General features: G+C 42.3%; 1 protein-coding gene across 4 annotated transcripts; it reads left to right on the top strand.

Moving 5' to 3' along the window:
- Positions 1-12025: 12025 nt before the first annotated feature.
- Positions 12026-85398, top strand: LOC111859306 (uncharacterized). 4 transcript variants are annotated; one of them, XM_072718682.1, is made up of 19 exons: positions 12026-12254; positions 12447-12791; positions 21667-22014; positions 28772-28873; positions 42984-43079; positions 52672-52764; positions 53309-53380; positions 56655-56768; positions 68493-68537; positions 69565-69645; positions 70159-70236; positions 70542-70634; positions 71052-71141; positions 74728-74820; positions 74942-75037; positions 77923-77941; positions 81459-81513; positions 83912-84017; positions 84194-85398. In XM_072718682.1, the coding sequence occupies exons 1-18, from the start codon at positions 12197-12199 to the stop codon at positions 83993-83995; spliced, it is 1962 nt and encodes a 653-aa protein (XP_072574783.1). In that variant the 5' UTR covers positions 12026-12196; the 3' UTR covers positions 83996-84017; positions 84194-85398. The 4 variants fall into 4 exon arrangements, with proteins under 4 accessions (XP_072574783.1, XP_072574784.1, XP_072574786.1 ...); XM_072718683.1 differs by having other exon boundaries at positions 56697-56768; XM_072718685.1 differs by lacking the exons at positions 77923-77941; positions 81459-81513; positions 83912-84017; positions 84194-85398 and adding an exon at positions 75543-76169.
- Positions 85399-121177: the final 35779 nt, after the last annotated feature.

Consider the following 121177-nt stretch of genomic DNA (forward strand, 5'->3'; position numbering starts at 1 on the left):
TTAAACCCAGTATGTTTCATTATTATTAAAATAATAATGGAATTTTGACTATCTGCCAGACCTGCACCCTCCCCAGTTACAGAAAGTTAAGGCCCATCAAACTTGCATAAATTTTCATAAAATGGCTAATGACTTTAATTGTCTTTATTGACCTTGGCAAAGCCCCTCGCAGGAAAAGGACATACAGTACAGGCCAAAAGTTTGGACACACCTTCTCATTCAATGTGTTGTCTTTATTTTCATGACCATTGGTAGATTCTCACTGAAGGCATCAAAACTATGAATGAACACATGTGGAGTTATGTACTTAACAAAAAAGATGAAATAACTGAAAACATGTTTTATATTCTAGTTTCTTCAAAATAGCCACCCTTTGCTCTGATTACTGCTTTTCTTTGCTAAACACCTCTGGGAACTCCTTCAAGACTGTTGGAAAACCATTTCAGGTGACTACTTCTTGAAACTCATCGAGAGAATGCCAAGAGTGTGCAAAGCAGTAATCAGAGCAAAGGGTGGCTATTTTGAAGAAACTAGAATATAAAACATGTTTTCAGTTATTTCACCTTTTTTTGTTAAGTACATAACTCCACATGTGTTCATTCATAGTTTTGATGCCTTCAGTGAGAATCTACCAATGTAAATGGTCATGAAAATAAAGACAACACATTGAATGAGAAGGTGTGTCCAAACTTTTGGCCTGTACTGTATATATTTTTTTGCTATAATATTTTTGGCTTTCAACACTTGCACATCCGTGACTCACATCCACAGTTGACTCAGATCCTGTAGTCTCTAGTGATGTTTTTTTGTGTGTTTATGGCTAATTGACACTTCCACGTTCTTACAAACTTACATAACTAGAAAAAATGCTGCTGGACTGTGCACAATGTATGGTATTCCCCAGACAACGCCTTCATCCGATCCGCCCATCAGCCTTAATGACTCACTTCCCAAACACTCCCCAACCTCTACAAGAAGTACTGGAAGGAACAACTGAAAATCTCACGCAGCACGTGGTACTGGGTGGTTATTTGGTGCTGCAGCAAAATCAACCCCCCCCCCCCCCAAATTTATTTGTGGCACCTGCTCTAAATAATCTGGCTCCCCCACAGAACCTGCAATATTAAATCACTGGTGCCACTTCTGTGGCAGCACGGGTGGGTGATTTTCCTTTCTCTTTATTCATTTGGTGTTAGTAATGCCACAGGTAGTTTAAAAACTGATTAAAAATATGTGGTTGAATCTGCAAAGTCCCAAAAAATTGTACGTTTTTATGTCATGAGCAGAATATATTTATCTTGTGTGCACAAGAAATTAGCCAAAAGCTAAAGCAGTGGTCACTGGCCCTACTTCTGAATATATGCTTTTATTCATTATTGACACTTTATTGATCCCCATCGGGAAATTCTTTTTTTTGCCTCTCCCAACTTGCTCTCTGTAGGTGATAGCAGGCTGGTCACAAAGGGCAGCCACCTGTTGCAGCACCCAGGGAGCTGGGGGTTAAGGGCCTTTATCAAGGACTCACATACATACCAAAGCTGAAGCGGTGACCTTCTGATCACAGGCACAGAGCCTTAGCCCACTGAGCCATGTCCTATATCCATTGTGCATTAAATGACGGCTTAATGTTGTGCACTGTCCCATAATGAACTGCTTAAAGCACAATATACTTGCTGTGTGTCTTATTTACAGTTTTTATCCCATTTATTTATTCCAATGCATATTGAATATGCAGAATGTAATAAGTAACATTTTAATCAAGGACATAAATAATCTGAAAATCCAAGGGGTGTTCATTGTCCCACACAGTCAATTGTTCAAAGCACATTTTACTAGATGTCTCTGATGCTATGGAATGGACACTCAGGGCAGCTGACTCAAAGTTAATGTGAAGTGCACATGTGAACGTTAACAATGTATTAAGATCACCCGTAAAGAAATCTGGAAATGCAAGGGGTGTGTAAGAGTATCCCGTTACAGATGAAATAGCCTATTTGGACAATTTTGATCTCAGTGGGTAACATTTTGAGATCTTCCAATACGAATGCTAATAGTCGATCATGTGACCGACTTGGATCTTCGGCGCCCATCTCTCCGGTGTACATCTCCCTGGAAATAGATTTGTTCTTGTCTGATCGATTGTTGCCAGCTATCCGTTGCTTTCATCAGTCGCATTGTATTTATGGAATCTTAATAATGTAACATATACAATTACATTGAAATTGAACTGAAACAAAAATACAATTTAAATAAGATAATGTAACTGCCTGCTGATCGAGCATAGGAAGGGAAAAGTTTGTCACTGACAAATACATTGACCTTTGTAGCTTCATCGTGCACGACTGGTCCTACCTTCAGAAGTGTGAAGGCGCGCCTTAAAAAAGAGGCGGAGCTACGGGAACCGAAAAAGGCGGACGGGGGGATGACGTGCAGCAACGAGATTGAATATGTAATCACTGAAAATTAAATAAGATTCACACACATAAAATGGCAAATTAATGACAAACAATGGTCAAAAAAATAAAAGTACATTCCAAGGTGCAGTTCCACTCTGTTACAATAACACAAATTGTTACAAATATATTTTGAATAAAACAATTATACTGAGATGAACTGTTCTCTGAGGTTCAAAAATACTAAACTTGATTATTTTTCCCCCAGCTATACATCCACTGCTTAGTCCACTGATATAAAAAGTGAAACTTAAAGATTTTTTTAGCACGATACACTAGTCTGTTAACATGATCTGGCTTCAGTGATGCATGATGGCAGGAGACGATATTTCCAGCTGTGCTGAAGACCCTCTCTTTAAATAATAATATGTGATGGCATCTGTAATATCTTGGTGTTTTTGAGAACTTGACGGATACGCGGTTGCATTATAGAGGGTGTCCTTAACGGATAACTGCGTTGCAGTACGAGTTGATGAGCTTGCCTCACATTTAAGAGTTTTTTGTTCATGTACTATTGGCCTTAGACTACTTCATGATTAAACTTTAAGTGGTTAAATAAATTAGTTGTGTTGCCTTGTGGCGCAGACACAGCTTTGAAACATATTTAGCTGTTGTTCTTCTTGGTCCGATTCGTTGAAACCAAAATGATTCCAAATAAATGATGTGCGTTTGTTTATCTCCTTTGTCAACCAATGGTACCTGTCTTGCCATTTCGACCATGAACACGTTTTTATTGCTGTGCTATAGGGAATTCGCTAACAGCGTTTTCGGAGGGGCAAAGCGCATCGCTGATCTGGATTTATTACGCTATAAAGTAGGGCATCATTTCAATATGAAATATAAATATAAATATCGTTTTTCTCTATTATCATTTTTTCATAATCGTGGGAAGCCATGATAGTAATCATGATTCAAATTTGATTAATTGCACAGCTGTAGGCTGAGTGACACAAGCAAACATTTATCATTCATTGGCCAGGGGAAAAGTAGTAGGCAGTCAAAAAGTCAGAAAGTAGTTGGACCAAAGATTGTATATAAGCACCTTTTCCACCCTCTGTGATCAGAACAATAACAAAAATGATTAGCGTGATTGAAGAATGTTTGACTGAGAAAGTCTGGAAATGATTCCTTTGTACAGGATTATGAAGACTCCAAGATGGCTACAAGCTGGGAGACACCAAGGGGACAGTAGGGCCAGGTGGCTCCAAGGGTGCTGAGGGGCCCACAAGACAGGAAACAGACGCAGAGCAGGAGGGAACCATGGGGATGGCAGGGCCAGGGATGGAAGGTGCCGAGGGACCTGCAGGGGCCACTGGACCTGCAGGACAGGGAGTAGAGGATGCCACTGGGACTGCAGGGCAGGAGGGCGCGGCTGGGACTGCTGAGCAGGAACCTGAGAGAGCAGTGGTTCCCCTCCAGAGGATTATGGCTGCAGGGTCCAGGCAGCCAGCACCTGGCGGACCAGGGTCTGGGTTGGTAGTCTGAGTGGTGGGTCCCTGTCTCCCCCTCCTGGACATGGAGAACTGGCCTGTCCCTCTTCTGAGCCCTGCCTTACACCACCGACTGTGAATCCAGGGCTACAGAGGGGGTCCCGGAAGCCGGACTCAGGACCGGGCCAAAAGGGCTCAACCTGGAGCTCTCGGCCTGGGCTCTGTCCAGATCCCTCTCCTCCGGGCTGGAGGTGGTTGGTGAGCCTGCAGCAGCTGGGGAGTTGAGCCTCAGGCTGGCGGTGACCTCCAGGGGACTTGACTGGAGATGACCGGAGACGAGGCAGGTGCCGGCAAGACCTTAGGCACTGGCGGGATGTCAGGAGCCAATGGGGTGGGTGCCTGTGGCCAATGAGGCAGGTGCCATCTGGACATCTGGGAACAGGGGCAGACTGGGCTGAGCTGGGACACCTGGAGGCTGAGTTGGACTGAGCCGGGATACCTGCGTTGGCCACCGTGGGTGAGAGCGGGATGTACCCTTGAGGAATTGATGTCTTGGTGTGGTAGGGAACACACCAGGGTCGGTCGCAGAGTGCGCAATGGCCGCATTTCCTAGGCCGGGCACAGAGACGGCGACCTCTCCTAGGCCGGGCACAGAGACGGTGACCTCTCCTAGGCTGGGCACAGAGACGCCGACCTAACCTAGGCCGGGCACAGAGACGGCGACCTCTCCTAGGCCGGGCACAGCGTGACAGTGGCCTCTCCTGGGCTGGATTTCAGCGGCTGGGGCAGAATGCAGGAGGCCTCAATGGGGCTGGGCATGGTGGAGGTCTCTCCTAGGTTGGACGCCGGAAGCTCTGGTGAAGGGACCATCTAAGGGCTAGTAGCCTGGGACACTGATAGAACCGTCCTTTCCAGACCAGGAGCCGATACTGCAGCAGCGGTGTGGTCAGACCTGGGTGACACAGCCGAGACCAAGATGGGCCCTATAGTTAGGGTTGGGTAACGTTTGAAGTTTTTTAATTCTGATTTCAGTTCTGCCATAAAGGTAAATAAAGGGAGGACAAATACATTTTTATATTATATTAGTTTTATGTTTTTATTTCTATATTATTTGTAGTTTTTCTGTTTTTTGAAAACAATAGGAATGGTAAAAGTATGGCAGAATGGGGAAATTAGGAACTATTTTAGCATGATTAAGAACAGCTTGTTTTGTTCCAGTCTTTAAAACATTTTCTTCTGAATCCTCATCACTATCGCAATCTTCATCAGAGGATGAATTAATTTTGTTACCGCTGATTGAACAAGTTGAAGAGCTTCTTTCGCAGAATAATGAGAGTGTAACATTTGTGAAAATAGCAAATACAAACTGCCTGATGTTTGCGTGCCATTTTATGTCATTCTTGGACGGTGTTTCCACACATGGCTTATCTCCGCCTGGAATGAACTCGTTGTTAGCATATCAATAGTTGTTTGTGCTTGTGGGTGTGTACGTATAGGTAAGCAGCGATGAGGAAATGTGTAAGCCGATCATTTTCATAGTTTCATGTCCTCCTGAGACCCAAGGAAAAGTGTCCTTCAATTTTGGGTTATTTGTCTTTGGGGAAATAGATCTTACAATTTAGATTTTTTCAAATTTATTTTTATTTTTAATTTCACAGCATGTCCTCTTTAGTGCACAACAGGAATAAATAAGTTTCCTTACATCAGTGAAAAGATAGATGAAAAAACAAAATGTCCACTACAATGGACATAAATGAATGGGTGGGGTCTCAGGAGGTTAAAAAAGTGGATGTTTGTGTTTGAGAGCGGGTGTAGGCCTATTTGAAAAAACACATTAAAGTTTGTAATGATATTTTTCTTAAGTCTCTCTGACATTTTTAGGTTGTCGCGCACTTTAGAAAATCCACCTTAAGAGAAAAAAAATAAAGCAACATGTGTTGATTTGTATGTATTTTAAGAACATGTGGATTTATCGTGTTATTTATGACAACAGATTTTAAAGTAGACAGATTAAGGTTTCTGATTTATGTATTTTTCAAGCATATGCAACAAGCACTGACGGAGATAACAACGTTAGTTTCACCATTTACAAACATTTTCTAAGTTAAGACGCCTGTGCCTTTGCCAACTCCATGGGGGATAACTGGACTTTGGCCAAAACAGCATAGATTTAGACCGAGAAATGTCAGCAGTTATGTAATTTAAGAATATATTCTGTGTGTCAGTTGTCATTTTCTTTAATAAAGTGAAACTACACTTTTGACCGTTCACTGTCTATCTTTTACACTGTTGTCATACATGCTTTTTAAAAAAATGCTTTATTTAGTAAGGAACACAAGTCACAGTATACAGCACCAAAAACAATCATGTAATAGTCACAGCTAACATTTGACAAAGTGTGACAAGAGAAAAGAGGAAAAAATTAATAAGTAATAATACAAATCAAATGATACAGTAAGTATACAAGTTCCTGAATTACACACATTGGATACAATCAGCAGTTCTTTCCAGTGAGAGCTGAGTAATGAGACAATGGTAAGACACTTTTGCAGTTGTTCATGAATCCAAAACAAACAAACAAAATAACGGATATCTTTTAAAGTAAAGGTTTAAGACTTAAAAGATTAAACATGCGATCAGCCAGGTCTGACCAAAATTATTGCACTACATTACAATGAAAAAACAAATAGTAAGTGTAATGGTCTCCTTATATTGATTACAGAAAGTGCAAAGATCTGCGAGATCTGCATTGATAACTCAGGATGTAGTAAGTGTAAATGTCGCTCTATCAGATGGTATTGAGCTTTCAAGCAGGTGTTTTGGCATTGATTAGATACATAGCTGTCAATATTGATTTTTAAATTTTTTTCACAACATTGTGTCATGAGGAGAAGGGAAAGCGTGACCCAAATGCAGGCTGTTGCAATGCGGAAACCCTGTATGGGGTGGTTTATTAACAAGAACAGGCAGACACAGAAACACAAGCTAACACAATGACGGAACTAGGGATCATAGGACTGGGGAGCACTTATATACACAGCCAACTAGGGCACAACACAAGGCAGCTGTGGATGGTTCATAAGAGGGCAGAAACACTAGGAAGGACTAGCAAGCAGAAGGGGTGTCCAGTTCAGGACCACACCTAAAAGGAAATAACAGGATCTGACATACAGAGAGGGCAGGGCACCCAAGAAGGAAGAAACCTTGGAAAAACCAGACTCAAAGGGGGGGGGGCATCCTCCAGGGGCTGGCAGAGGAAGTCAAAGTAGCAGAAAATGTTTACAATTTAATTTTAAAGTTTAGGAATAAATGCGGATGGCAGGCAGGGGATGCTGCTGCTTCAGATGGCAGGATGGGTGGGCAGCAGGACATGCAGGAGGGACAGCGCAGGCAGGAGGGTGTGCAGATAGAAAGGATGTCACACGTAATAGGGCCGTCGCAGGCAGCAGCTTAGGCAGGATATCTTGATTTTTTGGGGTGTCAGGCAGCACATCCCAGGAGTGATCAGGGTGGGGGGGTGGGGGGGGGTAAAAAGTGCATTAACCAAAAATAGAGGAGACCAGAGGCAGTGCAAACAGTTAGGTAAGGTGTGAGGTGAGTGTAGCATATAAGCACCAGCAGGTCTGACTATGGCAGCATATGTAAGAGGGAGATGCAAGTGGAAACGCAGGCATGGGGAGTGCCTGAAGATCAGTACTCCAGCTAATACTCCAGTACTCCAGTTAATAGCTGGAGTAACAGCACTGACAGCACAGTTCATCCAAAGCCAATGGCACCAATCCCCATAGTAAGTGTAACAGTTGCTCTATCAGATAGTATTAAGGTTTTGAACAGAGGTTTTGATGTTGACCAAATAAATTGTTGTGAATGTGGCATATCACACATTGATTTTCATTGTCTTAATGGAAATAAATGCCAAATTCAGAGGGAATTACTTTTAAAATTCTACAGCAAAATATCATCAGACTCAGGGCATAATACGTATAATAGTTGCTGTATCAGATGTTACTAAGCTTTTGAACAGATGTTTTGATTTTGACCTGAAAAATTGAATATGGCAGAACATGTATTGTGTGTAAGGTGGAACGGATTTTGTGAATAAGAAACTACCAGATAAAAAACCAACTTTAGCTTCATTGCCAAATCAATATGTGGTGAACAATAAGGATTTCCATATTGGATCGGTTGTGGCCCAGGTTAACAACGCCCGCCTCCAGTGCTGTTAGTCAGCAGGGTGCTGGTAGAAATTGGGCTACTGTTGGTTGAAGGAGAAGAAGAAGAAGAGGGGGAAGGCATGTCTGGAGGCAGGAGGAGAGGAAGAAGAGTAGGAGAGTAGAAGTGAGGGTAGGAACTTTGAATGTTGGCAGTATGATTAGTAAAGGGAGAAAGTTAATATGATGAAGAGACGGAAAGTTGATATAGTGACTGTGCAAGAGACTAGATGGAAGGGGAGTAAGAACAGGTGTATCGGAGGTGGTTTCAAATTGTTTTATTGCACCATGGTGTGGATGGGAGGAGTAATGGGGTAGGAGTTATTCTGAAGGAAGAGCATGTCAAGAGTGTTTTGTAGGTAAAAGGAGTGTCAGACAGTGTGATGAGTATAAAGCTGGAAATTGAAGGCATGATGATGAATGTTGTTAGTGTATATGGGTTACGCAAGTTGGGTGTGAGATGGATGAAGTGGTGGAGAGTGTACCCAAGGGGGAGATTGGAGACTGCAAAGTAGTGCTAGGGGAGAGCGTAGCTAGGCAGCATAAGATGGTGGTCTGCAGGTTGACGTCGGAGATCAAGGAGAGTGAGGGCAAAACCAAGATCAAATGGTGGAGAGTGAAGATGGAAGACTGTAAGGTGGAGTTCAGGGAGGAGTTAAGACAGGCACTAGGTGGCAGTGAAGAGTTATCAGATAGTTGGGCAGCTACTGCAGAAATGGTAAGGTAGACAGCTAGAAAGGTGCATACTCACAACTGAGGAGAGTGTATTGAGCATATGGAAGGAGTACGTTGAGGGAATGAGAGAGACGGTTAGATTAAGTGGAGATAATGAATCAGTAAGTGCAGAGGGTTAGCACGGAGGAAGAAAGGACAGTTATGATGAGGATAAAGAACGGAAAGGTTGCTGGTCCAGATGATATACCTGCGGAACGCAATTTTGGAAAGTGAGAGAATGCCTGCGAAGTGGAGAAGAAGTGTACTGGTACTGATTTTGAAGAAAAGGGGTGATATGCAGAGCTGTAGTAACTACACATGGATAAAAATGATCAGCCACAGTAGGAAGTTATGGGAAAGAGTAGTGGAAGCTAGGTTAAGAAGAGAGATGATGATTAATGAGAAGCAGTATGGTTTCATGCCACGAAAGAGCACTACAGGTGCAATGTTTGCTCTGAGGGTGCTGACGGAGAAGTATAGAGAAGGTCAGAAGGAGCTGCATTGTGTCTTTGTGGATATAGAGATAACATAGGACAGGGTGCCTAGAGAGAAGTGGTGGTATTGTATGAGTAAGTCAGGAGTGGCAAAAAAGTATGTACGAGTGGTACAGGATGTGTATGAGGGTAGTCTGACAGTAGTGGGGTCTGTGGTAGGAGTGATGGATGTGGTGGAGGTGGGATTACATCAAGGGTCAGCTCTGAGCCCTTTCTTGTTTGCTAAGGTGATGGACAGGTCGACAGACGAGATCAGACAGGAGTCCCCATGGACTATGATGTTTGCAGTTGACATTGTGATCTGTAGTGATAGTAGGGAGCAGGTGTAGGAGACCCTGGAGAGATGGAGATATGCTCTAGTGAGGAGAGGATTGAAGGTCAATAGGACTAAGACAGAATACATGAGTGTGAATGAGAGAGGGGGCAGTGGAAGGGTGAGGATGCTGGGAATAGAGTTGGCAATGGTGGAGGAGTTTAAATACTTTGGGTCAACAGTTCAGAGTAAAAGGGAGTGTGAAAGAGAGGTGCAATCAGGATGGAATGGGTGGAACAGGGTGGGAGGAGTGATTAATGACAGACAGGTATCAGCAAGAGTGAAAGGGAAGGTTTACAAGATGGTAGTGAGACCAGCTATGTTATTTGGGTTGGAGATGGTGGCACTGATGAAAAGACAGGACAGAGCTGGAGGTGGCAGAGGTAAAGGTGGTAAGATTTATGTTGGGAAGATAGACAGGATTGGGAGCGAGTATATTAGAGGGACAGGTCAGGTTGGATGGTTTGGAGACAAAGCCAGAGAGGTAAGATTGCGTTGGTTTGGACATGTACAGAGGAGAGATGTTGGGTATGTTGGGAGAGAGGACATGCAGGTGGCTGGTGTGAAAGAGGAAGGCCTAAGAGGAGGATTATGGATGTAGGAATTATTAGCTCAGGTAAATTTTAATATCTCCACCAATATGTTTTGAAATTAATAAAATTTAAATTAATCATTATTTAATGCTGATTATTATCTAATTGTTATGCCGAATGGTCGGCTCCTCCAAACTCAATTGCGGTATCCCCGTGAGTCTGTTAATGTGAGACTTGAATGGGATTCACTAATTACCAGTATCGCTCAGTAACCTGGGTTAGAAGGCTCATCCAGCGAGCTGCATCACCAGGTAATGTAAACGATCGGTAGCAAAGCTCCCCTCACGACTGATGAGAGAGAGTCTCGTGACATTTCTGGCGAGTTTGAGGTTCAGAGCTTAGTATCCAGATCGCACAGAGGCAGAGACTATTGTGAGCACTCAATGAACGGAGGCTGAAGTTGTGTAAAAGACATGCATTTATTCCTAGCTAACATAAGACAGACATTACACTTAACACAAACAACAAACACGAAATAACGGAATAGAAACAAACAATGTAATTATGGAAATGCAATGACCAGATTTAAATGAGTAGCCTTAAAAGGTAAATACTGTTCTGCAAAGCAAGCACAGTTTATGGAACGACAACTCTAAAGTCTTATAGCAGGTTAACAGAACAGCTTAGGTTGTTAGAATGAAAGGAAGTTGGTTTACTTGGTTGTAGAGTGGGGGGGGGGGGGGGGGTCTTGGCAGTTGGTCGCAGAGTCTGATGAGCTGACGGGATTATGGCACTCAGGAAGGTGCGGCATTTGGAGAGGTTGTTGATTCCCCTTTACTGATGATTTTCATTAAGCTGGTGTAACTTTTGATGCATACATTTTTTATTTATTGATTTATTTGGAATCAGGAATGATTTTCCATCAGTTTGATACCAAACATGCCATACCAGCCTAGCAGTTCACACCTCATACCATCTGTATTAATTAATTAACAATTACTTATATCATGTATGTTACTGACTCACATCAGTATATGATACAGGTGTTTTGGGTTGCATCTCAACAGATGTTACACTTTGTACAGACATTACATTACATATTCACATATGTATATCCATTGTGGTAATTTTAATAAATACAGCCAGGGCCGTAGCCAGGATTTTTAAAATACTAAGGTCAGAAGTGTTAGCTCTTCCTATACGTGCCCCGTAATGGATCGAGGTTATTGGAGGTGTCCTCACGAGGCTTAAGTTGGCTCCTTATTCGCATCCCAGTTTTCGGATTTTCCGGTCCATCTTAAATGCGGCGCAGCCGAATGCAATGATACGGTTGCGCCTGTAGGGGGCTTACCTTCAGAACTTCATTTGGCTTTCGATTTATATCAATTGAACACGCTTCGGCTAACTTGTTGTCACTTCTATGAAAGTACACTGTATTGCCAAAAATATTGGGACACCCCTCCAAATCATTGAATTCGGGTGTTCCAATCACTTTCATAGCCACGAGTGCATAAAATCAAACACCTAGGCATGCAGACTGCTTCTACAAACATTTGCTAAAGAATGGGTCGCGCTCAGGAGCTCAGTGAATTCAAGCGTGGTACCGTGATAGGATGCCACCTGTGCAATAAGTCCATTTGTGAAATTTTCTCACTACTAAATATTCCCCCTACAGGCGCAAACGCGTCATTGCATTGAGCTTCACATCATTTAAGGTGGACCGGAAAATCCAAAAAAGGAAACGCAAATAAGGAGCCAGCTTCAGCCTCGTTGTATGCTACTTGTTCAGTAGACGCGGGCATATCGACTTATTTTTTGGCACAAAAGGAACACCGTACATATTAACCCGAACACTGATTTCTGGAAATCCCTCCTCATCCGGTGCAAACTGAAAGTGAAAATTAGTTTAGGTCAAAAAGAAGACAATACGTGTAAAATTTTAACTGTGTCAGAGTGCATATATGTTTCAAATATTTAAAATATTTCCAGTCGAATAGAAACAGTTCTTCGCGAAAGAAAAATCACTACCCGCAACCTAATAGGTGAAGATGATCAAAAGTCTCAGCATTATTTTGATATTTGTTGAGTTCGTCATTATCTCTGATGGTATGTATCGTACAAAAATAAGTCCAACATTTTTATGGCAGTTTTGAATGTTTACCTTACCTATTATTATTGATTAACTGATAGCGCAATGTTTGTTGACCGAATACTCAAAGAACTAATTTATAATGGATGATTTGTGATTATTATTTAATGATTTGAGTCGTGACGAGATACCTCTTATTACGGTGTTAGGATTCCTGCTACACGGCTCTGCTGACCCTCTAACAGCCCGACTGGGAGGAGCTGTACTGCTGCCCTGCTTTGTGGACAGACCCCTGCCTTTGGAGGAGCTGGAGGTGGACTGGAGAAGGACTGATTCAGGCACCATCGTGCACCTATTCCAGGATGGTCAGAGCAGACCTGAATCACAGGGGGACGCCTACATTGACAGAGCCCACTTCTTCTCTCAGGAAATCCCCAAAGGCAACTTCTCTCTGCTGCTTGACGGTGTGAGGACTACAGATGCAGGAGTGTACAAGTGTGTGGTTTATACAGCACAGGAGCACAATGAAACACGGGTGGAAATACAAGAATTAGGCAAGTGAGACTTTATTTTTTACGGCTTAAAACACATAGACTTGTGTTGTTATTTCTTATTTTTGGATTTGATCATTCTGCTGTGGTATGTAGTGTAATTTCATTGCTTTTTAAAATATAATTTAGGCAGTTAATCTCTGGTGTGAAGATGTTCTGATCTTTACCTTTATGACCAATGGTACAAAAATGTTTTGTCAAATATAGGCTAGCAACGTGTTATTCTTTTGCCAAGATCCCAAGTTTCACTGTGCGGACCTTTGAAGGAAGCAACCTACAAAGGCTGCCTAGGTTGTCTCCAAATTCAGGGGCTGCATCCTTTGAAGGACGTAGTCTATGAAAGTGTAGCCTTTGTAGGCCTCCTTCTTTGAAAGTTAAACAGAAAGCATAGTCTGATGGGAAAGTCTGATGTCCTTAACCAGCTATTCCCACCCTTCCCCTTGAGTCACGAAGCATCGCTCCTTTTGCCGAACCAGAACACACCCACTTTATGTCTGTGCAGTGAATTTTCGGTTATGTTGTGCTCTGAACCTTAGAAGGTACATTTACTTATAGCTAGGATACAATTGGCTGACCCATGAGGCAAGGGCGTAGATTTGCTCTGGACATTGGTGGGGACCTATGACTCCACCCCCCCCCCCCCCATCCCCTGCCCCACACACCAACCCCGCCACCCCAACTCCGTCCATGGAATGCATGTTTTTTTAATATGCTGCAAAATGCAAAATCACTTTACATTAATACTAGCAATGCTTCGATTGATATTAATCCACTCGAAATGCAATTCATTAAGTTAAATTAAGGAATAGTGTAATGTCAAAGGAATGGAACCACTTGAGTAAATAGTGAGTAAAGTTTTTTTGGGGGCTGGACAATGCCTTTAATAGGCCTCACCTTTGACCCTAACTCTTCCCCTCTGACTGCACTAGTACCTGACAGGATTGCCATCTGATGACATAGCGTGACAAAAAAGTGAGACATGTCAGTTCAAAACTTTTGCCAAAAACACTAATGAATCACTTACATCCTCAGCCAATCACTCCTCATAATGTTAAATATTAGTATAATCAACATGTATAATACACACACACGTATTATATGTTATATATAATCAACGTTCAGATTCAGATTCAAACTACAACATGGCTGATCTGCTTCTGTCCCCTAATAAAAAAACATTGAGGGATTCCTTATGAGCATTGACAGAGAATACCTCAGCCTATTATTGGTAACAATGTTAAATCTCAGGACAACTAGGTATAATAATATCAAGTCATCGTTCAACATCACCTGTGACCCCTTCTCTCCATCACTGTCTGATACACAGCACAGTTGTTTAGGTTCTGTCACCTGACAAAACAGGATAAACACATGCCATTTAAACAGCAATCATTTTATTTCACTTTTTCTGAGTCTTAGTGTGCAAATCTTGAATCAAATCATTAATGTTTGCCAAGTCAGTGAATGAATTTTAAAAACTATTTGTGCGAAGTGGATTGTCTATTGGTGAACTGTCAATAAAATTCTACTCTAGCCATGGCAATATTAGTATGTAGCATATCAATTTCTTTCACAAGACTGATTTCTGACAAATAGTCGTCATTAGATTAGGAGAACTGACAGGGATCATATTTATACTTTTACATTTAGCTGTTTAATCTGCTGTTAGTTTTAAGTCCGTATTCACAGACTATAGCCTGCCCTGCTATAATGAATGTCAAAGCGGTAAAACAAAAAACCCCACTAGCATTAACGTTAACTGTTGTCGTTACTTTGATGGACTTTGATGGATTCACTAGCGAACTTGAAGTGACTTACACTTTTCTTTGAAAAAAAGCTCCTTATGTCCAGCTTCTTTTTTTTTGCTGCCGCCATCCTCACATGTGTCACCCAACACACGGGGAAAAAAATCCACTGCATTTGGCGCTGCTTGTATCTGAACGCAGCCACAGCCTCTCACATGATAGCAGGGAAATGCACAGCCAATCAAAATGTTCATATGTGTTTTGGGGGCGGGAGGACTCAAGGAGAGAACGTGATTTATCCCTTTCTGCGTGTCTAGGTTAATGTTGACAGTATGATTGTTTTTTTTTTTTTTAAGTGGATTAAATTATTGGTGGGGACATTTCAATGGTCGGAGGATATTGGTGGGGACACATCCCCTCCGTCCACCCTAAATCTACGCCCCTGCCATGAGGGTATAGCCTCAGTCACAAGTAATTGTCCACTCAAAGGTACAAATTGGTACTTTTTTCTGACAGTGTGGGCATAGAAATGATTTCAAAAGTTGGGGGGACAACTAAAGAGAATGATAACAAATTATTAAGGATCCAAAACACATAGTGCCTATGGACCACTATTGTTTTGATAGGATTTTTTTTTCTTTTCTTTTCTTTTTCTTTTAAAATATTTTTCTATTTTGTATACACATCTACAAAAGTTAGAAGTGTAGGTTAAAAGTGAAAAGACAAAGAAGTAAATGCAAAATATTCATATTATACTAAAAATACAAGCTTAAATTGCATGTACTGTAAGGAATGTAATAATCATCTAGTTATAGTTAAGCCTTAATGTATGACATAATAATGGAAAAACTAAAACAAGCAAAATATTTTTAGGGCATATTGCCCAGCCCTATCATCACACAGTAACTCGGAAAACTGGACACCTAGCATCGTAAATCAGACCTATGCAGTTTCTATGCACCCACTCACAGCTTGTGTACACTCCTTATAGCAGCTTAACTTGGCACAATTTTTTTACATTTCAGTCTCTCTTTTTATGGTCTTGATTCATGTTTCTATGCTTCTTTTGCAACACAAACCACATGCGTGTTGTGCAAAACTACATGTGAGGATGGGGAAAAAAATCAGGACAGGGCCGAGGGAGACAGGACCCGACAATATTATGGAGGGAAATTCCGACATTTTTCAAAAGAAATTGCAAATTGCATTTGCAATTGTGTTTTCCATATGTGGACGCATAAAGTGTGACATAATTCAAATGCAATTGCAATGTTTAAAATACGTCCCGAAATTCAACCCTCTACATCGGGGACTAGCAGGATGAGCGATAGACTGCCGATAGAGTTCTCTTCGATATAGTTATCTACGATAACTTATTGCGCCCCCCAACTAATAGGTTTTTATGTAAGTAATTCGCTAGCTGCATTAATTATCACCAAACTTATCTTGCTAACGTAAGATCCCTTCGGGCAACTACAAGGTTTACACACCAAAAGTTTAAATCAGCGTGATAAATATATGAAATATATGAGATAACTATATCGAAGAGAACTCTATCGGCAGTCTATCGCTCATCCTGCTAGTCCCCGATGTAGAGGGTTGAATTTCGGACCGTATTTTAAACCACTGAAATTGTGGCAGCGTATTTGAAACAGCGAAAATAACGGGACTGAATATTGTAAAGCAGAAATAAGAGGACTGAATGTTACTGCTTGAATAAAACACATAGAATATTTTCAACTGAATGTGTTCTTTTGAAATTCATTTTGAGGCGAAATTAAATGAACTGAATTCATGTGGTTGAATTATAAACATGCACTTTAAAATACGTATGTTTTGGAACTTAATTTTGGATTATTCGATAAGTGTAATTCAACGTGTTTCTTCCACACCCCTCTTGGTTGTCGACTGCGAGTGACGTCACTCCCCATACAATCACGCCCCACAGTATAGACCCACCCCTGACCCTTGTAAGACATGGGAAATGCAATTGCAAATGGACTTTGGTTTTTCATTTGAAATGTGGCAGTGTTCGTTCGCGAAAGCGGAAAAGCAAACGGTAATGCAAAATTTGCAATTGCATTTGAATTATGTCACACTTTATGCGTCTACATATGGAAAACGCAGTTGCAATTCCTTTTGAAAAATGTCCGGGATTTCCCTTGTAAGACATGGGAAATGCAATTGCAAATGGACTTTGCTTTTTCATTTGAAATGTGGCAGTCAGTGTTCATTCGCGAAAGCGAAAAAGCAAACGGTAATGCAAAATTTGCAATTGCATTTGAATTATGTCACACTTTATGCGTCCACATATGAAAAATGCAATTGCAAATGCAATTTGCAATTCCTTTTGAAAAATGTCGGGATTTCCCTCCATAATATTGTCGGGTCCTGTCTCCCTCGGCCCTGTCCTGTACCTATTTGGCCAGCAGAGGTCTCCCCTGCTTAGAAACCAGGAAGATGATGAAAAAAAAATGGAAAAAAAATCAAGCATCGCTGTAGCAACTATAGGGAACGGGATTTCCCTCCATACAATATCCTTTAACTTTGGTAAAGGGAAAGTGTAGAGGGGGGCAGGGCAAATTCCACTCTTTTAAAAAGATGGGTGGGAATGTCCCCTCAACCGTTATCAGGGGTAGAATTACTTTGTTCGGGGGGCACAGCAATGTTTGCCTTTTATCCCCTCAAATATAGGAGGGCACTAAGGCATTTTCCCGTAGGTTCGGAGGGCACCAAGGCAATCAAGAATTACTGGCCAGGGCACTGAGGCAAAAAGGTATATAGCCGGACACATGAAATATTTAGCATTCTGACATTTTCAATGGCAATAAATGCATTAGCACCCTGTGCAATAGTGTTAGACTAGCTATTGAAAAAAAGATGCTGTTGCCTTCATTCACCTACTCAGTAATGACGAAATGTTTTATGAAAAAAAAAAGAACCAGCTATTGTCAGTGATAAAAACTTTAATTTAATGAACATTTTTTTTACTGAGACATTGAACACTAACATGACTAACAGAACTTCAAAATAATGCATGAGTGACCATATTCAAGCCAACTAACTAACACTCGCCAACTGTCCCGAGCCACTCAAACACTGTCCCGAGCCAATCAAACACTGTCCTGAGACACTCAAACACTGTCGCAAGCCACTCAAACACTGTCCCGAGCCACTCAAACACTGTCGCGAGCCACTCGCTAACTGTCCCGCCCAGTGCCGCGAGCCACTACGAACTGTCCCGCCCAGTGCCGCGAGCCACTACGAACTGTCCCGCAACACTTCTGCGAGCCGCTACGAACTGTCCAGTGACAGCAGCTGCAGGACAGTACAATTTATGCTCTAACTCCTTCTCTGTTTTCACTTCAATTCAATGCACATCTGGTATCAATTATTTCAATCTTCTATGAATTATTACAGTCTATTACAAATTATTACAACGTCAAGTAATGACAGATAATTTCCATAACAATAGATGTGGTATGATTGGGAAAGACATGCATAACCAGCGAAATTTCTGGGTCTTAGAAGCAGCGGCCGTCATCTCAGCCTGCTTTCTTTTTTTCACTCGATCTTTCGTAGGCATTTTAATTGGAACTTTGTGGCCTTATAACAGGTCCTTAACAAGTTGCCTTCAGATGTGAAGAGGAGACTTTCTTCAGGTTTTTAACTTTTACATGTATTCGTCGATGTAAATCGATGATTGTCCATGTGCCAAAAATACCCCCAATACAGCCTCACTTTCAAAAGAACTTCTAAACCTTCTCACCCTCCCTATTCTATGAACATGTTGCTATTAGTTTCGGAGGGAGGTAAGCATCGGCTAGAATAGCCGCTCTGAATAATTTAACCATGGAGGCGTGGCTAACGTAAAATTATGGGATGCGCTTATCAACTCAGACATCATGGACATGGCGACAGAGAAGTAAAAAACGGAAGAACTTGTTCTTGATTTCATAAGTTTATTGACTTTATTATGATCTAAACATACACAATAGGGCACAAAGGCAACTGAGGAAGAGGGCACTGCAAGTATCTGCCGGCAAGAACTTGTAAATATTCAGGGCCAATTGCTAAGGCACGGCGGCTTTTGCTGTCGATGCCGTCGATAAATTCGATCTCTGCGTTATAGTTGCTATGGCCATGCTTGAAGCTTTTTTTCCTCATTTTTTTATCTACCTGTTTTCTAAGTTGTGAAATTTGAAAAGCGATATATGTTAACATGGGAACTGATCCAAATATCTAAGTTTCCTCTCTGAATATGAATGGAAAAAACATATTACTGTTAGCAGGAATTAAAGTTCTCTGTCACTACGATGGATTTCCGGCAATTAGATTTCGGAGAGGCCATATATGAGATCACTACAGATCTGAAGAGAGGAAAAAGCGTGGGCGGAGGGGGTTACGGACTTAGAATTGCACTGCCATGTGATAACCAACAAACAGCAATGTGTCCTTAGGCCATCCTTAGGATGTCCTCCTTTGGTTTGGATGACATCCTCAAAGGACATCCTTAGAGCATCCAAATGGATTTTTTTTTGTTCTAAGGACAACATTAAGGGGTGTCCTAAGGACATCTAGAGTACCTATCATGGAATTTTTAGGGACATTCTCAGGACCAATTAAGGACGTTCTGAGAACATATTATGGACATTATACCCATGCAAATCCCTGTTCATAAATAGTTATTATTTAACATTTTAGCAGTAATGCAAGGGACATAAACAAGGACAGCCAGAGGATGTCCCCAAAACAGTCACATCATGTTCCTTTTTTGGGGACATCCTTAAGACGTTCATAGGATGACCCTGTTGTTATGAAAAATAAAGAAATCCTTCTAAATCAATTAATTATGACAGCTTTCAGGAATAGCATTTAAATACACTGCCCGGCCAAAAAAAAAGTCGCCATTTGAATTTTTCGTTGAACCGCCTTTAGCTTTGATTATGGTGCACATTTATCATGACATTGTTTCCACCGGCTTATGCAACATCTCACCCTTTATTTTCATTCAGATTTGCATTCATTTCTCACCAGATGACTATCACAGTCCTTGCAACATGAGAATTGCATGTGCTAACTGGTTCATTGTGCATGCAGAACCTGCATGTCAATCACAAAACAAACTCCATGTATCCAAAAACCCTTAAATCGGAGTAAATTATGTTGCGTAAGACAGACTTCTCTTGTAGTCTTGGAAAACGAGAACCATGTGAGTTTTCCTTCTGTATCAAGTACAAAAAAGTTGCATGATTGACTTAATTTGCCTTACTTGACATTGCATGTCCTACGATGTGATTATTGCAGATATGCACATTGGGGTGACAATGCTGAAATGATTGCAGCCTAGTGTGGGGTCACAGTACTGTACATAATTCAGAACGAGTCAGCTGGTCAGTTGTCATGTTGACAATGGTGTTGTTGGTTGATGTGCTGTTCTGAAACATGTTGGGGTGTGTGTGCTTTAATTATCTCACGTGGATTATGTAGAATTGCGATGAAAAATCCACCTCTCTTGGCGTATATGCTTTCCGTCAACTGTGCCATATGAGAATAGTTTTTTCTTGGGAATGTATTGTCAGCATCAGAACATTCTCTCGTACATTTTGTTGATTGACATTAGGCTACATTAGTTTACATTATGTTATCCTATCATAACTTGCGCATCACAATAGCTCTGTCTAAATTTCACGTAGCAGCAGTGGGTTGCACCAGCTAAATTTCACGTAGCAGCTAAGTTTGAATGTAAGGTTGGGTGTAAAGTGTACCTTAAGTCATACGTTGGAACTATTTGCGTGGTGCAACCCATAATTTATTTTGTAGTTTGTACACTCAAAAGTATGGGCACTTTACGTCCACTCTAGGCAGCAGTTGAACTTAATCTTAGCTGGTGCAACCCACTGCAGGTTTCCTTTTTAAGTCTGGCCCACTGTGGCATGGTTATGATGCAGCCTCTGTGAGTGAAAGAGTTCTGAATTGTGACATACTTAATTGTTTATTTAATTGGTGGTTGTATTCTTGTCAGTGCACTAACCAGGGATAGGCAGCATTATCGTGAGCACAGTTATGCTCCATGGGTAGAGTGTAGCCTACACATTGATTTTTGTTGACAAAAAATGGTAAATATTAAGAAATGATTAAGTCATATTTCGTGTTTAAAAATTATTGGTCTCCATTACTTAAATAAAGTAAAAGCCATTTTTACAACTTGATAGCGGCATAAGAGAACAGCAGCAATGGGTTTTGTATGGGTTACTGCTGAAATATTATAATTTTACTTGTTTTGCAGGCCTTGAGAGCTAAGGGCATGTACACACTGTCTGCCATTTTCTCAGCTGCCACAACCCTGAAAACCTATGGGAAGGGACTGCACAGCAGAAAAGAAGCAGTTACTCTCTTAAAAGGGTGGTACAACACCCACCTTAAAAAAGCTTTACAGTGTGTTAGGGGTGTAACGATATTACAAACCGAACCGAAATATCGCGATACACGAACCACGATACGTATCGCGAAACTCTCGTGGCGTACCGCGGTACTCTCACGCCCCCTGCTGCCCATTGTTGAGGTTGACGTCACTTGTCTCTAACTAATTTAACCAATTTAAACACATCTTTATTTTATCACATTTGATTAAATTGTATTAGTAATGATGAGCTTTTGTTCTAAATTTTGTTCTAAATATTATATTCTAAAGTTAGTATTAGAATTGTTTTTTTCTGACTAGTCTATATTGGAGGTATTTATTAAATTTTTGTAGTTTACTCTGGTATCCTGACTGTACTAAAATGTGATGGCAAAGTTAATAAAGAAAAAGTTTAGTTGTTCTTGTTATTAAGTGAATCTATTGTTCCTTAGCATTGCTGTTAAGATGACATCAACCCTAACCCCACAGCAAACAGAAACCGAACCGAACCGAACCGAGGCTCCAAAACCGTGAACCGAACCGAATCGAACCGAGGCTCCAAAACCGTGAACCGAACCGAATCGTGCCTTTGGTGTATCGTTACACCCCTACAGTGTGTACATGTTCTAATGTGGCCTGAAAAAAAATTCAGTCAGAAGATTTTTTTTATTTTACTTTAATTCCTGTGTCAGGTTACCAGGTTGTGTGAATCTTCCTGTTCTTGTTCCAGAGCGGCTGGTGGTGACGGGTTCAGATGAATCTGTCTATGCACATGCTGGAGAGGATGTGACTCTCAGCTGCTCTGTGGACACCCATGTTAATGTGACAGAGCTTGAGGTGGAATGGAGGAAGACAGATGGTGACATCTTGGTGCTTCTGTATGATGATGGAGAGAACAGACCAGAGTCGCAGGATGACAGATACTTTGGAAGAGCTGATTTCTTCACTGAGGAAATTGCCAAAGGAAACTTCTCAATGAATCTGAGGAAAGTCGGGACTGAAGACAAAGGAGAGTTCAGGTGTCAAGTCCACTCAGATACTGATTCTGCCAATACAACTGCCAGGATAGCAGCACTGGGTGAGTCACTAGAATGACTGGTTTTATCATGGACAATTTTATGTGATTGTTTCGCATTTTTATTCTGCTGAGGGCAGTTTTCCTGGTGTTTACTGACCTTTATGCACATCCTTTAGTCTAACTCAGGGGTTCCCAAAGTGCAGCCTACAAAACATGTCGTGCAGCACCACAATGCCTTTGATTTTTCTCAAAGGTTTATGTCCAGTGCTAAAGCATATTTTTCGGACATCCCTATATGCCGTTGTTTTGTTCGGCATCTCCTGTATTATTCACCTATAAGAAGCTTGCAGTAGGAAAAAATGGAGGGCAATACATAGTTTTAAAAGATGTGAGCACAAATTAAAGGTGTGTGCTGTGTGAAATGAGAGGCTGAAAATGGGTGTTCAAATAAACTATAAAGGATAAGTTTTTACAGTTTAATCAAATCAATTTCAATTCAATTCAATCCAGTTTTATTTGTAAAGCCCATTTTCATAACATTGCATTGTCCCAAAACACTTTACATGATCCCTGCCCAAAACCTCCAGTGACCAAGGCAGATGTGACAGAGGTAGTGCAAACAGTTAGGTAAGTGCAATATGTAATCTCCGGCAGGTATGGCTATGGCAGCATAAGTAGGAGGGAGAGGCAGGTGGGACCGCAGGCATGGGGAGTCCCTGAAACATCAGCACTCCAATTCCACAAGGGGGTATGAAGCTAGAATGACAGTGACACTGATCCCCACTCAGCTCTGTACCTCACACTAGGGGTGAGTTGCTAGCTAGAGCTAGAACTAGTCCCTATAAGTAGGACTGGGTGATAAAACAATAACAATAATTATTACAATATAAAATTCCTCAGCCTGGAATGTCACTGCCCCCACACCCATCAGTTTGGAATGTGAATGTGAATTGTAGGAAAAGAAGAAACAATAAAAGCTCTTTTACAGTTTATAACATGCAGTCATATTATATTAATATAATGCAATTACATTAAATTATATGGGACCAAAACACAGGATTTATTGGGCGTGACACACTCAGGAACTTAAAGCACTTGCGACGTTAATGTACTGTAGCTCCATCTGCAGTTTGTGACACCAGCAATTCTATGAGGATCTGCAGACTGTCTGTGACTCATTGTATTAATCCATTCATGTTCAAAATTTTATTGTTTTATTTTACATGCAGGCTACCCAGTATGTCTGATCTGAACTATTGGGGACAGTGTTATTCAGGGGAAAATCAAAGCTGGTGCCTCACCTTTTAGTAATTGGAAAGTACTACTCCCCCCACGAGCACACACCTACTACATGCTTTTCATGAGTCATGAAATGCCTTTTGTGACTCAACAAAAGATTCAATGCATTTTGGCACTATGGCGGACACCTTGCGCGGAGAGGACGCTGGCGTTGTGTGTTCGCTGCTTCTCCGCCAAAAGAGTAAAAGAGTATAGTAACTTTATCAGTATTTAATGCTCTAGTCCCCCAGATTTGCCCTGAAACATCCTTGCGACTTTGGCTGCTGTTTCTTCGCTCAGGCCCCCTTATATATGTGATGGGAATCGTCATGCCTTCCTCCTCGACTAGCGCAATGCTAAGCTATTCGGCTGCAGACCTCCTGAGCCTCAACAACAGCAACGTCCCTGTGGATCCTCTGGACATCCTCACCATCAAACGGCTGGGAGAACGTGGAGTGGATTTTAATCTTCTCAGGACTTTTAAAAGACATATGGCAGCGCCTCATCTTAAAGTTGGACTTTTTAACGTTCAGTCCTTGGGTAATAAAGCATGTCTCATTCAGGAGCACATCCAAGACAAGGATTTGCATACTGTATCATGTGCCTCACAGAGACCTGGCATCAGCCAAATAGTTTTTCTGTCCTCAATGAGGCCTGTCCGCCTGGATATAACTATCTCCAAAGAGCACAATTGTCACGCCCGGCTCGTCCGATCCTCGTGTGTGCCACGCCCCCCTCGTTACCTCGTGTTAATTCCCGATTGTCATCACCTGTTTCCTGTTTCTCTTGCCTTGTCCAGTGTATTTAGTCCGCATCTGAGTGAGTCTTCCCAGATCTGTCATTGACGTTTTGTGGTGTCAGGTAATGTTTGGTGTTCGTCGCCATTCTGCCCTAAATAAACCCCGTTTACCCGTAAGTTCGGCTCTGCTCGCCTGCTCCTGAAGTGTGACAACGATGCTCAGGTCGTGGCGGTGGTTTAGCTGTCATTTTTAAAGGTCATTTGGGCCTTTATCCTGCGCCTTTGCCTGTGCTGTACTCCTTTGAGTGCTTGGCCTTCTCCTCCAAACCACCGCACTCAATGTCAGTACTTCTTATCTACAGGCCCCCTAAATATTGTCCCTCCTTTCTCTCTCAGATGTCAGAGACCTTGTCATTGTTCTGCACCACTTCATCCAATCTGCTTATACTGGGGGATTTCAACATTCATGTTGATACTCCCACCAATTATCAAACTGCTAAATTCCTTCAACTGTTGGACTGCTTGAACTTGGATCATGTCAAATCTCCAACACACTCTCGAGGACACACCCTGGACTTAGTCATCACAAACTCTGTATCTGTGCATCATCTCTCCGTATATGACCTGAGTGTCTCAGATCACAAAGCCATTTATATGGAGTTTCCCTTCCAAAACTCTCTCATGAAGCCAAAGTGGCAGATTTCCTTTTGAAATCGAAAAACCATTAACCCTGAATTTCTTTCAGCTGATCTTAAGGACCACATTCCTGTCTCCATACCAATCTCCACCAATACAGTGGATTTCTACAACTCCACCCTCTCCACCATCTTGGACCGCCACGCTCCCGCTAAAATGAGGACAGTTGTCTTTTTGCGCTCAGCTCCATGGTTTACACCAGAGGTGAGGAAACTAAAGGCAGCTGGTCGAGCGCTTGAGAGATGCTTTTTATCTTCGGGTCTGCTAGTCCACAAACTAGCTTACCAGGAACACCGCAAACTATATGCAAGGGCCCTCAAAGATTCTCGATCACGTTTTTACTCATCCATAATCTCTAATAACCCGGGTAACTCCAAAACTCTTTTTTTCTACCATCACTCACCTCCTCCAGCCTTGAACACCATCACTCACCGACCCCACTAATGACCTCTGTAATAAATTCATCTCCTTCTTTCAAAATAAGATCCTAACAATCCACTCTTCATTTGCAACTCCCCTCACTGCACACACCACTGGTGCCAACACACTTCTAGGGAACACCTTTCCCTCTTCTGGTCTTTTCCTCAGGTCTGTGTGAAGGAGGTTGAGGCCACTGTTATGGCCATGAAACCCTCTACATGCGCTCTTGACCCCTTCCCAACAGTCCTGGTCAAGGCAAATATGGCCTCCCTCGGCCCCCTTATTACTACCATCATCAACCAATCCCTTCAGTCTGGTTATGTTCCCTCCACTCTGAAATCAGCCATAATCAAATCCCTCCTTAAAAAGGCTAATCTGGACCCTCAAGACCTGGCAAATTACAAACCCATTTCCAACCTCCCCTTCCTTTCGAAAGTTCTGGAAAAAGTGGTTTCAGCTCATCTTCAAGGACACCTATACGATAATAAAATTCTGGACAAATTTCAATCTGACTTCCGCTCCGCACACAGCACTGAAACAGCCTTGATCCGGGTCACAAATGACCTATTGATCACTAGTAGATCACTAGTACTGTAGATGTAACTGCAGATGCTCTCCTCTCCTCCTCTCTCCTCGTCCTTCTGGATCTGTCAGCAGCCTTCGATACTGTTGACCACCATATCCTCCTCCACCGCCTACAACACCTTGCAGGATACTGCCCTGGATTGGTTCAAGTCATACCCCACAGACAGATCTGAGTTTGTCTCCATTGGACATGCTAAATCATTGAGCCATCCTGTCACCTGTGGTGTTCCTCAGGGATCAGTATTGGGACCCATTCTTTTTAACCTGTACATGGCTCCACTTGGGCGCATCATCAGCAGCTATGGGGTCTCATTTCACTGCTAAACCGATGATACCCAGCTCTACTTGAAACTGGGTAACAATGTGTCTGAGGCCCCTCCCACTTTATCAGCTCCTTCGACATCTTTGCCCTCCTCTCCCCCCAAACTCACTGCCTGTCTGAATGAGATAAAGGCATGGATGGAGCAAAATTTCCTTAATCTTAACAGCTCAAAAACTGAAGTAATTCAAATTGGCACTCCACACCAAATTCAACAACAAAAAATCTTCAGTATTTCCTTCTCCGGGCAGAACATTTCCCTTTCTAAAACAGTCACCAAGTTTGGTGTTATTTTTGATCCTCAACTTACTTTTGAAAGCCATATCAAGCACATTTGCAAAATCTCCTTTTTTCATCTCAGAAATATTGCTAAACTCCGGACTACACTTTCCCTTTCTGATGCAGAAAACTAGTGCATGCCTTTGTCTCCTCCAGACTGGATAACTGTAACGCGCTTCTCATCTGGATTCCTGGCAAAAACATACAAAAACTTCAGTATGTTCAGAACTGCACTGTCAGGGTCCTGATGAGAGTGAGGAAACACAAGCACATCACCCCCGTGCTCTGTTCCCTTCACTGGCTTCCCGTTTCTGCCCGGATCACCTACAAAATCTCCCTGCTTACCTTCCAATGTCTGCATGGTGATGCGCCTGTATACTTAAAAGAACTCCTCACTCCCCACTGTCACTAAACACTCTCCGCTTCACCAACGCACACCTTCTCCTCCCTCCCAGGACTCGCTCCCGTACCACTGCCCCACCGCTGTGGAATGCCCTACCTTCACATTTGAGGGCTCCACAGACTGTGACATGTTTTAAAAAAAGCCTGAAAATGTTTCTTTTTAGCCAATGTTCTTAATGATTGCTTTAATGTTTAAATGTTTTATTCCTCTTTTTAATGCTGTTTTTAATGTAATGTTTTTTTCACTGTCTGTATGCATTTTGTCCGCAAATTAACTGTATCGTTCACAGAATGCATTTCATTCACAAAATGGTTTTCTTTAATTGATGAAATGCATTTTGTCCAAGAAATGACTTTCTTTCATTCACAAAAAGCATTTCGACCACAAAATTACTTTCTTCTGTCCATGAAATGCAAAGTGCTGATATCAATTCTGTGCACAAAATGAAACATTTCTTTTGATTTCTGTGCATGAAAGAAAGCAAAGTCTTCATGCTTTGGAGGACAAAATGCAGGAAGATATTACTTGATTTTGTAATTAAATGTTTTTTTGTGGCACAGAATGTATTTTGTGCATGAAAATGAGTGCTTGACACTTGGCGCCCCATAACTACCCAAGAAATACAATGATGTTGTTTCTGACAGAACCAAATCTAGACGTAAGACATACAGACAGCGATGAGATGCTATTCAGCCTGAAAATTATTTGTTTCATTTTGGTCTGTTTTTTGTTGCACAACATTTACAGCCTCCGCACATGCAGGCATTATGTGATAGGTGCTAGCTGGTTTGTCCTGTAATAATAATCATGTTAAGTAGTGCACTTGTAACTGGGCATTTATTAGAAGTTCATCTTAGCCACACTTATTCCTAGTCACACGTTTGTAATGTGCTATTTGCCTTGGACAAAAGCATCTGCTGAATAAAAGCAAATTTAAATCCAGTGCTGTATCGCTATTCTTATGATACTGTAAAACTGGTCTAAGTCGCCGTCTTGTAACTTGTCAATGTGCCTAAGTCGACGCTCAAGCAAAAGTCCCGATTTTTCCTAATGATGTTTCCTTTAAAATACCTTGTGTAACTCGCCGCTTGTAAGTCGTCAAATTCCCTTAGTCGTCACCTAAATCCCGGTCCCGAACAACACAAATGAATGGATTTTCCTACCTGTAAGTCGACACCCCAATCGCTGCATTCCCTCAGCCTGCTTCACACCGCCTGCTTGTCACCACGGCAATGTAGAAACGGGGAATCCCCACCTATCGCACTAGTCGCTCCCTGGTCTTAAGTCTCGCGTGTATAGTGCGGTGTAGTAGAGGTATGGTGTTATATTTAATAGTCGGCAAAACGGCGAGATAGACATAAGTCGCCAAAGTGTCGTCAATTCTCTAAGTCGTCACTTTTAAGCTGGTCCCGCGAGTGTCGACTTAGACAGGTTTTACTGTATGTCTGAAATGTGTATCATAGATATAGTTGTAACCAGTTATGAGAAAATATTGCTGTATCGCCCACCACTACTCATGTTCATTTCGATAAAGCACTTTTATTTATTTAGTTATTTATGTATGATTGATTGCTTGTTTTAAGTTAGTGGTTAAATTTAGGTGTGGAACTTTTTAAAATTCTTGTAGTCACATCTGAATGATAAAAATAAATAAATGGTTGTTTGTTTATTTATTTATTTTTCTTGTATGGCCCTCCATTCATTGCAGGCTCCTTAAATTTGCGCTTAGTCACCTTTGAAAACTTTGAGAACCCCTGGTCTAACTGATCTGCTCAGTGTAACAAAAAAGGTAAAATTTAGTTCATTTTGTACAAAAAGCAATAGAAAAATAAATTTTTATTTCAGGCTTTGCCTTTAGTGCAATTTTTTTTCTCTACCATATCATGTGTTTCATTAGAGTAATGCAATGTGATGTGTAATTATGGTTTTATTTTCACATAATAATCATGTAGGGCAGCGAACAGTTAGAAATAATGCACCTAAAATAAATGTGTTGCTCCAGTTTTGTAAGACAAATTGTTAAATCAGATGATCATACTCTACTAACTCTAGTATATCAAGAATGTAAGTAACAAAATGTATTTCTTATTTTTTTTAGGTTATTCCTCCCTACATTGGCTGATTCTGGGGCTGTGCATCGCTGTCACACCTGTAGTCCTACTTACTGGTGTTTTATCTGTCAGGCATTTCATAAGAAAAAGTAAGTAATTTTGAAACATATTCAATTTTAATCCAACACTGGTAAAATATGTGTCCAGCCTAAGGTTAATTATGGTGAATTGTCAGCTCTGTCATCTTCAATACCTTTTTGGCTTGAATATCATACCTCATTTCCACCAATGCGGTACCGGACTTTTTGCCTATCCAGAACTAGTTATACGTGTTTCCACCACAAAATACTGACCCTTGGCCAGAGAAAATGGCTCCAGCATGGAGAAAAGCTGGTATCAGAATTTGGAACCTAATGTGAAAAAGTGGTATGGGCTCTCAGGTCCAAACCTTCGATTAACATAGGTACAGAGGTTTAGTCAACTTTGTTTGAGGAGTCAAATTACATTTAAATAAACCTGCCTTGTTTAGGTGACATTTTTAGAGTTAATGTTTTCATTAACTTTTTTAAATAGCAAGACTCAACTGTAATATTTCAAGTTGCCTTGTTTAGAGTACTAAAAAACTTATATTACCATTAGAACCTACAGGCTAAAAAGGAAACATTGGATCAACTTAAAATATTACTTCATTTTTTCAATTCAATTCAATTTTATTTATATAGCGCATTATCACAACATTACATTGTCTCAATGCGCTTTACATTTCTGCCTCGTAAGGACCCCCCATTGAGTAAGCCAAAGGCAAGGGTGGCAAGGAAAAACTCCCTAAGAGGAAGAAACCTTGGGAGGAACCAGACCCAAAGGGGGAGCCCATCCTCCAGGGGCCGGCAGGTTGGAGGGTAGTTGCCGGAGGTGGAGGTAGTTGTCTTGCAGGCCGCAGAGGCATAAACTCTTCAACGACATTGTGCTCCAGGGGTGCAGGGAGGAAGTAAGAATAATTGTGTATTAGCCAGAGTTGAGGAAACCAGAGGCAGTGCAAGCAAAATGATCGAGTGCAATATTCGTCTAGGCTCCGGCAGATCTGAGTATAGCAGCATGAGAAAGAGGGAGAGACAGGCGGGAACACAGGCATGGGAACTCCCTGAACATCAGCACTCTAGTGTAAAGCTAGAGTGACAGCACTGAGGCATCAGTTTATCCAAAGCCAATGACACCGATCCCCACCCAGCTCATCACCTCATACTGTTAGTCTGACTGGGAGTGAGGGACTAGCTGGAACCAGAACTAGGTTTCCTATACGCTAAGCTATACAAGTGCGTTTTTAATCTAGACTTGAAAAGCGAGAGTGTGCCTGAATCCCGCACATCCGCCGGGAGACCATTCCACAGCCGCGGAGCTCTGTAAGAGAATGCTCTGCAGCCTGCCGTAGCCCTGTCTACTTTAGGAACTAATAGATATCCTGCTCCTTGTGAACGAAGCAGGCGAGAAGGGTTGTAAGGGACCAGAAGATCATTGAGATATTGTGGTGCAAGGCCATTCAGAGTTTTGTAAGTCAATAGTAATAATTTGTAGTCAATCCTAAACTTGACCGGTAGCCAGTGCAGGGAAGACAGGATAGGGCTAATGTGATCAAATTTTTTAGTTTTTGTTAGAACTCTGGCAGCTGCATTTTGTACTAACTGAAATTTATGTAGGGATCCAGATGGACAACCCGAAAGGAGGGCATTGCAGTAGTCCAATCTAGAAGTTATAAAGGCATGTATTAGTTTTTCTGCATCTTGAAAGGACAGCAACTTCCGAAGCTTGGCTATGTTCCGTAGATGATAAAATGCCGTACTGGTAATGCTATTTATGTGAGCACTGAAGCAGAGGTCGGAGTCTACCAGGACACCAAGATTTCTGACCACTGTTTTAAATTGAGTAGGGAGGCCGCTAGGGTTGGGGTTTACAAACTTATTGCGGGCCTCCTTAGGACCGATTAAAAGAACCTCAGTTTTTTCAGTATTTAACATGAGGAAATTCCTTGCCATCCAACAACGGATGTCTAGAAGACAGTCGGCTAAAGAAGAGAGCTGGGATGCGTCAGTAGGTTTAAAAGATAAATACAATTGTGTATCATCAGCATAACAATGAAAATTAACACTGTAATTTCTAATTATGTTACCAAGCGGTAGCATATATAGATTGAACAGTAGGGGGCCCAGCACTGATCCCTGCGGGACACCATATCTTACTTTAGTGGCTATGGATGACTCATTGTTTACATGGACAAACTGGTAACGATCAGTTAAATACGAACGAAACCACAGTAGTGCTGTCCCTTTAATGCCAATCAATGTTTCCAACCGGTCCAAAAGAATATTATGGTCTACAGTATCGAATGCTGCAGTTAGATCCAGTAAGAATAATAGCGATATACAGCCACGGTCGGAAGCCATAAGCAAGTCGTTTATCACTTTGACTAAGGCCGTTTCTGTGCTATGATTGGGTCTGAAACCAGACTGATATAGCTCGTTAGCATTATTATCTTGAAGAAAGGAGGACAGCTGGTGAGCAACAACTTTCTCAAGAATTTTAGAAATGAAGGGAAGATTTGAGATGGGTCTATAGTTCCCTAAGTCACTAGGTTCAAGATTTGGTTTCTTTAGGATAGGTCTAATAACAGCCATTTTAAAAGATTTAGGAACATATCCAAGACTAAGAGATGAGTTTAACAAGTTTAACAATGTAGTACTAATCAGTGGTGCAATTTCCTTAAGTAGATTGGTGGGTATTGGGTCAACAAGGCTAGTAGTGGGTTTGCAAGAGGAAATTAACTGAAGGAGTTCTGTCTGCACTACAGGAGTGAAACATTCAAAGATGTTATCATTAGTACTAATAACACTAGCACTAGCAGAGGATTGGTGGTTGTGTGCAACCGTGGGCGTGCTCGTGATGGTATGTCTAATCGTGGTTATTTTATTATTAAAAAATGCAATAAAGGCATCACTACCAAGAGCTTCTGGGACTTGTGAGTTTAACATTGAACGATTCTTTGTTAACCTAGATACAGTTTCAAATAGGAATTTAGGATTGGTTTTGTTATTTTCTATTAGTTTAGAGAGATACATAGACCTAGCAGTCATTAGTGCATGTCTATACTTAGACAGGCTCTCTTTCCAGGCAAATCTAAAAACTTCTAATTTTGTTGACCGCCATTTGCGTTCTAGCTTTCGTGAAGCTTGTTTAAGTTCACGTGTACGGTTAGAGTACCAGGGGGCAGGTTTCTTATCTCTATGTTTTATTTTCTTGAGTGGTGCTACATGATCAAGAGTGTTACGAAATGATTCTACCATGTTCACGGTTACCTGTTCAAGTTCATTTACACATGACACTTCAGAGGTTAGGTTAAAGGACTGTGGGAGCTGTTCCAGAAAAGTTGCAGCGGATAATGAGGCTATGGAACGTCTAGTATCGTACCTCTGGTCTGGGGCCTTAGGGGAGTTATGTTATATTTGAAATGTTAAAAGGTAATGATCTGAAAGTAGAGGATTCTGAGGGATAATTGATATGTGTTCTACCAGGACACCATGACTAAGAATCAGGTCTAGGGTGTGGTTACAGGCATGAGTTGGCCCAGTTACATTCTGATGTACACCGACAGAGTCAAGAATGGCAGTAAATGCTTTTGTTACTGGATCACTTTCATTTTCCATATGAATATTAAAATCACCAACAATCAAGGCCTTGTCGGTAGTAACCACCAAGCTTGTTAAGAAATCTGCAAATTCCTTAAGGAAATTGCTATAGGGGCCTGGCGGTCTATACACAATGGCAATGGTGATTGGAGGTGTAGAACTACACTTAGATGTGCTTGCAAGATTTAGAATAATAAATTCAAACGTACTAAAGCTATAACCAGTATTTTCACGCACTCCTAGGTCGGTCTTAAATATTGCAGCAACTCCGCCACCTTTGCGATCGGGTCGAGGAGTATGCTTATAGCTATACTCAGCTGGAGTGGATTCATTTAGTGCTAAGAACTCATTCGGGTTTAGCCAAGTCTCAGTAAGACATAGGGCACTAAGATTAGAATCAGTAATGATTTCATTTACGAGCAATGTCTTAGGAGCCAGCGATCTAATGTTCAGGAGTCCAAGTTTTAGGTTTGCATTACACCTACTATCCAGAGTTGAAATAGGTCTAATTTCTCTAAGGTTTGCAAGACACGAACTACGATGGAATGACCCCCCACGATTAAAACCGCGGGGAACAGACACAGTCTCAATAATATGAAGCCTGGGTGACGACTCTAAGCGACTAGCAGGCGGTCGGTTAAGCCGTTTTGCCTGCCGCCTTGGCTTGGCTCTGGTTAGTCAGCAATCTGCCCTAAGACTGTGAGCTATGCTTTTTGACAGGAGATCGGCACCAGCCCACGTGGGGTGAATACCGTCCCTCTTCAAAAGCCAAGGCCTACCCCAGAATGTCCGCCAATGGTCTATATAACCCACACCATTTATCGGGCACCATTCCGACAGCCAGCGATGCAGCGACGATAATCTGCTGTACATTTCGTCGCCACGTCTAGCAGGGATAGGGCCAGAGCATGTTACTGACGCGGACATCTTCCTCGCAAGGCTGCACACCGCTATGAAATTTGCTTTAGTGATCTCCGATTGCCTCAATCGGACATCATTTGTGCCGACGTGGATAACAATATGCGAATACTTACGTTTACTCTTAGCCAGCACTTTTAAGTTTGATAAGATGTCGGTCGCTCTGGCACCAGGGAGACAATTAACTACGGCCGCTGGAGTCGCTACTCTCACGTTTCTTAGCATAGAATCGCCGATTACCAGAGCGCTTTCAACAGGCGGCTCAGTGGGTGTTTCACTGAGTGGGGAGAACCTGTTGGAAACGCGAATGGGTGAATGGTGCCGGTGTGAGTCCTGTTTGGACTTACGGCTATGCCGCCGGGTCGTCACCCACTCGCCTTGCTGCGAAGGCCCTACTGCCGGAGCGGGGGGAGACTGGCTCACTATAGCGGACATATCCGGAGCCGCTAACACTGCGTCAATAAAACTCTCACTCTCCTGAATCTCCCGTAACGTCCGGATGCGTCCCTCTAAGTCTGCGATCTTCTCCGTCAGCCTGACAACTAGCTTACACTTATCGCAGACAAACGTACCGCTAATGACGGGAGAAGAATAACTAAACATACTGCACTCGGCGCAAACGACAGGAGCCATAGTGATATACTTACGTTTAACGGGGAAAAACTCCGGGGGTGGAGGCGATTAATCCGTCGTGGATTTGGAAGACTATCAGGAGACTATTAAGCTTGCCAAGATTTATCCGATTGCTTAATTCTAACTCTAAGTATTATTTGGGTTATAGTTATAGTTTAAAAGTTCGCGCGGTAGCAACCAGTCTCGCTCACGCAGGAAACAGCAAACAGGAAACGGCAAACACGTTATGCCGCCGAGGGAGGAGTTTCAAACTTTTTTCAAACCTCTGTACCTATGTTAATCGAACTTGCAAAATAGTGTTGACAATTTAACAATCCAAGTTTATTGAAACTTTGTACCTAGGTTAATCTAACTTGTATTAGTGTTGCCTTAACTCATGTTGCCTTGAATTTTTGAGTTGGCTGAACATTTTTTTTTACAGTGTACCTGGAAAATTCAATCCCTAACTGATATTCTTTTGTCTAATATCACCGGTTGTAGACAGTGAAAAAACTCATGAGTGGGATAACATTACATTGTTTTTTTTATTCTGTGGAAAACGAAAGATGGCCAGATTTAATAATAAATTATAAACATTTCGCAGGTTGAATAGATCAATTATTGTGGCGCTTGAGTGGTGAAAAAAATCATGCGGCAGACAGCAAAGTTCAGTTTTTAGTAGACTCTTTTATTGCGCAATCCTTAAAAGGACAATGGAAAAACAGCAACTGAGAATAAAATCACGCACAGATGGGGAGCCTTTATGGTGACAAAAGTGCATATAGGCAATAGAGACAGGGTGCAATGAGTGAATGAAAACTTTTTTCAGTCCGGCAGCTTATGAAAACTTAAAATCTGAAACAGATTAAAATTAATTAAAAAAACAGAATACATATAAACCTTCACTTATATTTCTGTTCTGTTCTTTAATGAAACCGGTGAAAACACAGACAGGTCCTCAAAAGACACCAAGTGAGGACCAGCCTAGTACCAGCACCAGCTCTGTGTTGGTGGAAATGACAACCCAGATTATAAGATGACCCCAACCCCCCCCCCATACACACACACACACACGCGCTTAGTCGGGTATACCAATCCTTATGGGGACCACTCATTCACTTCTATGGGAAAAATGCTAATGCTAACTATGACAACCTTAACCCCTACCCAGCCCTAACCATAACCATAAGTAACCAAGCAAAATACAAGAGTTTTTGCATTTTTAGTTTTTTCATTGCCGTCACGGATTTTTATAAAATAGTTTCCCCTTATGGGGACCAGGAAACTGAAACTAAAAATAATGCAGGAGCCTCATCTAGGAAGACTGAGAGTAGTGTAGCATCGGATACTAGTACTCAAAAGGTACTGCGGTACCACATTTTTGAAAGTTGTTCGCTATTACATTTCTTTAGTACTGTACTAAATACGGTATTATAGACATTGTTAATGTTACATATTGCTAATGCTAACCATCAAATCAGAACCATGGGCTAAATGCGTCCAACCTAAGTTAGTTATTTATGTAAGGGATCTTATAATATAATAAACAGATCATCAAACTAGCATCTGTACCTACAGGTTATTATGCTACACTGTGTTTTACGCAGTTCGATAATCAAGCATAATGCACTACGTGGGAAGTCCGGGTACCACACATGGTGTTCCTATTGATAAGGCAGGCAGTGGTGCTGTTTAATCACAAGGTAGCTTATTCACTGTCTGCCACTCACACTCTCTATACAGCCACACTGCACACCATGTTAGCCACCCTGACTTCCCACACCACACACAGTAAGCACAACCACACTGCTATGTACAGTTAACATTAACGCTACACTTGACATTACTATACAGCACAATAACACTACTATACATAACAACACACAGAACTATTTACATTATTTACATTCAGCACTGGTCCAACATGTTGTACTGCCCAGTGGGTCTTCCCCAGTGCTATAGTATGTTAATTGAGCAGATGAATTGAAGAACGCATAAGTAACTGCTGTAACCTTTATGGGTACTTATGTCATATTATCTATATCAGGGGTGCCCAAAGTGGGGCCTGCGGGCCAAGGTTGGCCCGCCGTACTATTTAGATTGGCCCGCCAATGAATATCTAAAATTTTTAATTATACTTTACTAAAATTTGTTTAAAAAATTCTTAAAGCAAGAATCCCAGTGTAGCTATCAGTGCGTTTACTTTTTAGTGTACGTTGGCCTAACTAATATATAGTCGAACCCGGTTATGTCGCCGGCCTAGGGCATTGCCAAAAAGCGTCGAGATAACCGAAAACCAATATGGCGGCAATATACTGTAATAAGATATGCTTGAAATGTATTTATGTGCGTTAATAACAGTGTTGGGGAAAGTTACTTTTAAATGTAATATATTACAATACTGAGTTACTCCCCCCAAAAAGTAACTAATTGCATTACTTAGTTACTTTTTATGGAAAGTAATGCGTTATATTACTTTTGAGTTACTTTTGCGTTACTTATTTCTTACCTGGCTAAAGCTTTTTGTTGTTCAGGCCTTAGAATTATTATTTCATTTTGTTTTAAAAACACATATATAGAATAATAATATAGAATTATATAATATTCTCAGAACTTTCAGAGCTATGTATGCCATTTAAAAAAAATCTCTTAACATTAATTATTGAAAGTTGAAAATTAATGTGTTTGTTAAGTTTTTATTTTTGTTTTGGTAGGCTATGGCCTACATAAAGTAAATTCACTGTCCAATGAGATAATAAAGAGTGCAATATAGGCTAGATAATTTCCATTGTGAAATAAGTTATATTAGGGCAAAAGACAGATCTTAAACATTTAAAATGTTTAATAACTTTTTAGAGAACAATGAAATTGTACTACTCAAGTGATCTGAATTCCTTAGTTCAATTTTTATCAGATTATTCAAGTCAGCCTATGTGTTTCTATGATGCTTCAAAAACATTATTTCTCTGTTCACGCTCCACTTCATCTGCCAATGAATTCAACGATCTTATCAGATCTCCAGCCGGCATGTTTCAAACGATCTAAACGTAACGCGCTTCCGCCAATCCCCGCCTTGACGCAATGATTGCCGTAGGGTGGGCGTGGTCAGCTCGGAATGCATTTTCAAAGCAGCACTGAGTGCGTGATTCTACGTGACTACGTTAGTTTTAATTAAATATTTTTTTAAGAAAATTAATTAAAATAGAAAAGTAACTCGCGCTACTTTTTTAAAAAAGTAACTCAAATATTGATGTGTAAATTTATAAAGTAATGCGTTATATTACTCGTTACTTAAGAAAAGTAATATTATTACGTAACGCACGTTACTTGTAACGCGTTACCCCCAACACTGGTTAATAAATTAGAATGTACATGCACAGGTTTTTGGCGTTGCCGTGATTTGTTTGATGACGCGATCGGCATGCTATAAAAATGCAGATACATGTCGGCTAACAACAAAAGGCATATGTGCACCAACTAAAAGCGGAGATTTACCAGTATACAATAAAAACCACCGTCGATTCTCGATACAAACCTTTAATTATATTATCCAACATTGCAAACACAAAGATCGCTCACAAAATCACAAAAAAACCTGCGGGGTGTAGTCCGTTGTTACAAAAAGCAAATCTGCAGTGTCAAAATTACATTCACAAGTAATTTCGCTCTGACAGCTCTGAAATGTATCGTACACGCAGTTAATATGGTTTCTTTACAAAGTCTAAAATGCTTTGTTGCTTTTTGCCTTTAACAGTCTGCTTGAAAACAAATGCTTCGATATTATTTATGCTGTCTAAAACAGTCCATCCCCTACAAAAGAACCATACTGTCGAATTTTTTGTAGCATTTCTATCACCTCACCGGCAGAGGGAATTGGTTCCAAATCTTCGTCCGCATCTTCTTCATCTTCGTTGTCATTGCCGCATGCAGATATGCTTGGCTTTGGTTTTGATGGGGATTTACCTAGATCGCGTTTCACCTACGTTGTTCAGCGAATTACCATGCGAATGCGATTTGAATACGCGCTGTTTAGCACTTGTGATACATTTTAAAAAGCCGGCAATTAGTCACGGGGATCGAGATAACCGATGTTAAGTGGCGATTTTGGCCCTCTTTCGTGCTCAAGATATTATAGGGTTCGGCGACATAAAAGAATCGACATAACCGATGAGAAATGCTATTGCAATAAGGGAATTTGGCGGTTCCACTTCAAAAACGTCGACTTAATAGGGTTGGCGAGTTAGCCGAGGTCGAGATAAGTGGGTTCGACTGTATATTATACAGTCCTCACTCATGGTGCTTTGATTACATTTGAAATATCTAAGACTAAAATTGAAATACAAGCAACTATAAGGGTAACATAGAGTATATCTGTGCACATATGTACATTTCCACACTTCATAAATAGTCATATTTTAACAATTTACAAAAAGTCCCATGAGTCTTTGCTTATATTGTTGCTACTGTTGTTGTGTTGCTGTTGGACATGCACTCTTTGACATTTTGCACTATATGTGATTACAAAAGTTTAGACGTGCTCTAAATGCCTATATATGACTTATTTGTCATATTTTGTTTAATGTTATTTACACAGAAAGGAAGGTTAGATAACTTTGATAAATAAAAGTACTTTACTTTACTATTAGTGTTTGTATTTTGTGTAAAATATTACATTTGGCCCGCGGTCCTCCGATAGATTTTCATTTTGGCCCACTAAGGGAAAGTGTTTGGGCACCCCTGATCTATAGTCTTAGACCTCTCCTGGAGCCGACACCTTACTGTGGTGGAGGGGTTTGCGTGCTCCAATGATCCCAGGAGCTAAGTTGCCCGGGGCTTTATGCTCCTGGTAGGGTCACCCAAGGCAAACAGGTCCAGGGTGAGGAACCAGACGAAGTGCGGCTCAAAAGACCCCTAATGATGTATAAAATGATGGAATTACGGTTTCCCTTGCCCGGACGCGGGTCACTGGGGCCCCCCCCCTGGGGGTGGGGCTTGATGGCAAGCGCCTGGTGGCCCGGCCTATACTCATGGGGCCTGGTCGGGCACAGCCCGAACAAGGCACGTAGGTCCCCCCTCCAATGGGCTCACCACCCGTAGGAGGGGCCATAGGGGTTGGGTGCGATGCGAGCTGGGCAGTGGCCGAAGGCGGGGACCTTGGCGGTGCGATCCTCGGCTGCAGAAGCTAGCTCTAGGGACATGGAATGTTACCTCTCTGATGGGGAAGGAGCCTGAGCTCAGTGGGCTAAGCCTATGTACCTGTAATCACAAGGTCACTGGTTCAAACCCAGCCTCAGCATGTCTGTGGGTCCTTGAGCAAGGCCCTTAACCCCCAACAGGTGGCTGCCTTTCGCGGACAGTTGAGAGAGGCCTAAAAACAATTTCCCCACAGGGATCAATAAAGTATCAATTATAATTATTATTATTTTTTAAAAAATGAGGCAGTGGTGGCTTAATGGTTAGGGAAAGGCACTTGTAATTGAAAGATTGCAGGTTCGAATCCCCGACTAGCAAGACACCACTGAGGTTCCCTGAGCAAGGTACCGCCCCCAAGCACTGCTCCCCGGGTGCTGAATTAGCTGCCCCCTGCTATGTCACGAAAAGTCACATATAGGTCAAATGCAGAGGACACATTTTGTTGTTGCGCACTGTGTGCTGTGGTGTGTTGACAATGACCACTGATCACTAAATTCTAATTCTAATTCGTCAGGGATTGTCCATAATGAACATTATGTTCAGGCATAAGGGTGTTCATATGTGCACTTGGCACCAGGACACCCTAGGCCGCAGTTCGATGATCGACTTTGTAGTCGTGTCATCGGACTTGTGGCCGCATGTCTTGGACACTCAGGTGAAGAGAGGGGCGGAGCTGTCAACTGATCACTACCTGGTGGTGGGTTAGCTCCACTGGTGGGGGAGGAAGCCGGCCATACCTGGCAGGTGAGGGTCTGCTGGGAATGTCTGGCAGAATCCCCTGTCAGGGGGAGTTTCAACTCCTACCTCCGGCAGAACTTCTCCCATGTCCCGGGGGAGGCGGTGGACATTGAGTCCGAATGGGCCATGTTCCGCGCCTCCATTGTGGAGGCGGCTGACCGGAGCTGTGGCCGTAAGGTGGTCGGTGCCTGTCGCGGCAGCAATCCCCGAACCCGCTGGTGGACACCAGTGGTGAGGGATGCCGTCAAGCTGAAGAAGGAGTCCTATCGGGCCTTTTTAGCCTGTGGGACTCCAGAGGCAGCTGACAGGTACCGGCAGGCCAAGCGGGGTGCGGCTTCGGCAGTCGCTGAGGCAATGGAAAGTGACTTCCGGACGGCTTCGAGGCGATTCTGGTCCACCATCCGGCGGCTCTGGGCGGGAAAACAGTGTATATGACAAAACCTCGCAGAGTAATTTAAACGGTTTGGCAAAATTTCTGTCAGATCCCGCCGGCGGGACCGCCGACCCCAAGGGGTTAAGGGCTGCTTGGTCCCTGTATGACCGGTGCCAGAGCCTGGTCCGCAATAAGTCGGACTTGTTTCCGGTGAGGGTTGGACTCCGTCAGGGCTGCCCTTTGTCACCGATTCTTTTTATAGTTTTTATGGACAGAATTTCTAGGCGCAGCCAGGGTGTTGAGGGTGTCCGGTTTGGTGACCTCAGGATTAGGTCTCTGCTTTTTGCAGATGATGTGGTTCTGTTGGCCTCATCGGACCGTGACCTTCAGCTCTCACTGGGACAGTTCGCAGCCGAGTGTGAAGCGGCTGGGATGAGAATCAGCACCTCCAAATCCGAGACCATTGTCCTCAGCCGGAAAAGGGTAGAATGCTCTCTCCGGGTCGGGGATGGGGTCCTCCCCCAAGTGGAGGAGTTTAAGTACCTCGGGGTCTTGTTCACAAGTGGGGGGACGATGGAACGGGAGATCGACAGGCGGATCGGTGCGGCGTCCGCAGTGATGCAGGCGCTGCATCGGTCTGTCGTGGTGAAGAAGGAGCTGAGCTAAAAGGCAAAGCTCTCGATTTACCAGTCGATCTACGTTCCTACCCTCACCTACTGTATGGTCACGAGCTGTAGGTAGTGACCGAAAGAATGAGATCGCGAGTACAAGCGGCCGAAATGAGTTTCCTTCGTAGGGTGGCTGGGCTCTCCCTTAGAGATAGGGTGAGGAGCTCGGTCATTCGGTAGGGACTAGAGTAGAGCCGCTGCTCCTCCGCATCGAGAGGAGCCAGATGAGGTGGCATCTGATTTGGATGCCTCCTGGACGCCTCCCTGGTGAGGTGTTCCGGGCATGTCCCACTGGGAGGAGGCCCCGGGGAAGACCCAGGACACGCTGGAGGGACTATGTCTCTCGGCTGGCCTGGGAATGCCTCGGGATTCCCCCAGAGGAGCTGGATGAAATGGCCGGGGAAAGGGAAGTCTGGGTTTCCCTGCTGAGACTGCTGCCCCTGCGACCCGACCTCAGATAAGCAGGAGAAAATGGATGGATGGATATAGCCTTAGACATTAGGCGCTTTCACACCAAAGTTCCACAACCCAGTCCTTGGTTACTGGTCTCTGGGCTGTCTCAACCTGGGACTTTTGTAACTTCTGGCCACTTTGTATGTTGCTTTCACACCACACAACAGGAACTGGCACCTTTATACTAAATAAACATAGAAGACTCAAACAGCTCATAGGGTAAACTTCACACATAATTTCATATGAATCTACACCGGCACTCCAAAACAACAGAGGATGAACAAGTCTTTTTTTTAGTTATTGGGATATTTTGGGGATTGGGGATTGCGATAAAAATGTGGCACAGCCTTTTATTTATATTTTATTTATATGACCCGCAACATGTTTATAATTCATTATTAAATCTGGCCAGCAGATCCATCTATCACTTTCCACAGAATAAAAAACTGTGTAATGTTATTCCGATGATAAGCGATGGCAAGTTTCACAGCCGGTACCAACAATACTAGACAAAAGTCTATTACATTTTCCGATACAGGAATTTGGAGATGCTACGCTTGTTTACACTTATTGCCATACTTCCAGAAAGTACTAAAGAAATTACATGTTTGGTTCCCTGGACTTTGCCACGCTCTATGGCTGTGTCCAAGCTCAGGGGGCTGCATTTGAAGACCGAATGTGTCACAGCAGTGCGACAAGGCTGTCCCATTTCGAAGGCTCCTTCAAATGCAGCTTAGAAATGTGTTATTCTTTTGCCTTTGAAGGACACGGTCTACATAGCCTTTGTAAGCTGTGTCTTTTAAAGATCTTAATCTTGGGATATGTTGGGCTACGAAGGGCCCAAAGAGTGGATCCTTCGCAACTCTGCAAATGAAGATGCATTCCTAGACCACATTTGACGGAGCTTTCAAAATGGGACACCCTTGTCATCTTGCTGTGATGCACTCAGTCTTAGAATGCAACCCCCTGAATTCGGACACATCCTACTCTTTTCGAAATGCTCACCTTTCAACACGCACACAAACCTTTAAACATATCCACTAACCTTTCAATATGGCATACAACTTTCGAAACGTCCACTAATCTTTCTAGTCAGCGCAGTGCCCTCCAAAATCCATATAGGCCTAACCAACTGATTTCCATACTGATCCCCCTCCACCCCAGTAGCCCCTATTACTCTCCTTACACAAAGTGCTCCACACCTCTTGCGTATGTTTTAATAAAAATAAAGCAGGAGTTCAGTCGTTGGTGGATATACCATTTATGAATTTGATAGAATGTATTATCATTTTCCTTGTAACTGAATGAATCAGAGCAATCATAATATGATGCTTGGCAATAATGGGGTATATGCTGGAGTGGAGTGCGGCTTTATTACAATTACAAGAGTGACAACTTAAATGCATTTTACATAAATGTCTCCTGAATATCATACATAAAGTGGTATCAGTATGAAGGTCATAATTTTGGTATTGTGACAACATTAACTGTCTGTGCTGGTTGTCTTTATGTGAGCATGCAGCAGAATGACCATCTGAAGATGGCTGTACATCATTAAACTTTGCATGAACCATCATCTAATGTTAAAGAGCTTGTAGTTAAATTTCGTTCTACTTTCTGTCTATAGGTAAAAGCAGACAGGCTCTGTTGTGTCACTGTTCACAAGTCGCAGTTCCACCAATCATGGTTTCCTTAGCATTCATCTTGTGGGGTGTAACTGAAGGTAAGCCCATTAAATATGGTTCAAAAGTTAATGTTTTTTCTATTAATTTAAGGAATGCTTTAAAATCTGCCTCAGTTTGCTCATTCAACTTGTGATTTTACTCAAATTATGGCCTATAGAAAATTGATGAACATTTATGGCTGAAGACTCAGGACAGATCAGGAATTTTCATCTGGGGCGATGTGTGACTCAGTGGGTCTCTGGTACAAATCCCATGGTTAACATAGTGATTTCATTAATGAGTAAGGCCCTTGAATCTGTCAGTCCCTGACATGGTGATATATTGCTGTTATATTTTACAACTATGTTTATTAGTAATAATTATTATAATTATTAGTAGCCTACTTACCCCTATAAATAGGACATCATTTGAATTTTGCTGTGTGCCATGCCAGTTAAGGGGTCATGATGAATACTCACTTTCCACTGTCTTTCCTAGTGCAGCATTGTTTGGAAAGCCGTGATAACTTAAAACTCCCTAATTTTGAAGATGTGGTGCATTTAGGGGCACAATCGTGTTTGTGACATTGTCTTTCTTATTCCTGAAACACAAGTTTGTTTTCTTGCGTTCTCATAGTTCCGCAAATAGGAAGCAAGTGAGTTGTATTTCACGCTTGTGGTTGAAAACTGCCCACACTGGTTGGGAAACACCAACTGTGTTCTGCAGAGACCCCTTTCACATAGTGTGTCAAATAAGTTGGTAGTGTTGCTGCAAGTTGTCTCAACAGACACAAATCAGTGCTGACAAATGGAATGCGATTAATAAGTTTTAAATGACCATCGTAAAAATTTGTCCAGATGCCGGGTTTTCGGTTTTCTGCGGACATTTACTTATGCCCACTATTCCATAAGCAGATTAGAAGTATGCTTAAAATATGAGAGGTGTGTTATGATGCCCAAAATTAGTAATGTAATAAACCCTGAATTTAGGTTGCCACAATGATACTAATTATTCCATAGGTTATTAGGACTAGTAACCACAGCCAAATACAAAGAATCAATTTCTTTTATTTCCTTAAACATTTAAAGGTTTCATTGTACGGCACACACTCAGTCTCAGGGATAGTCACAGCACTGGGCAGAATGCAAAACACTGAAGAACACAAGGGTGTTCCTCTGTCAGGAAGTCACACCACTAAACATGACAGTGGAATCTAGCAAAACGGCACACCCCAACTGAAATAAGGCGCACCACCCTGTCCTCCCCTCCCCGATATTAGACCGGCACAAACATAGGGCTAACTCAGACAAACAAAACACACACAAATTAATATGCTTAAAAAAACTCCACTGCCTCTGGCAGACAGGAACCTTCCGAGGGGTTTAGAGCATTAGGGAATGTCAGAGGCAGGTAAAATATAACAATAAGGTATTACTTCCAAGGGGATTTTCGATTTTAACAGGTCCTCACTTTTGAGTTAGGTGGCTACACTAAGAAGGATCCCACCCTAACTCCAATACCTATTACTAAACCATCTGAGGTCACCAAATCGGACACCTTCAATGCCCTGGCTGCGCCTAGAAATTCTGTCCATAAAAGTTATGAACAGAATCAGTGACAAAGGGCAGCCCTGGCAGAGTCCAACCCTCACCGGAAACAAGTCCGATTTACTGCGGACCAGGCTCTGGCACCGGGAATACAGGGACAGAACAGCCCTTATAAGGAAGCCCAGCACCCCATACTCATGGAGAAAGAAAACTACATATATAGTGAGCAGGCACGTGCAGAGGGGGGGGGGAGGGGGCTTGAGTACCGCCCCTTTCCTCCAGGATGCCTCAAGTGCCCTTTTCTTGGTTTTTTTTTGTTGTTGTTGTTTTTTTTTGTTTTTTTTTTTTAATGTGTATGTGCGTATGGAGCCCTGTCTTTGCCCCTCAACAATAAAATGTAACTATTAATCTCAATTTTGCTAAATAAAAGGATCTGGCTTGCATCAGTCACATGACTGCCATTAACCAATGCTCGCCCTTGAGGGCAGAGCGCGCTCGTTACGAGCCGGGTACGAGCTCGCAAAGTGCATGCGCATTTTCTGCAGGCTGGGTGGTGCGGAGCTGGAGGAGAAGCAGCCAAATTAATTGGAAGGTGCAGACTGCAACAAAACAGTAAATAGGGTGTACAGCGCACACTATAGTCTATAACAACAAATGAATTGAAATAAACGAGTGTGATGTTTGTGCAACAGCGCGACAAACATTACCTGTCCTTTTATGAACTGCACAAGTAGTGGTGGTCATTAACTGCTAGCTAACTGGGTAAGGGTGTTACAAGGGGGTCTGTAGCTCTGTCCACCGTTTTAGGGAACATGTTTTGTTTTAAAGTAAGTTACAGGACTTTAAAGGAATTGTGGTGTATTTAATTGCATTTCGAAGTGTGATTTTACTAGCATAAGACACTACGAATAAGAAGCTAAATAAGAAAGCTGCAAATAAGTGGTTAACTTAGGCCACGTGTGAATTTGCCATTAGTTTAGGCAACACAGGCAACCATGCGCAAGGAACACGGGAACAACAGAATCTGCAACCACACTGAGAAAGCGCTGCAGTGATCCATAGCTCCGCCCACTGCCCTGCTCCAATTAACATATATTTGCATGTAGTGAACTTGGAAATGAAAAAGCAAACTAGGAAATGAAAAGTCAAATTAGAAAATGTTTTTTAATTAATTTTTTAAAACATTTATCACATCTGACATACATGACTGGAAAAATAAAATGCAAATGATGCTATTTTATTTTAATTTTCAGTTTTGGCAGGATTTTTGCTCATAGACATTGAAAACTAAATGGCAAAGTGGATATTGTATTTTCATTTTGTTATTTTCATTTTATTTTTTCCAGAAAATACGTCCTACAAAAATACATTAGCAGTAACAAATGTGACCACCATAATTACAGTAACCTACATTTAAAGTGATTTAAAAAAATTTTGAACTTTTTTGGAGATCTAAAAATTCCCCAGGATTATTTATACTATATTTCCTCAAATAAAAACCCAGGGGGGGGGCGGTATTCCAGAGAATGGGTTTAGAGCAGAATCCTAAATTAACTCAGACTATCTCCATGGCAAAGAAGGCATGGAACTAAACCTATTCGATAGCAGTTTAGCTTCATGAAACTGAATTTAAAGGGTGGGTCTGTCGTTGTGTCAGCACAGTTTGGCATTTTGATTTGGTGTTACGATTTCTTCAAGCAATGGTCAGAATCTGGAATTGGAAATTGTTCTCCGGTTAGACATTCTGTCATTCAGTTTGTTTCATTTGATTAAACTTTGTATTTATATGAGTTTATATTTAAATGAGTGCTCACTCTTGGGTTTGAACAACTGACCTAAAGGTTATCCCAAGAACCTGCATACACACTGGCTCTGCGGAAAATATTGGCCACCCCTGGTATAAAACATGGACACCATGCCTCTGTTGTCTTCCATTATAGAGAAATGAATAGCGATGACAGGTTCATGATCCAAGTCTTCGGTATGAAGGAAGGGAATCGAGTCATACTTGAGAGCCATTCTCTTTGTCCCTGTGCTCAAATTTCACTGCTTGCCCTTAATCCATTGCATGCCCTTTTCATGAATAGTGATAACGATTCTCATTTTTTCAATTTGAGATGAAGGTACTTCACTGAAAGGTAGATTTTGTCTAACCCTTTTTACAAATCTTCGCAAGAGGTGCCAATAATTGTGGAGGGCACTGTAGATACAGTGTTATGTAAAAGTTTGGGCACCCCTCTGAGGTTGCATGATAATTTGCTCTGTCTTCATAAAAGAAGATCACAGCAATATGCCATTTTTATTTTAGAGTACACAATGGGATGTTTATCAGACCAAAATTCTCAGTATAGCATTATTGAGTTGTATGAAATAAAATAAAATGTAAAAAAATTGGATGTGCAAAGGTTTGGGCACTCTTTTAATTGCATTAATTTGAAGACCTGTAGTCATTCAATGCTGACAGGTTGCAGCACAAAATTGCTTTGATGAACTCATTAGACCTTAACTACAAAGACAGATGCAACCAATCATGAAAAAAGGTTATTTGACATACGTAATTCCTAGTTGTGCTTGTCCTTGGTTCTCTCTTAGAGAGTGGCAACATGGGAACCTCTAAAGAACTCTCTATTGAAGAAAATTCGTCGTTATGAATTAGGAGAAGGGTGCAAGAAATTATCACAAAGGTGTGGACTGTTTCCACAGTCCGAATTGTAGGTAGGAAATGGAAGACCACAGGAGCAGTACTTGTGAAGGAAAGATGAGGTAGGCCAAGAAAAATATATATGAAATGTACAGGCAAGTTAGAAGGGTCACAGACCACCTCCAGAGAGCTACAACAACATCTGGATGCTGATGGTGTCATTGTACATCGTTCCATAGTTCAGCGCACTTTGTACCAGGAACAGCTCAGTGGAAGGATGATGAGTACTCACTACAAGAAGAGTTGCATGAGGTATGCAAAAGCGCATCTGGACAAGCCATATACATTTTGGAAAAAAATACTGTGCACAGACTAAGGTAGAGTTATTTGTCACAACCAGAGGCGCTATGCATGGCAAAAACACACATAGCAATCCTGGAGAAGAACTTGTTGCCTACTGTAAAATTTGCTGGAGGGTCCATCATGTTATGGGCCTGTGACGACCCCCAAAACAGGAATGGTTTAACAGGTGGAGGCCACTGACATTTTTCCCTCCTCATCTTTTCTGATTGTTTTTTCACTAGTTTTCCATTTGGCTATGGTCAGTGTCACTACTGGTAGCATGAAGTGATACCTGGACCCTACAGTGGTTGCACAGGTAGTCCAACTCCTCCAGGATGGCACTTCAATATGTGCCATTTCCAGAAGGTTTGCTGTGTCTCCCAGCACAGTCTCAAGGGCATGGAGGAGATTCCATGAGACAGGCAATTACTCTAGGAGAGCTGAACAGGGCCGTAGAAGATCCTTAACCCATCAGCAGGACCGGTATCTGATACTTTGTTCAAGGAGGAACAGGATGAGCACTGCCAGAGCCCTACAACATTTCCTCCAGCAGGTCACTGGTGTGAATATCTCTGACCAAACAATCAGAAACAGACTTCGTGAGGGTGGCCTGAGGGCCCGACATCCTCTAGTGGGCCCGACATCCTCTAGTGGGCCCGACATCCTCTAGTGGGCCCGACATCCTCTAGTGGGCCCTGTGCTCACTGCCCGGCACTGTGGAGTTCAATTGGCATTTGCCATAGAATACCAGAATTGGCAAGTCCGCCACAGGTGCCCTGTGTTTTTCACAGATGAGAGCAGGTTCACCCTGAGCACATGTGACAGACGTGAAATTGAATAACTTCACCATGGTAGCAAGACAAAGTTCACCCATTTTGCTCAATTTACCGGAATCTTTCTCAGCTTCTAGACTCTACTTGAGATATGTATATAGATATTGATTATATGACATTGAATCACTGTTAATGTTTGGGTGTTCCATTGATTAATGATTAATACACTGACGTATTGTCATTGAATCACTGCAAATACATGGTTAACACATGATTAGTATGATTAACATGATTACGTATACATTTGCAATTGTGTAACATTTTACATATTTTCTACTGCAGCTATTTTATTAAGCTATAATTCTTTGTGTACCAGTTGGGGCAGCTTCGAATCTTTTCCTGCAGGTGGTTTCTCCCCCCCCCCCTTTTGCTCCGCTGTCTGTCTTTCCAAGGTCCGATCTCTCTTCAGGGTCTGCAGAACTAACTGCAGGCGGCTATCACAAAGCGAGGTCACACAGTATTCAAAACAATCTCTTCTTGCCTAAGGCCTAAGACATAACAGACCCAATATTCCTCCCCTCCCGGGCCTACCAATGTCCAATTTTACTTCCACACCAGCCAATCAGAAAATAGCTTTTGTTGCATGTGATCCTGCTGCAAGCACGTTATTACATGGATGCGCACACATACAGAGTGCAGACAAGTTGGAAGTGGCAGAGCAAGATCCGATGAATGCAGCAGGTCGTGAAACATGTGCTGCGCCCCTAACAGTTGTATTCTCACTCCAAACTTTTGTTGAAACTTGAAATCCCTGGTAAAGTATAAATTAATTGGCGGATTTTAAATTACTCTCCTCTGACCCTACCAGCTCCCTCCCTGTTGCTGACCTTGCAGATTTCTACAACCAGTCCCTGAGCAGTCTTCTGGACTTCCACGCCTCCTTAACATCCAGGTCCGTCTCATTCTCATGCTCAGCACCTTGGTACACCTGCGAGCTGCGAAAAATGAAGGCAGCTGGGCGTGTCCTTGAGCGGCAGCTTAAGGCCTCTGGGCTGACTGTCCACAAACAGGCTTACATGGAACACAAGAGGGCGTATGCAGAAGCTCTGAAGGTTGCATGGTTCAGGTTCTATTCCACCATCATCAGCAACAACTCCAGGAACTCCAAAAAACTTTTTTCAACTATAAATCACCTTCTCAAACCTCCTTCACCTGCCCACTCCGAGGCCACCAAGGAGAGGTGCAACATGCACATTCAAACAAAAAGTTGATAACATCCGCTCACACCTCTCCACCATGGATATCCTGCCTCCTCCAACTGTCGACCCACTGTCTGAGACTGCCCTGGCCAAGGCACTGAAACAGCCCTGGTCAGGGTCACCAATGACCTGATGACAGCAGATACTGGTTCCCCTTCTCTACTCATCCTCCTTGACCTGACAGCTGCTTTTGAGACAATAGACCACAACATTCTCCTTCACCACCTGCAATACAACATTGGACTCTCAGGAAATGTTCACAACTGGTTCACATCATACCTGACTGGCAGAACTGAGCATGTCACCCTGGTCAGCGCAAAGTCTCACACCCACAACGTCACCTGTGGTGTCCCACAGGGCTCTGTGCTAGGCCCCATCCTTTTCACCATGTACCTGCTCCCTCTTGGAAATGTCATTAGCAGACATGGTTTATCTTTCCATTGCTATGCCGATGACACTCAGCTTTACCTCAGGGCTGCCCCCACCTCCTCTACTGCTCTTCTGCCAACATTCACACTGACTACCTGCCTGGAGGAGATAGAGGCATGGATGAGGCTCAACTTCCTTCAGCTGAACAGATCCAAAACAGAAGCCATCTTAGTTGGCACACCACACCATCTCCGCTCTTCTACCATCACCAGTATCACTTTCTCTGGCTAAAACATCCCCCTTTCCACATCTGTCACCAATTTGGGTGTTAAAATGTACCCTCAACTCACCTTTCACACCCACATCAAACACTTCTGTAAGTCATCATTCTACCACCTCAAGAACATCGCCAAACTCCGCCCAACACTCAGCCTGGCAGATGCAGAGAAGCTCGTCCATGCCTTTGTCTCCTCCAGGCTGGATTACTGTAATGCACTCCTCATTGGGATTCCTGGCAAGAATATCCAGAGACTACAGTATATTCAGAACAGCGCTGCCAGGATCCTGATGAGGGTGCGGAAGCATGACCACATCACCCCCATCCTGAAAACCCTTCACTGGCTCCCTGTCCCACTCAGGATAGAGTACATGGTCTCCCTCCTCACCCATCAGTGCATCTATGGACATGCCCCCCTTTACTTACAAGAACTCCTCACCCCCCATACCTCCTCACACACCCTCCGCTCTTTACACACTAACACCCAACAACAGACAAATTTATTTTTGTATAGCGCATTATCACAACATTACATTGTCCCAAAGTGCTTTACAGCATCCCCACCCAAAGCCCCCAGTGAGTAAGCCATAGGCAACAGTGGCAAGGAAAAACTCCCTCGAAGGAAGAAACCTTGGGAGGGACCAGACTCAAAGGGGGAGCCCATCCTCCAGGGGCCGGCAGGGAGAGTCAAATACAGTAAAATTTGAGGCACAAATGGGGAGCAGGGGGGGGATGGCAAGCCGGTGCCACCACTCCCTCCAATGGCCAGGCAACCAGAAGGCAGGGAGCGGGTCATACAAGGAAGATGACACAGGCAGAACGGCAGGCTGGATGCATGGACGTCACCCTCCAAGTCCCCAGAACCAAGCTCCGCAGCATGGGTGATAGGGTTTTCTCATCTGTGGCGCCGAGGCTGTGGAACGCTGTCCCTGACTACCTGAGAGCCCCACAGTCGACTGATGCTTTTAAACGAAACCTAAAAACTCATCTTTTTAGAAAGACATTTAAAGTATTTTGTAGGTTCTCCTGTTTTATTATTTTATTTTTACTCTGTAGCACTTTGAGATTGCTAAAATATAAAGTGCAATACAAATAAAATTTACTATTATTATTATTATAATTGAAAAATTTTGAAAGACGCCCAGCCCTGCACATGGTTACATTCGTTGGCCAAGGACATTCCAGGGACACCTCCTTTTGGTCAGATTGAAACTTCATCAAAAAAGATGAGCTCATGAGGATGTGTCCTTTTAATCCTTGTATGAAGAATACCCCCCAGGTGTATTTATGGTAAACTCCAGTACATGACTGGTCATACTACACATAAGTTAAATTGGTCGTATGCATGATTTACATGGCATTGATGAAAAATTAATTTTTAAGAATAAACTGTGGTGCCAGGTGGACCAAGGCATCGTGACAGCAGCTGCAAACAAACACTAGGAGGTGCGGACTTTCATAAAGTTGCTCTATTAATGTAATCCTTAAAAGGACCGCAGCCAAACAACAACACAGAGACACTGAATGGCAGAGAAACACGGGGAAGTTACACTAAGGACAGTAAGGCACACACACAGTGGATGCATGTCAGGATCTGGCAAGGACTGAGTACAAACACACCCAACTGTACACGTAACAGCCGGGTACACAGCACAACAAGTATCTATGCTAACAACAATTACACAATGGGGCTATTTACAAGTGTTTACGAGATTATTAGAACTGTTCGCCAATTCTTAAATTCAGTGGCCTTGCAATACTGTAATCTATGGTTATGCAGTTTATTTTAAGAGAATGCTTACAATAAATGTACCTGGAGTGATTTTGAGGGTTCAGACTGACACAATGGTGGTGGGTGATTGATTCATATACAGTGGTACCTCAGAACTCGAACTTAATATGTTCAGAACTCAGGTTTGAATCCTAAAAAGTTTGAGTTCTGATCGAATTTTCCCCATAAGAAATAATGGAAAAGATATTAATTGGTTCCCGGCCCCAAAAAATTACACATAAATATGTTTTTTTTAGCATTTAAACACAAAATGAACAGGATAAAACAAGAAGAGCATAAGTAAACACATCTAAGCACATTCATCAAAACAGTAATTTGTAAAGTAAGAAAATAAATGTATCCAAACAATGTGTAAAGTTTAAAAAAAGCAATGTGTCCTGCCCCGATCTGTCCACTCCTTCCGTGTGCCACGCCCCCCTCGTTAACCTTGTGTACTATAAGGTGCAAGCAGGTGCAATGAAGTAACAGGAAACACAAAATCCAATATGAAGTTCATCAGAGTAAAAGGAAGGAAGAGGCTAAGAAATTTAAAGAAAATGGAAAACAGAGTAGTAGTGCTGCATTCAGAACTGGGGAACAACAATGGGTGCTCCTATAAATATTGTAAGATGAAAGGATTCCATATGTTTTTTTTTATAATTTGTTTCTCAGGATCCATGGAAGAGGCTGTTACTTATACTATTGTCAGCCTGCTGTGTATCCTGGTGCTGTTTGTTATGGCTCCACATCTGGACTTATTTACAAGTATGTTGACTTATTTCCATGTGTTTCCTACTCTGTTTCCTATATATACTGTTAAAAGAGGTTGATAGTGTGGAAAAAAACTGTGACATAATTACAGGTGTTTAGAAGTGTTTCGGAATGAATATTTATATGCCATTTTTGTATACACACAGAAACAGTATTTGCTGTGTGTGTGTGTATGTGTGTATATTTAAATTTATAACAGGATAACTGTGATAACAGCTTTACTGATCTACATTTCAAACCACTTTCTGATACTGTATATGTAAAAAACATTCAGGTATCCTTTAAATGAATTGTATTACTATTACATACACACACTACGTAGAAAACCTTTTATGTATCATGCATATCTGATGATGGTATATAATTAAATTTGCTGAATATCTTTTAAAATTTAATTTGAATATTATGATAGTCTGACCCATATAATATAATTTTATTAATTGGGGGTATCTGTTGTAACTTGAGATGTCTGGACACAACAGCTAATAATTATTAATTAATTATATTTGTTAAAGTTACTTTTGTATTCATTTTACAGACAATGTGAATGCTATTAAATACATGGCCCTGCGTTTAGGAAGCACCGTCGTGATGATCTTTGTATTTGTAGGTAAGTTTAATTGTAATGGTGTGGGACTGTTGGTATATCAGTGGGTTAGGGCTCCGTGCCCACGTCTGGAAGGTTGTGGGTTTAAATCCCATTAGTAGCAGAGTAACTATAGCTTTTCCCAGCTGCTTCAAGAACAGTAGCTGACCCTAATGTCAGATCCCAAATTGTACACTGCTTTGGACAAAACCGTCTGATCAGTAAAATTTTATGGTTTCGAAACACAAGAACTAAATCAAAATAAAGCAGCAGTTCCTGGTAAAATATATGTAGATGCCACACATCTCCAATGTTTTATTATGTACCATTAATTATTCATCTGTCAGTCACAGAGTTGCAGGTTATAAAATACATCTTTAAATCAGAGCTCGATTCCCCTCTGAATCCCCAGCTTACCCTCCCATGCAGTAACCCAGCTAAGAGGGACGGTCCTTAGCAGGGTGGGTAAGACAAGGACCTGTAACCTGAAGTTTCCCAGCCCAAGTCCTGGGAGAAGCTCGACCTGTTTACCTTTAGTCAGGTGCTGAACCTGAACTGCTCCAGTGCCCAGCTGTCTGAAAGGGGGCGGTTTTAAGTAGCTAAGAAATGAGGTTTATTTAAAATAATAATAAGCAGTGGAAGAGCAGCATGAAGCAGCTGCTCCACAGCTCTGAAGGCCTGGAGATTCCTGTCAGCACCTAGACCAGAGGGAGGCTGATGGATTAAGGGAGTAAACTGTCTTTGTTTAGGCTGGGGGCAGCTTGGCTTTATAGCTGTTTGGAAGCATGATTTAGGCTGAATAATGTCTCCCAGCCAAACACCCTCACTGACTTTTTGTAACTGTTCTTAATCTGCTTCTTAGTATGGGATATGTGGATTTCTGCCCCTAACTGAAAGTTTCAAGTCCTTTGGCTGGTAGAGTGATTTCACCATTTGGCTCTTGAGAAAGGCCCTTAACCGCAGGCTGGCCCTGCTCTCTGACACTCACTTATACATTGCTCTGGAGAAAAGCATCTGCTAAATAAATAAATGTACTTTCAGTACAACAATATTCAACATGGGATTGAAATTGAGAACCCTCAGGTGAAAGGGGTATGCAGTGTAGGGTCTTAAACACAGGATCACTGAACACATCTGTTTTCCCTCTGCCTTATATTACAGTTTTTCTGAATTGCTAGAAGACTAAACCTCATTCTTGGAACAAAACCATCAATTTCCTAAACTCATTTATAAAATTGGTCACTCATTTGACAAAACCTTAATTAATTAAACAACCCACATAGCAAAATTGGTATGGCCCAGATCTGGCCCACACTATGCGATTACACCCGGCCCACATACCGCAATGAATGACGGACTTTCTTTAATGAAGTGATGATTATTATTATTATTTAGCATTTATTAAAATGTTGAATTGTGAAATGCGGTTGTTTTTTATTTCCCCTGACTCAAGTAAAACAAGGTACTAATACTAAAGAAAGTCTTTTAACTATTTCCCCATTGGCTGAGTAGAAAAAAAATAAAATAATGTAGAGCAACTTTATTTGAATGTTGAGGTAACTTAATATTTCAATGAATATTGAATTAATATTAAGTAGGTATTACATGACTTGATTAAGGTACACAAAGGCTGACATTTGGTGGCCGAGCTGAAACTGTTCTGGGCCAGAACAGGGCCACCAACATGTCTGCATCTGGCTTTGTGCTGGTCCATGTGTGGGCCACCTCTGGCAAACCAGATCTGGGCCATCAAGGGGCCGTCATTCATTGCGGTATGTGGGCCGGGTGTAAGCGCATAGTGTGGGCCAGATCCGGGCCATACCAATTTTGCTATGTGGGAGTGTGGTAAGTGTGGCCAGGTGATAAGTTTGTCCATTATTTCTTTTACTATTTGGCCCCTCGGCCGAACATAATGGTGGCGCAACCATCTCCACTTGGTTTTTTAAAAATGCTCAGCCGTGAACTTCTGGTGAACTCAGGTGAATCCCTTCCTTCAGTAGCAAACCTTGCCAGCTTCTGCTTGTTGCAGATTGTCTGGCTTGTAGAGATGCACGGATGGCGGTTATATCCGCGGGCGCTGCGGATAATCCGCGGGTTGGGTGGGTCGGGTAATAAAAAAATACATTTTAATTAATTGCGGGTGGGTCGCGGGTGGATGAGATCAATCATTAATGATGCAAATATCAACTACATTCTCTAAAATACGAACATGTTTTAAATGCATTTTTCATCAGGCAGACAGTTGCTTATTTGCGCTCTCGTTTTAAAAAAATACGTGCGTGGTGGGAGGAGGGGGGTCCATTTCTTAAAGCAGAAATGGAGGCGAAACAGATCCGAAAGAGACTAAAAAAGGGAGAATTAAAAACAGAACAAAAGGAAGGAAAGAAAAGTGCTGTGTGGGAGCGGTTTAGCGAAGTGCCTATCGCCTGTTACCTATCGTCTGTATAAGTGCCTACGAGTTTTTTTTGGGAAAAAAAGTTCTTAATTGTTCTCTTTTTTTAAAAATCTATTTGGAAAGCATAATATTCTGTATTATTTGAATAGATAGGGCTAATAAATTTGCCGTTATCCAGTCATTGTGTGTTTACGTGTTGCAGCGACAGAACGGTGATATTCCCATTAAAGTCTGAATGGAGTAGGCTAAAGACTGTTTATTTTATTGAGAAAATGTTGGTTAATCTGGCCAAAGACAAAATTTGTTTTATGAATAAATGTTCATTTAAAGCAGCATACGATACGCATATTATTTTACTATCAGAGATGCGCAGATTAGCTCTAAAGTCACTGAATCTGCTGTTAAAAACGAAGAAGCGGGTGCGGATATCTATATCAGAGAAAATTATAGGTGCGGGCGGGTGGCGGGTGGATGATTTGTTTAAAGCCGCAGATTCGTGTGACATTTTAGCTGATCCGCGCATCTCTACTGGCTTGGGGGTTAATAAGATATTTGTCCTTCAACATAGTGACACGCTGCAGCACTAATAAAGTACATTTTCATACACTAAAGGCTAACAAAATGGCTAACAGATACAGAAACTTCTAAGCCAACACAAGGTGCTCATTCATACTTGTTTTTCGTCAGATTGTGCACAGCAGTAATTGGTCTGCATTCTCTAAAGGTTACAAGGTCACTCTCTCCATAGTTTACATCAGCTTCCTAAAAGAGTCCTAATGATTACATTCTCTATGCGTTATGAAGTGCTAAATGATATTACATAGTTTCAGGAACTGTGCTTTAGCATTGCATTTCAGAAAAACTGTAATAACATGTTGACTGACAATTCTTACCTCATTTCAGGTTTGTTCATTGACTTTTCAATAAACCATTCCCCAACTCCAGGAGATAAAGCAGGAATTGGAATCCTACTGGGAATCATCACATTTTTTCAAATCACAGTTGTTTTATACCAAAGTGAGTACGTTTATAAATGGATTTCTGGAATACTGGATCAGTATTAGGAATTCTGGTATTCGCATAATTAAAATTTTTGCAATATCTGTTTTGTTAACTGTTGGGGCAGCGTGGTGCCTCAGTGGTCAGCATTTGACCCCCCCCTCTTCCATATCTGTGTGTAGTTTGTATGTGCTCCCCATGTCGTGTGGGTTTGAGTCCCCCTCTGTGTCTGTGTACAGTCTGCATGTGCTCCCCATGTCATGTGGGTTTGAGTCCCACTCCTCTGTGTCTGTGTACAGTCTGCATGTGCTTCCCATGTCATGTGGGTTTGAGTCCCTCTCCTCTGTGTCTGTGTACAGTCTGCATGTGCTCCCCATGTCATGTGGGTTTGAGTCCCCCTCCTCTGTGTCTGTGTACAGTCTGTTCAAATGCAACCAGTCAGATGCATCTATTTTAAAAATGTTACCTTGTATACATTTTCTCAACGGTCCACACACATCATACACATCGCATCATAGCGAAGTCAGCAAAGAAATGTCCGAAAATGTCCGCGAAGTCTAAAGCATAGTTATAATTCAAATAAATTAGGTATTTCACATTCATTAGAAAGCACGGTCTTGGAGGTGCAAGTCAATCTGGAGGCTCATTCTCTTCAATTCATAGCAAAGGATCATTACATAGCCGTATTCATAGCTTACCCGAGGCCTCTGTCTCTGGTATAAGAGACTTAATATGAACATCTTTCTGGTACATCCCATCTCTTTCCCTTGATGAGATCTGATAAATTCAAATCATGAATTTGATTTAACGAGTAATGACACTTTACAGCAATGCCTTTTTTCTCTACAGTTGATCTGAGTAATGTGATGTCGATTCTAGCCCTAGTCTGTTTTCGGTCTTGGTCTTGGTCTTGGTCTCGACCAGTCTTGGTCTTGGTCTCGCCTTAGTGTGTCTTGGTCTTGGTCTTGGACTTGGTCTTGGTCTTGGTACCCTCAAGTCTCAGCAGTGTCTTGGTCTTGATACCCTCCAGTCTCGGCAATGTCTTGGTCTCGGTTTAGGCGGTCTTGACTACAACACTACGAAATACTAAAGACTGACAACAGAGAGGACAGGATGGCTAGTGACACCTGCTGACCAAAAGGGGCAAAGACACGAAAGACTCAGACAGAGGGAAGGTGACCCTTACAGGGCTATAAATGTTCAATTGTAGGTCAGCCACATGTGACATGTCACAGACACTTTTATTAAAACACTGTGGTTAAAATTAATTGCAAATACTGGGTTTCCTTCTACAAAATAAAAGTAAAATAACAATTCAAAAGATAACTGCAAGCAGTGACAAACGGGTCCAAAGGAAATGGACAGAAGCAATGGACAGAAATGAAGTGAATGGCATAAAAGTAGAAGTTCACTAATGATAGGAAATGAAGTAGAGACTGTACCTGATGGCCAATGCATTTAAATAGAAAAAAAAATATGACATGCTACTATGATTGGATGAGACCTGACATTTGGACATGACAGTAGAAATGTTCATCAAAATAGGATAAAGAGAAAAGGGTAGATGAGAAACAGAAGGGAAATGTGGTGTGGAAAAGATTGCAATTGCTGCAGTGTACACAGGCTGAAGTATCACTGAAGTTTGATAGATTTCTAAAAGTCAAATGGCAGGAAAATATAAGGGGACTAAAAATGGACTTAAATGAAGGGAAAGGTGATTAATATTTCAATGTGTAAATAAAAAATAGGGAGATTTCAGCTGCATTAACCAAGGTGGGTCTTAGGCATAGTAAGGCAGTGGTTGTAGCGCCCCCGTTTGACCGATTGCCACCAAACTTGGAAGGTATTTCTGAAGTCCAGTAATATATATGTGAGTCAGATGTTGTGAGGATTGGATGAAGCATGCCAGAGATATAGCTGTTTGATTGAAATGGGCATGGAAATGGTGTGGCCAGCAGGGGGAGGCAGCGCTCCATTTTAGAAATTCTATTCAATACTTTCAGGCCTTCTTATGTGTAAATTAAATCTGATAATGTTCTATGAGGCAAATCGGTGGAAAATGAAAGGAAATTTAAAATATGGACCTAGGTAAAGGGAATGGGAACAACTGATTTAATGTTTGATGAGAAATAAGTACATTTCAGCTGAAGTTGCTAAGGTGGGTCTTAGAAATATATGGACAGTGGCTGTAGTGCCCCCATTTGACCGTTTGGCACTAAAGTTGGAGGGTCTCTCTGGGGTGCAGTGCTATATTAAGCGGTCAAATTTAGTGAGGATTGGTTGAAGCACGGCTGAGATTTAGATGGTTGATTGAAATGAACATGGAAATGGTGCAGGTTGGGTGTAGCTGGTGGCCATAGCATACAGGTAGGTCAAGATATTTTTATGAATCATACATAAGGGCAGTGTGCTGATTGATCTACTACCAGAATGAGCTACTTGGGCTGGACATTGTAGGAGTTACAGTAATATGTCATTTATTAGGTTTTTAAACATCACAAGTCAATGCAAATGACTATCATTGAGCATTGCATATATCTTGATTTGACATGACACAAAGAAATTGCAGCACAAATGATTTTAACCAGTAATATGTCAATTGATCAAAAATGAGATAAATGTAAGTTGAATTGATTTTTCAGGTTTATACAGACATGTTATATTGTTGTAGCGCCCCCGTTTGACTGATTAGCACCAAATTTGGAGGGGCCTTCCGGAGTACTATCCTACACAACATATTAAAGTTTGGTGATGATTGGCTGAGGCATGCCTGAGATATAGCTGTCTGACTGAAATGGCCATGGCACCTGTATGGTTTGGGTGTGGCTGGTGGCCGAACCTCATGGAAAGTTTAGGATTTTTTTAATATTTATTTATTATGACTGTCTCCTGATTTAAATGATACCAGATTTGTGTAGGTTTGGTGAAAATCCTAGGAGGCTAACGAAATGTCTTGTTTTCAGACCAATATGAATTATGCAAAAATGCTAAGGTGCAGAAGCAAGTTCTACATGTTGTTTGATTTGGCATGTCGTACTGAATTGACCTGGCAGTAAATGTTGATTGTAGGCTTCACCATTCTCGAGAAATAGGCAGAAACGCAAAAGTTGTCACTGTAGCGCCCCCATCTGGCCGAGTGAGGTGTCCTTTACAGGGTAGGCAGAGGGTGAGAGCACAAATGTATCACCCAAATTTGATTTAGATTGGTCATTGATAAGCCTGTCAAATGGCTGCTTGATTTTGATTGGACGATGGCGGCCACTCTTTAAGGACGAATTACTGCCATTGTATGTGACTGACCACAGGCTGCGTCCTAGTACATATCTGCCAAATTTCAGTTAGATTGGCCAAGTGGACCGTGTCCCCAGGATGGTGTTGCGAGGTAGGATTTCAAATTTGGTCAAGGTAGGCCAAGGAATAGCCAAGTTATAGCCGTCAGACCAAAATGGGCGAAATTTGGCCATTGTTTGGGCGTGGCTAATGGCCGTAGGATATAAAAATGTCTGAATTTTGTTGATGATTCTTGATCAGCTCAGAGTTCTGATTCGTTTGACACCTCATTTGTCTGATTTGGTAGAACAAGCTAGGACTTGAAGGGAAAAGTAGGATTTGCAAATTATGCAAATTAGCAAAAAATCTAAGTAGGCGGAGCTTCATAGTCCAAATGGCAAGTTGGTAGGGCTTTGCTGTCTGTATATGTAGAACAAAGAATTTCGATTGTAGGACTAACAGGACAGGAGATATCGACCGAAACGTGTTGGGGGGCGCTAAGGCGCCCCCATCTGGCTGGCAGGACTGGGTAGGACAACCTGAGTAGTGGGTAGGAATTGACATCATCTGACCAAGTTTGGTAGGTCTAGCTCTTACAGTTTAGGCTGTACATTCAGTTTTAGGGCAGGAAAAAAATAATAATAAAAGACAAAAATCCTAAGAAAAACAATAATGGTCCATAAGGACTTCGTCCTTTGGACCCTTAACAATAATGGTCCATAAGGACTTCGTCCTTTGGACCCTTAAAAAGTGCAAAACCAAATAAATTTTTCATTAGAGGTTTTGCACTATTATTTTACAAGTATTTCTTGGAATATTACAATCAAACACCTTCAATAAACTGATAGCACAAAATGTTCTACACAGGAACTGTTTTACAGAGAAACTGTTCTTTTTACATATTCCTAAATTCTAACAATAAAGTGTTAACACATGCTCAATCTTGTACAGTAAGTTTGATTTTGGACAAAATAAACACTAAAAATATACTGTATAAAAGATTAAAGACATCTCAAACTAACGTGCAATGTTTGTGTTTATATTTAATCTTTATGGAATGTTAAAAACTTGTAAAAGTAATTTAAATACAATATTTAATTATTCGGTTTTGTAGAATTACAGTACAAACCTTAAATGAAATGCAACATTTAACATTTAAACTACTGTGCTGGTTAGCAGTAGAAACATTTCTCTAAATATCAGAAAATATAAACTTTAAGATTATTTTGAAATATCAACTGAAAACATTCTAAAGAAATACAAAATAAAATATAGGGCCAAAAATGGGGCCAGGCATACAACCAAGGCATGGATGGCATGGAAAGAATTAAAAAAGAGACTGGCAGAGACCAATCTTGACAATCCCCAGACATTTGCCTGTGGGAAATCGTTACATTTTCAATAAAATTCAATATGGTGTCTGCAACAATTAGACAAACATAAATTTGGTAGTGGAGAGGACTGGGGATGTACCATGGTGTTAGAAGACATTAGAATTTTTTCTCTATGTGAAACCCTTCCACAATTATCAGTCAAAACCCATTTTTGCTTATTTCAGCGCCACCTAGTGGCGGAATGGTGCACTTTTTGGTGAATTCCTTTGGAATTGGGTCACAAGCCTATATTATAAATTTGGTTTTGATATCTCAAAGCATTTCGGAGATATGGCCTCACTTCCTGTTTGGTGGCTTTGTCTTCAAATTTATTGGACCACAGCGGCCATACTATTTGGCTTAGCATAATTCTTTAAACAAGTTTTGGTTGGGATTGACTGTAGATGATGCACACCAAATTTGATGATGATTGGATCAATGGCCTAGGACTACTTCGCAAAAGTAGTTCTTTAGAAAATTCAATGTGTCAAAAAATGAAAGATGGTTGAAATTAACAACAATGGGTGCAATCAAATCGGAAGGAGCCACCAATTCAGGGGAATCAAAGATCACAATGCTAGGCCAAAGGAATTAAAAGTTATATGCGGAAACGTATCTTGACTTTTGGCCTGATGGTGGCGCTAGAGGGATAGATGGTAAAATGCTAAATTTCAAAGGTGAAGATTGGATCAATTTTGTGTCATGTGGAAAATACTGAAATTTTTACTAAAATCCAATATGCCGGCCACATGAATTCGGGGGACATTAACCTTCCCAGGAGTCAACCTGGGGCCATCCCACAGAATTAGAAAATATAAGACTTATTTTTCTCCAACAAACAGATCAACAGTTATTAGCCAAAATGTATTTTTGCTAATGGTAGCACCCCCTAGTGGTGCAATGGCACCATATTTAGTGCTTGACCTCAGAATTGGATCCCAAGTCCATGTCCCAAATTTGGTTTTGATACATGAAATCGTTGCTGAGATATGGCCTCATTTCCTGCTTGGTTACTTCGTCCTCAAATTCATTGGACGACAGGAGCCAAACCATTTGACTTAGCATAATTCTTTGAACAAGTTTTTGTCAGAACCCTTTCTAGATGATGCACACACAATTTGGTGATGATTGGATCAACGGCCTAGGACGAGTTTGCAAAAGTACATTTTCAAAAAAATAAAAAATGGAGGAAAATCCAATATGGCAGAAATTAACGGCAGTGGCATCTGAATCGAGCTGACCCAAGGATTCAGAGAAATCAAAGATTTCAATTGTAGGCCAAAGGGGTCAAAAGTTAAAAGCAAAAATGTATCTTGAAATTTGGCTTGATGGTGGTGCTAGAGGCATGGATGGATTGACCCCAAACTTGGTGCCTGAATAGTTTCAACTGTCCTCTATCAATGTGCCAAATTTTAAGAAAAGTTACCAATCGGTTCTATGGGTTTCCATAGACTTCCATTGCAGAAAGTATAATAATAATAAAGATAACTGCAATCAGTGACAAACGGGTCCAAAGCTAATGGACAGAAGCAATGGGAAGGAATGGAGTGAATGGCATAAAATTAGTAGTTCAGTAATGATGGGAAATGAAGTACAGACTGTAACTGATGGCCAATGCATTTAAATAGTCAGAAAGTAGGAAATACTACTATGATAGGATGAGACCTGACATTTGGACATTACAGTAGAAATTTTCATCAAGGTAGGATAAAGGAAAATGGGTAGATGAGAAACAGAAGGGAAATGAACAGAAGGGAATCTGTTCAGGAGAAATATCACCAATGTAGAACCGTCTGGTGGAGTGCCTGAGCCTAACTGAATGCATGGTTTGGGTCTTATGGTCTGAGTAGTTATGTGAATTAGCAAAGGTGGGTCTTACACACATATGCACAGTGGCCGTAGCGCCCCAGTTTGACCAATCAGCACTAAAGTTGGAGAGTCTGTTTGTGGTCCAGTGCTAAATTAGTGGGTCAAATTGACTGAAGCATGCCTGAGATTAAGGCACTTGATTGAAATGAGCATGGAAATGGTGCAGGTTGGTTCTGGCTGGTGGCCATACTGTACAGGCAGGTCAAGTTATTTTTATGAATCATCCATAAGGGCAGTGTTCTGTTTGACCTGCCACCAGAATGACCTAGGTGTGGTGTACATTGTAGGAGTTATAGGAATATGTCATTTATGGAGTTTTTAAACATCACAAGGGAATGCAAATCACTGTCATTGGACGGTACATATATCTTGATTTGGCATGACTCACAGAACTTGCAGTACAAAGGATTTTAACCAGTAATATGTCACTGGAACAGAAATGAGAAAAATGTAAGTTGAACTGATTTTCCAGGTTTATACAGACATGTTACATTGATGTAGCACCCCCGTTTGACCAATCGGCACAAAATTTGGAGGGCCCTTCCCCTGTACTGTCCTACAGGATACATTCAAGTTTGGTGATAATTGGCTTAGGCAGGCCTGAGATATAGCTGTCTCATTGAAATGGGTGTGGCAGTTGTATGGTCTGGGTGTGGCTGGTGGCCGTACCTTACAGAAAGTTTAGGATTTTTTAAATAATTATTTATTAGGACTGTGTCCTGATTTAAATGATACCAGACCTATGTAGGTTGGGAGAAAATCCTAGGAGGTTAACAAAAAGTCCTGTTTTCAGACCTATATAAATTATGCAAAAACGCAAAGACGGAGAACCAAGTTCTACATGTTGTTGGCATGTCATACTGAATTGGCCGGGCAATAAATGTCAACTGAAGGCTTAAGCCTTTCTGGTGAATTGGCAAAAACGCAAAAGTTATCACTGTAGCGCCCCCATCTGGCAGACTGGGGTGCCCTTACCAGGATGTGGTCAGGGTCTGTAGACACATGGATCATCCAGATTTAGTTGAGATTGGTGATTGCTAGGCCTGTCAGATGCATGCTTGATTTTCATTGGCTAATTATGGCCACCATTGTATATCTAATGACTGCCATACTACGGATCTGACCTCAGACTTGGCCATAGTAGACATACGCCACATTTCACTTGGATAGGCCTAGCAGTTCAGGAGATATTGGAAGTAGGTATTTGTAGCGCCCCCTATTGACTAAATGCGGGCCGCTTTGTATGGTGTCCCCAGAATGGAGCAGGGAGGTAGGATTTTAGGTTTGGTTAAGGTAGGCTAAGGCAGGGAGAAGTTATAGCAGTCAGACTGAAACTGGCCAAATTTAGGTGGAGTTTGGGCGTGGCAGATGGCCGTATGATACAGAAATGTCAGACTTTTTTTTATAACAATTGATCAGCTCAGAGGACTGATCGGTTTGACACCTGATTTGTCTGATTTGGTCAGATAGTGTAGGACTTTAAGGCAGAAGTAAGTTTTGTAAATTATGCAAATTAGCAAAAAATCTAAGTAGGCGGAGCCTTAATAGTTTCACTCTGGAAGTTGTAGGGAATATCTGCCTGTATCTGTAGAAAAAAGAATTTCGATTGTAGGACTAACAGGACAGGAGATATTGCCCGAAACGTGTATGGGGGGCACTATAGCGCCCCCATCTGAATTGACATCATCCTACCAAGTTTGGTCGGCCTCGGTCTTATGGTTTAGGCTGCCCATTGTAACACCAGTGTGATGAGTAGGTGACGACTGAGCATGTAATGAGAAAACTGCTGTAGCTGAGAGTAAAAGTTAAATAAAGATTCCCAGTGAGTGGGATAAAGTTAAACGGACCATCTTGTGTAGCTTGTAAAAAGAACAAGATGAAACACCTATGGTGTAAATTGAACACTATTAGAGTTAATAAAGATTAACATTGTAAAAACAAGACTCACTGCACACTGTAAAGTGTTAAAGGTAACACTCAATGTGGACCCATTTAAACACCATGTTTCCTTAAATGAACTGAGTAGCCACAACTACAGGTAGGTTACTAGAATGTAATAATAAATCTTAAAGGAAGAAAACTGAGTAAATAAAACTTAAATAGTAGCATTTACATATGGAGGATGCATTTAAGTTATTGTTACTCAAGTAATTTAAATCAAACTAATGAATGCAGCTGATGCTCTTAACTTGATTTAACTAAGTTGCTTAAATTATGAATACAATTAAATTATAATTACTTTTACTCAATATAAAAAATATTTTTACTTTAATTGTTTGAGTTCATAAACTTAAATGATTTAAGGCAATCGGTTTTCTCAAACAGTTTGAGTTGAACTAACTCGTCAAGTTTTAGTGTAGTGAACATGAAGTCAACTAAGAGGAAATGAGCAAATGCAACAAACTGGAATTACAGTATATCGCCACAACTTAAAATGCTCCAGAAATCGAAGTACACTCAAAACAACCGAGTTACTACACACACAATTAATTTTTGAGTAAAGTCAAATTTGTGGAAATGAGTGAATCCAATTTTTAGGCAAAATTAAGTTCTATTAACTTACTTCTTTTATTGAGAAATTTATTTATTTATTAAGAAATACTGTTTAACAGTGTAATGAATGCAGCTTAGGGCTGAGCAATATCTTATAGATATTATATCGCGCATGCGCAATAATCACGAGGGCTTCAGATGACAGGCGCAACATTTGGCCGTGCGCCAGCTTTTCTGTGCTATACTGACATTTATTTATGCCCACAATTTAAGCGATTTAGTAATATGGCTAAAATATTAATGAGGCTTTGTATCAGAGCATGTGAGCGGAGTGGAGCGGTGAGAATTTCCGCTCCTCGCTCACGAGGCTGTTGGCTCCGCCCGCTCCTCCGCTCTAATTCGCATTAAGCCGCTCCGCTCAACACCGCTCCTCGCTCCACTAAAATGTCCTCCCGCTCCAGTCAAATCGCTCCACGCTCGCTCCAATTTAAAAGAGGGACAAATTATCTGCATGCCTAACAAATGTCACCTTAAACCGAAGCCTTATATCATAAAGAAATATGAGCAATGACAACATTGCCACTCAGAAAATATTTATTTTTAAGCAACATATAGGCAACAACGGACAGGTTTGGCAATGGCATTCCACACAAAATAGGCTTAAAAATAAAGGAATCAGTGGGCTTAATAGCCTAAAGTAGGTCTAATAGGATTTTTTTAAATTTCACGTAATGCTGTCAGTGAAATTTTATTTTATAGAGACGCAGCAGCAGCATCAACAGAAAAAAAAGACGAATTTAAAACATGGATGCTTAGCCTGTATGTTCTTTAGGCTATTAAGCCCACTCAACAACACAGTAGCATGTTCTTTCCCTTTAAATTAGCTGAATGGCTGATGAAAAGCTTAAAGGCACCTGTGATATTAATTAAAATTAAACACTGATGGAGCCGCTTATCCCTTAACCGGCTGATGAGCTGCTGCAGGATGGAGCGCACTTCCGCCATTATGCGGTCTTCGGTGCGTGGGGTAACCTCATTGTGTGCATCACACTGAACAGGTAGAAAAAGAGCCAAGGAAACCATCCAAAACCATTAAAGCTCAGTTCCAAGATAAAGGTATGTCACTTTCTGATCACTCTATCCCTTGCATTCTGAACAATAATAAGCTCCATAGAAGAAGACCCAGGAGGGCTCCACTATTGACAGAAAAACATAAAAAGCCAGAGTGGAATTTGCCAAAATGCATGTTGACAAGCCCTAAAGTTTCTGGGAAAATGTCCTTTGGACTGATAAGACAAAACTGGAGCTTTTTGGCCGATCACATGTTTACAGAAGGAAAAATGAAGCTTTATAAGAAAAGAACACCATACCTACTGTGAAACATGGAGGGGGATCAGTTTTGTTTTGGGGCTGCTTTGCTGCATCTGACACAGCGAACCTTGAATCTGTGCAGGACACAATGAAGTCTCAAGACTACCAAGGCATCCTGGGGCGAAACATACTGCCCAGTGTTAGGAAGCTCAGCCTCAGTCACAGGTCATGGGTCCTCAAACAGGATAATGACCCAAAACATACAGCTAAAAGCACTCAAGAATGGCTGAGGAATTAAACATTGAACTATTCTTAAATGGCCCTCCATTAGCCCACCTATGGAAAGATCTGAAAACGGCAGTGTGGAGACACCACCCCTCAAACCTGAGACAGTTTGAGCAGTTTGCTCAGGAAGAGTGGGCCAAACTACCTGCTGGCAAATGCAGACGTACAGAGATCGCTTGGTTGCAGTGATGAAGAAGAGAAGATGGTGCCACAAAATAATAAATTAAGGGTACCATCTTTTTTGTCTGTGCCATTTTCATTTATTTAATTATATAAAATATTTGACTGAATCAATAATCAGAAGCATTTGTGTTAAATATGGAATAAACAATAAGGGGTGCCATTAAACGTTTGTCAGTTTCAAGTTATTTCAGAGATTGTTGTGTTTTTTGTGGAAGGGTACCAACACATTTGTCCACGTCTGTATAAAACTGTGTATTATCAGCATAACAATGGAAACCAACACCGTAATTTCTAATAATGTTACCAAGTGGTAGCATATATAAAGTGAACAGTAGGGGCCCAGTACTGATCCCTGTGGGACACCGTATGTGACTTTGGTGATCTTGGAAGATTCATTGTGCACAGGGACAAACTGATAATGATCAGTTAAATAAGAGCGAAACCAAGAGAGAGCTGTCCCTGTAATACCAACCACAGATTATCTCCTGTGCTCCTGGATTCTGAGACTTGCACATTTGATTGAAATTATTCTTTCATGATTACAGTAATTGCACGTCTTGCTGTATGCTGGACATTTTTTTTGGCTTATGAATGTATCATCATCTCATGCACTCATGCTTGTCTGTCCCTGTCTTTCTAGCACATGCCTGTCTGTCCCTTCACTTCATTTTGGTTATTTTTGTAACACAGCAGCATCTGTTTCTTTGTGCAACACTTTCATGTGATTTTGTGTTACTTTGCTGGCTCTACAGATATCCAGGGCTTCTTGGAAATTGAGTGTTTCCCTAAGTAGAGGCTGTAACTTTTCCATTTCTGACATAATCCCCTTCTGACACCATGTACTATTGTTATGGACTTCTAATATGTATGCTTGTATTATAATTAATGCATAACTAATGGAGACGTTGGGCAATGATACAGATGGATTTTTGCTCAAATCTTATTTTCCCATTCACAGGTATAGCAGGAAGAAACCTATCGAGAAGGCGAACACGAATTATAGGTAAGGAGATTCATCACGTATTTGAAATGCATCATAAAAGTTGTATGCTTCTGACATACTCCCTGCTGCATCTGTGTGTCACTTTAGACAAAAGTATCTGATAAATTATAAAATTGAAACTTTTAATTCTCTTATACAAGTTCAATAAGAGACACCCCAAAATTATTTTGTGTGTTGACCTTAGGTAAATTCATTTACAGTTTTTCTCAATCACTTAACCCAGGGCTGCCCAACCCTGCTTCTGGAGATATACCACCCTGCAGAGCTTAGGTACAGCCCTAATTTAACACACCAGATACAGATAATCAAGCTGTTTCAGTAGCATCTCAGCATTGGAGCCAGCTATGTTGAAGCTAAGCTGACTATAATAGTGAGATATTACTGAAGGGTCTGATTACCTGTATCAGGTGTGTTAAAGCAAAGGATGTGGTCGAAAAAATCTCAACCTATTCTCAAGAAGCCCAGCTCACTGGCTTGGAGCTTGAGTGTGGAATACTGTATGTTACATATGTGTGGTATGAAGTAAATTGCAACCTTATTACAAAAGCGTTGATGGTTTTGTGCTTGTGTTAGATTAGATTTAGATTAGTCTTCAAATGGTTCCATTAGCTTCAGCTTTATATCAAGGCACAGTTGACCATCTGTGGAGTACTATCACACACGTTGACACCCCCCTGATGGAGTGGGTGATATGGACTGGGGGTGTGCCTGATAACTACGTTGGACAGCTTGGGATTCCCCTTCAGCTAACACACCCCGGCCCTCACCTTCATCACACCATGGGGTTTTGAGGGACCCTCTGACTCTCGGGGGCATTAGACTCCTTGGCCTGTGTTCTGAGCCCCGCTGCCCTCGGATCATGGGCCTTACTGTGCATGACCTCACAGTGCAGTCGGGCCCTGGGGACGGCAGGATTTATCTCAGGGGAAGAAAAGCCCAAGGACACTTTGTTATTTAATATCATGTTATGTCTGTATAGACTGATGAGAGAATGAGGGTGTCTGATTTGCTCTATTTTCCCTTACAGATAATCCCAGAGTGCTGCACATGCTGCTCCTTTGTTTCTCTCCCTTTTTCATTTCCATAGTATACAGAGCATTAATATTAGGTGAGTTTTTCTGCAGTTTTTCTACTTATCATCAAAGTTTAATCTATTTCTGTACTATATATTTTGGAACGGTAGCTCTGTGAGTACTATTGTAGCACAATACCTCCAGGCTTCAATTTTTGGCCCTGGATCTGTATGTGTGGGACTGATCCCTGATTGGTCCAAATCCATTAAATCTGATGTATATGTGGGTTCTGGATAGCAGGGGGATGAATGAATAAACACACATCTGTGTGTTTCACAGTGGAAAAGGGTGTTTGACAGTGTTTCCTTTATTGTTAATTGTCTTTATAATCTTGAGGGTCACGTGACTGGGATTCTAACATTTTACTTTACATAAGGATATATAATGTGTTTACATGGGTAAAACTTTTGCCTCTAACAAGAATCATAAACATTAGCAATAAACAATAACATTTATATTCTTATATATATTTGAATGTGTGAATGTGGAATCAGTGTGGGGGATTATTACAACACTAATGTGTAGTAATGTTTGCTGTCTGATTTCAGAATATGTTTTGTCGATTGCTGGACTTACCCTTGGAATATTCATATGCAGTTATGTGCGATGCTCATCCAGATATTTCTGTAAGTATTGTGTATTCAACTTTGATAAGCTTGTTATGGTGGGGCATGGTGAAGGACTATCCTTGTTACAGCTCAGTTAAACAAGGCACTTTATTTTTAACCCAGAAAGAAAAGGAAGTGTTTGATGGGAGAATCTATCCCTGTGTGAGGAAGGGTTAGGGTACAGGAGCTCTGCTCTGTGTGTGAGGAATAGTTAGGATACATGGTTTTATGTATGCATGTTAGAAAAAAGTAAAAATGTTTAATGACTTGCTTCAATTTATGTTCAGTTAACCTGTTGTTTTTCATTACATAATTCTTTTTAGATTTGGCTCATAAATGCCTTTTGGGGATTTTATTCATGCTCTACCTAATAATAAGCTTCCAGTATCTAAGTCTGGTTCTGGAAAATGACAAAGGTAAGCAAATACATTTACGGTAAGAGATCCGTTTGACTATAAAAGGAAATTAATTGTCAGCCATTTTTGCTGTTTATAAAAATTTAAAATCAAAATACTTTCTTGAGCAAATGCTACAAAACTGTAATTATTTCTAGTACATCTGTTGAGCCACAGCCACCCCCATCATTTCTAGTGTGAAGCTTTATTGAACTGTACTCCGTTTAAATACAAATGCATTTACTCCTATGTATTCCATATGAAACATACTGTAAGGGCACGATCAGCCTCATCTTAAAAGTAATACCTAGTATAAGTTTCAAGAATGACACATAATTTAAATGATGAAGCGGTTTTGTTAAGAATTTTTGTACTTTTTTACTAATGTTTGAGGAAAAAGTGCTGTATTTTAAACTGAAACTCTAATTTTGACTACAGGACGAGTTGAAAAGATGTGCCAGTTTGTGTTCATCTACATTCTGACTGTCACATTATGCTTTAAAGACTGGGATCGGGCTGATTTACTTGGTACAGTCCAAATTTTTTAATAATATTTTTAAAGTTCGTCTCTTAGATCTGTATAGTTTAAAAAGGCAGTTCACCCAAAAACTGTAAAGGATATGTTTTAGAGGGGTATCTGCATCTAGGTCTTTCTGCTGAGAGTTGTCTAGTGTTGGAGATATCAGCCGTAGAAATATCTGGCCTCTCGGTTTTAAATAGGAGTGAATGGCATTCTTTCTGTGGTGATTATAGTAGCAGTGAGCGAATCCTGACTAACTCATTAACCTGGATCTGTCTAATAACTCGAGGATGATGAGTCTGTAGTCTCCATTAAGCCAGAATATTTGGTCCTACATGCAGTTAACACCAGGTGACTTTAAAAATTAAAACAAATAACTGTGTCACTCACTACTCTCCTTGTAAATTGTTCAACCTCAGTACAACATGCCCCAGTCCATCTGCACATAACTTGCATAAAACCATTGACTCAGTGGACTCAGCGGAGCTGACAGAATGGATGGATCAGAGGAACTTCCTGCAGACTCAGAGCTGCTGAATATATAACAGAGCTGGATCAGACAGACTCAGGTTCTTCCGGCTCACTCACTAACAGATCCTGACTGCACAAGTAAATTAGGGGGATTCGCGAAACAGCAGACTCAGATCTGCTTATCCTGAGTGGATCAGGTTAACTTCATCCACAACCCAAAACATAGCTGACTCTGAAAACATGTTCTACACATACACTACTCACAATAAGTTAGGAATATTGTGAGAGACTTAGTGGATGTCATACATACGGTGTTTGTTTCACTTCAGACATTTTTGGGATAGGGAGGGCAATTGTATTGGGGTGATAGACACACCTAATTTTATGTTTTCCATGTAATGGTCTCATTGTGTACAGGTGTGCCTTATTGGGACCAATACCAAAAGACAACCCTTTTCAATGTGGCATCAATTTCAACACTCTGTGGGTATAAAAAGCTGGTATTGTCAGTAAGTCATTCCAAGTTCATCATTCAAACAGCCATGGACACACGACGTCACTTAACGGACGAGCAGCGCCACCTGGCCATGGCGCGCCTTCGGGTCGGTGGCAGGCAGTCAGATGTTGCTCGTGAACTTGGTGTGTCTCAAAGTGTCATCAGCAGACTTGCATCAAGACACAGAACTACTGGCAGAGTTCAGGACAGACCCAGGAGTGGAGCCCCACGAGTCACAGACCGCAACGATGACCAGTACCTAAGGACCTATGCACTCAGACATCGTTATGCAACTGCCACACAGCTGCAGGCCCGTTTATGAGATGCGCGGGGTACTAGGGTTTCCAAACAAACCATTCGCAACCGACTCCACCACTTTGGCTTGAATGCCAGACGACCGTTGCAGGTGACTCCACTGATCCTCCTTCGGTTTCTGCTCGCAACCTTGGGGTTACCATGGACAATCGTCTATCCTTTTCCTCTCATATCGCCAACGTTTCCCGCTCTTGTCGGTTTCTCCTGTTTAATATCAGAAGGATACGTCCATTTCTTTCCACACAGGCTACCCAGATACTCGTTCAGTCCCTCGTCATCTCCCGCCTTCACTACTGCAACTCGCTCCTAGCGGGTTTACCACTGAGCGTCATTCGTCCCCTCCAACTGATTCAGAATGCAGCTGCTCGACTTGTTTTCAACCTTCCCAAGTTCTCCCACACCACTCCTTTGCTACGCTCCCTACACTGGCTTCCTGTGGCTGCCCGCATCAGATTCAAAACACTGATGCTCGCATACAAAGCCAAAAATGATCTGGCTCCATCCTACCTAAAAGACCTCATCACACCCCGCACTGCACCACGATCTCTCCGATCCTCCAGCACTGCTCGACTGGTCCCACCACCCCTCAAGGCACAAGGAAGACACACCTCCCGGCTCTTCTCTGTTCTGGCATCAAGTTGGTGGAATGAACTCCCCCTAGATGTCCGAACAGCTGAGTCACTGAATGTCTTCAAAAGACGACTTAAAACACACCTTTTCCAGAAATACCTGAATTAGCACTTCTGGCATTATACTTTCATTACTAAAAAAAAAAAAAAAAAAAAAAAGCACTTTTCCAACAGAGTATTAGATCGATGGTACTCATAGCCTTGGTTTTTATTGAGCTAGTATCGGGAAATTCATTGTGGAGTCTTAAATCACTTATGTAAGTCGCTCTGGCTAAGGGCGTCTGCCAAATGATGTAAATGTAAATGACACCAAGACACCGCCGTGAACGTTTGCAGTGGGCACAAGACCATGTGACCTGGACAATGCAGCAGTGGACTACCGTCCTGTTCACTGATGAGTGTCGGGTCACCTTGCACAGAAATGATTGTCGTCAGCGTTGCTGGAGAAGGCGAGGTGAGCGATACGCTGAGGTCAACATGGTCCCCAGGGTTTGCTTTGGTGGAGGAGGTGCAACAGTCTGGGCAGGCATCACCAGTCAGCGCAAAACAGATTTGGTTATTGTACATGGCTCAGTCACTGCATGTTCTTACCTCAGAGACATCATAGAACCCATCATCATCTCCCAATTCCACCAGCACACCCCCAACTTTCTGTTCATGGATGATAATGCTCCACCACATCGTGGCAGAATTGTCACAGCTCGACTTCAGGAAGTTGGAGTGCCTCATATGGTATGGCCATCAATGTCCCCTGACCTGAACCCCATAGAGCACGTCTTGGACCAGTTGAAGCAGAGACTGGATGATCGTACCCCACCCCCACGTGACCTGGCAGAACTGTGTGTAACACTTGTGGAAGAGTGGAACGCATTGCCTCAGGACAACATCATGAGGCTAGTGAGGAGCATGAGACATCACTTTCAAGCTGTCATTGCGGCAAATGGTGGAAACACCCACTACTGACATTGTCAATTTTTGTTATTTGGGGCTATCCCTGTTATTGTATAAATTTTTGGGGTAATAAATATTAAGCTAATGACAATGGTGTTTCTTCTCATACATTATTAGTAATATCAAAGGGAACATATTTCATTAAAATTCAGAGCAAATTGGAAAAGCACTCATGTACATTACAATATCCCTAACTTATTGTGAGTAGTGTATATAGGTTTAATAGAAGGTGCCATGTAGTGTATTTAAATAAAATTATAAGGCTATTAAAAATAAAGTCATACACTACAGACATGTTTTACAACACGCCAGGCTGTTACTATGTTTGCGTCATAAAATTCAGTAAAGAAGAATTATAGTGCTCCTCTGACATTTGAAACATTCACAACAATAATACCGAACTCCACACACCAATCATATCACTGCGCATTTCTACGGCTAATATCTCCAAAATTATGCAATTCCCAGCAGAACAATCTAGAAGAATAGATAGCACATCTAAAACATGTATCTTTCAGTTTTGGGTTGAACTGCCCCTTTAAAATTGTAAATATGAATTTCTTTTCATAAAATTTTAGTGCTTTTTAAAAATTTATCATCTATTTCTTCATCAAAACAATAAAGAACACTGAAAATATGTAAGAGTGAAAAATTCAATGATAGATGTTTGGCAGTTTGAATGTATACTGTATATGTAGCTGTATGACTAATGCTTTTCTCTCTGCCTTTCAGCCAAACCCCGTAAATATGCATATTTCTCAGGGGCTTTTGGTCTCCCTCTCCTGAATTCTGTAGCCATGACTACAGAATTAATATGGAAAGCAAGTAAATACATTTTCTTCTCCAATTTTACTTTTACTGTGTTAGCTTAATGTAGATAAACTGTACAAACCCTTTGGGAAATATATGGATTCCTGTGGTTTAATCTCTGTCACTGTCATTTTAGACACAGGAAAACAGTTACTGAATCTACGGCTGATTTTCCTGATTTCTGGGTCTGTCTTCCTCTTTGGCTGGTTGGTTATAGAGATCTCTGCATACTGTAAGTATAACGGGGATATGATGCATGGCTTTCCATAGAAGTTTAATATGTGTACTGGGATGTTTACAGCCTGTTGACAGCTTTCCAGTCATTGTTTACATCTCCACATACCTCAGTCATGCTGCTACCCTTCAGTACTCAAACATTTATTATTCAGAAGTTATCCTCTCAAGATGAGTATAATATGATGAACAGTAATAAACAAGGTTGTGACTGTATGATGTCATAATTCTAAATTGTTAGGCTAATTAGTCAGTATTACTACTTACCACATGACACCTACACTGTAAAAAAAAAATTGTAATTTTACAGAAAATAACCGTCATTTTTTACAGTAGTTTCTCTTTTTTGAAAGCTGTCTGCAAAGCTCTGTAAAATGACAGAGAATATCCCTGAATTAATAAACCAACCTTTATTTTACGCATAACGCCAGTAATGAAAAATTACACGTATTTCACATTTTTAAAAGGAAAAATACTGTTTAATTTATACTGTCTTCTTACAGTCCTGCTAAATTATGTTGCGATTCATTCCACTTGAAAAGTTACAACTTCAAGTCAGTGTAAGTGTGTGGCTCAGTAGTTTAAGTATTTGGTCTTGTAATCCACAGGTTGCTGGTTCAAATCCAGCTTCAGCTAGACAGCTGCATGTTTATGGGCCTTTGAGCCATGAAAAATAGTAGTGAATTACTATATTCTCAAATTACTTTTTGTAGTTTTGTGAACAACACCATTTATTAAACAAACAATTCTGCATTGGCAGAGTGAAAAATTAAAAATGAAAATAAACTATTAGTTAAGAAATATTCCTTGGAACAACAAACTGTGGAAAACTGAATTTACAGTATTTTTCTTGAGACTTGAAGGAAGAGTCCGTTAACGGAAAATGTGCTTCTAATTTTCTGCTAGTACATTTTCTGTTTTTTGATGGATTTTTTTTTACAGTGTAGAACTGCCCTTTTAATCAAGATATTTGATCATAATAATATTAAGAAAAGCTGTAAAATAACAGTATTTATCCGCTGAACTTTTGGAACTGCCCTTTTAATTAAGGTGTTTGATCAAAATAACATTAAGAAAAACTGTAAAATAACAGTATTTATTTGTTTAACTTTTGGAATTGCCCTTTTAATTAAGGTATTTGATCATAATAATAATAAGAAAAACTGTAAAATAACAGTATTTATTTGTTTAACTTTTGGAATTGCCCTTTTAAGTAAGGTATTTGATCATAATAATAATAAGAAAAACTGTAAAATAACAGTATTTATTTGTTTAACTTTTGGAATTGCCCTTTTAATTAAGGTATTTGATCATAATAATAATAAGAAAAACTGTAAAATAACAGTATTTATTTGTTTAACTTTTGGAATTGCCCTTTTAATTAAGGTATTTGATCATAATAATAATAAGAAAAACTGTAAAATAACAGTATTTATTTGTTTAACTTTTGGAATTGCCCTTTTAATTAAGGTATTTGATCATAATAATAATAAGAAAAACTGTAAAATAACAGTATTTATTTGTTTAACTTTTGGAATTGCCCTTTTAATTAAGGTATTTGATCATAATAATAATAAGAAAAACTGTAAAATAACAGTATTTATTTGTTTAACTTTTGGAATTGCCCTTTTAAGTAAGGTATTTGATCATAATAATAATAAGAAAAACTGTAAAATAACAGTATTTATTTGTTTAACTTTTGGAATTGCCCTTTTAATTAAGGTATTTGATCATAATAATATTAAGAAAAACTGTAAAATAACAGTGTTTTTATGCAAAAGAATAAAGGACATTTTTTGTAAATTTAATGTTTTTGCACTTCATTTGAAATAAAACATTTTACTGTAATTTTACAGTTTTTGTTTGGCAGTTGCTGCTGCCAGTCATTTTACCGTTTTTTTTACTAGATTTTTTTTTTTACAGTGTACAATAAACTACATACACTGTATGAACAAAAGTATTGGGACACATTTCTCAGTCACTGAATTCAGGTGTTTTGTTCAACCCCATTGCCACAGGTGTATAAAATCAAGCCCCTAAGCATGCAGTCAGGTTTACTAATATTTGTGAAAGAATGGGTTATTCTGAAGAGCTCAGCAAATTCAAATGTAGTACTGTAATAGGATACCACCTTAATTGACTTAACTGTCCGAACTTCCTCTGGCATCAACCCCAGTACAAAAAACAGTGCATCAGGAGATTCAATGAATTGGCTTCCATGGCTGATCAACCACATGCAAGCCTCACATCACCAAGCGCAATGCCAAATGTCAGATGGAGTGATGTACATAGGGTGACCACCTAATCCATGTCAGGAGGGACACTATGAGCTACTTCAGCTTTTACGAACTACTTTAAAGCTGAAAGGGTTCTGTGCTCTGCTAAAATGTTTGGTTAGTTCCTAGATTGAAAGACTCATCCAGCTGTTTCGCATTAACATTACTGACACATATGCATGATTATAGGAGACTGACCAATCAGCATACGGCAAGAACCCAGTGCTTAAGTGAAATCCTGGTCCTTTTAATTGAAATGTATGAAATGGTAGTTTACAAATCCTGTTGTAGCTCATAGTGTCCCTCCTGACATGGATTACAGTAGGTGGTCACCCTAGATGTACAACACACCGCCACTGGTCTCTGGAGCAGTGGAAACGTGTTCTGTGGAGTGATGCATCATGCTTCTCTGTCTGGCAGTCTGATGGACGAGTCTGGGTTTGGCAGATGCCTGTGGATTTATATTGATGCCTATGGATTTAGAATATTATAAAAGTTCCTGTAGGTGTAATGGCCAGGTGTCCCAATACTTTTGTCCATATGGTGAATCAATGTCTTTTCTATTTTAACATAAAAGGTATATTATTGTGTTGATTTCCATTTACAGGTATGAAGAAAAAACAAAAGTAAGTGGACATTTTTCTATATATGATTGTATAAATTTAAACACTTTCTGCAAATGAAAAATGACAAATTTCACAAGGAGCAGGTAAAAATTATTATATGTGGTCCAGGTGACATACACCATATGGCCAGTTATATGTCAACACCAGGTTGTCCACTGTCCCATGAACATGGTCAATCATTCACAACATGTAGAGTGCAAGAAGATTTTCTGAATACAGTGGTACCTCGGTTCTCGAACTCACTAGAACTCGAATTTCTTGAAAGTCGAACAAACCAGTTTGACCTAGAACTCGATCTGAATATCAGAAGTCGAACCGTGAACGCTGACCTAATATAAATTGTACGCGCCAGGAAATGAGTCATACTACAATGCAATTCTTACTTGAATGCCTTCTTCACAGGCTGGACGATTAACCAAATAAAGCAGCACAACATTACAGTAACTAACAATAAATAAACCACTAACTTACAAGTACTATTAGAGCATTTATGTCATTTATTTAAACTTTATTTTACAAGGTAAATTAACTGAAAACCAGTTCTCACTGCTTTATGTGATATTTGGGAGAAATAGCAGATTACGCATCGGAACTGCCTGGGATTCAAACGTCATGCGTGTAACAAAACTCTTCAGCCAATAAGGGCAAAGGTGTGTCGTCACAGAGGCGGTTCCAGTTTGTGCAGCCAGGTGAGAGGTCGCAATGCATCTAACCGTAATGCATTGGGTCAGGATCAGAATGCGTTGCTTTAAGCCAGCGCTGTAAGCAAGTCGAACGCACCCAATGACCGGACTGGGGAAACAAACTGAAACGCGGACTTAATACAGAGGACTAATGACAACAACCAGAAACAGCTGATCACATAGGGATCTCACACGAGGTTAACGAGGGGGCGTGGCACACGGAAGAAATGAAAATGCTCTTCTTGTTTTGTCCTGTTCATTTTGCGTTTAAATTATTTTGGGGGCCGGGAACCAATTAATTGGTTTTCCATTATTTTTTATGGGAAAAATTCTATCAGAATTCAAACTTTTTAGGATTTGATCTGGATTCCGGAACGGATTAAGTTCGAGATCCAAGGTACCACTGTACTTTAAAATATATATTTTGGGGTGCCACGGTGCTACATTGGTTAGCACTGTTGCTTCTCACTTCTGGGACCTTTAAGTCTCCACCATGGATCTAATGTGTGTGGAGTTTACATGTTCTCCCCGTTTTGTCATGGGGATTCCTCTGGGTACTCCGGTTTCCCCCCCCACTCCAAAAACATGCTGAGGCTGATTGGAGTTACCAAATTGCCCGTAGGTATGAGTGAATGGTGTGTGAGTGAATGGCATGTGAGTGAATGGTGTGTGAGTAAATGGTGTGTGAGGGCTTGGCACCCCATCCTGGGTTGTTCCTTCCCTTGTGCCCATAGCCTATGGGATAGGCTCTGAACCCACCGCAACCCTGACTAGCACAAGCAGTTGCAGAAGTTGAATGGATGGCTGGATGGATATTTTTTGTCGCCAGGCTCCTCCTCTTGGCAAGTTTTTTCAGTAGCATAGTTGGAAAAATTTATCATGGGAGACTTTAATCATGCCATTTAGCCCTAGTCCTACTCAGTGTCAGAAAATGAAAGAACAGGCGCAAATCTGTTGAACCTGATTAAACTGAGACATGTCGCACAATGTTAGGCTTTTAATACAGATTTTTTTGGAGAGGTGGGGAGTGTTTGAAGGGTAGGCTTGGCATTATTACATTAATATTGTTCATATACCGCAGTGTTTTAATTTGGCACAATTTATCTTGTGGAATCCCCCTGTGAAGTGGATGGTATCGTGGTATGAAAAATTAGATACCAGCCAAGCCTACTGTAAGGCAGCTAGAGATAGAGGCTGGGGGGTGTGGAAGTAGTAGTGATTAAATCTTTGTTATTTTTGTTAGCTTCTTTTCCATTTATATGAATGCTCATCTTAACCAGTCTAGTGTTATAATAAATGTTTTTTTTAAAGGTTATAATGCTAAAATTACAATTTTTTTTTTGTTTGATAATGTTTAATTTTTACAAGTTTGGAACCTGGATAAAGATTGTATGTACAACCCACTGTGCCTGTAGAGCAGTTTTTTTGCCAGCTAACTGGAGCTTGTGTGTGTAAAACAGTCCTGGTAGCAATAACATTTGATCTCAGAAGAAAATCACAGTGGGGTCTGTATGTCTCTGTATGTTTTTCTGTTTGACATTACATGGTAGTTATACCATTGGTGAGTTTGTTATGGAAAATCTTGGTCGTTGTGCAGGGCTCCAGACTACAACAATTTGGTCAAATTTTGCGACCATTTTTGGAGACAGTGTGACTAATTTTTTTTAACTAGGTGCACCAGTATGACTTGCTATTTCTTTTTTAACTATCATCGTATATCACATGAAATGGAGCAAGGATAGGTGTAGGGTTGGGTATTGTGAAGTGGTTCCAAATTAGAAATTTTTATGAACCAGGAATTCGATAAGACATTTGAATTATGGTTCCATGTATCGATTCCTCCACCTGCATTTTAAATCAGCTATGCAAGGATCAATGCACCACAACTCTGCTTACATGTTTGTATTTGAAATTATTTTCACATTTATGACCTGAAAAGGCATTTTGTAAGTGGAACTATCATTTAGACTTGGACAGTAAAATGCCAGCAAAGCATATTACATTATTTGTTTTTGCTGAAACCGTATTTTGGAGAATTTCAAAATATCGAAATACAGTTGCTTTTTAAAGCACAGTCAAAATACCTGATAAAGAGTGATTAGTGTGGAAAGCTAATGTGAGTCTGTTGTCATCATAACAACACGAATTGGGAACAATGTGAGCAGGATGTCATATCTGGCTGGTCCATAAGCCCATTGGTGACAATGAAACAAACATTGGTGTTTAGATTTTAAAAAGCACCATTTAACTTAATTTTCTTAAAGCACTACTTCACTAAGATTCTTTTGTTTAAAATAAAACATCACATTGTTGTTTTTGTAACTTGCATTTATCTATAATATAGTTAAATTGGCAAAAAATATAAATATGTTGCATTGCATGTCGATTTAATTGGTGCGCCTAAATTTTGTGCTGGTGCTCCTAAAATGTTCTGTAAGGAGCACAAGTACTACTAGTGGAAAAAGTTACTCTAGATTCTAGTAATGCATATAAGAAAGTAATAACTAGAGTATGAATAGTTAAACATAAAAATTATATAAATTCCATTTTAAGACATGGCCATTAAGACACACATGAATAAATAGTTAACCACCTAACTGGTGGGGAATGATTGTGCAAATTGTCATTTAAGTGGAATGTGCAATAAATGAAAAAGGGGAGTCATATGTCATTATTTGGACTCCGAGGATTCAGGTAAATGCACATTTATTGTCTTACGACAATACGAAAATTCATGGTAATATTGGGTATCAGTAAGGTATGCATTACAACTGACTAAAATGTGATACGCTGACAAAATTCTATTGTAGAAACTATATTACCTTTTTTTGTAGATTAACACAAGGGATCACCTTTCTTCAGAGATGCAGAGATCCTGAGCCAGACCAGGTAGGTGTCCAAGATACATTTGCCCCTCTGGTTGGTGTCCTGGGACTTGTTTCTCTACATCAGTCTGACCATCTTCCTTCAGATTATTAATAAGTATGGAGGCTGTTGAGGTAGAGCCCTTATTATATATGATATGTCAGTACATTCCCCATATACATATACAATGCCTTTCAACTTGTGTCTTGTACATTTTCATTTTAAAAATGCAGAATGATTTGTACAAGAACATGAACATTTGCCTAAACAAAGTTTGCTTGTACAGATTCATTACAATTTGTGCATGTGTTTGAATACATGCGACAACATATATTCAGATGTACAACTGGTTTGTGAACACTTAAAAGCGCATTTTTAGATCACACATGAATTCAGCAATGTATTTTTGAGACTTTCCTCATGTTGTTTTGAAGCCCGATCCACACACACAGAGCTGATCTACACATAGCTCCAGCCTACAGGATACCACTAGGCGGAGCTAATATGTCTGAAAACTAGACACAATCAGTTTTTCTCAACATACAGCCGAGGCCAAAAGTTTTGAGAATGACACAAATATAAATTTTCACAAAGTCTGCTGCTCACTCACAATTTTGCCTAAGAACACAGCCATAAATAAAGAATGGTACCAAAACATCCTCTCAGAGCAACTTCTCCCAACCATCCAAGAACAGTTTGGTGATGAACAATGCCGTTTCCAGCATGGTGGAGCACCGTGCCATAAGGCAAAAGTGATAACTAAGTGGTTCAGGGAACAAAACATCGACATTTTGGGTCCATGGCCAGGAAACTCCCCAGACCTTAATCCCATTGAGAAGTTGTGGTCAATCCCCAAGAGGCAGGTGGACAAACAAAAACCCACAAAGTCTGACAAACTGCAAGCATTGATTTTGCACGAATGGGCTGCCATCAGTCAGGATTTGGCCCAGAAGTTGATTGACAGCATGTCAGGGCGAATTGCAGAGGTCTTGAAAAAGGGCCAACAGGGCAAATATTGACTGTTTGCATAAACTTAATGTAATTGTCAATAAAAGCCTTTGACACTTATGAAATGCTTGTAATTATACTTCAGCATACCATAGAAACAAATCTACAAGCACTGAGGCAGTAAACTTTGTGAAATCCAATGCTTGTGTCATTCTCAAAACTTTTGGCCATGACTGTGTTCCTGCAATGAGACGGTGGCACAGTGGTTAGCACCATTGTCTCACACCTCTGGGACCTGGGTTTGAGTCTCTGTCTGGGTTACATGTGTGTGGAGTTTGCATGTTCTCCCCGTGTCATCGTGGGGTTTCCTCCGGTTTTCCTCCACAGTTCAAAAACATGCTGAAGTTAATAGGAGTTACCTAATTACCCATAGATGTGCATGTATGAGGGCTGGCACCCATCCTAGGTTGTTTCCTGCCTTGCACCCATTGGCTCCGGACCCCCTGCAACCTGAAATAGGATAAGCAGTTACAGAAGATGCATGGATATTCTCACAATCTAAGCACCTTCTCACTTAATCCGAGCACTGCTGACTTTGCTTGACAGAGTGGATAATGGTGGCAGAAACCAAGATATTGGATGGGTACATATTACTACAAATAATTTCTGCATAGTAAATGGAAATTGATCTTTCTAAATATGGTGCCTGTAATATCTGTGTCCTAGTAAATGCTGGCATTTAATCACCAAAAAAATCTTCTAGGCTTTCACTCAGTCATTAAAGGAAAAAGCCATTCACAGACTTTAACGACGGAACACCCATGATTTACCTTCAGTTTAATTAATGTTTAATTAAGGTTGTATCCATTAATCCTCTTTCCAGGGCTTTAGTGGCCTCAAGTCACAGCTAGTTTTCTCTCCTGTCTAAGACTTTAGAGTAGGGATTGCAAGTTTACACTCTTGATCTAATCAAAGGGAGTAGTTGAATATTAAAGTCAGGTGTGTTAAATTTTAGTTGGAATTGGGCGGAATACTGGTTGATCCAGTATACCAGTTTTAATTTCCCATACAAAATTAACTTTTTGTATACCACCATACCGTGACATAGCTGAAACAACAGCTGTAACACTTCAATAGGCAGCATTTTGTAATTATGTAATACTCTTTGCACTAGGTGGTAAATCTCCAGGAGCAGGAATAAGCAGCCCAGCCTTATAGTAATCAAACTTTCAAAAATACATCACTGAATTCACACATCACATGATCCACAGATGCTTTTTTAACCCTTAAATTTTGTCCATGCATGAAGGTTGTGAATATTTTACAAGGTGTTTGATGAGTACTTTTACTATTTATAGTTATTTGGTAAAAATAGTCAAGTAACCTTGAAGGTAAATACCACTTCCTGGTCACTATGTTAGATGTTTATTGGAACCTGTGAATCTCAAATGTCTTAACTGAAACTCTTTTGCAGAGAACATGTGACAATCGGGAGCTGGAAATCTTGCCACTTGGTGATTCCAATGGACGGAACACAGAGCAGATGACTAGGAACTAGAGGGCAGTGTTGGAAAGAAAATGTAAATAAAAGACCATGGTCATACAACTATATTCCTATATTATGCCAGAGAATTGTAAATTTACTTTCCTCGAAGTTCAATTATTATTCTTAGAGTTTTTTTATTTTCTTTAAGTTTCTTGTTTTTTTTTGTTTCTTATTTCTTAATTTTGTGTATTTTTTATGTTTTGTTGTCAGGTGGAGTGGTGGCTCTGAGGCTAGGGATCTGTACCAGTAACTGGAAGGCTGCTTGTTCAAATCCTTATTCTGCCAGAGTGATTCTACTCCGTTGGGGCCTTGAGTAAAGCCCTTAACCTGCAATTGCTTCATCCTAGATGTGATGTTAATCTACATTCAGCCCTATAAGGAAGTCCTTCAACTTCCAGGGAAAAACTTGGGGGTTGGTAGCAGGTCCATTTGGACTAGTGTGGTGCTGAGGTATCACCCACCACATGGCTGCACTCGGGTTCTCATCCCTGAAGTGGTTCGTCGTGTGCTGGGTGCAGCAACACACTAATCAGTGCCTGCTCCTTACCTCTCTCTTTGTTAAATGTTTTGTATTTAATTGCTTGGCAGTCTCTGAATTATGTTTTTGCGTTTCCTCAATGTTTTGCATTTTGCACTGATGACTGACTTTTTTAAATTGGTAGTTTATATCAGAATAATAGGTACGCATTTTTCTGCTAGAGATTTTATTCATTTATTTTAAGTCCATTACACCACTTCATCAAAAAGTGTATAGCCTAACAAATGATTTTGTGGTTAAGTGGTTTAGTCTCATGCCCATTCATAGTTCATATAAGTTTAACCTGGACAGAACACAGATCAAAATTCCATGAAGATGCCAGCAGGAAACCTTATTCTTCACTTAGTTCCAATCTAACCTTCCACACTTGCAACTTTGTAAAGTTATACTGCCAAGCTCAGAATGTAGGCGAGTCACCTTGATAAATTTTGAAAATTTATTTGTTCCATTCTTAATAAAAGTTAAACCTAGCTGACCTACATGATACACTGATAGTAAACTAGGGGAACTTAGCTGAAGTCAACTACCTACCCCCCTCTCCCTCGTGGCCATGAGCACATCCATTTTCAAAAAATGAGCCAGCCCCAAAATGCAAAACGCAAAACATTGCAGAAACAATGAATATTATTCCCTCTCGACCATAGCGGTAACTCTCAAGGAGCGATTTATTTCAATGTACACAATTTGAATTGCTGGATTCTTATTTGCCAAATGTATATATTACTGTATATAACTTCAATGGTGTAAACCTTTTGTTCTGCATTGTACTGTGACCTAAATAACTACTTGGACTTTCTGATATGTAATTGTGCTGGCAGAGAATGATTCTCGCCAGTAGGGGGTGTCGTGTTATTAAAAAAACACTTCGTGAGTCCGACTGTTATTGTAGCGTGTCTTTTAATAATTATCCACACGTCATCACTCCGCGACCCCCCGTAGTCTCCACCCGAATAACTAATTACACCACATCTCCCCTTTTAAGAATCAATGGGTAGACTACCATTGAATCAGCAAGACCCTAGGGGGTTATTTTGCCCCTGTGGCTGGAAGGTCTGCACCCTCTGAATCCTGAACCCTCCGATCCACATAACAGACACACAGCAGTCTAATCCTTAACGTGGAACAAGAAATTACAAACACAATACCAGCCCTGTGCTATCTGTCCTCACCCTAGAGACTAATGCTCGAAGGCTTACATCCAAACAGCGCAAAACATGAAATGGCTCATTCACAATATTGAACACATTTTTTTTTTTTTTTTTAAATGCCTCCTAGGCCCTGGAAACTGTGAACAAAACTATAAGTCCAACCGGGTCGGTCTTACTACAGCTCTCCCCGACCTGGTTCTGAGAGTAGGAGTAGATGGTGGTTCCAAAACGTTCTGCTGTGGCAGTGCTGCTGCAGGATGTTCTGTGGAAGGTCGTTCTGGAACGCCTCCCAGGATATGCTCAGCTGCTCCACCACTGCTCTGCTCCGGCGAGGGCTGCATAGCAATGAGATGGTGACGGTTTCGCCTGATGATCCCATGGGGACCCTCCACCAGGTATGAGCGGGGTGTAGTGTAGCTTCCAATGACAGCTCCAGCCGCTCTTTGGTCTGTGACCCACACATCCTGCCCGGGAGCGAGTCTGCCGAGATTCTGTGCACGATGTCGCAGATTGTAGTGTTGCGCATCCTTCCTCTTCCTCTCACTTTCCTTCAGCATTACCGTGGCTCCATTAGGAAGAGCAGGAATAGGACGCTGTTCAATTTAGGTCTATTGCTAAGTAGAGAGCAGTAATGCTGTGAGATCTCGCGAGAGCTGTGCGTAATCCAACATGGTAGCGTCCTACTAAAAAAAAAACAAAACAAAACTTACTTCGATAGCCAACTTAACCAAGCCAAAATATTAATAATAGTATTTATAGTACTTTATCGGATAAATAAGTTCACTCATTTACATCCTGGACGAAGAAAGCTTGGAAGATTTACAGGATTACGTGGACGAGTGTTACGAACGACTCATCATGAAGAAGAACCAAGCGACTCCGTCCACGAAGAGAACACGCTCGGACTGTACCTCAAACAGCCCCTCAAGTAGCCCTTCATCGCCTGATAAGGAATACGGAGATATCCTAGAGTCCATTAACAACAAACTTTCCAGTTTTGACGCCCGACTGGCACTTGTAGAAATCCTACACAAGGAATTTCAAGCATTACGGGAATCTCTGGAGTACAGTCAACAACAGGTGGAATCGCTAGCATCTGAAAACAAGATTCTCAGAGACTCCGTAACATCCCTCACGGAAGGTATGGCGAAACTCTCCACAGAACATAAGCGCATGAAAGAGTCCCTGCTTGATATTCAAGCAAGAAGTATGCGGGACAATTTAGTGTTCGCCGGAATTCCGGAGCGCGCAGAGGAAGACGCAGAAGCTACCATCAGAAACTTCATGCAACAAGAACTTAAACTTCCTCGGGACACCGTCAACAACATCACGTTTCATCGGGTCCACCGCATAGGAGGGGTGAGGAAAGAAGCTCAGCGTCCAAGACCTATCGTGGCCAAGTTTGAACATTTCAAGCAAAAGGAACTGGTGAAAAGCCGAGGCAGGGAGCTCAGAGGAACGGACTTCAGCGTCAACGACCAATTCCCCAAAGAAATCCTGGATCGTCGCAGAATCCTGTTCCAGCTCAGGAAAAAATTCATTGCGGAGGGAGCCCGAGCTGTCATCGCGGTAGACAGACTGTATGTTAATGGACAACTATTTCGCGACCAGAACACCACTGCTTGGCTCTACTGAAACCACTTCCGACTAAGGTAACACGCATTTAACAAACTGACTTTAAAGTTTGGCAGTTAATACAGGTTTTTAGCGCACGCCGCACACTAGACGGCTTTGTCTAAAGACTATTAAGGCTGGTTCACTTTATATCCCTTACTGTTCCTCAACCCCCTTGTTTAATGTCTCACTACAGTCGCAGTTGTTGTTGTTGTTGTTATTGTTATGGCCATCATTGTCAATTTGGTTGTTATGTTAATTGTTGCATATCGATATTGACGCTCAAAAATGTTTTATCTGGAAGCAGTCTACCAGATACTATACACCCACACCGACACGTAGGTAGTCACACACTCGCATGCATAGATGCCCACTCAAACATACACGCACCCCCTCATCTTAACATCACACATGTATGCATTCATACACTCACATATACACATGCCCACTCAAGCTCAGACAGATCTCCTCACCTTAATAACACACATGGAGGCATTCACACATTGATATTTGCACACACACTAATCCTGACATATTCAGACTCATTCACACAGAGTCTTTCACATACACACACATCCATCCATTTTAACATTAGATTGCACTCAGGGGGTCTAAGTTAGGACAGCATGAATTCACTACGCTTTGTCACTTGGAACGTGCGTGGTATTGGCTCAATTGCTAAGAGACATAAAATCTTAGAATATCTAACAACATTACAGGCAGACATTGTCCTACTGCAGGAAACTCACTTAGCCAAAACAGGACAGTGTACATTAAATTCACCAGAATTTCCACACGTATACTTAGCTAGTTATAATTCAAAACAGAGAGGTGTAGCAATTTTAATCAACAAAAGAATATGTTTCAACTGTAAAGACACTATCGCAGACCCAGAAGGTAGATTCATAATTATTAAAATTTCAGCATATAACAAAGAGATATGTATTGCCAATATATACGGTCCAAATAGTGATGACTCCTCCTTCTTCCACCACCTTTTTGCTGAAATATCATCGCACTCAGACACAGAACTTATACTGGGAGGGGACTTCAACTTAGTACTTAACCCAGAATCTGACAGACGTAGTACAGCAGCTAGTTACCGTACTTGCCAATCATCTGAAACAGTAAAACAATATATGAATGATTTCGGCCTATGCGATGTCTGGCGTACTTTTCACACCACGCTCAGAGAATACACGTTTTTCTCACCAGTCCATCATTCTTACTCCCGGATAGACTTTTTTCTTACGAGCAATACAGTTATGAAAGATATATCTGACACACAAATTCACCCTATAACAATCAGTGACCACGCACCTGTCACTATGACGGTCACTGTAAAAGTTAGTGCACCACCTTTTAAACGGTGGAGACTGAATACATCATTACTAACGAACTCAGAGTTTCTAGAAGTTATTAAAAAAGATTGGACAACATTTATTGAAACAAATGACCTGCCAGGTATCTCTGCGTGCATTCTCTGGGAGACAGCAAAGGCTGTAATACGAGGCAGAATAATTTCATATTCAGTACATAAAAAGAAGAAAGAAAAAGCACTCGAAACTGAACTAGAACAGAAAATTAAAACTTTGGAATCAGCACATGTTGCCTCCCAAGAAAAACACCTTCTCAATGACCTGAGAAAAAATAAAATTAAATTGCAAGAATTAAGAGACAAAAAAACTCAGTTTTACATACAGAGATTACGCTTGGACAATTTTGAACATAGTAATAAATCAAGTAAATTTTTAGCAAACCAACTAAAACAGAATAAGGAGAAGGCAGCAATCTCTTCAGTTACAGACCCCAATGGGAAGGCAACTCATAGCCTAGGAGAGATAAATAGGATATTTAGGGACTTCTATAAAAAATTATACTCACCTGATATTAATCCAACCAATTCTGAAATAGAAGAGTTCTTAAATAACATCGACCTACCAATATTAAATAATGAACAAATAACGGCATTAGAGTTACCTCTCTCAATAGTGGAACTTCATGATGCACTACAATGTATGCCTAACGGGAAAGCCCCAGGTCCAGATGGATTTCCAGCAGAATTCTACAAAACATTTTGGCCTCTGCTAGCACCACTCTTCCATAGAATGGTTATAGAAATTAAAGAAACTGGCAGCATCCCTCCAAATATGAATTGTGCAGACATTAACCTGCTCCTCAAACCTGACAAAGATCCTGCTCTCCCCTCTAGCTACCGACCAATATCACTTATAAATGCGGATCTTAAAATCATCAGCAAGGCACTGGCTAGTAGAATTGAAAAAGTGACACCTTATATACTGTAATACATCCAGATCAAACGGGTTTCATTAAAGGCAGACAGTCCACTAACAACATGAGGAGACTAATTGGCGTAATAGACTACTGCAACATTCAAAATAAGGAAGCCATAATCATGTCATTGGACGCAGAAAAGGCTTTTGACAGGGTCAACTGGAAATTTCTAATGGCAACCTTACTAAAATTTGGATTTCGTGAGAACTTCGTAACCTGGATTAAAATTTTATACAGTTCACCTAAAGCCTGTGTAAAAACGAATGATCAAATCTCCCCAAGCTTCACTCTCAGAAGGGGCACTAGGCAAGGTTGTCCACTTTCTCCATCACTATTTTCTATATTTATTGAACCATTGGCAGCAGCAATTCGGAATAATAATAATATCAAAGGTATTCAAACAGCAAGTATAACCCATAAAATTAGTCTTTATGCAGATGATGTATTACTTTTTCTTCAAAATACACAGGGTTCCCTCACGGAGACGATAAGACTTATAGATAAATTCTCCTCCATATCAGATTACTCTATTAATTGGAACAAGTCGACTACTCTTCCAATATCTTGTGACTTCCAGTCCAATCCAACTATCCCACTTCAATCTGGGAACATTAGATATCTGGGTATTAACATTTCTGCCAAGCTGTCAGATTTGACGCGATTAAATTATAGTCCGCTGCTTAAAAAGATAGAAGATGACCTTGCACGGTGGAACAATCTACCCACATCACTTCTGGGAAGAGTAGCTACAATCAAAATGATGATCCTACCAAAAATTAACTACATGTTCTCAATGGTTCCGAGTCAACCTCTGCGGACTTGGTTTAAATCATTGGACTCCTTAGTTTCAAAATATCTATGGAAATCCAAACCACCACGAATAAGTTTAAAAACTTTACAGAAATCCAAAAACTGTGGGGGTTTGGAGCTTCCCAATTTCTACAACTACTTTCTTGCCAATAGATTGATATATGTCCTAAAATGGACTACGCAAAATAACTTAGACCTTAACTGGTTGGATATTGAGCAAACTTTCTGTAATGATATTCGAGTCGAGGACCTGCCATTTATCAGTCATATACTTAAACGACATTGCTGTTTTAAGAGCATCAACATCAGCACATCGCTGACAGCCTGGTGGGAATTTCTTAGAATAAACCAAACTTCAGTGGTCCCATGCAAACTGACACCCATCTGGAACAACCCTGACATCCTGTTAAATAAAAAAGTGATAAACTTCCTGGCTTGGCATAATAAAGGAATCAAGTGCCTCGAACATATAATCCAAGACAATTGCATGATATCATTTGACAAAATTACAGAAACTTATAACATTGAGAAAAACAAATACTTAGAATATCTTCAACTTAAATCAATAATACACAATAGATGGTGCCGTAAGCAATTAGATCTGGAGCTTTCACCTAAAATAGCAAACTTCTTAATAACTCCAACTAAAAAACTACTGTCTAGGATTTACGTGCATCTAGCAGAATCTGATACAACGCTCTCACTCCCTACCCACAAATGGGAAAGGGATTTACTTATCAATCAAGACACTAACTTCTGGAGGCAAATTTGCTTGAATACCTTTCGAATGAATCGGAACTCCAACCTGCAGCTTTTACAATACAAAATTTTACACAGAACACACTACACAGGGCAGAGGATGTTCCAGATGGGTATCAGAGATACTGACATATGCCTAACTTGTAAGACGGATGCACCAGATAATTACCTGCATGCTTTCTGGTATTGCACACCGGTCAACGAATTCTGGCAAAGGATTTGTGAAGACTTATCGACACACCTAGGGCATCCCATCCCACCCTCCCCCTCACTCTGCCTGCTTGGGGACCTCACTGACACTAATATGGACATGAATAAATCTTGCATGCTTCTCACAGTACTAACCATTGCTAAGAAAACAATCCTTCTGAACTGGAAGTCAAAAGAGAATTTAAACATAAATCTGTTCAAAAATCTACTCTGGGATTATGTTTCCATGGAGAGGATGTCTGCCTGTAAGAAAAATCAATTGATCGATTTTGAAGACAGTTGGACTCCAATAATGAATTTTTTAACGTAATGTCGTCAGGGGTGGTGGGGCCTTGCCGTCACCGTCCCGGGTTGGGGGCTGGGGGTGGGGGGGCTGGGTTGTTGGGGTCCTCTGGTGTTTCTCTTGGCTGAGGGCGCGTGGTCAGTGTCTCTGGGTGGCCGCTGGCCTGGCCTGGTGGGGGCGGTGCGGGGGGTGGGGGGGTTCTGCCCCCGCGGGGTGGGTGGCGCGCTGGGGGGGGATCGGGGGGTGGGGCCTCTGGGTTCCGCCTGGGCCGCTGCGCTGGGGTGCGTGGGTTTGGGGGCGTGGGCTCTATCTGCTGGGGCCGCTGCTCCGGCTCCCGGGCGGGTGGTCGCCCGCATGCTGGGGGGCCTGGTCTGCCCGGGCCCGTTGCCTGGTGGGGACGGGTCGTTGTCTGCCGTTGGCGATTCCGGCGCGGGGCCCTCGGGCGCTGTGGGGTGGTTTGGGGGGGGCGGTGGGGGGAGCCTCTGCCTCGCCTGGGGGGGGGCCTGGGGTGGCCGGGGGGCGGGGGTCACCCCGCCTGGCTGGTCCGGCTCCCCGTTTGCCGGGGGGGTCTGGGGTTGTCCCGTCCTTGGCCGCTAGCTGGGGTCTCATCGGGCGTGGTGGGGTGGGTCTCTCCCGGTCTGCGCCTGGGGGGGGGGGGGGCCGTTCCCTGCTGCTGGGCTGCCTGTGCCGCCCCTGAACACCTCGGTTGGCCGTCCCTGCCGGCTGTGCGGGGTCAGGGATGGGGACTAATCGGGGCCAGTCGGGGATCTGGCCCCGGTGCCGGGGGGGGCCCACTCCTGGCACGCCCTTATTGCTCCCCTGGGTCCAACACCACATTTCACACAACACTAGGGCCTTGAGGGGCGGTGGGGAGGTGCGCCGAGACACTGCCCCTCAATTTTTACTTACATGTTAGACACCACATGACACTAGGGCTGAGGAGGTGGGTTGAGGCAGGTGGGGCTCTGCCGTCTGCCAGCGGTGGGGTGCCCATGCCTCAACTGCTCGCCCACTTTTTGCACCTTAGTCATATACGCAGTCCATATTACATTAGGGCCTTGGGGGTGCGGGGAGGGGGATGGGGGACTCTGCCATCTGCCAGTGGTGGGGCCCTCATACCCGAACTGCACCCACTAATTTTAATGCATTGTAGACATAAACACACAACTCTCTCACACATGTACATGCACACTTCACACCAACATGGGTCAGGGAGGGGATGGGGGCTGAGGGCCCCCCCCTAACTCTCTGTCTCTGGCCCTGTGCTGGTGGGGTGGCCCGCCGGGGGGAAGACCTATCATGGGGGGGTTCGGGTGGCCCTGGCGGGTATGGGCGGCCTCCTCTCTTGGGCCGCGGGCCGGGTGGTGCTTGGCTCTGCTGCGCCGTGGTGGGGCCCTGGCGGGCGGTCCGGGGAATCTTGGGACGCTCTGGGCCCTGCTAGGCGGATTGGGGGGTTCGGTCTGGGCTGGGCGGGGTGTCTGCCGCTCCCCGGTCGCTGCGGGTCTGCTCCCGGGTGGGGGGGGGGCTCTTTGTATGGGCCCCCCTTGGATCATCCTGCAGTGTTGGGGGGGAGGCGTGCCGGGTCGCTGCGGTGGGCGGCGGCCCATCCTCCCGGGGGACGGGCTGGGGGGGCTGGGGCTCCCCCGGTGTGTGGGGGGCCGTCCGCCGGGGGGTGGGGGGGGTGGTCCCGGTGGGTGGGGCCCTTCGGCCCTGGACCCGCCTGCCCCGGTGGGTTGGTTGCGGGTGGGGCTGGGGGGCTCGCCGCCCGTCCTCCCTCTGCGGGCCTCCCTGTGCGGGGGTTGGCGCCCCCTTAGTCCCTCGCGGGCTCCCTCTCGGGTTGGGCGGGTGGTTGTCTCTGGGATGCGTGGCTGTGGGCCCTTGTGCCGGGGGGGGCAGTAGGGTGGCTTCGGTTGCCTGGTTCTCCTGCCTTCGCCTTGGGCCTGGGGGGGGGGGGGTGCTGCCGCCTCCCCTGACGGCATTAAATGCCAGCACATCCAATGACAAATCAGGTCACACCTACACTTGCACATGCATACAAGACTGGTTGAGCGATCAATATCATTATTATTATTACTTTTTAGGGTATGTTATAGATTTAGGAATTGAAATATACATATATAACGGTACGATTACGTGTGTGTATGCTACATATATATAATACCGATTTGTATTAATTATTATTAGTATCACTGATGTTGTTATAATTCTTGTTGTTTGATGAGTGTTATGTTTCTTATGGTTGTTTGTATTCTGTATTCCCCTATACTTCATCTTTTTTCCATCCCGCCTACATTATTAGTGTTATTATTTCTGTATACCTTTTTTTTTTTTTCTCTCTCCCCCTCTCCCCATGGTGATTGATGTCTGTTATTGTTACGCTTGTTGTTTCTGTACCCCCCCTGTTTTTCTCCTTTTCCACGGTACTGGTGAGTTCGGAGCGGCCACAATCTTTACTCTTGAATGTAATGTAAAATAAAGTTGTCCTCCGAAGAGGGGGGGTGGTGGTGGGCAATAAAAAAAAAAAAAAAAAAAAAAAAGGAAGAGCAGGATCTAGTAGTGCAGGAAATATAGGCACGGTGGTACGAAGCCTCCTCCCCATGAGGAGCTGAGCTGGACTGTACCCATTTTGTAGTGGGGTAGCCCTGTATGCAAGCAGAGCGAGGTAGGGATCCTCTGACTTCTTCAAGAGCCCCTTCACCGTCTGTACTGCACGTTCAGCTTCAGCATTTCCCTGGGGGTATTTTGGGCTGCTAGTCACATGGTGGAACCCATAAGACTCTGCAAACTTGGCAAAGGCTAAACCTGAGAACTGTGGCCCATTATCCGTGACTAGGGTCTCGCAGATCCCATGACGCGCAAAAATGGACTTCAGGTGATCAATCATGTCATTAGCCCTCGTGGGAGACAGCAGTGAGACCTCCACATACCTTGATGCGTAATCCAACACTAGCAGGTAGGTCTTGCTCCCTAACATGAACAAATCTGCCCCACATTTCTGCCATGGTCGCCCCGGGTATGGTGTTGGCAGCAGCGGCTCCCTGTGGTTCTGTCTCTCCTGGCAGCATGCTCGGCAGTCGAGAACCAGTTCGTTCAGCTGCTGGCTCAGCCCTGGCCACCATACCGACTGTCGCGCCCGCTGTCTACACTTGACCACGCCCTGATGACCTTCATGCAGCTTGGCAAGAACATCATTTCTCATTACTGATGGTATAACCAGTCTTTGCCCCTTCAACAGAAGACCATCCTGGACTGTGAGAAAAGCTCGTTCACTCCAGTAAGACTTGAGTGCAGGTTCATGGATGCCGTGTGTTGGCCAGCCTTCTGCACACAACTGAATCACACGTACGCACACACTGTCCCTTTGCAGCTGGACTCTCAACTCCTCCAGATAAGCAGTGCTTGCAGGTAGATTCTCCATTACTGTGTCTATGTAGATGTTAGTGTCCTCTAACAGCTCTTTGTCAGCCAGTGTTTCCTCCCTCTTGACAGGCGCTCGTGACAGCGTATCTGCTGTCCACAGACACTTCCCTGCCACATGAGACATAGAGTAGGAATAGCGCATCAGACGCATTCTGAAGCGTTGGATCCAAGGCGGTAGAGCATCCAGCGCTTGAGACCCCAGGAGACTCAAGAGAGGCTTATGATCCGTTTCCAGCTGGGAGTGTTTCCCAATCAGAAAGTTACGGAACCTCTCGCAAGCCCAGGTCAGTCCCAATGCCTCCTTTTCCACTTGTGCATATCTCTGCTCCGTTAGTGTGAGAGACCGCGACATGTAGGCTATTGGCCTCCACTCCTCGTCCCATTTTTGGAGTAACACTCCTCCTAGCCCGTATGACGACGCGTCTGCTGAGACTTCGCATTCTCTGTTGGGATCATACATGGCTAGCACAGGTGGCGAAGTCAGTGCATCCTTCAGATCTTGAAAGGCTCTAACCTGGTCAACGCCCCACATCCAGCAGTTCTTTTTCGACAGGAGATCACGCAGGGGTTTATCCCTCTCAGCCAACTGCGGGATAAACTTGCCCAGCTGGTTTATCATTCCGAGAAAGGACCTTAATTCACTCACTGTCGTCGGCTCCTGCATCCTCTTCACAGCCTCCGTCTTACATGAATCAGGGCTGATGCCACTGGCAGAGACTTGATGACCCAGGAAGCTCACCTCTGACTTTGACAGGTCACACTTGTCAGTATTTAGGGTGATGCCTGCCTTCTGGATCTTCTCCAGCACAGCATGCAGGCGAGCGTCATGCTCCTCTTGTGTGCCACCCCATACCAGCACATCATCAATATGGCAAACCACGCCTTCTAGCCCCTCTGTCACCATTCTGTTTTGAAAGTGTTCCGGAGCTGATGCTATGCCGAAGGGTAGCCGCTTGAAGAAAAAGCGTCCGAAGGGTGTGATGAAGGTCGTTAATTTTGCTGAAGCTTCAGTCAGGGGAATTTGCCAAAACCCCATATTTGCGTCCAGCTTACTAAAAATTCTGGCTCCAGCCAGCAATCCCAGTGTTTCCTCCACTGACGGCAGGAAAAACTTCTCTCGACACACTGACTCATTCAGTTTGGTGAGATCAACACATATGCGCACAGCACCCGTCTTCTTGGGCACTACCACGATGCCAGCACACCAGTCCGTCGGCTCCTCAACTCTGCATATAACCCCGAGGCCTTCCATGCGGGACAGTTCCTGCTTGACTTTGTCCAGCAGTGGCAATGGGATCCTCCGTGGTATTTTGAGTGAGAATGGTAGAGCCCCTGGTTTCAGCTTTATGGAATAAGGCTGGCGCACATCTCTGAGATCGCTGCATAGTTTTGGGTAGGTTTGCTTTAGTGTCTCTATAGTGATACTGTCTAGGCGTGCAACAAGTCCCAGTCTACAGCTCACAGGTCTTCCCAGCAAAGCAGTGTGCAGGTGACAAACTACATACATATCCTCCATCTCCTCCTTCTCACCTCTCCTCAGCAGCAGCCTGGCGACCCCCACAACATCAAGTGGACTCCTCCCCGGTCCGAGGAGAGGCTTTGATGCTTTGGAGAGTATTGGTGGATTGTCCTTGTATATCTTTTTGAACACAGTGTGTGGCAGGACTGTGACGTCTGCACCCGTGTCGATTTTGAATGTCACATTACTGTTATTGATGTCAATGTTGACCATCCAAGGATCGCCATCTGTCGTGATGTTGCCGAGGAAAATAGCATCCTCCTCCTCTCCTTCAACCTCATGTACAGATTTTGGCGCCCTGCACACACGACTGTAATGTCCCTTTTTGCCACATGCATGACATTTTCCTTCATTAGCAGGACAATTATGTTTTGGATGTGATGGAGAACTGCCACATTTGTGACACTGCGACTGGGAAGCTTTTACTTTGCTGTGCTGGGCATTGTGTGGTTTGCTAGCATGGTGAGGTTTGTTTTTAGCAAATTTGCTGTGCTTGAGCACCCTGACTCTGTCCACAAACTTTCCATCACTTGCCAGTGCTCCGGTGTCACCTCGCAGAGAAGCTTGCTGCTTTTTCACCTCCTCACTTTGACGTGCCATCCTGACAGCTTTGTCCAAAGTAAGTTCTGCATCCAGCTGCATGCGTTCAGACAGCCCCTTGTCTAGCAGTCCGACAACAAGTCTGTCCCTAATCAGCTCGTCATGTAGCGCACCGTAGTTGCAGTGTTCAGCTAGCGCGTATAATACAGTGACAAACGCGTCTACTGACTCTCCTTCTCTCTGTTTGCGCATGTTGAACTTAGCACGCTCATATATAACGTTTTTCTTAACCACGAAAAAACTTTGAAAGCCATCACGTATCCCATTGTAAGTGTCTCTTTCTGCAGCAGTTAGAGTGAGTCCACGTAAGATATCGTCTGCCTCATCCCCCATGCAATATATCAAAGTGTTAACTTGATTTTCTTCAGAGCTGACATTCAGGTTACTTGCAAGGCGAAATCTTTCAAATCTCCGGATCCATTTGTCCCACCCTTGCGGCTTTGAAAAGTCGAAGGACTCTGGTGGCTGGATATTAAACGTGGCGCACGGCCCCATCCCCGCAGCGACTCCCCGTGCAGGCGCAGCTGCCGCCGGCCGTTGGCTTCCGCTGCTAACGTCTCCTCCTTGGTTCATTCTGTCCTTCTCCCCATGTGCCGGTGTACAACGATCCTATGTGACGGGCTTCAGCACTCCACGCTAACTACAGGACTTCTGACACCATGTCGTGTTATTGTAGCGTGTCTTTTAATAATTATCTACACGTCATCACCCACAGGGGGTACTGTTATTTTTTTGTATATTCAGTTTTGTGCGTAATAGACAGGAAATAGGAACTACATTCCACATGTTTAGCTTTAGCCATCAGAGATAGAAGGCAGATCTCTCTAGACTTAATCTACATCCATCCTTCTTTGTTCTTCCTCGGAAAGCATTGCCTGTGAGTACTTTGATCATTAATATGTTCTAAAAGTATTATGGATGACAATTTGTGCGAAGTAGGTGTTTTATTGAATTGTATTCAATAATGGTTTGTGTTGGCGATATGTCTGCATGGTGGCTATGTATATACAGTGGTACCTCGGTTCTCGAACTCACTAGAACTCAAATTTCTTGAAAGTCGAACAAACCAGTTTGACCTGGAACTCGCTCTGGAATATCAGAAGTCGAACCGTGAACGCTGACCTAATATAAATTGTAAGCGCCAGGAAATGAGTCATACTACAATGCAATTCTTACTTGAATGCCTTCTTCACAGACTGGACGATTAACCAAATAAAGCAGCGCAACATTACAGTAACTAACAATAAATAAACCACTAACTTACAAGTACTATTAGAGCATTTATGTCATTTATTTAAACTTTTTACCAGGTAAATTAACTGAAAACCACTTCTCACTGCTTTATGTGATATTCGGGAGAAATAGATTACGCATCGGAACTGCCTGGGATACAAACGTCATGCGTGTAACTAAACTCTTCAGCCAATAAGGGCAAAGGTGTGTCGTCACGGAGGCGGTTCCAGTTTGTGCAGCCGGGTGAGAGGTCGCAATGCATCTAACCGTAATGCATTGCGTCAGGATCAGAATGCGTTGCTTTAAGCCAGCGCTGTAAGCAAGTCGAACGCATCCAATGACCGGACTGGGGAAACAAACTGAAACGTGGACTTAATACAGAGGACTAATGACAACAACCAGAAACAGCTGATCACATGGGGATCCCACACGAGTTCAACGAGGGGGCGTGGCACACGGAAGGAGCGGACAATCGGGACAGGACAGGTGTAATGTTGGGATAAGATCTTAATCGTTTTGGAAGCCATTAAGAAAAAAAATGCTCTTCTTGTTTTATCCTGTTCATTTTGTGTTTAAATACAAAAAATAAATAAATAAAATAAATAAAAACAAACAACAAACAAACAAATTTATTTTTGTATAGCGAATTATCACAACATTACATTGTCCCAAATCGCTTTACAGCATCCCCACCCAAAGCCCCCAGTGAGTAAGCCATAGGCAACAGTGGCAAGGAAAAACTCCCTAGAAGGAAGAAACCTTGGGAGGGACAAGACTCAAAGGGGGAGCCCATCCTCCAGGGGCCGCAGGGAGAGTCAAATACAGTAAAAACATATTTAGGTGTAATTTTGGGGGGCCGGGAACCAATTCATTGGTTTTCCATTATTTCTTATGGGAAAAATTGGATCAGAACGCGAACTTTTTAGGATTCGATTCGGAGTCCGGAACAGATTAAGTTTGAGAACCGAGGTACCACTGTATACTGTATATTATTTTGTACTGTATGTATGTTCTTTACTATTCCTGCTACTTATGTTACGGTATTCACGGGAAAGCATGAAGCTGTATTTGTGTAAATTATATTATTTGTGAAATAACATTTCAATGTTTATTATCCAGTAATATTATGTTTGTATTAGCTTTTGCGTGATTTGTATTAGTGCAGCCTGCATGTTTAGTAATGTTTACATACAAATGTAATGTTTCTCTTCTGTTAGAGAAAGTTAGTTTTTTCTCTTTTTGCTTTTCTTTAGTTTCACTCTGTAGATATTTGAAGGAAACGTCACAATAAAAAAGGACACTACATCTGTCACTTATCTACGAGTTTATCTGTCTGCTTAACTGTGGTCAGTTCGAGCAGTGAGGGCAGAACAGTGAAAAGGCAGATTCCATCGTTAGTAACAAACCTCAGGTGGATGCTCAAGTCTAAGCACAACATGTCTCAGCTACAGGACAGCGAAACAATGTCGGTCTGCTCACAGGTTTCAAAAGGATCAAAGTGTTACAGTGTGGTAGAAAAATTATAAATCAAGGACTTAGAATAAAAGTCTGGACCTCTTAGTTTGGTGAGTAAAGAAAATCTCTTTTATTCCAGCAAGTTCAGCAAAGTGCTCCCATCACACTCTGGCCCTTGGTACCAAGTCACCCCCGGCACACAGAGCAACCAGTAGATAAACCATAACTACCAGGACTTCTAAGTCCTGATTGGTCATGAAACATCAACAAACTAAGCTGAAACGTATAACAAACACAATTCTCCCGCTCCATTGGTTCACTTTGGTAGCAAGGTAAAATCCACCCATTGTACGGAACTTACTGGAGACAGCCTCGGCTTCTAGACTCTTCTTGAGATATGTATATAGATATTAATTATATGACATTGAATCACTGTTAATGTTTGGGTGTTCCATTGATTAATGATTAACACATATTAACATATGATTAGTATGATTAACATAAGTATGATCAATTGCATATAACATATTATATATTGACTACTACTATTCTATTAAGCTATAACTCGTTGTGCACCAGTTGGGGTGGCTTCGAGTCTCTTCCTGCAAGTGGTTTCTCCCCCCCTTTGCTCCATTGTCTGCCCCTCCAAGGTCCGAGCTTCTGCGGAGCCACCTGCAGGCAGCTATCACAAAGCGAGGTCACACAGTATTCAAAACAATCTCTTCTGGCCTAAGGCCTAAAACATAACAGACCCAATATGCCTCCCCTCCCGGGCCATCAACCAGCATGGCTGCAGTCAACACACGGGCTAAAGCGGAGGCAGCGCGAACGAGAGCAGCATTCGCTCAAAGGGAAAATGAAATGAGAGTCAAGCAAGCAGAGCTCAAGGTAGAGGAGACACGTCTGGAGGCCACATTAGAGGCGCTTCATAAACAAAGTGATGCAGAAGCTACCCTCACTGAAGCTAATGTATATGAAGCAGCAGCGAGCGAAACTGATGAAGAGCGATCGAGTGGCCGCCTTTCTCAGACGTTTCAGACCATAGATCGCAGCAGTGGTTATGTGAATGACCAAGCTGTTCAAGATGATAAATTAGCACCATGTGAAGACGCGAAACCTCACGACATCCTAAACTCTTCTACGTTCACTCAGCTCGGACAGAGGGTTGAAATGTCTGACCATACAAATAGTCCCTATATCTCGCTACCTTTTACACAGGGTGGTAACGTCTTACAACCATCTCAGTGCTTTACAGCACAAGCACCAACACCGTACTCAGTACCATGGACTCCACCGCAAGAATCCTCAAACCTGCATGACCTCACCAGATTCCTAGCCAGACGCGAGTTGCTCACTGGAGGACTTATGAAAGTTAGTGACAAGCCAGCGGATTATTGGGGCTGGAAGTCTTCATTTGAAAATGCTATTTGAGACTTACTCTTGACATCTAGTGAAGAGCTTGACTTATTAATTAAGTGGTTAGGGGAGCAGTCTTCACAACATGCAAAACGCCTTCAAGTAGTCAGCAACCCTTCTCTCGGACTGACTAACGTGTGGGAGAGGCTAAATTAGCACCATGTGAAGACCCTAGTAAAGAGTGTCCTATCCACAAAAAGCCTCATGCACTCAACAAATGCAGAGCATTCAGGGAGAAGTCTCTGGAGGGCTGTAAAACATATCTGAAACAAAACCAGATATGTTTTCGATGCTGCAGTTCTTCCAGTCATCAAGCTATGAACTGTAGGGCAGAGATCCACTGTGTAAATGTCGCAGCGACTTTCACATTGCTGCTCTTCATGCGGGACCTGCACCCTGGACAATGTACCGGGTCACAGAGCTCACTACAGATCATGGCGGGGAGCCAGCCTCAGTTTCACTTGCTGCTACTTCTATGTGTACAGAGGTATACAGAAATGAGACTGGTGGTCATTCATGTGCCAAGATCTGCCTTGTTTATGTATACCCAAAAGGGTTTTATGAAAAATGGGTCAGACTTTACGCAGTCCTAGATGATCAAAGTAATAGGTCCCTGACTAGATCTTCCTTCTTTCACATCTTTGGCATTTCCAAAGACGCGTTCTCATATACTCTCATGACTTGTGCAGGGGTGTCGACTGTGACAGGGTGGAGAGCAAGCAACTTTATTGTGGAGTCAGTAGATGGCCAATCTAGCCTGCTCTTGCCCACGATCATTGAATGTGATATGCTTCCTGACAATCAGAATGAAATCCCTACCCCTGAAGCTGCTCGCTACCACCCTCACCTCAAAGATATTGCAGCAGAGATTAGTGATCAACCGATATTGATTTTTTATTACCGATACCGATACCAATTATTTGCATGTTTATGTGCCCGATAACCGATATTCAGAACCGATATTTATTTACTATTATACTTCTGTTTTTGACACAATGATTACACCACCACTGAACTGAACAAACTGTTTTATTGGCATTCTTTGCAAACTGCCAGCCCTGGCAATGACCGAGTGAAGTAACTCCAAACTTCACTTTGCTGTCTATTTTTTCTTTCGGTCATCTTAAAAAAAAAAAGTGTTGAACGTTAGCAGTCTTTCATGTTAAATTTAATATTCATATTACAACAATAAAAATATTTTATGAAAAGCATGAGCATCAACACTAACATTACCAATAAGCAAAATAAATATAGAATGTCTGTTTTCAAGCACAGGAGTCATATAAACTTTGCAGAAATGTAACTTCATTTTAAACTGCAGTTTTATTAGGTTTATAAAGCTGTTTATAGGCTAAAGAGTGAAGAATAATTTGCTGGAAAATGTTAATTTACTGAATAATATTCTGAAATATTGAAATATAACAAACAAAACAGTTTTTTATTGTTTTTCTGATATGTTATATCACAATTACGTTTTTTAAAAAAATAAAACGTTTTTGTCGTTCTAGATTCTGAAATGCGTGCTGACAAAGCGCATTCAATTTCTTAGTTATATTTATTTAGAAGATGTTTATTAGCGGAATGATGGTTAAATAGTAAATGTTAATATAATTCGGGGTGTTTTAGTGAATCTTGTTAAAAGTTATATGCGGTGGCTGTGCTGGAGCATTTCATGAGCATCAACCTGGTGAGTGAACAGCAAAATGGAAGCGACTTCACCAGACGAATGATGAGCATATTAGACGCTCGTTAGTGGCTGTATTTAATTCAGGCAAGTTACGTCTTTATTGGAACAGGACATGACGGTTTATCTTAGCATTCATGACTCCGACTTCACGAGACTAATGATGAGCATGTAGACAACATGAGAGAATTAAATTCAGCGCTTTTATTTACAACATGTGCTTATTAATGGCTGTATATTATTTAATTCAGGCAAAGTTACGTCTTTATTGTGACAGGATTTGACGGATTATCTTACGTGACTCTGTGAGTTCGTCTTTATTTCTTAGAGCCAAGCTGCATAAACTACATATCAGTAATTTATGTAACATATATAATTTGTGCATTAATAGCTGTTATGTTAAATAAAGTTTACTAAATATAGCAAAGCAAGTAAGTATACTTTACCTGTGCACGCAGTTGTTGTTTCCCCTCAGACGCCGTGCTGCAATGGCGATCATGCACGTAATTCTCAAAACACCCACAAGATGGCAGCGTTTATCGGTGAACCCGATATTACAAAACCGATAACCGATTATAGTAAAATGCTTAAATATCGGGAAAAATATTGGTAAATCGATATATCGGTCGATCTCCAGCAGAGATTCCAGCTCTTGATCCCAAAGCAAATATTTTACTGTTACTTGGTAGAGACCAGAGCATGTGAGCGGAGTGGAGCGGTGAGAATTTCTGCTCCTCGCTCACGAGGCTGTTGGCTCCGCCCGCTCCTCCGCTCTAATTCGCACTACGCCGCTCCGCTCAACACCGCTCCTCGCTCCTAAAATTTTCTCCCACTCCAGTCAAAGCGCTCCATGCTCGTTCCAATTTAAAAGAAGAACAAATAATCTGCATGCCTAACAAATGTCACCTTAAACCGAAGCCTTATATCATAAAGAAATATGAGCAACGGCAACATTGCCACTCAGAAAATATTTATTTTTAAGGAACATATAGGCAACAACGGACAGGTTTGTCAATGGCATTCCACACAAAAATAGGCTTAAAAATAAAGGAATCAGTGGGCTTAATAGCCTAAAGAATATACAGGCTAAGCATCCACGTTTTAAATTCCTCAATTTTTTTCTGTTGATGCTGCTGCTGCGTCTCACTATAAAATAAAATTTTATTTAAAAAAAGGACACTATACCTGTCACTTATCTACAAGTTTATCTGTCTGCTTAACTGTGGTCAGTTCGAGCAGTGAGGGCAGAAGAGTAATATTATGCAATAAAGATATACAGATGTGGACAAATTTGCTGGTACCCTTCCACAAAAACAAAAAAACACAACTATATCTGAAAAGTTTAATGGCATCCCTTATTGCTTATTCCATATTTAAGACAAATCAGACTTTGCTTTTGATTATTGATTCAGATGAACATAAGAACATAAGAACATAAGAACTATACAAACGAGAGGAGGCCATTCGGCCCATCGAGCTCGCTTGGGGAGAACTTAACTAATAGCTCAGAGTTGTTAAAATCTTATCTAGCCCTGATTTAAAGGAACCCAAGGATTCAGCTTGCACTACGTTATCAGGAAGACTATTCCATACTCTGACTACACGCTGTGTAAAGAAGTGCTTCCTTAAATCCAGTTTGAAATGTTCTCCCGCTAATTTCCACCTATGGCCACGAGTTCTTGTATTTGAACTAATGCTGAAGTAACTATTCGGTTGAACAGCATCCAAACCTGTTAGAATCTTATAGACCTGGATCATGTCCCCCCTCAGTCTCCTTTGCTTGAGGCTGAACAGATTTAGCTCAAATAACCTTTCCTCGTATGACATTCCTCTAAGACCAGGAATCATTCTTGTGGCCCTACGCTGCACCTTTTCTAAGGCCGCTATGTCCTTTTTAAGATATGGTGACCAAACCTGTACACAATATTCTAGGTGAGGTCTCACCAAGGAATTGTATAATCTTAGCATTACCTCCCTTGACTTAAACTCCACACACCTGGAGATGTACCCCAACATCCTATTGGCCTTTTTTATTGCTTCCCCACACTGGCGAGAATGAGACATGGAAGCATCAACATACACACCAAGGTCTTTCTCATAATCAGCTACCTTTATTTCAGTAGGTCCCATAAAATACCTGTACTTTATATTTCTGCTCCCTACATGGAGTACCTTACATTTGTCTATGTTAAATTTCATCTGCCAGGTGTCAGCCCAGTCACTAATTAAATTAAGATCCCGCTGTAGCTGCTGAGCCGCTAGTTCAGTATCTGCTACACCACCCACCTTGGTGTCATCTGCAAATTTCACCAGTTTACTGTATATATTGGTGTCTATATCATTTATGTAAATTAGGAACAAAAGTGGTCCTAAAATTGAACCCTGCGGTACCCCACTATGAACGCAGGCCCACTGTGACATCGAGCCTCTTATAACTACTCGCTGCTTCCTATCCGTTAACCAGTTATCAATCCAAGTCGCTACAGTTCCTAAAATACCTGTCGCTTTGAGTTTAAGTGAGAGCCTCTTGTGGGGAACAACATCAAAAGCCTTTTGGAAATCTAAATAGATGACATCATAGGCCTTCTTATCATCAACTTCCTGAGTAGCTTCCTCAAAAAACTCCAACAGATTTGTTAAACAGGATCTACCTCTCCTAAATCCATGCTGGCTATCCCTCAAAATGTTATTTGAGTCCAGGTAATCTACCATTTTCTCTTTGATTATAGCCTCCATAACTTTACCAGTTATACAAGTTAGACTGATTGGCCTATAGTTTGACAAATTACTTCTATCCCCTTTTTTGAAAATGGGCGTTATGTTGGCATGCTTCCAATCAGAAGGTACCACACCTTCAGATAAGGATTTTTGAAACAGTAATGTTAAGGGTCGGCAAATAATATCCCTCATCTCTTTTAACACTATAGGTAAGATGCCATCAGGGCCCTGTGATTTATTTATTTTGAGCTTAGCTAGGCTTTGCAAAACATCAGCTTCAGTTATATATATATTAGTTATAGACGATGTTGAATTAGTAATAAGAACTGGTAAGTTACTAGTGTCCTCGACAGTGAATACCCGTGCAAAACTATCATTGAACTCATTTACTATGTCAATGTCGTTTTCAATTATAAGACCCTTACTATCCTGCAGATTAGTAATTTCAGCTTTTAGAGCTCTTTTAGAGTTAAAATACTGGAAGAAACTTTTAACGTCATCCTTAGCCTCCAATGCGATCTTCCTTTCGACATTCCTTTTAGCTCGTCTAATGTCATTTTTTAATTCAGCCTGTAGATTTAGATACTCTTGCTTTATTATGTCATCATCAGTTATTTTCCATCTCTGGAACAAAGCCCTTTTCCTCCTTACTTTATACTTTATGTCCCTATTAAACCACCTAGGTTGCAATTTCCTAGATTTATTTTTGCTAGAAACAGGTATGAAGTCCTCTTGTACTTGCAATAACGTGCTTTTAAAAAATTCCCATGCCTCTTCAACAGTTTTGTTATTTAACTCCATCCAGTTCACGGTTTCTAGTTTTAATCTCATACAATTGAAGTTAGCCTTCCTAACATTATATATTTTTGATTTGGACTTTGCTCTTCGGGCACTAAACTTAACCTCAAATTTAACCATGTTATGATCGCTACTGTCAAGTGGTTCTAAAACATCTAATTTACCAATCCTGTCCTGGTTATTAGACAAAACAAGATCAAGAATGGCATCTCCCCTGGTAGGGGTGTTAACAAACTGAGTAAAAAAACAATCCTGTACTAATTCCACCATCTCAAGTTCATTTTCAGAAGAGCCAGCAACAATGTCCCACTGTATCCCCGGTAGATTAAAATCACCCATAACTACCACATCATTTTTATTGCTCATAATCCTAATATCACTGTATAACAATCTGCTTTCCTCAGCAGCTACATTGGGTGCTCTGTAACAAACACCGACAATTAGGCTATTTGAGTTTGTAGCATCTAATTTTACCCATATAGCTTCCGTACTTTTACTTATATCAGTAAGCTCCCTTGCCTGCAAGATTTCCTTTACATATACTGCAACACCACCTCCCTTCTTACCTATACGGTCTTTACGGAACAATGTGTAACCATCCATATTATATTCTTGTCCATCCTTATCACTCAACCACGTTTCAGTTATTGCTATAATATCATAAGAGTCCGATGAGATAAGAGCCTCTAAATCATGAATTTTATTCCTAATACTCCTGGCGTTTAAATACAGACAACAAAGGGTAGGCTTATTACAGTGCCTACTTATAATATGATTTTTTTGGGCTTTCCGTTTCCCCCCAGTTACATACTTAACTAACCTCCCTGCCCCCCCAGTCCCTAGTTTAAACATTCCTCAACTACTCTACAAATACGCCTTCCCAGTACACTGGTTCCCCTCCGGTTCAGATGCAACCCATCCGGCTTGAACAGGTCCCACCTGTTCCAGAAGGTCCTCCAGTGCCCCATAAACCTAAACCCCTCTTTCCTACACCATCCTTTTAGCCACGCATTTAATCTCCTTATCTCAGCTAACTTAGCCTCACTTGCGCGTGGCACGGGGAGTATTTCGGAAAATACCACCATGGACGTTCTGCTTCTAAGCTTATTGGCGACTTCTATAAATTTATCCTGCAGAACAGCCCTTCTACCCTTGCCTATGTCGTTGGTGCCAACATGCACCACGACAACTGGATCCACCCCAGCTGGGGCCAAAAGCTTGTCCACACGATCTGGAAGGTCTCCTACCTGGGCACCAGGCAGGCAAGACACCGTACGGGACCCTCTATCACGCGTGCACACATAACTGTCTACTCCCCTAATAATTGAATCCCCCACTACCACAACCTCCCTCTTTCTGGGGGGAGGGGGCTCCTCAGTGCCCAAGGGCCCACCTGCTTCCCCAGTCCCTTCCGGCTCTAAAGCTGGAAGCACCTGAAACCTGTTAGACACAGACACCTCAGGTGATGCCGCCTCTGTAACGTGTGTACGCCTTTTCCTGCGTCTACGACCTACGGTCACCCAGCTCTCTCGACCTCTCTGCTCTTCATTCTCCCTCCCCCCCGTTAGTGGCGTACACACCGAATATGAATATGCAGAATATTTAATCTAATTAAATAAATGAAAATGGCACAGACAAAATGAATTAATAAAGATTAATACTGTAAAAACAACACTCACTGCACACTGTAAAGTGTTAAAGGTAACACTGAATGGTGTGGACCCAAATAGACACCATGCAGTGCTAATTTAACACTGGCACATTTGCTGTGTACATAAAATATCAAAATGTTGTGAACACATGTGAATTACAATAATAACACATAATGAATGAAAATATTCTGCAGAAAAAACGTAACTTGGATTTTGTCAGTTATTTTCTTCATTGATCATTTTGTATTCATTTGGGTTTAGAAATTGAAAATAAATCAACTGTTGTCTGGAACTGAAACCATTGGCTGCCAGGAAAATGGAAGAGTTGTTTTGCTGCTCTAAATTGTAATGATGGCAAAGAAAAATTCCATCCAATATTCAGTTATACTGTTTAGTTGTATAATATTCACCTGCTGTAAAAACTGGTATTTTTGTCTGAAAGGAGTTTTGAAAGAATTTTGTTTATAGCCCAACTATTATGCACTTTTTAAAGTGTGCTAGCTATTGCTCAGTGGAATTTTGACAACTTGTTAAATCAATATAGTTATGAACATTTCTTGTCATATCTATTCTCAATATGCATTTAGTGCATGTTTCACTTGAGATGCACATTTTAAGTGGTCTTAGAAATGTTTACTAGCATTTGTTGGATGAGTTTAAACAAATCCAAATACTCATTTTGAATATCACAGGAAAACTATGTGCCAACATAAAAGAAAATGTTCTGCTACACTGTAATTAAAAAATTATCATCACCTATTAAAGAGTATTAAAAGTAAAAATGCACTAAAGTGCATACTCCTGTCAAGGTAGTGCAACATAGGCTCCATTTTTAAAATCATAAGATGGGCCATATTACATTGTAAGCTGGCTTTTGAGACTCTGAAGTTTAGGTGAGAGATCACTTTTACCCAGGTACAGCATAACCTGTTGAATAAGTTAAATGTGTTTCTCATGCACTTTGGGTACTCCAGTTGTAGTGCATAAATCTGACCAAAAAAGGCACATGGCAAGAGGTACATGACAGCACTGCCTTCTAAGATGATCTTTGCTCTTGAAGGGTTCAGCTGGGAGTTCAGTGACACATTGTAATGCTGGAGGAATGTCTACTGGAACGTCTTTGTAAGAATCACAGTAATTTTCATCCTTTTAGATGAAAAGAAACAATAAAGAACCTTTATTATATTTAAAAAACAACTGTACAAGTTAACATTTGTAAATTATCTAGTAAACGGCCACAGTATTTCACCACATCCACCCACTAGTCAACAGCAGCTCCCTAGCTTCAGACTGCACTGAAAAAGAAAATATATTTTGTGAGTGAAATTTAACTGAAATTATAAAACAACAAGGACAAAAACAAGACAAAAAGGACAAATAACACACTCATACCTTGAGTTCTCAGTGCCAGAGAAATGTCTGTGGTGTCAGCCAAACAGAATCAGCAGGTCTGCAAGACAAAAATCCCTCTTGTAAAGGAACTATTGGCTGTGTCCACTATAACTGCATTTATTTATGCATCTTTTTGAAAATGTTTTGTAAGTGTAGCAGAATTACTCCAAACTCCATTCATGGAGGTATAACAGCTCAGAAGACTTTTAGGTTCTCTCTGACTTCATCAAATCAGTAATAGTAAAACGGAACTGCTGTACATCCCCGCTGACTCATCCCCCCTCCTGGACCTTGCGATCTTCCTCGACAACTCCCTGATCCGTCCTTCGGTTACTGCTCACAACCTTGGGGTTACCATGGACAATCGTCTGTCCTCTTCCTCACATATCGCCAAAGTTTCCCGCTCTTGTCGGTTTCTCCTGTTTAATATCAGAAGGATACGTCCATTTCTTTCCACACAGGCTACCCAGATACTCGTTCAGTCCCTCGTCATCTCCCGCCTTGACTACTGCAACTCGCTTCTAGCGGGTTTACCACTGAGCGTCATTCGTCCCCTCCAACTGATTCAGAATGCAGCTGCTCGACTTGTTTTCAACCTTCCCCAGTTCTCCCACACAACTCCTTTGCTGCGCTCCCTACACTGGCTTCCTGTGGCTGCCTGCATCAGATTCAAAACACTGATGCTCGCATACAAAGCCAAAACTGATCTGGCTCCATCCTACCTAAAAGACCTCATCACACCCCGCACTGCACCACGATCTCTCCGATCCTCCAGCACTGCTCGACTGGTCCCACCACCCCTCAAGGCACAAGGAAGACACACCTCCCGGCTCTTCTCTGTTCTGGCACCAAGTTGGTGGAATGAACTCCCCCTAGATGTCCGAACAGCTGAGTCACTGAATGTCTTCAAAAGACGACTTAAAACACACCTTTTCCAGAAATACCTGAATTAGCACTTCTGGCATTATACTCAGTTCTTTCCTTTTACAAAAAAAAAAAACACACTTTCCCAACAGAGAATTAGATCGATGGTATTCATACTGTAGCTTTTATTGAGCTAGTATCGGGAAAAATTCATTGTAGAGTCTTAAAGCACTTATGTAAGTCGCTCTGGCTAAGGGCGTCTGCAAAATGCTGTAAATGTAAATGTAAATGTAAATCACCTCATTATCCAACCCAATCAAACGTGTTAGAGCAGTAAGAACTCAAAACTGCTTGTGTCTCACCTGGTTGCTCGTTGCTGGCAACATTGCTCAAAAAGTAGCCCTGCGTATCATCACCTTCAGACTTAGTATAAATTACTTGTAAAGTCGTGCATTCACTGACTGAAATTAATATATGAGGCTGAAGCTGCTTTTTTATTTGGCATTTTCTTATTTGTAGGATCCGTGCCACCTTAAATAGATTTAACCGAATCCTGTAGAGCACTGGCAGAAAATCTCACTTATTGCTAAGAGATTCAGGAAATCCCCTATATTTAATTCTATAGGTCTCTAGGAGAAGATCTCCTAGTCTTTATTTTATGTGTGAGCAGCAGCTCTACTTTCTCCCTCTCTCTCTGCAGGCACAGTGGGCGTGTCAGGCATTTTTTTCTCTCTCACTCTGCAGCTTTCAGAGACAGGAGAGTAGTGATGGGAGTGATGACCCTTTATTTGGGAAACAGTTTGATTCAGTTCGCCTAAAAGATTCATTCTGATTTGTTCACTTCCTGTTTGCATAAAATAGATCTGTAACACTTGTGTTCTGAAATGTCAAAAAATAGCTTATTATTTAGGCTAAATAGTGCTAAGGTGTCACGATCCGCTCCGTTCGATCCCGATGTGTGTCACGCCCACCTCGTTACACCCGTGTGATTCCCTGATTATTCTCACCTGTTGCCTGTTCCGTTTGCCTAGTCTTTTGTATTTAGTCCGAGTCTCAGTCCGTCTTCCCCAGATCCGACATTGTAGTGTCAGTGGATGTACGTACCTGTCTACCCCCATCTGCAAATAAACCCTGTTTGCCTGACTTAACGGCTCCGCTCGCCTGCTTTCTGGCTTGCCCGCCCCGCGATTCCTGACATAAGGAGCACTAAATACAACCAATAAGCCATGTGAGAAAATGACATTTGCTATTGAACTGTAGTCTAAGTCTCTCATCATTGTACCTTAGCTATTTATGTTTGTTAAAAACATAAACTTAACAGCTCATCAGTCAGCTAACATGACAAAATAGGCTATATTTTATTTAATTTGACTGATACTGACAAAATATGTTGTTAGGTCTGTTTAATTAAAAAAGAACAAATAATTTGAAGATCAGTGTTCAGTCATCTATTTATCCATTAATTTTCTTAATGTGTTAGTTATTTGCTGTGATATCGTTTCAATATCAGTATCGAAATATTTTAGGTAGTTATCGAAATCATGATTTTGGTATTGTTACAACACTTTTGTTGTCACTGTGTAGCACCGCTGTAATTTTGAGGCGATCTGTCTCAAAATATGAACATTTTCAATTCATCACCCATACAATACCTCTGTGAAGTTGCGTAAAGATCTGTCAAATACTTTTTGAGGTGCTTTAGTGAGAAAGTGTCTGTGGCGTCAAAACGGTTACAAAACCATATGTTTTTCCCGTCCAGGGAATATAATCAAAACATACTTTGCTATTTAAACATGTGTAGCATGCATGTTTTGTAAACACTTTCCTCAAGTGCACAATTACCTTTGTTTGATCCATTATGATCAGTGGGGGACTTTCATGTCATTTCTAAAAAAGTATAAATGTGAAATGATAAACACACCAGCCAGAGGGGCAGAAGTATCTCATGCATCCACTTGGTCCAGGCCTGATTCCTAGGGGTCTCTGAATTCTGTCCAACGTTAAAAAACATAAAAACCAGTTATTATACCAGTTTGTCAGCATATCACATTTTAAGTAAAATAGTTCTGTATAAACTCTTCCAAGTAACTCAATGGGTATTGTGCAGTGAACCTACTGAAATATGTCAATATTTCAGACGTAGCCACAATCATTTTTAAAATCTTGGACACTTTATACACATATATATCTTGAGGCCTGGTCATAGAGAAATGAGGCAACTGTGCTAATCACTGTGCTACCATGCCACCCCCTTTATTATGTCTGAATGTACATTCTGCTTGTTTGTGGAAGTGTAATAAAACATCTGCAATATCAGATATAAAGTAACCACTATGATAAACAAAACCCCACAGTATGGCACCCTGTAAGTCTGCCAAAAATGTAACATATTAACACATGAGGAGAGGATGCAGTGGATGTCATGGATACATCTGCAGAGAGACACTGTGGTTACTGCTCATGTAAAGCAGACTGTAGATGTTACTCTTGAATTCCTGTGACTTCATGCTCTGCTGATACCTGTGATCTGTATCTGCTATAGTGATGCATGTATTATAATGATGGTGGGTGTGACAGCAGCTCCTGACAGACCCCATAAATATTCAGCTGTTCTTCTACTAAATAGAAAGTATAATATCATTATAAACACCATGTATCCAAAAGACGAACCTCCATAAATAGTATAAAACTGGCACCTCACACCCCCCGGCTTGGGCTCTGTGTAGTTTGCGTGGTGACTCAGTGGGTAACACTAACACCTCACACCTCCCGGCTTGGACTCTGTGTAGTTTACGTGGTGACTCAGTGGGTAACACTGGCACCTCACACCTCCCGGCTTGGGCTCTGTGCAGTTTACGTGGTGACTCAGTGGGTAACACTGGCACCTCACACCCCCCGGCTTGGGCTCTGTGTAGTTTGCGTGGTGACTCAGTGGGTAACACTGGCACCTCACGCCCCCCGGCTTGGGCTCTGTGTAGTTTGCGTGGTGACTCAGTGGGTAACACTGGCACCTCACGCCCCCCGGCTTGGGCTCTGTGTAGTTTACGTGGTGACTCAGTGGGTAACACTGGCACCTCACGCCCCCCGGCTTGGGCTCTGTGTAGTTTGCGTGGTGACTCAGTGGGTAACACTGGCACCTCACGCCTCCCGGCTTGGGCTCTGTGTAGTTTGAAGTTTAGATATAATTGCAATATTTCCAATATGCATGTTAATCTTTTATCTTAACTGTTCCATCAGGATTTATATGATGAACTGATGTGTGAGTGGAAGAGATCATGCAGATTTTATCTCTGGATGAACCCTCGGACCTCCCTCGAACAGATAAAGATGACAAAGCCCAAATCGTTATTTTTCAGTGAAGCTGATATAAGTTGTTATGGAAATTTCGTTTCATATTAATCAAACAAATCATAAGTTCAGTGAGATTTACAGTGAAATTTATCTCAAGGACTCACAGGGAAGCCAATGGATCAAGGGTCACACAGGCATAGACACTTATAGTTAAAACAGAATGCAGATTTGAACAACATTCAAGTCCTTCTTGGCCCCACCCTGAAAGCAGATGCAACATGTAAATTCAGACCTTAAGAGAAAAGAAATTCTTTTGCATTCAAGTCCTAGTTCTTCTATTTGTAACAAAATGCCATTTCTCATGTTCTGCCATCAAGATCATACAGCTGGCCGAGAAAATAAAGAAAGCACTGAAGCTGACTGAGGATTTTGAAATGCTGGACTTAATATTTGATGTCATGATCCCAGAGGTCATGTTGAACACATCAGAAATCTTATTCTTCACAAAAATGCATAAATGAGATTAATTTGAATGGAAAAGATAAATTTTTTTTATGTTTCTTCTTTAAAGTCACTATCAACAGAAGGATTCTCATGTTACAAGGCAGTGGGTTAAGCCTGTGTGCCTGTAATCACAAGGTCGCCGGTTCAAACCCAGCCTCAGCACGTCTGCGGGTCCTTGTGCAAGGCCCTTAACCCCCAGCTCCCTGGGCACCACTACAGGTGGCTGCCCTTCATGGACAGCTTGCTCTACAATGAGCTAGTTGAAGGAGGCGTAAAAAGAATTTCCCTATGAGGGACAATAAAGGTTAATTATTATTATTATAAAGGTTATTATTAAATAAGCCTTGTCTCAGGAAATATTCTCATTGAATAAAAATGCAACCTTCTCTGTAGACTAAATGTACATTAGCAGAACAACAAATGTAGAAATATATTTTTTTTATTGAAAATCATTTAAGAATTGCTATTTTTATTTGCAAATGTTACTTGTATGTTTATAGTTCATTAAAATATATTCTGAATAATTACATTTACAATCTGTTATCTTTATCTAAAATAAAACTGATAGTTGAATTACTGTCCTGTGACCAAAAGATTTCATATACATGGCACCGTCATGTCTTGTCTGCAAAAAGTAAACACCCTATAATTGTTATGTTGGTTAACAGAGTTTAATCAATTGCAACCGAAATCAAGTACAAAATAAGTACTAATGAAGAAATAATGTACACCTGGTACTTATCGAATAATACATTTCTGATTCTGAAGCATGAGTGTGCATAAAGGTTGTCATACAGAAAGTAATACGAGATTTCTGAAATTATCTTTTTAGACACTAGTCTGGTTATAATCATGTGATAATTGAATGTCAGGCACATTGCTATAATTCATATTATTATTATTGTTGTTGATGTTATAATGTTATGATTATAACAAAATATTAATATTTTATTATACCGTTTAAGGAATGTTTCCAAAGGTATTGATTTCTGTCGTGACAGTTGAATATCCATTGCCTCCTTCTGCAAAGAAATTTGCATTGACTGCCATGTGACTGCCGGGGCTGTAGGTTCAAGATACTTTCACAGTTTGCAATATCCACAAGTTGCGAAGTTCTTGCACTTGATCTTTATTGTATTGGAGATGGGGATGTAGAGCTGTACCCCGGCTCAGCTGAGTCAGGATTTGGGTTGTTTCACACAGGCAGGATGATTTACCCTTCCAAGACTTTGTTGGGTACTGAATGTTCTGTTTTGGTGTGTGTTGATGTGAATGTTCTTTTTATTGGCATGCCTTGTATATGCTGTAGTTTTCAGTGTTAGGAAACATAGATGTTTCTCTTTCTGCAGGGATAATGTATTAAAGTTTTAGTCTGATTACCATTTACAGTTGTATGCAAACGTCTGGGCACCACTGGCCAAATTATTTATATGAAAAGTGGTAAATAACTGTTGCAGAAAACAGCGAGTTTTTGACGTTTATGGAAAAAAAACAGTATTAACATCGCAAATATGTTGTTTCAAAGTTGCCTTTTGCAGAGGAGGCCCTTTGATAAATGTCTAAAATACTAATGTCATCAGTATAAGCTGACACAGTTATGAATGGCTTCTGTGAGGTTCTGGAAGTGATTCCCTAATCTTAGAGAGTAACTGTTCTATTGCTAAAGACAGTCGGTCTGAAATGGGGCACCCCTGAGGGATTCCCTTCGTCACTGGTACTGGAAAGCTGAGACCGCCCCCCCCCCCCACACCCCCACTTAAAGAAACATGACGTCCAATTATTCAGCAAACCAGTGAGTGAAATAAAACCCTCTCCAAAAGCATTTTAAACAGAAGACAAATAATGGTGACCGATACCATCAAAAGATTTATTTTGAATTATCTATTGATTCATTCTCACCTCGCATCCATATACCTAACATGCATAAAAACATCTCTAATTAAAAACAATTTCTCCCCTGTGGACCTTTCTGTTATACAGAATCAGCCGTTCACAGTGTTTCTTGAGTCTGTTGGCCAAAACCTTAGAAAGAATCTTACAGTCTGTGCACAGAAGAGCTTCAGCCTCCAGTCCTTAAGGTGCAGCAAGTCTCCCTTTTCGGGCAGCAAAGACAGGGCAGCCTGACTCCATGAGGCAGGCAGGGAGCCCTTTATTCTTCCAGCACTTCCCCCAGGTCCACTCCCAGGAAGCCCCAGAGACGCTTCCAACACTCTACAGGATGGCTGTCCACCCCAGGGGCAAGCTGTCCTGCTGCAGTGGTGAGTTCCTCCAGGGTGATTTGGGAGTCCAGCCTACCCGCGAACGTGACAGAATGACAAGTCTCTCAAACAACACAACGCGGGAGACCGAGCACCACCGGCTCGGTCTCCTGCAAGACTTTGTGTACTGGCGATCCCAGCCCGAGGTCCAGGAGGACCCCGTGGCCCTGCGACTAGCCCAGCAGGGCGCGGACCTCCTGGCTAAGGATCGCCCTCCCGGACAACAGTACCCGCTGCAGAGGGCACGTAAATGCCTCCGCCGCTTGCAGCTCCAGCTCGCGGAGGGAAGAGCAGGACGCGTTGCCTGGAACCAGGGCGACGTGCAGGAGGCAGCTCTGCCGTCCACCACGGACGACGCGGAGGAGACCTTGTCGCTCTACCTGGGCGCCTGCTCGCTTTTCCCCGCCTGGGAGGACACCGCTGCCGCCTACCCGCTCAGCCCTGCCGGTAAGCCTCGGCTTGCGGAGAAGCCACCTCCGCTGGAGGCTTGGTTTTATCGGCCGGAGCGCTTGGGTCTAGGCGGGATACACGCCGTAAGGGACGCTATTCCACGGGTCTCGAGAGCCCTTAAAGGGACGGCGCCTACGCGCTCAGCACCCCTCCTTCCTGCACCGGACCTGTCCGATCCGGATCTGCGCGCGGCTGCGCTGCCTGCTGCTGCCGCCGATCTGCCCGCGGCTGCGCTGCCTGCTGCTGCCGCCGATCTGCCCGCGGCTGCGCTGCCTGCTGCTGCCGCCGATCTGCCCGTGGCTGCGCTGCCTGCTGCAGCTGCCGCCGATCTGCCCGCGGCACCGCCTGCTGCAGCTGCCGCCGCTCTGCCCGCGGCACCGCCTGCTGCTGCTGCCGCCGCTCTGCCCGCGGCACCGCCTGCTGCAGCTTCCGCCGCTTTGCCTGACCCGCCTGTCCAGCCGGACCCGCCGGTCCTGCCTGTCCGACCTGACCCGCCTGTCCTTCCTGCTCTGCCTGCAGTCCCTGCAGCTGCCACCACTCAGGCTGCGGCACCCGCTGCGGCGCCCCCTGCTGGCCGCGTGATGGTGGCGCCCGCCGAGGCGCCCCCTGCTGGCCGCGTGATGGCGGCGCCCGCCGAGGCGCCCCCTGCTGGCCGCGTGACGGAGGTGCACGCCGAGGTGCCCCTTGCTAGCCACGTGACAGCGGCGCCCGTCCTGCCGGCACCTGAACTGCCTGTCTCGCCTGTCCTGCCGGCACCTGAACTGCCCGTCTCGCCTGTCCTGCCGGCTCCTGAACTGCCCGTCTCGCCTGTCCTGCCGGCTCCTGAACTGCCCGTCTCGCCTGTCCTGCCGGCTCCTGAACTGCCCGTCTCGCCTGTCCTGCCGGCTCTTGCCCTGCCCGTCTCGCCCGTCCTGCCGGCACCTGAACTGCCCGTCTCGCCCGTCCTGCCGGCTCTTGAACTGCCTGACTCGCCGGTCCTGCCGGCGCCTGAACTGCCTGTGGTGGCCGCTGTGGCGCTCCCTGCTGGCCGTGTGCTGGCGGCGCCCACCGAGGCGCCCCCTGCTGACCGGACGCCCGAGGTGCCTGCCCAGGCGGCCCCTGCTGGCCACATGCCCGCGGCCCCGTCCGAGGCCGCCTCTCCCGTCCTGCCCGCGGCCCTGCCTGAGGCCGCCTCTCCCGTCCTGCCCGCGGCTCTGGCTGCCCCGCCTGCGGCCACGCCCACGGCTTTGGCTGCCCCGCCTGTTGCCTCATTAGAGGCCCTGACTCCCTCGCCCTTACCCCGGCAAGGCCGACGCCCCCCAGGACCCCGCCTCTCAGTCTCCAGCAAGGGAAGGGGACATAGGCGTAGGGCCTGGGTCCCGCCCGCCCTGCCCCCTGGCTCGCCCGTTCTGCCCCTGGCGGTGGCTGGGTGGCTGCCTGCGGGTCCTCCGGCTCGGGGTCGGCGGTCCCCTCCGGGTTCCCCCCTGGATCCTCGGTGCCGGTCCTCGGTCCCGCCTCTGGGTCCGTGTCGGCCGCCTCCGGGCTCCCCTGCTCCGGCTGAGCGTCGGACGGCGCCTTCGCCGGCTCCGGCTGCGCCTCCGCCTGCCGCGGCTTCCCCCTCCTGCCTGCCTGCACTGGTGTTCCCTCCTGCTCCCTCCGTGTCCCCTCCGTCACTCCCTCGTCCCGTTCCCTTGGCCCCTGGGTGGTCCACTCCTGGTCCCTCCTCCCTCTCCCCTGCGGCCCCTCCGGCCGCTGCCCGTCGCCCGCCTGGGCTCCCTCGTGCTCCCCTTGTTCCTCCTCCCTTTCCGTTTGTCCCGCCTGTCTCTGCTCCTCGTCCCTCTCTGTCTCCTTTGTTCACTCCTGGCCCTTTTGTTCCACCTTTCTCCCCTTCTTCTGTGTCTCCCTTCTTGGTCTGTCTGTCTGCGTTCCCCGTCCTCTGTCAGGTCCTGTCTTTCTTTTTGTCCTTGTTCTTGTTTTGTGTTTCAGTCCTGTTCCCCGTCCCTCGTTGACGTTTTGCTTTTTTGTCTTCCAGGTCCTGTTCCCCGGTTTCGTCCCGTCCGTCGCCTCCTCTCGGGCGCGCCCGGTGTGCGCGCCTTTGGGGGGGGTTATGTCACGCCCCGCTCCGTCCGCTCCTAGTGTGTGCCACGCCCCCTCATTATCCACGTGTGCTTTCCCGATTGTGCCCAGCTGTTTCCTGTTTCGTTTGCCTAGTCTTGTGCATTTAGTCCGTGTCTCAGTCGATGTACCCCAGACTTGTCATTGTAGTGTCATGTAGTGTCCGTTGATGTCCGTGCCTGTACGTCTGCCTCCGAATAAACCCCGTTTCCCTGACTACCTGGCTCCGATCCCCTGCTTCCCTGCTCGCCTACCCGCGAACGTGACAACCATCCTTTAAGCAGAAGTCTCATCTAAAGTGCTGGTTATTAGTTTGGTTTCTAGGTTACTGATTTCACATTCTAATGTATGATAAACTAAGTATTTCAGGTGTGCTGTAAAGTAAGCTGTGTACTGCTGCCTTACCTACTACTTACTATCCTTAGTTGGAGAAGAATTGGAGTCATAGCGTCATAGTCAAGTAATACAAAAATATTATCTTTAGTAATTATTAATGATTTGTTTTTTTAGTTTTATAAAGTTACCCAGTAGTTACACACTAATGTAAATTACAGTGGTGTAAAATGAAGGGGTGTGGGTGTCAGTTCAGGTGATGCCATTCCTGCCTCCCCATGTCATGAGGATGGAGCCGCTGTCCAGAAACTGCCTGCCTGCTCCCTACACGACTCTTCCCTCAATCCCACATTGGCCCACCGAGCACCACAGGGGCACCAGAGCAGGAGTGTGGGACCCTGGGACATTCCAGTGGGGGTGTCACATCAGGGACAGAGACGTCATCACTTGGATCTTTGTGGAAGAAAAATTATAAATCGACCTCTCTAATAACTCTTCTTAAGTTACTTAGAATAAAACTCCGGACCTCTCAGTTGGTGAGCAAAGTTATCTCTTTTATTCAAGCAATCCAGTGGGTACCAAGTCACCCCGAGCACAAAGAGCAACCAGTTGATAAACCATAACTCCCAATTCCCTATAAGGACTTCTAAGTCCTGATTGGTCACAAAACACCAACAAACCGAGCTCAAATGTATAACAAACACAATTCTCCTGCTCTATTGGTTCACCTTGGTGGCAGGGCACATCCACCCATTTTGCTCTTATGCACTTTGAGATCTTCTTTGTAAAATGTAAAGTGCATTATAAATTAAATTTATTATTATTATTATTATTATTATTATTGCTCAGTTCCCCAAAACATGTCTCAACCGCTATACTCTCCTAGGTCTTCAGAGCCTGCAAAACTGACCACGTGCAGGCTACTGTGAGACACACAGTAATCAAATCTCTTCTTGTCTAAGGCCTAAGACATAACAGACCCAACATGCCCCCCCTCCTGGGTCTACCAATGTTCAATTTTCTTTCCACACCTCTGGAGCGCCACTACCTACAGCTCCTCCCCTCTTCAGCCTGAACCTACCAGATACCGGTGAGTGTTCAAGGACTGTAGCTCAGGCTCTCTGGAACTCAGGATGTGGACAGGGCCTGATTGGAGACGGGACAGGGGACACTATAAACCTGTCAGGTACAGTGTGAGCAGGGGGATATGCTGCAGTATCCTGTCCATCTGCCCTCACAAACACAGCCTTGATAACACAGCTATCAGTGTTGAGGAGCAGCTGGGACGTGTTATTCCGGTGAGTCACTCTAACCTGATGGCAGGACACCTTGGGGGAACCAGAGCACTGAGAAGGATAATAGTCTGATTCTAGTAGCCTGATATTCATACAGATACATGTAAATGTGCAAACTACAGGGAATGACAGGCTGGGGATAAAGCTGCCATTTCTATGGCTGCACAAGCAAAGTCAGGGGACAAATATACAATCACTTTACTGGTACCTTAGAGTCAAGTTTGTTTTTTCTCTCATTGAAAAAAATGCACCCAGAGCTGCTGCTCAACCCCAATTGTAATTACCAATGAGTTGACTATAGAAACAGACAGATTTTAAACACAACATGTCACAATAAATTATTCATGTTGGTAATAACACTGTACATTTTAACACTGGAAACAACACTACATAGTTAAGTCATACAATCATCATACTATGCTATGAATATTTACATAGGAAGGTTTGAGAAATTTTGTCCTGAAACCAGTTTGCTTGTACCTCAGGGTGTACTCAAACAAGGTGATCTGTATTCTGCCCGAGCACGTTTGTCCCCAAAGTCTAGTTCGTTTAACTAATGTG

This window comes from Paramormyrops kingsleyae, chromosome 12 (genome assembly GCF_048594095.1).
Source record: "Paramormyrops kingsleyae isolate MSU_618 chromosome 12, PKINGS_0.4, whole genome shotgun sequence".
Classification (NCBI taxonomy): Eukaryota; Metazoa; Chordata; class Actinopteri; order Osteoglossiformes; family Mormyridae; genus Paramormyrops; species Paramormyrops kingsleyae.

Bases quoted from the DNA above. Each gene is read 5' to 3' on its own strand.
- LOC111859306 (XM_072718682.1), top strand. From the start codon at position 12,197: ATGATCAAAAGTCTCAGCATTATTTTGATATTTGTTGAGTTCGTCATT. The intron at 53,381-56,654 runs GTAAGTTTAATT...ACCTCATTTCAG, and splicing joins GATGATCTTTGTATTTGTAG to GTTTGTTCATTGACTTTTCA. The intron at 70,635-71,051 runs GTAAGCAAATAC...TTTTGACTACAG, and splicing joins GGTTCTGGAAAATGACAAAG to GACGAGTTGAAAAGATGTGC.